At 44.5% G+C, this 144,179-nt stretch overlaps 1 protein-coding gene and 1 long non-coding RNA gene across 3 annotated transcripts; one reads left to right on the top strand and one right to left on the bottom strand.

Annotated features, from left to right (window-relative positions):
* Positions 1-27,710: 27,710 nt before the first annotated feature.
* Positions 27,711-35,974, top strand: LOC115155795 (uncharacterized). Its single transcript, XR_003868134.1, has 5 exons — positions 27,711-27,973; positions 28,350-28,428; positions 28,614-28,752; positions 29,126-29,256; positions 30,485-35,974. It is a non-coding gene; the product is annotated as an uncharacterized LOC115155795 (long non-coding RNA).
* Positions 35,975-39,428: 3,454 nt separating this feature from the next.
* Positions 39,429-136,701, bottom strand: LOC115155794 (immunoglobulin superfamily member 3). Of its 2 annotated transcripts, none has more exons than XM_029702747.1 (9): positions 135,541-136,701; positions 119,229-119,609; positions 84,180-84,599; positions 80,787-81,173; positions 75,317-75,724; positions 65,649-66,089; positions 49,128-49,538; positions 44,181-44,609; positions 39,429-43,774 (listed from the first exon to the last, which is right to left on the bottom strand). In XM_029702747.1, exons 1-9 carry the CDS (start codon positions 135,578-135,580, stop codon positions 43,524-43,526), a joined length of 3,168 nt encoding a protein of 1,055 aa, XP_029558607.1. In that variant the 5' UTR covers positions 135,581-136,701; the 3' UTR covers positions 39,429-43,523. The 2 variants fall into 2 exon arrangements, with proteins under 2 accessions (XP_029558607.1, XP_029558608.1); XM_029702748.1 differs by having other exon boundaries at positions 119,229-119,606.
* Positions 136,702-144,179: the final 7,478 nt, after the last annotated feature.

The raw sequence follows: 144,179 nt of genomic DNA, 5'->3' as shown, positions 1-144,179 counted from the left end.
TGTTATGATTCAATAGGCAAACAAGAACCCCATCATATATTTCACTGCTTTTAATATGGTTTGTGTTGTGGTTAATTTCACCCTGGTATTGTGTAATGTTTTGTTTCTGCTCTTCAGTGGTTGATTTATATGGGCAAATGTAGGCAAAACACTTCTAAATTGTTTCATTGGCTGACATTCGCATCTATACATTCCTTTATTAGAGTATGGGCTGAAAAAATGGTGCCATACAGAACTTGTAATGTCCCACTGGTGGCGCACAGTGGTGTCAGCACACTGGAGGACCAGTGACCAAAGTTCCCTCAACATTTATTCGTCACTGAGCAAATTTCAGGTCTGCTGAGCGCAAACTTGAACATTGTGAGAATTCTGTGCAACTTCTTCCAGTGCTCGTTTACTGTGAACACTGAGGCTGTACCCACTTTAAGTTAGTTTTAACAGTAGTCAAGTAGCCTACTGTGGCTACTTGATCATAATGAAGGCCTACCAGAGTGGTCTACCATAAAAAAAAATGGAGAAAATGCATCCCATAACATTTTAACATGGAAATAGCTGTTCTATCATTCAGCCTACAGTAGCAGCCAATGTGTGGTGTTCAAAGTAGACCTACATTTCATTAAACTTTTGAAAAAAACATGCAGGGCTTGACATGAACCTGTTTATCCAGTTGTCCTTCAGACAAGGAGGTGACTGAAAATTCTGTTGTGTTGTTTGATGCAAGAAAACACTTTATAAAATAAAATGCATAATTATTCACATTCAATTATTACATAGAATCAGACAAATGATGCTACCCTCTGCCTATTGGCTACCTTATTCATCCTGTCTCAAAATATAACACTGCCCCTTTAGACAAAAATACATTGATTTTCAAAGATGTCTAGAAATGCACATGTTTTGTGCTCTTAAAGAAAGCAATCCCTCCCCCATTCCTGACTACAAATGATCTATAACTGGGCAAATAACTCACTAAGTAGCAAAGGATAAGTACATTTAGCTCTCGCGTTGATCTCTAAACAAGCATATCTACTCATGACCACTCATACTGTAAAAACAGTCCAGTGCAAAGTGAGTGGCACAGATCCATATGTGGTAATGGTCTATTTGTATACAGGTCTACTGCAGCTCTAATTGGTTATGGCTCACCGCTCTGTGTAGAGTAGGGGCTGAGTAGTGCCTGTCAATGCAATATAATCCTACTCCAGTTGCATTTTGCCTACAACAAAATCTCTTGCATAGTTTTGTTTCGGGGGGTTGCATTGAAAGTGCTAAATATTGCATTGATTCGATCACAATTCCCACAGTAAAAGGAAACGTTGATAGCGTTAACTAATGGGGAAAATTCTAGAGAAGTTCAATTTCGTTCTTCTCTGTGCTGGATGATATTTATTCTGTGTGGCAGTCCTGGGGAGCTGCTCGCACTGTATAGCACAGTGCCCTATGAACAATCCAAGAGCTAAATATCAAGCCAATTCCTTGGGGTGGAGTTTGGAGTTTGAAATCCAAGAACATCCCAAGTCTTTATGGTTTTCAGAGATGTCTCACTTCCCTGCCTCTGTGAAGCCAAGATGAGTACCTCAATCTACAACGATGTCACGCTCTAACCTAGGAGAGCTGTGTTTTCTCTGTTTAGTTAGGTCAGGGTGTGATAGGTGGGTGGGCATTCTATGTTTTGTTTTTCTATGTTTTGGCCGGGTATGGTTTCCAATCAGAGGCATCTGTCTATCGTTGTCTCTGATTGGAAGCCATACTTAGGCAGCCTGTTTTTCCCTTTGTTTTCGTGGGTAGTTGTTTTCTGTTTCGTTTAAGTACCTGACAGAACTGTCGGCTGTCATTTTGTTTATTTTGTAAAGTGTTGGTTTTTTCATTCAACTTCAAGATGAGCACTCAACACGCTGCGCCTTGGTCCCCTTTATATGATGCCCGTTACAAACGACCTTACATTACATCCTCATTACATCCTCCACAACCTTTAGGGGTGGAGGTGAGGACGATTACAGACTTAACATCCTACATAAATTGCTCAGGGAACATACCTTGGAGGAAAACTCACTCCAGCCCTGAACAGAACTTGGAAATGTATGCCGGCAGAAACAGTTGGGCTTTCCTGAAACTCTGCCAAAGTGATGATGTGCGTCTGTCTGTTTCCCTGACGTATTCTGATGATGTCATCTGATTGTTTCTCTTATCATGATCCTGGGTTGAAACTGATACTCCCTGTGCTCTGAGATGTAATCCTAATCATATCCCAAAAGCCCTAATGTTTATAATGTTAAACATAATGTTTGTACAAATGTACGCACGCATGCACGCACGATACACATACACACCCACACCCACACACACAACCTACACACACACATTCCAGATATGGCACGGGTGAACTTTCCCTCAACTCCAGGGAAATAACAGGCAAAACAGGGAGCTGGCCAAAGGGAAATTCCAGCCAGGGATCGAGGAGTGTCTTTACACGGCAGGAATGTACAGCCCAAATTTATGTAAGTGTCATGACAACCGTGTCCAGGAAGAGGGGCACATCTACTCTGTCTTCTGCTCTGTTGTTGTTCACAGATGAGCAACCACAGGTTTGTTTAGGGATGGATCAAAATGTACAGAATGGGTAATTGGAGGAAAATGGGGAAGAGTCCTGCTTTTTCAATTTCAGTCAAGGGGTGGGTTAAGTATTTTTTTGTCTTGTCCATATAGGGATATCATTGTTTAGTGTCTTTGACATTCAGAGGCTGAGTTACAACCTTCTATTCACACCTGAATATCTGGGATAGGATAAAGTAATCCTTCTAACCCCCCCCCCCTTAAAAGATTTAGATGCACTATTGTAAAGTGGTTGTTCCACTGGATATCATAAGGTGAATGCACCAATTTGTAAGTCGCTCTGGATAAGAGCGTCTGCTAAATGACTTAAATGTAAATGTATAGCCGAAGAGACCAAACATTGAATCTAATTCTGTCACTATCAATTGATTAAGCTATTCACTTTCTGTACAATAGATGTGTGGTATTAAAACAGATTATGTTAATATGTAAAATCACGTAATTGCATGAAGATAGAAGATGTTTAAACCCAGACAGCATTTAGGTAAACACTTGGGACCTTCTCTTGTTGGGTTAAGCCACGGAAGAATAGTAGACAGCAGTTAAAGCTGACATTTTTCCATGTCGGTAGGCCTTCTGTCTGGGATGAAAAGGTTGGCCTAACTTTTGAAAGTACTAAGTTCAAATTCCTAATGAATTATTTACAAACAGGGACAGTTTCATTGCAAATAAAACACATTGATTTAGCATTGAAGAAATATGATCAGATTAACACATAGGCCTATCTCTCTGTCCATTCTTAGCCTGTAGTTTCGGTCATTTGTGTGGTATTAAAAATACATTCTGCTAATATGTAAAATTACGTAGAATTTAGAATTCATTTATAAAAGGCTATTTTTGCTCTGACTTGCAAATACAATGATAGATTCATGCATTGCTTTTACTATAAAGGAGATCTTTCCGCCCCTACACTTGTCTGCATTGGTCTATGAACCCACAACCTACTGGCCCGCAACCTTCTGCGCTATCAACATTTCTGTGTTGCCATGTAACGATTAAAGGAAGAAGAACAGTTTTTAAAACTGTCCAAGAAGTGAGGGTGAGAATGTTCTCTGCTATCCACTTTATGTTTCAGTTGTTATTCTGGGTATAGGGGATGGTCACTTGTTTGTTTTTTCAAGCGTTTATGGAGGGTTTAGGTAAAATATATTTAATGAAGGGAGGGCCAACCATTTTCATTTCAGAGACGTCCGTTAATGTCCATGTAACCCTTATTATACATAACGTTCACTCCCTTGGAGACAAATGTATCTACATTTATCTAACCAGAATCCTACTTGTCACTTGTATGTGCGTTGAAGAAAAACCCATGTTGGTCATCTGGTTCACATAAAGTGCCCCAAAAAAGCCAAGAGAGGATATGCAGTATGTTTATGAAGGGAGCCACTAGTGCAGTATCTCATCAAAAGTGTGTTCTGGCTCCCATTCAAATACAAACAACAAGTCTAAACATGACTTACACAACTGCCACCACAGTGCAGTGAAGGTTATTTGCACACCACTGGGGATAATAGCCCAATGACTTTCACTATTCAATGCAATTAAGTCTGAAAATAACTTGCTTGCTTCCTCTACTATTTATGGTCAAAGTAATTATTTATTAGAGTAGGCTTTGCTATAATATACTTCTAACATGTACTTTTAGACATCCTCTGTAAGTCTTTAACAGAGCCTATAACAGCGGAGAGAGTTGCATCAGATGAGTAATTTCCTTTCTGGAACATAGTTTTCTTCCATTGCGCATGAAGTTCAAGAGGTGTGTGGACGGTTGATATGATGGCATGGGCTATCATTTTACTACAGGGAAACCCCACCCGTATGGGCTGATGAAAATCTTCCTTCTGCAGACCTCTACGTTACATAAGCCAGCAGCACTGGGCGGACACCCACAGAACAGGGAAGGAAAATAAGATATATATTTTTTTATTTCACCTTTATTTAACCAGGTAGGCCAGTTGAGAACAAGTTCTCATTTACAACTGCGACCTGGCCAAGACAGAGCAAAGCAGTGCGACACAAACAACACAGAGTTACACATGGGATTAACAAACGTACAGTCAATAACACAATAGAAAAGTCTATATACAGTGTGTGCACATGTAGTAAGATTAGGGAGGTAAGGCAATAAATAGGCCATAGTAGCGAAATAATTACAATTTAGCAATTTAACACTGGAATGATAGATGTGCAGAAGATGAATATGCAAGTAGAGATACTGGGTTGCAAAGGAGCAAAAAAATGTATAACAATATGGGGATGAGGTAGTTGGGTGGGCTATTTACAGAAGGGCTATGTACAGGTGCAATGGTCGGTAAGCTGCTCTGACAGCTGATGCTTAAAGTTAGTGAGGGAGATATAAGTCTCCAGCTTCAGTAATTTTTGCAATTCGTTCCAGTCATTGGCAGCAGAGAACTGGAAGGAAAGGTGGCCAAAGGGTGAGTTGGCTTTGGGGGTGACCAGTGAAACATACCTGCTGGAGCGCGTGCTATAGGTGGGTGCTGCTATGGTGACCAGTGAGCTGAGATAAGGTGGGGTTTTACCTAGCAAAGACTTATAGATGACCTGGAGCCAGTGGGTTTGGCGATGAATATGAAGCATGGGCCAGCCAGCGAGAGCATACAGGTCGCAGTGGTGGGTAGTATATGGGGCTTTGGTGACAAAACGGATGGTACTGTGATAGACTACATCCAATTTGCTGAGTAGAGTGTTGGAGGTTATTTTGTAAATGACATCGCCGAAGTCAAGTATCGGCAGGATAGTTTTATGAGGGTATGTTTGGCAGCATCAGTGAAGGATGCTTTGTTGCAAAATAGGAAGCCGATTCTAGATTTAATTTTGGATTGGAGATGCTTAATGTGAGTCTGGAGTTTACAGTCTAACCAGACACCTAGGTATTTGTAGTTGTCCACATATTCTAGGTCAGAACCGTCCAGAGTAGTGATGCTAGACAGTCGGGCGGGTGCGGGCAGCGACCGGATGAAGAGCATGCATTTAGTTTAGCTTGCATTTAAGAGCAGTTGGAGGCCACGGAAGGAGTGTTGTATGGCATTGAAGCTTGTCTGGAGGTTAGTTAACACAGTGTCCAAAGAAGAGCCAGAAGTATACAGAATGGTGTCGTCTGCGTAGAGGTGGATCAGAGAATCACCAGCAGCAAGAGTGACACCATTGATGTATACAGAGAAAAGAGTTGGGCCGAGAATTGAACCCTGTCGCACCCCCATAGAGACTGCCAGAGGTCTGGACAACAGGCCCTCCGATTTGACATACTGAACTCTATCTGAGAGGTAGTTGGTGAACCAGGCGAGGCAGTCATTTGAGAAACCAAGGCTGTTGAGTCTGCCGATAAGAATGCGGTGATTGACAGAGTCATAAGCCTTGGCCAGGTCGATGAATACGGCTACACAGTATTGTCTTTGATCAATGGCGGCTATGATATCGTTTAGGACCTTGAGCGTGGCTGAGGTGCACCCATGACCAGCTCGGAAACCAGATTACATAGCGGAGAAGGTACGGTGAGATTCGAAATGGTCGGTGGTCTGTTTGTTAACTTGGCTTTCGAAGACTTTAGAAAGGCAGGTTAGGATAGACATAGGTCTGTAACAGCTTGAGTCAAGAGTGTCTCCCCCTTTGAAGAGGGGGATGACCGCGGCAGCTTTCCAATCTTTAGGGATCTCAGATGATACGAAAGAGAGGTTGAACAAGCTAGTAATAGGGGTTGCAACAATTGCGGCGGACAATTTTAGAGAGGGTCCAGATTGTCTAGCCCAGCTGATTTGCAGGGGTCCAGATTTTGCAGCTCTTTCAGAACATCATCTTTCTGGATTTGGGTGAAGGAGAAATGTGGGGAGGCTTGGGCAAGTTGCTGTGAGGGGTGCAGAGCTGTTGACCGGGGTAAGGGTAGCCAGGTGGAAAGCATGGCCAGCCGTAGAAAAATGTTTATTGAAATTCTCGATTATCGTAGATTTATCGGTGGTGACAGTGTTTCCTAGCCTCAGTTCAGTGGGCAGCTGGGAGGAAGTGCTCTTATTCCCCATGGACTTTACAGTGTCCCAGAACTTTTGGGAGTTTGTGCTACAGGATGCAAATTTCTGTTTGAAAAAGCTAGCCTTTGCTTTCCTAACTGCCTGTGTATATAGGTTCCTAACTTCACTGAAAAGTTGCATATCACGGGGGCTATTCTATGCTAATGCAGAACGCCACAGAATGTTTTTGTGCTGGTCAAGGGCAGTCAGGTCTGGAGTGAACCAAGGGCTGTATCTGTTCTTAGTTCTAAATTCTTTGAATGGTGCATGCTTATTTAAGATGGTGAGGAAAACACTTTTAAAGAATAACCAGGCATCCTCTACTGACGTCATGAGGTCAATATCCTTCCAGGATACCCGGGCCAGGTTGATTAGAAAGGCCTGCTCGCTGAAGGGTTTTAGGGAGCGTTTGACAGTGATGAGGGGTGGACGTTTGACCGCGGACCCATTACGGACGCAGGCAATGAGGTTTTATTGCTTCTTTAAATCAGCACAATAGTTTCAACTGTGCTAACATAATTGAAAAAGGGTTTTCTAATGATCAATAGCCTTTCAAAATGATAAACTTTGATTAGCTAACACAGCGTGCCATTGGAACACAGGAGTGATGGTTGCTGATAATGGGCCTCTGTACGCCTTTGTAGATATTCCATTAAAAATCATCCATTTCCAGTTACATTAATCATTTACAAGATTAACAATATCTACGCTGTATTTCTGATCAATTTGTTGTTATTTTAATGGACAAAAAATGTGCTTTTCTTTCAAAAACAAGGACATTTCTAAGTGACCCCAAACTTTTGAACAGTAGTGTATATATAAAAAGAATGGTTAGGACTGTTGTTGTGTCCTATGTTGTCGGGTTGAGTCAAAGTTCAGTTCCTGCTCATTGATTAGAGTGGAATCTCCTGAGAAGCTTTCTGCCTATTAACCTCTCCCTTTCCTCTTTCATTGATACTGTTTACACCGCTGCCATAAAACACAGCTACACACACACACACACGACACAAGATGGATATGAGAGGACAGAGCCCAGTATCTGTAGTGTCCAATGTACCATGATGACTCCTTCCCTGTTTCAGTGTCCCTCAGTCCAAAGGAACAGGGGAAATAGGTGCTAATGCTACTGTACATATCATATCTGCAGTTCCCCCCACAGACATTACAGAGCACTCTAAGGCTTGATGAGAGGAGCTATATAAATGTAGTCCATTATTAGCCAGTTATAAATGTTGGATCTTGGATCTCTCCCTTTGGCAGCCAGCTCGCCATGATAAGGCTGACCCAAAGCCTTCAGCTTTCCCAAACAAAAATACATCAGCAAAGTCAATATCAGCCTTTATACTGCCAACCAGCAGGAGGAAAATTAGTCTAAAAGCAGAGAAAATACCTTACAGGATATTTAATGGCTGAATTTGTATTTGTATTTATTAAGGATACCCAAGCAGCTACTCTTCCTGGGGTCCAGCAACATTAAAACAGTTATATACAGTTTAATATATTACATGACATAACATTTCATAACACAATACAACATCCGTGTGTGTGTAGAATGCGTGTCTTATCATGTGTGTGTGTGTCTGTGCCTGTGTGTGTGTCTCTTCACAGTCCCCGCTGTTCTATAAGGTGTATTTTTATCTGTTTTTTAAATCTGATTCTACTGCTTGCATCAGTTACCTGATGTGGAATAGAGTTCAATGTAGCCATGGTTCTATGTAGTACATTGAGCCTCCCATATTCCATTCTGGACTTGGAGATTGTGAAGAGACCTTTGGTGGCATGTCTTGTGGGGTATGCATGGGTGTCTGAGCTGTGTGCTAGTAGTTTAAAAAAGATACCTTGGTGAATTCTGCATCTCTCCTCCACTTTGAGCCATGAGAGATTTACATGCATATTATTAATGTTAGCTCTCTGTGTACATTTAAGAGCCAGCCGTGCTGCCCTGTTCTGAGCCAATTGTAATTTTCCGAAGTCCCTCTGTGGCACCTGACCACACAACTGAACAGTAGTCCAGGTGTGACAAAACTAGAGCCTGTATGACCTGCCTTGTTGATAGTGTTGTTAAGGCAGAGCAGCTCTTTATTATGGACAGACTTCTCCCCATCTTAGCTACTGTTGTATCAACATGTTTTGACCATGACAGTTTAAAATCCAGGGTTACCCCAAGCAGTTTAGACACCGCAACTTGGTCAATTTCCACATGATTTATTACAATATTTAGTTGGTTTAGTGAATGATTTTTTGATTTAGTTGGTTTAGTGAATGATTTTTCCCAAATACAATGGTTTTAGTTTTGGAAATATTTAGGACTAACTTATTCCTTACCACCCATTTTGAAACTAACTGCAGCTCTTTGTTAAGTGTTGCAGCGACTTTCTATTGCCGTAGTAGCTGATGTGTATAGTGTTGAGTCATCCGCATACATAGACACACTGGCTTTACTCAAGGCCAGCGGCATGTCATTAGTAAAGATTGAAAAAGGTAAAGGGCCTAGACAGCTGGCCTGGGGAATTCCTGATTCTACCCGGATTATGTTCTCTTTATCCACAATATAGCAGGGGGTGTAAAGCCATAATACATAAGGTTTTCCATCAGCAGACTATCATCGACAATGTCAAAAGCCGTACTGAAGTCTAACAAAACAGCTCCCACAATCTTTTTATCATCAATTTCTCTCAGCCAATCAATAATTTGTGTAAGTGCCGTGCTTGTTGAATGTCCTTCCCTATAAGCGTGCTGAAAGTCTGTTGTCAATTTGTTTACAGTAAAATAGCATTTTATCTGGACAAACACAATTTTTTCCAAAGTTTACTTAGGGTTGGTAACAGGCTGATTGGTCGGCTATTTGAGCCAGTAAACTGGGCTTTACTATTCTTGGGTAGTGGAATTACTTTTGCTTCCCTCCAGGCCTAAGGGCACACACTTTCTAGTAGGCTTAGATTGAATTTATGGCAAATTAAAACACTGGGGCAGAGTCATAATACAAGCATTGTTTGTCGAGCGCTCTCACTGAGCCTCTCCTGAGGTTCATCAGCCATAACACTAATGCTCTTGCTTCCGTCTATTCTCTGGATAATTTGAAAAAGGGAGCCATTGTCAGGAAGTGTGTATGTGTGTGTGTGTGTGTGTGTGTGTGTGTGTGTGTGTGTGTGTGTGTGTGTGTGTGTGTGTGTGTGTGTGTGTGTGTGTGTGTGTGTGTGTGTGTGTGTGTGTGTGTGTGTGTGTGTGTGTGTGTGTTTGGGGGTTGGAATAACTTGCGGAGGACCTCTACTTTAACAGGCAATTTCCTCTGATAACAGCAGTCATGCAGTGGTGTCCATTGGGATGATTCCACCAGAGAGTATAGCAGAGTGAACTGTACAGTACTTCACCTCTACAGGGTGCAGGAAGAGATAAGTGTTTTCCCTCCACACCACACACACACATAGACACACACACACACATACACACACACACACACACACACAGACACTATTCCCTCCCACCCCTTCTCCCTGCAGATGGATATGGTGTGTGTATCATGTGTTAGGGTTGAAGATATGCTTTGGCCTAGCAGATTCATTTTGTGTGTGAACTTTCCCATTACAATATAGGTTCAGAAAATCCCATTCTTTGGGATACTTTTAAATGGACCTTCAGAGGCCATTCAATTCAATATTTCCATCAATTATAAAAAAAGCAGTTTCTGTCTAAAGAGACAAGACTACCAAGGGAAATACATTAGCTAATAGTAAAGGTAGACAGCAATAAAAATATACTACAGAGATACAAAATAATTTAGAGGAAAAACAAAAAGAACTGTAGGAACTTATCCAAGATTGATCTAATGTAATCTATTACAAGAATAAAGCAAACTGGATAGAATATGGAGAAAAATACACCAAATTCTTCCTGAATCCCCAACACTGGAATGCTACCAAAAATAATTTGCAGAAACTCATTACTAAAGACGGATTCTATCTATGATTATCCAAAGGATATTTTAAAAGAGGAAGCTAAATATTTGTAGCAGATGTTTTCTTTTCCATCTCATCCTCACCCTCTGAATGACGACTACTGTAAGGAATTCTTTCCAAATAACAAAAAATGGGAAATTAACAAATGTACAAAAAGATCAGTGCCAAGGCCAAATTACAGAGGAATAACTTTTTGAGGCTATTAAATCCTTTCAGTCTGGAAAAACCCCAGGGCTTGATGGCATAATGGTAGAGGTATTATCACGGCTCAGGAGAAGACCCAGATGCAGACAGTTCGAAGTAACAAAAGTTTATTACAAAAACAGGGGACAGGCAAACAACAGGTCAAGGACAGGCTATAACGACACAGGGTGAGACCCAGATGCAGACACAGGAGGCAGATGGTTTGGGTCTCTGATATTTATTAGAATACAAGCGGCAGGCAATAGGCAGGTTGAGGACAGGCAGAAGTTCATTAACCAGCTCAGAGTCCAAGAAGGTACAGGGGTGCAGGCAGGCTCGAGGTCAGGGCAGGCTGAATGTTCAGGCAGGCAGGCTCATAGGAGACAAAGGGCTGTGAGACAGGTTTAATCCTAGACACATGAAAAGGGGAATGTATATGGAGGGTGCAGGGCAACAGAAGACGAACAGCAGAGGGGCTAAGAATCTTGGAGTTGGGAAAGTGCCCATAAAAAGGGGGGAAAGTTTGCGGGACTCCACCTGGAGGGACATATCTCGAGTGGACAGCTATACCCTCTGTCCGAGTCGATACCGGGGAGCCGGGGTCCGATGGCAGTCCGCTTGTCGTTGATACCTGGAGGTGGTCTTGAGAAGAGCCGACCGGGCTCTTTTCCAGGTACGGCGACAGCAGCGGATGAACATCTGGGCCGAGGGTATGCCGACCTTTTCCTCTTGCTCCAGGGAGAGCGGGGCCTGATAACCCAGGGAACACTTAAAAGGTGAGAGACCATTGGCAGAGCACACACAAGTTGCTGGCTCCAGGTGGTGGGGTTGGCGGAGACAAGGCAGCGAAGAGTCATCTCCAGGTCTTGATTGTCTCGCTCCGACTGGCCGTTAGACTGAGGGTGGAGCCCGGAGGACAGGCTGGCCAACGACCCAATGAGTGTGCAGAACGCCTTCCAGAACTGGGATGAGAAGTGAGGAACCCGGTCGGAGAACATGTCCACCGGGAGTCCATGGATCCGGGAAGATGTGCTGCACCATGAGCTGGGCCGTCTCTTTGGCAGAGGGTAGCTTGTGAAGGGGAATGAAATGGGCGGCTTTGGAAAACCAGTCCACTCACTGATTTTATTTATAATGCCAGGATATTTTCAATTTCTGTGAGTCTTATAAAACGGGTAAAAGTAATGTATATCAACCCAAGGTGTAAAAGAGTAAATAGTTTTGAATTGTCAAGAGGAGTTAAACAAGGGTGTCCACTGACACCATATCTATTCATTATGGCCATCAAAATACTAGCTATTTAAATATCAGATCAAATAACAACATTAGAGGATTAGAAATCCAAGGCTTGAAAACAAAGGGTTCCATGTAAGCTGATGAATAAAAAAGTTTTATATTAAATCCGGAAGCTAGATCCCTGTAATGTCTTGTTGAAGATCGAGATAACTTTTCTGAACTCTCTGGACTAAAAGTGTACAATATTATGTATTGGATCTTTAAAAAATACAACTTTTACGTTACCTGCAGTTTACCTATGAAATGGGCTGACAGTGAAGTAGACATACTTAGTATTCATATCAGAAAATATATAAATGAGCTCTCCAAAATTAATTTCAATATAAAACAAGTAAAAATAGACAACATCCTGCAACCATAGAGAGGAAAATACCTGTCTATTTATGGAAAGATTGCACTGATTAACTCCTTAGTCATATCCCAGTTTACTCACTTACTTATGGTGCTGCCTATTCCTCATGATTAGTTTTCAAATCATATGAGCAATAAATATTTTGCTTTATCTGGGATGCTTAACCAGACAATATAATGAATATGAACTGGGTGGGTTGAGATTATTCACCTTTTCACACGTACCAACAAACGGGTGTGATCATTCTATAGTGGTCTCTGTTGCGTACGATCAAACCGGTGTGATTAGAACACTTAATTAGAACACTTATTTAGAATGTCCATTTTCGATTGACGCAACAATCAGCATTTGAGCTGGCAACACTTTTTTTCACAGAAACATTTTGCACAAACATGGTCCTTACAAAGTTATGTCCAGAATGTGACCAGTTTATTTTTGGATACAATGTTCAGACATTCACAGAAGTAGCTACAGCATAACACAATCATCCAAACTGGAAAATGTAGACTACATTAGTCCTAGCGCTAACTGAGGAAAGATTGATGTAAAACAAGCGGTCATATGTTTATAACTCTCAGCTGACAGAAACTACAATACGAATTAGCTAATAGCAATTACTATTTATAATTAATCACATCATGGGTGAGCTCACCATTGATCAAAATAATTGAGTAAAACACTTTTTTTGAAATCGGAAAGTAATCCGATGATGGGTAGTTTGTGCACGCCAGAATGTTTGTTTTTTCGCATCAACCAAAGATAATAAGTGGAGACAAGATGAGTTTGGTCATTTTATAGTATGCATGTTGAAGGGGGTGTGTCATCTACGATGAAATAATCTGAATACATAATTTGTCACCAGTACTTGTGAATAAACCTGTAAATACATTATGCTACATAAACTACCGTTCAAACGTTTGGGGTCACTTGTTAACGTTGTAAATTACTATTGTAGCTGGAAACTGCAGATTTTTTTATGGAATATCTACATAGGCGTACAGAGGCCCATTATCAGAAACCATCACTCCTGTGCGCCAATGGCACGTTGTGTTAGCTAATCCAAGTTTATAATTTTAAAAGGCTAATTGATCATTAGAAAACCATTTTGCAATTATGTTAGCACAGCTGAAAACTGTTGTTCTGATTAAAGAAGCAATAAAACTGGCCTTCTTTAGACTAGTTGAGTATCTGGAGCATCAGTATTTGTGGATTTGATTACAGGCTAAAAATGGCCAGAGACAAAGTACTTTCTTTTGAAACTTTTGGAACAGTGCAAACTGGCTCTAACCAGAATAGAAAGAGGAGTGGGACAACTGAGCAAGAGGACAAGTCCATTAGAGTGTCTAGTTTGAGAAACAGACACCTCACAAGTCCTCAACTGGCAGCTTCATTAAGTAGTACCCGCAAACACCAGTCTCAATGTCAACAGTAAAGAGGCGACTCCGGGATGCTGGCCTTCTAGGCAAAGTTCCTCTGTCCAGTGTCTGTATTCTTTTGCCAATCTTAATCTTTTCTTTTTATTGGCCAGTCTGAGAGATGGCTTTTTCTTTGCAACTCTGCCTAGAAGGCCAGCCTCCTGGAGTCGCCTCTTGAAATGCAAGAGAAAGGCCATTATATCACTTAGGAGTCTAGGTGCAATTTAGATTTAGGTCACTAGATGGCAGCAGCGTATGTGTAAAGTTTTAGACTGATCCAATGAACCATTGCATTACTGTTCAAAATGTTGTATCACGTCTGCACAAATGTGCCAAATTGGTCAGTTGATACATTTTAAAGTACATAACTATAGAGAACATACAAAAATGATATGGTCAGGGGAGGGGGACGATCCCATAGAGGTTAAACCCTAAATTGCTCTCAAGTAGATTGCTCAGAAAAGCTCATGCCATGTCTTATTTTCGATTAATTGAAAATGAAACCTTTTTCAAAGTATCTCTCTTTTTCAAACAAACATTGCAAAGCTGGTTACAATTTCAATTTCATCCCCCTGAAAAGATAGAACAACTATTACAACAAATATTGTGGCTTAAATCAAATGTGCTGGTTGATAAAAGGCCTGTATTTATGTCTGAAAAGGGTATTTTGTTTTTAAATGATATTGTAAATTGGAATGGTAGAGTTGTCTTTCAAGGAGTAATCAGAATTTTATGGGAAGATCTGCTCAATCCAAGATTACAACCAATTGATTACAGCACTACCCCAAAAATGGAGGAGGCAGGTGGCAGTGGGAGGCGATAGGGAACTGGTCTGTCTGTCCAATATAAAGGATAAAAACTGGTGGAGGAATAAAAATAGCATAAATAGGAAAGCATATCAGTTTCATTTGAGGACCAGGATGTTGACAGCTGTGCCATACAGATTACAAAATAGTTGGGAAGATATTTTTGATGTACCGATTCCATGGTACAGGCTGAATGAGTTAATATATAAAACGACACAAGATTCAAGACTTTGTGCTTTTCAGCTAAAACTCTTCTTGCCACCAACAAAATGTTGAATATTTGGGGCATACAATCATCGCAGCTCTGCAGATTTTGTTGTGAGGATACAGAGTCAATAGACCATTTGTTTTGGTATTGCCCTTAGGTAGCCTGTTTCGGGTCTCAGGTTCAGATATGGCTGAAAAAGCATAACATTCATATAAATGTACCCTAGAAATAGCATTGTTGGGAGATCTGGAGAGACCTGGTCAGTCAATTACTAATATACTAATACTCTTAGTAAAATTATTTATCTTCAACTCGCAATCTGTGGATTCCATTAGATTCGATAGATTCAAATTGTATGTTAAACATCACAGCATAGTTGAAAGATATATGGTGTGTAGAAATCTGAAGAGGGTGGCCAGCAGAGATAAGTGGTATGGGTTGAGGAAAGCTGAGAGTTGGGATGTGGAATTGTAGACAAGTGGGAGTGGAGTTGCTGGGCGGGGGATAGAATGACAGTCAAAGATAAAAAGTAAAAAAAGAAAGTAAAAATGATCTTGGAGGGCTGGTGTCCTGGCGGTTGGGAACTTGGGCCAGTGCCGGATAGGTCGCTGGTTCGGGTTCCCGTAATTGACGTTGAGGGAGATCTGTTGACGTGCCCTTGAGCAGGTCGTTGACCCTGGTTGCTTCTGTGGTTCACTCTGGATGGGAGTCTGTTAGATGACTGAATGTATTGTAAATGTTGAGTGGCATCATTGCAAGTAGAGTTGTATGTTTTAACATTCCCACCCAAAATGAAAAAATATATAAAAAGATAGAAATTAAATAAAAAATCTACAACAACAAAAAATAATATATATATATTTATATATGAGAGAAAGCAGAGGGCAGTACAGATGTGGATACTGTACAACAGTCCTTGGCCCACTGTGTTAGAAGAGCAGGCCCAGGGAGGTCTCATAGCGTGTTTGAGGGGGTTTGGATAGTCAGCTGCAGGAGTTACAACCCTTCTTCCCAAACCATAGACAGCTGCTGTTGCACCCTGGGGTAGAGGGCCACAGATGTGGAGTTCCCTGGGGACAGGAATTACAAACATACTGTTTATAAATGAATATACAGCTCATAAATGCTTGTGTTATAATTACGCTTAACCTAACTGTGTGTGAGAGGGTGGCCCACCATGAAGATCATTGAGACAGACTTGTGTGTATGAGTGGTCAGGATCCATTGAGAGTGAGATGTGTGTATATGATGTGAATGTGTGTGAATGTGTGTGATGAGAGCTGTATGGTGTGATTGTATGGACGTCTTAGTGTGTGTGGTTTGTTGCTGTGTTGACTGCCCTCTGCTTTCTCTCATCCCTAGGGAGTCATAGTGGACAAATCCTGCCTGGAGACTATTACAGTCCATCTCAGGGACAGGAAGACAGACTGTCATGGCAAGTTAAGAGAGAGTGTGTGTGTGTGTGTGTGTGTGTGTGTGTGTGTGTGTGTGTGTTTGTATGAGTGTGTTTGTGTGTGAGTGCGTTCATGCGTGCTTGCGTGCGTACATGCCTGTATGCCTGTGTGCCTGCGTGTGTGCGTGCAGTCACACAAAGGGAGATTTACAAAACGTGATGATTGCATATGCTGTCTATGACAACAGTAAGCTTGATTTGGACATTAATCCATGGTAACAGTTAGTTACCGTACTACACCGGTGGGTGATGCAATAGTTACAGTGACCATTCAGAGTATCCTGTACCATTGAGGCTGTTATGAATTGTCACCTTGTTAAAGCATCTATAGCTCACCACAGTGGGACTACAACAGCTGGTTGAGCCACTTATGGGGGCTGGGAATCCATCCTCCCACTCCATCATGTGATACAAATAATATTTTGGCACTTCAAAATAAAAAGAGACATATTTTCTCAGCAAAGGAGGTTCAATTTGCACCCAGTGGGTATCCTGTATGCTTTTTCCACACAGCTGAGCTATGTTGGTTAATATCATTATTACTCTCAGCATTACCAGCAGTGAAGCCTCTGAGGGGTGCCCTAACAGCAGATCAAACACACATCGTTTTGACTTGAACCTGCAGAAAGAAAGCTAAAGGCCAGGCATGCTTTGAAGAGTTTGGAGTGGAAGACAGTTGAGCAAGCCAGTGCTTCACAGGGCTGTGTGTGTGTGTGTGTGTGTGTGTGTGTGTGTGTGTGTGTGTGTGTGTGTGTGTGTGTGTGTGTGTGTGTGTGTGTGTGTGTGTGTGTGTGTGTGTGTGTGTGTGTGTGTGTGTGTGTGTGTGTGTGTGTGTGTATGCCCACATGAATGAGAAATAGATTAGAGATCAGAGATCAGAGATTGAAAGAGATGGCAAATTGAAAAAGAAACTGAGACATATTCATAAAAGCCTTGGGTGTGAAAGACGGGGAGCCTGTGAGTCTTTCCCCAGTCGGTTGACCTTTAAGAATTTTATCAGACTTGGATTTTCTCTCTTTTCATAACCAACCCTTCAGTACCCAGCGCCCCTGCTGTGAATGTAACATGAAGACTGCCCTGCTGTGCTATTCAGCAGATACTTCTAATTAGTGGGAAAATCCCAAAGGGTAATTCAGTTGGATTAACATTCTACCAAGAAAGGGGGTTATAAAAAAGAATCATAATCCATTAAGGCTTGAAATTTACATTTTTTCATCAATAATTTAACTAATACATTCCCAAATACAAGGTTCAAAAGATCGCTCTAGTAAAGTCTGTATAAATCTTAGCTCACCCTAACTCACCCTTCAATGTAGAATTTTCTGAGCCGGAAAAGTGATGAATTAACTTGACTGATGTAGGCTGAATGAACCAGCTGCTCTTATTCACAGTAAATACAGGCTATATTCAGCAATAATTTGGCAATGTATCATTTGGGATTAGCACTAAAGCCTTTTTCATTCATACCCTCCCCTTCCGCCTGTTTGAATGAAACATTCCAGTGCTTAAAGAGAGTAGATCCATTTCTCCCCGGAGGGGGCTTAAACAGACAATTACATGCTGGGCCACAGCGGCCCTCTGAAGTGGTGGGTTACGGTCAGGACAGTTTAAAATGCTGATGCTCTGGTCAATTTGAAAAAAATGCTCAGACGTACTTTGACATGACCCGGTCATGATTTAGGGTCCTTGCGATGACCGCTAACTAAATAATCCTTCAGAGGCACATTGGGAGATGTATTGGCACAAACACAGACTAAATCTTACATGTAGACTGAAAACTTAGGAGACAATAGCTTATAGGTCAAATGGCTCAAATTCTACTACTAAGTCCAAAGTGAAACTCATATTGACATCCTAAGGAAGAAAAGAGAATTGGAATATAGGCAATTATGTTTTTCCCTCTCTCTGCCTTGATCTCTTATTTTTAGCTGTCTGTCTGTCTCCCTTCCTCTACTCCCAGTAGCCTCTACAGGATGTGGTGACACCCCTCATGGGCACCGCCCTGCGCATACTCCCCATCCTCAAGGATATCTCATCAAGAGCTCCCCTAACAAACTTCTGCCTAACGAGACTTCCCTAACAAGGGTCTCATTAATGAAGGAAAATGCCAGGACTGTCCTCATCAGAACGTGCATGCAGGAAAACAAACATAAGACAATCAGGACAATCAGGCTTGGGACGTGACTTCCCCCATCTCCCCACCAGTCTCTTCCCCCTCCGGACCCCCGACCGGAGTGACACAAAGCGGAGGATGGGAGAGCCCAGGAGGACACATGCTCCTCTCTCCTCCAGACCTTCTGAAGACCTACTGTAGATCCATCTCAGGCTGTTTGCTCAGGAGGCTAGAGCCAACCGCAGCTGGAAACCAGGAGGAACACACCGACCTGATTGTACAGTAAGGAGGAGGAGGATTGTCTACTGTATTATCATTAAAATCAACCACCATCCAGGAAGTACAATAAATTCCTTCCTTTATTGTATATATCCATGTTATATCACATAAACCAAACTCATCTTGAGAAACACTTATTGCAATGTTAGAAGAGCCTGAACACCTTCACTTCACTGGCATTACTTGGAAGACAACACATTGATCAAATACACGTACAATACAATCAAACTACACCCAATCAAATACAAATCTTATTCTTGTTCTCCTCTAATATTTTCAAAATTCTGTCTTCTATCCTGGGAGGTCTGATCAGTCTGTCTTCAGTGTGACTGCCTCTGTTGTTTCAGGCTTCACATTTGGAGAGAGTTTGGCATTTATATGCCAGCTGAGTTGAATTAATAGCCAGTAAACAATGTGCTTTAGACGTGAGTAAAATACGTTCAAACCCGTCTGACACACATGCTGCTGTTTAGCCCTTCATTTGCCACCTGTAGCATGTAAACATTTTAGATTTTAAGTAGCAATTGTGCAACAATATTGCATTTTAAAAGCCTGTTAATTAAATGAAGTGTTCTTTAATATAGACCACACTGATAATTCAATAAAGACTTGCTAAAGAGTCAAAATGTCCCTCTGTCAACCCTGTGTCACTTCTAGGAAGATTTTAACCCACTTAACCCTAAGATTTCTCCAACTTTTCACCATTATTATAAAGCCCTAGTTATTTTGTTGCTTTGACAGTCATTTCTAAAGATTATTATTTATTTCATGTGATTAGTGTTTAATTTTCATCTGTACATCAATTTAAGGTCAACCCTGTTACGTGAACTTAACTCACGTTTGAATATGTTGAAACTATTATTTTTTAAATATTTTTTTGAAAATAAACTATTAACAACTAATAGTAAACTTTAGCGCAGAAGCAGGTGAGTTGGTTTTACTCTTTTTGGCCATTTGCTGGTGTTTTGTGGTAGAAAACTGGGCACGTCAAGCATAACACGTCAAGCCTGTTACCCATAGATAGGCAGGCTAGAAAAGTTTGAACATTTTCACTTTATTTTAAGTTTGCATTCAATTTCCCCTTGTTGCACATAACAAGCTTTCATTCCCGCTGTAACAAGGGGATTTATGGCTGATTTAAGATTAAATCCTCAACCCTGTTATGGTCAACTTTGTTACTTTATTTGGCACATAACAGGGACTTGCTATTATCTTATTATTATTTTTATTTTTTTCTTGAGATGGAAAACTGTGTTTTTTATTAAGTTGAACATATACTCTTATGACAGCTTGTTAAAATTGAAACCAAACATTGATTTTTTTTTGTTGACAAAGTTACACTTTTCAAAAGGCACCAAATTGGTGAAACGACCGTACTACCGCCACCTCAAGGTGGGTCTGAAATAACTACTGAGTCCTCACAGGAGGAACTTCTGAGTTGAAACCATATTACAGTTTTTCTCAATGGCTAAAACACTAAAACCCATTGGCTGAACAAAGTTCTCAGTTCCCTGGACTCATTTAGCTAATTATGCAGTCTGTTATCAATACCTTAAACCATTTCACATGGTAAAACACAATTTGCAGATCTCACTTAGACTTTTCAGCAAAACTCTAAACACATTCTCATTCTCAAAACACATTCTGCACTCTAATGCACATGTCATCCATACTGGTAAACACAAGTGGCAACAATCAAATACAGATAGAGAACACAAGTCATTGATTGAACACAACCACTCAAAATTGATTTAACCTGTTTCAAATGATGCAACACAACCAATATAAGCCAGTTCAGAGAGCAAACAGGTTGTTGAAGGTGGGAAGGAGAAAGTCTGAGAATGGAAAGAAGAAACAATGTGAGAGGACGAGTGCGTATGCGAGGTGGGCGACGAGGAGGAAGAGGAGGAGGAGGGCAAGAAAGAGGAAGAGGAGGACGAAGAGGAAGACAAAGAGTGGAAATATCTGTTGAAATTCGAGCAACAGTTATAGACCATGTTCTTGTCCATGGACTGACAATGAGGGAAGCAGGACTTAGAGTGCAACCCAATTTGAGCCGATTTTCTGTGTCCACCATAGTAAGGACATTCAGAGAAGAGAACAGGTACAGTATGCTACTGTATTTTTGTAATTGCTAATTTACTGTACTACACTATATGCAGCTGTTTCAATAGACATTTGTAAAGTTAATCACTGTATGTATTGTACTGCATGAATATGTTTTGTAACTGCACAACTACTTTTTGTAGAATTGCAAGGCTGCCACATGCAGGTGGAAGGACAGCTATATTCACTCGGGAGCAAGAGGCCGTTATAGTTGGCATGGTCCTTCAAGATAATGCAATACGACTCAGAGAAATCCAGGAACAAGTGATACAAGACAACACACACTTCCAGGGAATCGACAGTGTGAGCATTTCCACAATTGACCGTGTTCTCCATCGTAACAGGATGCGAATGAAACAAGTATACAGAGTACCTTTTGAGCGCAACTCACCAAGGGTGAAAGAACTGCGAGCTCAGTATGTGCAAGTAAGTGTACATTCAGAAACATTTACTGTAATCCAGATTGTCTACAGTACTAACACATACTATGTGAATGACATTACTCTTCAGTACATACAATGTATGTGAATCAGAAGTGCATACAGTAGGCCTAATTGTACTCTACAGTATAGCACTGTCTCTGTACGACTTACAAAATCCTACATACAGTATATTGTATTTCTACACAGACAATATTTGACTTGGAATCCTTGGACAGGCCCCATGAGTTCATCTTTGTCGATGAAGCAGGCTTCAATCTAACAAAGAGGAGAAGGAGAGGCCGAAACATGATTGGACAGTGGGCCATTGTTGAAGTCCCTGGTCAACGAGGTGGCAATGTCACAATCTGTGCTGCTATCAGCAACCATGGTGTTCTACTCGGGCCATATAACACCCAGCACCTTCTAAGATTTATTGCCAATCTAAGAGATATTTTATTTGAGCAGCAGGTTCAAGAGCAGCAGGGTCAAGAGCTAAATGAGAATTCCATTCCCACCGATGTGATAGTATGGGACAATGTCAGTTTCCACCGAGCTGCTCAAGTAAGGGAATGGTTTAAACATCAATGGGCAGTTTATGAATTTGTACCTCCCTCCATACTCGCCTTTCCTGAATCCGATTGAGGAGTTTTTCTCCTCTTGGAGATGGAAAGTGTATGATAGACAACCCTACACCAGAGTAAATCTGCTCCAAGCCATGGATTTAGCCTGTGGTGATATAGGTGAGGAATCATGTCAGGGCTGGATACGGCACACAAGAGGCTTCTTCCCCTGTTGCCTCAGGAGGGACAATATTGCTTGTGATGTTGACGAAGTGCTCTGGCCTGACCCAGCCCAAAGACAAGAAGAAGCACATTGATCACATATTTACTCCTTAGATTTTTGTCCCTTTTAGTATTGTATACTGTAGTACAGTGCATTGTAGGCTGTATAATGGACAAATTGTATGGCCCTGAACATTGTGCTTTCCATTTATTAACAGTACTGACTGCTCAATAGATTTTGACTGGTTGCAGGTTCATATCAACAAAGAACAAGAATTACAGTATCACAGAGACAAAGGACAAGTTTGTGAGATGCAGGGTACAGTACTGTAAAAATAGGGGTACAAGGAGGAGGAAGAACAAAAAACTAAATTGCAAAGAGCAAAGCAGAGTAGTAATTTCTGATCAATTTTGAGCTACTATGATAGAACATGTTTTCGTTCATCAAAAGACAATGACGGAAAAATATGAATATTTTTTTTATGTACTTCTCCCTGAGAAATGTACTTCTCCCTGAGAATTGTATGTTTTGAACAATGTGTTTTCTATTTTTCGGTGTATTGTTTACTGACTGCTTGAGAGTGTATATCATTTTGATCACTTTGCTTTTGATTTGAGAGCAGTGTTTGATTTTGAACACAGGTAAAACTGTTTTGAGGCGAATGTTTCATTTTGAGAGAGGAGTCAGAGGTTATGTAAATAGTGTTTGAAGATGAGGTTTTGTGTTTAATGTTTTCAGGAAATGGAGCAAGGTTTCAGAAATTGTGTTTTAGCAATTGAGAAAAACTGTAATGCATTGGTGAAAAACATCCATCCAGACTCTGATCAGGAAAAATAAGCATCAAGGCATATTGCTTAATATTGTGGACTTAAAGGGGTTGGATTTCTCAATCGTAAAGCTCAATACTTTGAAAGAGCCAGAATAATCAGACTAATTAAAGAATGAGATGGATTAGACTACTACTTCTATTGATGCCAGTGAACCTTTCATTGCCCTATGCATGCAGTCGACAGGGAGTTTCCTCACATTGTGGTTGGATTTGAACCAGCTAGGCCATGCCATGCCATGCCATTCCATGACATCGTTAGTAGAGTGAGATATATCTTGGCAGAGTAACCTAACTTTAACCACTTTGGGGCAGAGAAGGAGAGCATCATGGTTGGATAGAGGGCTGGATAGAAGGCTGGAAACTGAAGTGAAGGAAAACATATCACAGCCCTCTCTCTCGAGAAAAGAAACTAATGAAACAGGGACTTTTATGAGGACAACCAGTGACCAGTACCCCTGATGTTGACTAAGATGGGGCCTCAGTACTGCTTATGAGGTAGTAAAATATGTTTACAGTAAAGGTAAGGAATGTGGAGGCGTATGAGTAACAGTAATATGTTTCACACCCCTGTAAGAATGTGGCTGGGGATCTGAGACTATGACTAGGGCTGTGAGCCTGTTGCTGGGCCTCTGAGCCTGGGACTGGGGCTGTGAGCCTGTTGCTGGGCCTCTGAGCCTGGGACTGGGGCTGTGAGCCTGTTGCTGGGCCTCTGAGCCTGGGACTGGGGCTGTGAGTCTATTGCTGGGCCTCTGAGCCTGGGACTGGGGCTGTGAGCCTGTTGCTGGGCCTCTGAGCCTGGGACTGGGGCTGTGAGCCTGTTGCTGGGCCTCTGAGCCTGGGACTGGGGCTGTGAGTCTGTTGCTGGGCCTCTGAGCCTGGGACTGGGGCTGTGAGCCTGTTGCTGGGCCTCTGAGCCTGGGCCTGGGGCTGTGAGCCTGTTGCTGGGCCTCTGAGCCTGGGACTGGGGCTGTGAGCCTGTTGCTGGGCCTCTGAGCCTGGGACTGGGGCTGTGAGCCTGTTGCTGGGCCTCTGAGCCTGGGACTGGGGCTGTGAGCCTGTTGCTGGGCCTCTGAGCCTGGGACTGGGGCTGTGAGTCTGTTGCTGGGCCTCTGAGCCTGGGACTGGGGCTGTGAGCCTGTTGCTGGGCCTCTGAGCCTGGGACTGGGGCTGTGAGCCTGTTGCTGGGCCTCTGAGCCTGGGACTGGGGCTGTGAGACTGTTGCTGGGCCTCTGAGCCTGGGACTGGGGCTGTGAGCCTGTTGCTGGGCCTCTGAGCCTGGGACTGGGGCTGTGAGCCTGTTGCTGGGCCTCTGAGCCTGGGACTGGGGCTGTGAGCCTGTTGCTGGGCCTCTGAGCCTGGGACTGGGGCTGTGAGTCTGGGGCTGTGAGGGCTGGAGCTGTGAGGCTGTTGCTAGGCTATGGCTGGGGCTGTAAGGCTGGGGCTGGAGCTGTGAGTCTTTGGCTGGGGATGGGAGGCGGTGCGTCTGAGGCTGTGAGGCTGTGGCTGTGGCTAGGGCTGTGGCTGTGAGGATGGGGCTATGAGGCTGTTGCTGGATCTGTGAGGCTGTGGCTGGGGCTGTGAGGCTGGGGTTGGAGCTGTGAGTCTTTGGCTGGGGCTGTGAGGCTGTGTCAGGTGTGTCATCTGTGTTGTGAAATTAAGTCTGATGAAGGCCATCGCTAGAGCTATCTCACGTCTAACACTTCGCTTCTTCTTATTATTCTGAGAGAGAGAGAGAGAGAGAGAGAGAGAGAGAGAGAGAGAGAGAGAGAGAGAGAGAGAGAGAGAGAGAGAGAGAGAGAGAGAGAGAGAGAGAGAGAGAGAGAGAGAGACAGAGAGAGAGACAGAGAGAGAGACAGAGAGAGAGACAGAGAGAGAGAGAGAGAGAGAGAGAGAGAGAGAGAGAGAGAGAGAGAGAGAGAGAGAGAGAGAGAGAGAGAGAGAGAGAGAGAGAGAGAGAGAGAGAGAGAGAGAGAGAGAGAGAGAAGAGAGAGAGACAGAGAGAGAGACGAGAGAGAGAGAGAGAGAGAGAGAGAGAGAGAGAGAGAGAGAGAGAGAGAGAGAGAGAGAGAGAGAGAGAGAGAGAGAGAGAGAGAGAGAGAGAGAGAGAGAGAGAGAGAAAGAGAGAGAGACAGAGAGAGAGACAGAGAGAGAGAGAGAGAGAGAGAGAGAGAGACAGAGAGAGAGAGAGAGAGAGAGAGAGAGAGAGAGGAGAGAGAGAGAGAGAGAGAGAGAGAGAGAGAGAGAGAGAGAGAGAGAGAGAGAGAGAGAGAGAGAGAGAGGAGAGAGAGAGAGAGAGAGAGAGAGAGAGAGAGAGAGAGAGAGAGAGAGAGAGAGAGAGAGAGAGAGAAAGAGAGAGAGACAGAGAGAGAGACAGAGAGAGAGAGAGAGAGAGAGAGAGAGAGACAGAGAGAGAGAGAGAGAGACAGACAGAGAGAGACAGAGAGACAGAGAGACAGAGAGAGAGACAGAGAGAGAGACAGAGACAGAGAGAGGGAACTCTCCAGTGAGTGTTAGCTGACAAAAACATCCCAAGCCTGAAATTACAGAATAATTATTCCTAAAATTGCGTCCCAAATGGCACCCTATTCCCTAGTGCACTACTTTTGACCAGAGCCTTATCAAAAGTAGGTTAGGGACGTAGCCCTAAAGCAGGTGGACAGATGTGTATTAAAGAAAATCAACAGAACTACCAGCAAGTGTTTCACAGTTTTCAACAGAAAGGGAGGGGGAGAGAAAAGCATAATTTCTCTAAATACAAAATTGTTCCTAAGGTTCAGAGATAATGATGTGCTTAGCCCTGCCCTCTGTCTTATTTAAACTGCAGATAATCAGTTAGGACTTCTAAACAAAATAAATGAGTTATTGTAACTTTTGCAATTCTTCATATGACATCGCAGTAAACACACACTTACTCATGTAGCCCTTTACTCATGTAGCCATTTCCTGCAGTCAAATTATTTAGTGGCCTCATGGGTGGAACATTATTCATATTTTTCATAATTTCATAATTAATAAACATGATTCTTTTTTAAACGTAAAAAATCTGGTGTTTCTATGTCAAAAAGTTTTGTTATATTTCAGTCTTCTGTGATGTAAATAAATGTAATATTGGGATGCAAACTCAAAATGTAATACCTTTCAACTCTATATCTGACATGGTACAGGTGTCTTCTTTTCTTTAAGCCCATAACCATGTGTGTGAGGTGTATACTTTTGTTTCAAAGTAGATTTGTTTAAGACTACCATAAAACACTCTGTGTGATCCTGATTTAGCCCACTGCAGTAAAAGGTTAAACCCTTTTGCTCTTTGGGGAGCATAGGTCATTCACATAATTCCTAAACACAACCACTACACAATGGTATCTCAATTTTGACTCCAAGTTGTGACCATATGTCGCCCTGTTACACTACAAGTTATGTTACTTTCTCGATTCGTCGTCCTGATGCTTTTGTTGTAAATACATGTAAATACGGCGCCTTAAAAAAAGCCTTTAACCTTGGCATTTCACTGTGAATGTTCTCTGCCTTCTCACTAAAAAAACACCACCGCCGAGAGCACCATTTCATAATGTCACCTCATGGAAAGTCAAGAATATTAACCCTCTTAACCTCAGAGAAACAACCTGTATTATATAGAGCAGACAGGTAGATTTGTATCCATACAACCCACCCTGGACTCTTTACAAATAGTCTTTACTGTACCCCTGTAGTAGGAGACTACTTCACCACCTCTAAAGCTCTTAAGAGGGCGTCTGAGAGAATGATGTTTAGATGGAGTCATGAGGAAAGACAGACATGTAAAACAAACACAGTGTAAATGTTTATTGGCCCCAACCTTGCTCAGGGCCTGTGTGTGTGTGTGTGTGCGTGCGTGCGTGAGTGTGTGTGTGTATGTGTGTGTGTGTGTGTCAATGGAGAGGCTGTCATATCCTTAAGCTTTACAGCTCTCTTAGAGGCTCTTACTCAAGGCTCCCATTCATCATGACAACCACTTACTCTAACTCAAGTCAATGTGAGAATAACATATTACCTTTCTTGTCCCCCGGTGCATACCTTGCTACTACAGCCCACCATCAACTCTACAGCGGTAACGCAACCCGCAGCCCAAACCCATAAATGTCGGATTGGTGTTTACTCTCATCGGCATGTGTCCCACTGGACACATACTGGTTGAAACGTTATTTCCACTTAATTGAAGTAAGTTACTTTGAACCATTGTGGAATAGACTTTGAATAGACTCTGTGCCCAGTGAGATGTGACTTAGCCTGAAGTGGGTCAGAGCCACAGAAAACACTGCTGGAACTTCTAAGGATACATTTTTCACATTCTTATAAATCATAATAACTCGGAGATTGGACTACGGATGAACTCTCTTCAAATCTTTTAAACCTTTGACCACAGCAGGACACAGAGTCAAAATGCTTTAGACAAGAGTGTGTGTGCGCGCATATGCATGTGTGTGTGTGAGAGTGAAAGAGAGAGAGAGAGAGGCAGTAGCCTATAGATGTGGTATTGGTCTCTCCCACAGTCCTTTATGTGACCATTGACCTTGATCGTGTCTGGCTCTGTCTCCTGTTCTCAGGGGACAGCTCTCTCACACACTGCTGAGATGGTCCCCCACAACCTCGGGAATGAGGCCAACCAACACAGCTCATCTCTACCTTTCAACTTCAGTCAAATCTACTAAGTCTTACAGCCAACTAGGGAATGATATGAGCTGTGTGGGCAATATGAATTAATCTTTCACCATAGAAAAATATGGGAACAATTATTTGATAGGTAACTTCAGTATGAGTTGTCCGCCATCCAGTGGCAACCTTTGGAAAAGCGACGTTCGATGCTTTTGTACTTTTATTTTGAAAACAGCTTTAAACGCGGAAGTAGTAAACTAACACGTTCGAGTACTTCATGAACTGCTTACTTGCATAGCCAGGTGACAGCAGGGCAGATAGCACCCACATGTCTTACAGCGCAAAGATGCTGGAACTAGTTAATTTGCCTAGTTAAATAAAAAATAAATATATGTTTTTAATACAGCGCAAAAACAATAGGCCCGTCCATCCTCAGCAGTGAGGCACTGAATGTTTACAATGACGGAGTCGGGGCTGACTTCCTGCACCTCGACGTTATGGACGGGTGAGCAAAGCCACATCAGATGATTCATAGGCTACAACGCTAGCTAGGGAGTGCATTGATTTCCGCTAGTCCTAGCTAGCTAGCATAGCCTCAGTTTCTTTAGCAATCATGTCAAGCAGTTTAGCTAGCTGTAACACTGAATGCATGTATATTTGAGCAAAGCCAGTCCAGGTTGCATAACATTATGCAACTCTGTTTACAACATCCTCAATTTTTCTTTAGCTACTTATATTTTGTCAGCTTAAGTTTTATTCAGCACTAATATTGCACTGATTTGCATTTCAATTTATCTTATTGCCTGCCTTGCATCACCACCAAAGTGACTGGATTAAAATAAATCACATGAGGCTAATGATTGTATGTTGTTTCCCTGAAGTCGTTTTGTACCCAACATCATGTTCGGTCATCCCATGGTGGAGTGCCCGAGGAAGTGTGTGGGGCCAGACCCTTTTTTGGTGAGTAACACAACCGCGCACTCTATGGTTGTGCTATATCGCCTTGTAATAGGACAACAAAACATTGAGGAGTCCATATTATCACAGACACTGGTGCCCCCATGCTATTTCGGTCTACATAGTATCATAGATTGTTCAACTTAACATAGCAGCCATCTCAAAAGTGTGTGTGTGTTTTCTTCCAGACATGCACGTGATGGTATCAGGCCAGAGCAGTGGGTGAAACCCATGGCAGCAGCAGGAGCCAATCAGTACACGTTCCACCAGGAGGCCACCACCAATGCTGGAAACCTCATCAAGGAGATCAGAGAGAGAGGCATGAAGGTGAAGCAGTGTTGACTATAGAGGGAGACGAGAGGTCCAGATATGGGAGAGACATTAATGGTCAGAGAGAATGGACGTAAAGCGTAATTCACACACAAGTCAGAGAAAGTTCACAACTATGTGTCTTCAACCAGTTTTACTATGTGTCTTCTTCACCCATGTGTGTGTGTGTTTGGCTTTACTATCATAGTGGGGACCAAAATTCCTCACAAGGAAAAGTGGAGACATTTGCCATTCCCTACAAGGAAAAATGCTTTTTTAGTCTTAGGTTTAGGGTTCTGTTAAGGGTTAGGTTAGAGAAAATAGGATTTTGGATGGGAATCAGTTGTTTGATGCACACAAGGATTGTAAAACAAACGTGTGTGTCTTATAGGTGGGCCATAAAGCCTGGGACTACAGTAGAGGAGTTGGCACCGTGGGCTGGACAGATCAACATGGCTCTGGTCATGACTGTGGAGCCTGGCTTTGGAACCGTAGAAGTTCATGGAGGACATGATCCCCAAGGTAGTATGTTTTTGTGTGTCTATAAGTGTTAACTTGCTTAACTTTGTGTGTCTCCAGAGAAAGCACATCCCTGATAAGCAGCATGAAAAAGCTTATTTGTCCTCATCTGTAATCTGACTTATACACAAGGTCTCTTGAATGCAGAGGTTTGTTACAATGTCATGAGTGGACATTGTGTCATCTGAGTTTGAATGAGACATTTCAGAATGATATCTGCTTGTGGTGACTTGTAAGTCTGTAGTTTAACAAGGAAGTAATGTACGGTTGAAGTTTGCAAGGGGGCTTTCTAAACAGAAATAGAGCAGTGTATTGATCTACGAGACTTATAGGATGCAATGATATGTACTGAACCTGCCTCCCGTAATAAAGCGAAGTGCGCCGTTGTAAACTGCATCTAATGGTTTCAGTGTAGCGGCAGCTGCTTTCATATAAATGGTGTCACTGTAGTCTAGCACTGGCAGGAAAGTTGACTGAAGGATCTGCTTTCTGCTGTTTAGGGAGAGGCATGATCTATTTATTCTCAACTTCCTAACTAACTCATCCATATACTTTTTAAAATAACTTTTTGTCAATCCAGATGCCAAAGATATTTATACACAGGGACACGGTTAATGTGGGCATCATCCAATATGCATAAATCATCAGATACAGTTTCAAGTGAATTGGAAAATTATGTACTTGGTTTTACCTGCATTAAGTACTAATTTTCAGTTCAACAAAGGCTTTCTGCAAAGCGACAAAGGCAGATTGCAGCTCCGAAAAAGCCTAGTCAAGTAAAAAGTACAGAACCTAAAATCAACCAATTACATGATGCTTGATCCAGGCCAATTTCAGACAACCATAGAATTAGTAAAGAGGAGTTGAGTGTCAATGAATAGAGCATCACAGTGTTTCTTCCTATCCAAACTATTTCCCACATTTAATACCAGTGATGCTGCCGAGATGGTGCTATGGCCTGGTCTGAAGCCCTACTGATGCACATTTAAAATAGATTTAGAAGTTAAGAAAGATCTTAACTTAGCAGACCTTCCAGAACTTGGGGATAGCCCCAATCGTCAAGTTAAAAATATGTCAATGATTCCGCAATAAGGGAAGCAGAAAGCTGCAGCAAGAGGAGGTGAATGATACCAGCCCCAGTGGATTTATTTTCATCAGTCTTGAGCATGTACGTCGGTGTGTGGCATATTTGGGACATGTCATTAACACGTCTGTTTCTGCTTGTGGCCAGGTGAGCTGGCTGAGGAGTCAGTTTCCCTCTCTGGACATTATGGATGGAGGAGTGGGTCCTTCTGCCATCCATAAGTGTGCTGAGGTGAGTACATGCCTCTTTGAGCCCAAGTGTTTACCTGTGTTGTCTCTGCCTGTGTGTCTCTGGTAGGCGGGTGCTAACATGATCGTGTCGGGCTGTGGTAAGCAGTGACGACCCTTGCTCTGTCATCGCACCGCCGTCTCGGAAGCCATCCAGAAACGCTCGCTGGACCGCTGACACGAGAGAGAGAGCGGTACAGGACGACTGAACAAGATGTCATATTTTGAATATTTTTTTTGGGGGGGACAGGCTAGTATTTTGTCACTGCCCTGTTTTAAAATGCCTGTTACTATCTCTCTTGTCACATGATACAGAGGATTCCTCGCCTCTTCTTGCTCTGCTCGGTTTGTTTGAAAAGTAGTTCACTAGCCAGACACTAGAGGGCAAGCTTACTCAAACGATTCATCCCTATAGGTTTGTATACCCAGGACTGTCATTCTTCTTTTTTATATCCCCGTTTCCTGTACTGTCTTGTTTAGACTCATGACTAATTACTTATTGATAATAAGTCATGAATATGATTGATAATATTGAATTATATATGACTGACTACCATATGTGGCATAGGAGATTATTAGTGATCTAGCAGTTATATCTGAATTTAATATGGGATATAAAGTTAGTACCTGTAGAGGGATTTATTTAATCAAAACTAATAGTAACAGTAAAAAAACAACAGCAACCTCTCTTTGCACTAATAGGAACCATGTTTCTATTTAACACCATTTAGCTACCTGTGTTTATTGAATAGTGTTCAAAGCCCTTCTAGCTCAGGCGGCCATTTTGTCTGAGATAGGGGACATCTCTACATTTCATATCTCGACGCCTGCCAGAACAAACCTCTTGTCAATGAGAATCACACACAACAAACTTTTAGCTACAAGCAGCTCATTCTCAGTAATGCAACAAATGTCTGGAAGATAATTCGCATTCTCCTGCAATATTAACGTCAGAAATCTGTATTTCCGTTTATCACATATCGCACAAGACAGAGGTTCATAGGAGACGGACTCCAGATCTGTTGGAAAAGCTGTTTATGGAAACGCTAATACCCTGGTCGCTATTGAGATGTGTGCGTATTTGGGATGTAGGGACATGTAAGAGGGTCTCCTGCTCTGTCTATTGACAAGGTTTTCCTACAGCTGGATCTGTGCCATGTCTCAGACTGCACCATCGTTCCAAGACATGATATAGTATCTGTGGGGAATGCTGTGAGTCATACTTGTTCACTCTCTACATGCATGTATAAGACACACTGCACATTTCTGTTAGATATGAAGCGTATCATCTTTAAGAGATGAAAACAGGGAAGTTCGTCGACGCACTATAACTTCCCCATTCTATAAATTCCTCATTCTTCAATGGAATCATAGATTCAAGGAGGAAACTCTTGACAGAAGCAGACATTTTTAACCAGACACACTAACAAATAGGCCCACTTACAACAGCACATGCTTCCACATAGGCCATCTGTACTGTACACATATCCAATGCTACTCAAGGGAATGGAAAAGTTGTTCCAGCGGTGCCAGAGCGACCGTATCCAGATGCTGAGAAAGGGCAAGATTATGTAGCGTTGGTTGGAACTCCCTTTTCATGTCCTCTCCTCCACACTGTATCACGTGTGTGAGGTTGAGATGCCTAGTGTACATATGTCACTATGTCTGCAGGCACTTACAGGAGATAACTTTGATTGCCGTGTACACACACACTCAGGGGGTAATTATAACCCCAGTAACACACACACACACACACCAAACATGAGTCATGCTGGCAGCCATCATGTGGCGTTTTTGAGCCGGTCTTCAGAGATCTGCTGACTGAGTGTGGCTGGATTGCTGTCTCTGGTGAGAAGGCTGGCACAGAGCAGTACAAAGAGGACACAACCCCAGGGGCCTGCAGAGGGCCCCTACTGAGCAGGGTTTAGTAGTCAGAGCCTACATCAGTAATTGGAACACACTACCACTGGAAGATAAACCAGAACCCAGCTCTTCTCAGAAACACCATCTACTGGGCTTTGATTGGGAAGAAATGTGACATCCAAGGCTTTGAATTCCAATGTGAATAAGATGTATTCATCTTCATGATCATGTAAATCAAAACGTATTGATATGTAGACTTGAGATGTAACATTTCTCATTCATCATGCAGTCACATTGAATGGATTATTCAAATCCATCCGTCCAAAGCTAGGCTACTGTATAATGAATCTTTCTGTAAGAGAACATGCTGTGTGGCGTGAACTCCTTTATTATGTCCCCCTTTCATCTTCCCTTTTTATTCTCCCTCTCGCTTTCTTCTTTCCTACTACTATTTCTCTCTGGTGGCAAGCAGCGATGTCTTTGCTCTCCCAGTCCTCCTCTCCCCGTCGTCCTCGGCACTAAAAGCACATTACCTCACTCGTCACATTGCATGTTCCAGCTCATTCATAATTACCCACGATCCCACAGGAGACAGGAAGCGTGGGGCTGATTAGCTCACTGTTGTCACAGCCATTACATAATGCATAAAGTCCTTCTCTGAGTGTGCTAGCTGTCTAATTCAGGGTTTCCCAAACTCGGGTCCCCAAGGGGTGCGTTTTGATATTTGCTGTAGCACTACACTACAGATTCAAATAATCAACTAGTCATCAAGCTTTGATCATTTGAATCAGCTGTGTAGTGTTAGGGCAAAAACCAAAACGTGCACCCCTTGGTGTCCAGAGGACCAAGTTTGGGAAACACTGGTCCAATTAATGATTTAAAAAAAAAACTTGAATCGCTTAGAATAACATTACAAACGATCTCTTTCCTTTGCCCCGGGCAGAGTGTGCAGGGATTCATGGAAGGCCGTGGCGGTGATTGTGATTCACAGAGGACGGGAGGCGCAGTGACACGGGGTGCCCGTTTGTCATGGTTGCTCCATAGTTCCCCTCTGTTTTCAGTTGTTTTAGGAGAGGGCCTACAGGGTAGGCACACTGTAGCAGTGATATGATGAGCCCACAATTTGTGTGAGGGACCATATTCCATAGTTCCAGGACAGTGCTGGAATAGAGGTAGTGCTGAAGTAGCTGCTTTGGCAATGGCCTTGACTTGGTGAGACGTTAATCAGAGCTATTCAAGGCATACATGTGGAGTAATATTATGTTCTCCCTAGGCACTGATCGGTCCGTTTCACCCCCACCCTCCTCAACAGGTAAGGATAGGATTCATAGGAGGGTAAGCTTATCCTAGATCTGTGCGTGTCAAAGGGTAACTTCCACCCGGAGCCATTGAGGTTCTCATAGACAATAAAAGGGACTGCGGTGTTGAATGAGTGCACTGTGTTGTCCCAGGGGAGCTGCCTTAGTAACGACCCCATCACAGGCAGAGACCCAACAGAAGCACATTTTAGTTTTGATCTATTATATATGGGCCAAGACTTACTATCTTTGCGAGTGTGTGTGTGTGTGTGTTCATGTTTTCTAATTCATAATGGATGAGATCGCAGCATTGCTGTTTTTGCCACGCGCAGAGCTGTGAGAAGAGCTCACATCAGGAAGTGTGTGGGTGTTTAGTTTGTTCGCCCTGACGCCGGCCACGTCACTCGCTGCTCTTCACAGGAAATAGTCTTTGTTCAATGGACTTTATTTGTATACAGCTATTGATCCCCAGCCTCCTGGCAGAGAGAGTTTACACAGAGCTACACTCAGGAGACCAGCTGATACAGCGGATAAATCAATAGATTTACCTCCGTCTCCAAGCCTCAGCCCACACAACCTGAACAGTGTATTAGGACATGGGTCAGAGCACTTACTGTGGGAACTCTCACACGCACAAGCAGAACAGAATCAGAACAGTGCATTAGAAAAGTAGACATGTAACAGAACGCTGTGCAATACAATCTGACAAAGGAGTAGAATATCTCACCACGTCTTATGTAAAGGCAATACAACCTCAGGCACTGTGGCTGTTAAACACAAAAGCTCCAGGCATGATCATCGGTCACATTATGACTCCACTAATACCTGATGTCGCCTATGGGACATTCATTTCTGTAGATTCCTGTTAACGTTCTTGTACATATTTGATCATATTTATGAGCGCTTCAGGGCCTGTTCTGAATGCTGCCCCCTACCTATCTGAAGTGTAACCTAGGGAGATGTCCTGTCTCTCCTTCTGTATTCTCTCCTCTCTCTCACTGGTCATAAATCATCATCTACTAGCCTGCCTGCTGCTTCTCTGCTCTGGATCGTTAAGTGCTGTCTGCCCATGATTGCCCTATGGTGTCTATGTCCTCTGTGAGAATGTATTTGCCTATTTGATTATTTACTCTTATCGAAAAACGCACTTGCCATGTCGTGTGTGTGTTTGGGAGGAAGAGAGAGAATGTGTTTGAGGGAATGAGTGAGAGTCAGAATAGAGGGAGAGCGAGAAATACAGAGAAATGTCCTCTAATGAGCATTATTTATTTGTCCTCCAGAGTTGTGACAGAGCACATTTGACAACAGCATCAACAATGTCATCAGTGATGCCGCTATCAATGGCACACCATCAGTGTTGTGCTGTGTCGTGTGACAGATAGGAGAGAGAGTTTCCCATAGAGCCAGCCCTACAGGAGGACCCGGGTACCACTGAGCCAACGTTTTGATCCACTAATAGTGCATGCATCACGTTGACACACAGGAATATCATTTCTGCTGCACCAAATGCCATTTTTCCTCTGTCACTGTGAGTTATGGTTAAGTTGATTTGGATTTGGTCTGACCCCCACTGGTCATGGTGTGTGTGGGGAAATGGGAAACTTTTTCAGTGTGTGTGTGTTTGGAATGTTAAGGATTTGTTAATGGCGTAGTCTGAGCAACAGTCGGCATACTGTGTGTGTGTCAGGATGAGTTATGAATGGTGTGATGTTATTTGCTGAGGCTGTCAGAAAGAGGCTGGTTAGCCAAAGGGAGACCTGTGAGCACCATTTATCCCTGTGACAGGCTGACACACACGATGCCCCTGGCAATATGGGTGGAAAGGCAGAAACGGACTCTCACATTTTGTCACAAGGGCAACATCCTACAATCACTCAGTGCCCCTGCATCATGGCTATTAACCTTCACTACAGAGCTGAAGAAACTAACAGTGCAATGGAAGGAACATAGGAACTTGAAGAGAATAATTCCTTTGTACTAAAGAAATAGTCTGTCTGGTGGCATGGTTGACTGACTGTCTGAAAGTGGGGGTGTAAAAGCTTGGCTGTTTTTTAACGGGGAATCCATATTTATGAACAGGACACCTTTTTTTCTTAGGTATCGATTGACAGGTCTGAAACCCTACCAAATCTGTGATTCTCACAAATATCCTGGGCTAAATTGTTGGCTTTTTTTCTTACTGAAGTAATATGGAAAGCATATGCATCACAATGGTAGCAAAAGGGACCAGTTTGGAGATTATGAGAAAATTATTAGACTAAAGGTGAGGACAACACCTGATACAAGACGGAATCCAAATATTACACTGGTGGTTTTATGTACATTTACTGTACTTTTCGCCACTTAACAAAATCTGAAAATACTCGACACATTTTTACATAAGAACATTCTTGTAACAATTAGGGATAGGTGCAACATAAGACAAAATGACGGGTTTGAGTGAGAGGTCATACTGGTATCTCCAAAGCCTTGTTCACACTGCAGACCTTAATGTTAAATTAGTTTTGTTTTTCCAAGTCTTTTTTTGTACTACTGACCGGCCAAACAGCAAGTTACAAATGACCAAATCGGATGTGTGTGTTTTCAGACAGCAGTCATTTGCTGACAAGGCTATGCTAGTTGTCATAGTAACGATGGATGTGTTTGCAGGGGTGTAGGCTGATTGGTGATGCTCGTGCTTCCTATCACTCAGAAGTTATGTAGCAAGCTAAGGTGACAATGTCTGCCATGGATGTTTCCCAGTTGCTTTGAATGTTCAAAATCATAGGGTAAGAACACTTTTTTAAATCCTCTAAAGGATAAGATGATCCAACTTTCAAAACATGTCATTTTTGGCCACAGCACTCAACTAGCTAGCTAGGTAGCTGTTTTATCTTTCTAGCATTCACAAATGCACATGTTCTTGTCAAACTGTAAACAGAGTAGCAAGCAACAAGATTTGCCAAATAAGTCTAAAAAACACTTTTGGGCAAATGAAGCTGATTTGACCGTGGCCAAGAATCAGATTTGTATTGGACTTCAAACCACCTACAAAGGGGATTTGAAATGTGGCTTGAATTCCATGTGCTTTTTAGATGTTCAGACTGCAGGAAAAATAACAGATTCAAATCGGATATGCAAATAAATAGGGTGAGTCACTTCAAAACGGCCAATGTCAACACGGTTCAAGTGGCCACACCTCAAGTGTGCACAGTCCCTAAATATTTTCAATGCACTTTTGAGCTGCTTTTTTGAGCTCTCCTAGCTGTGTCGTGGAGGAACTAGAGCAAGCGCATTTGTTGTTTTGAACACAGCCTTGCATAACCGCCATCACACAATTACTGTTGTTTACTCAATCAAAAAACGGTCCATTATAAATCGCAACCTGGGTCAGGTGATCATCATTTGAAAGCTTGTTCTATTGCCAACATGACCAGCTAAATTATAAAATATGATCTTAGTGGTGTTAGGCTTTCACAAGGCAATTCAGAGAAGCAGATCGTAATTTGTGCACATGGAGTCATGAGTAGGGCTGTTGACCATATTACTGCCACACCTGCGGTCACGAGTCATGAAGGCAGTCAAATTCCACTTGACCGTTTAGTCACGGTAATTAGACTTCTCCAAACTCTGATGCTGCTGATGGTCATTAGTAGCCTACCAAACTTGCTAACTGCCTGGTACTCTAATCAAACATTTAATGAGAGCTCATGTTGCTCAACATTTGTATAGGTTATGTAGTTGCGTGAGAAAAGAGTGATGGCCTATTAAGAACATCCCATCAGCTTTCTATAGGCTAGGCCTACTATATATATCTCAACTTTCCTAATATTAAGCACAATGTTTATCTTTATAACAGGAGTATAACCTACCTGGCTGGCATGAAAATGAACCAATGGAAAACCTTCCATTTGCTATTTAAGTGTATAGATGACATGTCTTTTTTTTCCCGTTTCAAGACAGGTGCATGATAATGGTCCATTTTAAATCAAAACAAATTACACATTATTTTGTATATGTAACGACAAGATTAAATCAAGAATAGTCTGATGGCTGATAATATTAGCCTTTCACTTGTGAATTATATATTAGAACTTGTGAATAATGCCCAGCGTAAGGCAAGAAACAATACATATCTTTTGCGACTTTTTCAAATCATAGTCCTATATGTTTTGATAGGGTTTGTATCACAACTAAAGTGGCCAAATAACTTCTTAAAATTAAGCACATTAATCCACCTTACAAGGGGTGTAGAGCCTAACTGGCATACATACGCAGCGTGCGAGTTTTACGTTAAGGGAAGATCATTTATCATAAAACTGCATCTTTATAATAAAAACATTACATGCATAATTGCATTTGCGTTCACTTTTTATAATGGTGTTTTCCCACTAATGGAACATTCGAGCATATAGCCTACTGCTATGTGTGTATTGCTGCGCTTATAATGTGAAGAAATAAACCATTAGGCTATCAACATTTTTAAGCTAAACGTTCTGATCTGTTGCGTCAGTCACATTGTTAGTGGTTGTCCCAGACTATGTTTGTAATATTTATTTCTCGCACAGAGTAGAATATCAACTTTTGTACTATGGGTGATAGTAGATTGACATAGGCTAGTGCTTTTGCTGTTCGTTAGGTCTACTCATCTGGTAGGCTGGCAAAGTAAATGTGGACAGTTCTTCCAATATCTTCAATATGCACCTCGGAATTGGATAAGGACGCACACAGTTGCATCCCCGATGACTCAAATGATGTCAATTAGCCTATCAGAAGCTTCTAAAGCCATGACATCATTTTCTGGAATGTTCCAAGCTGTTTAAAGGCACAGTCAACTTAGCCTATTAACTTCTGACCTGCTGGAATTGTGATAGTGAAATAATCTGTAAACAATTGTTGGAAAAATGACTTGTGTCATGCACAAAGTAATGTCCTAACCGACTTGCCAAAACTATAGTTTGTTAACAAGAAATTTGTGGAGTGGTTGAAAAACGAGTTTTAATGACTTCAACCTAAGTGTATGTAAACTTCTGACTTCAACTGTAGATGTTCCAAAGGTTTGCATCAAGTGGCTTGTAGGCCGTGTGGAAGCCAGGAGATGCTAAATGTGTTTGTTAATTAACGGTCAGCCCTGTAGCTCAGTTGGTAGAGCATGGTGTTTGCAACACCAGGGTTGTGGGTTCGATTCCCACGGGGGGCCAGCACAGGAAAAAAATGTATGAAATTGTATGAAATGTATGCATTCACTACTGTAAGTCGCTCTGGATAAGAGCGTCTGCTAAATGACTAAAATGTAAATGTAAAATGGTCAATTACTGTGAGACCGACAGTTATTTGCTTGACAGTCACCTGCTGAATTAATTGTGTGACTGCCACAGCCATGAGTGCATTCAGATGCGTGTTCCATGGCAAATTTCCTTTACAATACAACAAACACAGGCTCATTCTGTTCAGGATATCCCTGGGTATAATGCCATGTCATCTTGTAACTGTACATCAAACAGTGATTATAAACGTTGACGCCGTATATTACAAGGTTTATGATATGGAAATGTGAAGTGGTGCGCATTGCACTGAACACCAGAAGAATTAACACAATTATCCCTGTGAATCATTGTAATGTTTGTGTCAATTAGTCCCGTACGGGATGGGTTGCCAACTGGCGATTTGACACGAAAATAATTAATTTAATCATTCATTCATGTACATTTGGACTCACTGGTGTTTGGTTTGCTTTAATGCCATTAAAGTGGTATTTTATTATAATCCTCAATGTCTCATCTTTCAAAATACATTGAGTCCTCTTAATTTACAGCATTTCCTTCACTCAGACAACAAAACATTTGCAAAAGTTGCCCAATTAATGGGGGCAACTTGTCGTGGGCGGGGCTCAAGTTCAGAACAGCTATCAGTCAAAACCCATACAGAGCTGTGAAGCGGCGACCTTGAACTCTGACGTCATGTATAGCATGTTACTGTATAGCCACTGCATTACAATTTAGCCACTTGTCCAAATGTGACATTTTCAAGCAGTATATGAGCACGTGTGTAAAGGGTTAATTTGTCGTTATCATAAATTTCGATGTGCTGGTCCCATGTTTCATGAGATGAAAAAAGTTCCCAGAAATGTTCCATACGCTCAAAAATCTTATTTCTGTAAAATTTAGTGCACAAATTTGTTTACACCCCTGTTAGTGAGCATTTGATCTTTTTGTCAAGATAATTCATCTACCGGACAGGTGTGGCATATCACGAAGCGGTTCAAACAGCATGATCATTGCACCGGAGACAAAAGGCCACTAAAATGTGCAGTTTTGTCACAACACAATGCCACAGATGTCTCAAGTGTTGAGGGAGCGTGTAATTGGCATGCTCACCGGAGCAAAGCAAAACTTTAGTGGTCAAAACCATTCATCTTGAGGCGAGGGGGGAGGTGGTGAAAAATGCCATCTGTTCATTAAAATCTAAAATGGATTGGTTTTAATACAGACTAGCTTAAAATGTTGAAAAGGACAAATTAAACAATGATTCATGGTCATTTTCTGGTTTACAAAAAGTGGGGGTGCAAAACAAGTTTGTACCCCTATTTTGAAAGTGTCAGCTGTTCCGTTTGCTCCATTGCTCAGGCGCCTATGTCTGGAGGTTTATAGAAGGAAATATGTAGAAGGGTCAGGAGGAATGTCAACACCTAAGGTTGCACTGAACATGTTTTTATTGCAATAAACTGACAGAATAGCAAAGTGCCTTTTGAATGATAGCAGTGGTTACTATTCAATAGAATATATATCGGAATAAAAATCAACAAAAACATGTCATATACACGAAAAACACAAGCGTTTAAAAAAAGCTATGGCCTTCCTTTTCATTTCAGTGCACTATCATTTATCATAGATAAAAAAAATAACAAAAATACATCACTGGAAAAAAGCAGCACTGGCTGAACTGAACACATCACTACAGTTATTTTACAGCTAAATCTGGAGCCAGCACACAGTCACTGCATGCAGCCCTCGTAACGCAGCTACAACACTGTCGGAACGTCTGGAGAGCATTTAGGATTTCGTCTAGGGATGTTGATTACTACAAAAACACCGTTCAGAGTACAACACAGCTCCAATTACGCACTGTGGCACTGTGACATCACACACCAAAGCCGCACCCTCCACTTCCTGGTTTAGATTTAGAGATCCTGCCCGCTGCTCCGGGATTGGCTGATTTCCTTATGACTGAATTGTGGCAAAACCAATGAAAAACTGTTGAAGTTTAAAAATGAGGGTCAACCTCTGGTCAGATGTTGGACCAGATCTTATCTTAGCGTCTTGGGTTCGTGACAGGGTTGAGCACAGTTGGCTTGAACCGCTCTTTCAACTGGCTAAAAACAACATTAACCCAATGATGGATAGATCTAGCCTAGAGCGAATAAGTAAATATCGCGCTGCTGACCTAACTAGCTAACAGCCTGGTGCTACAGCTAAACACCTACACATACACACATGAAAGCATTGTTCTATAGCAGTCAACCAATGCAGGTGATGAGGCCTTCTGCTCTCTCAGGATTTGAATGGCAGATGGAAAAGAATAGAAACATCCAAGAAGTTGTTCTCCCTCCCCCATAAATCTGCTGTTCAAAGTGACTTCCTATTCTTTAGATCCCTCTGACACTTGGCACAGGAAGTGAAGGGCTTGGCATCGCTCGGTCACACAAACACGACGCTAAAAAGTTTGAAGGTTACAAAACATCAAAACGCTTCCTGCAATATTGTCATGCAATATACATTTCGACACGATTGAGAAGAGAATGACAAGAGCTTTCAGCAGTCTGTCTGGCAGTGAAAGGGTTATTTTACGGAACAGGAATGTCACACTTCCTCTCCCGGCCGTTCCATACTATGGGAATGGGACTGATTCCCAACCCTTCTGCCATGTGTACTGTAGGTCATGGGGGAAACATCCACAGTCCACGAGAGGCCGGCTTCGGTCCAGTCATCTATGGCAGTCTAATGCATTTCTATGGAGCTCACACATCCTAACTAGGTGCCACGGTACATTTCAATAAATAAACAAGACGAGCAAAAGCTTAAAGTGGATCATTTTGTGACTCTCGCTGTTAATCTACTGTACATCCTATAGTGAAGCTGCTAGGTTTCCAATACAGGTATAGAGCATTTAGTTAGTGTTTCCACACTGGCCAAAACATAAATCTTCAATGTGATGCCACTGACTGCGCAGAACAAATTAATCTAGCATTTCTATATCTACGACATTTCAGTGCCTGTGACTATGGACACACAGCACAGTGTTCTCATGACGTTGTATCTGTGTGGTGTGGTTGCCTGGCAACACAAGTAGAAGAGCAGTACTTGGAGAATTTTAAAAAGACATGTACATGAACTATGCAAAACAGTATAAAATAACACAAATATATAAATGAAGGTACAAAAAATCCAAATAAAATCAGACTTGATATTAATTCCCATGGTGTGTTGGTATTGGTAATCTGTTTTTGGGGATGCTTTTCTCTACACGTCCAAAGAGCAGGTTGTGTGTATGTGTGTGTGTTTTAATATGCATGTACTTAACCTCTACACACATCTCTAGCGATGATATGTCTTGTGGCTCAGCTCCCCTCTACAGGAATTTCTAAGAGCTGCACAGCTTGTACCCATTAATTCATGTCTATTAAAGACAGCATGTGGTAGTAATAGCAGACAGCGTATGAAATGGCAGAGAATTTCATTTCAGTCAATAAATTCCACTGTGTCAATACATTTATGCAGAAACTACTCAACGGGTTTAACATAAGCGTAAAAATCACCCTTTCTGCCTACAAGGCCTATAATCCCCCAGCATGGGGTCGGCAGCCATATTTACAGAGTGCCTCGGAGCCAATCGGCTTTGCTCGCCCCTTTAAACTTCAAACATTTGTTGCAGAGGACAGCCTGGAATAAGTTCTTGGCACTGAAATATCCCTCATGTCAAAAATATGTTCATTTATCCTCCTTCCTTCTCTCTTTCCCTCGTTCTCACTCTGTTTGGAGAGGAGGAGAAGAGGTGTGCATTCACACTGATGCCTAGTGTCTGGCAATGTTCAATGGGCTCGCCAGGTCTGTCTCTGTCTGCCAAGGCAAACACACTGAGGAGACAGGTGGGTGAACACACACACTTTCACATTGTCACGCACACATCTCTTCTAATTGTCTGTGTGTTTCTGTGGCAGTCTAGTCCACAGCTCTGGAGTCAGTCTGAAAAGGGCCCTCGCTATGGTAACCAAGGTATAAGGCCAGGCAGGGACTGATCTGAGTTCAGTGCTAAGTCAAACGAGCACAGAGAGAGAGATTCCTTATCATCCTCACTACGTCCTCAGTTCAGTACAGAACAGTATGCCCATATAGGGTCCTTGACTAGTCATTTTCTTGTTCCCAGATTGTATCATTCTAGCAGACATCTTTTGAATAACAGAATAAAAAAAAGAAAAAGAACTATAGCTATGTTTTTCACTGGACGAAGAGAAGATGAGAGCGAGAGATACATACACTCACAGTTCCAAACACACACACGGCTGCACATTTGGCGCAAACACACACTTCCACACACACAGACACACACGACAGGGCCGCTGCAGAGTATCTCACAGACAGGCAGCCAGCACAGCCGGGGCAACCACGGGGGGGGCGGGGTTATACATGGACGAACAGATTGACTGACAGCTTGGGCACAGCAGTGATTGGTCAGGTGGAGGTCCGAAGTAGACCCTCCCTGGCGTGGTATTGGTTGGATCCTCGATGAGTACGGGGTGGTGGAGGGTTATGGGTTGCTTCCTTACTCCACTGAGCCAGGGTGCAGGCTGAGGGCGGGTGGGTCCAGGCAGGTGGGCGAGTAGCTGAGGTGGGGTTCTTTGATCCACAGTAAGGGGGCGCCGTTCTTGCCCTCCTGGGACTTGCTGTGGCTACGGCTCTTATAGCGCACCAGGAGCACGGCGATGAGGAGGATGCCGAAGATGGGGAACGGGTAGAAGAAGATAAAGTAGAAGAGAGAGTCATTGGAGCACACCACCGACTGCAGTGTGGAGACTGTGGGGAGGGAGACAGAAAGATGGAGATAAGATAGAGAGAAGGGAAAGAAGAGAATTGGATGAGTGCGATATGGATGAAAAAATGACATCAATGGAAAGCATTCCATTATTGTGTAGTTTGATGTTTCTTTGGCATGCTACTAATAGCAGTCTATAGTCATAGTGACTGTGTCAGTACTAACTCAGACCAGAATCACCAGTAAGATCAGCACGAGCCAATGATCTCATATGCCATCTGTAGAATGATACAAATGAGAGGAGTTGGTTGGCCAGGGTTGGAAAAAAACGCAGTGCATCCGAAATGTTGTTTTTGTAGCCCCAGGCCATTGTTATTCACCATGTGGTACCATCTGTTTTATTTCAAAAAGCACTATTAAAAATAAACATTAGATTGATTGATTTACCCTGCTGGATCACGGTGACGATGGTGACACCAGAGTTGTTGGTCGCCAGGCGATACCAGGCGTTGCGGGGGTTGAGCAGCCACTCCTCCACGTGACAGTAGTAGCGCCCTGTGTCAGCAGGCCGTGCTCCCTGGATGGTCAGGCTGTAGAGGTCAGAGGTTGTCCTCTCAAACTGCAGACGTGAGTTAGGCCCCGCCTCCTCGGTGGGGCTACAGTTCCCGTTCCCGAACACGGCATCGTGTCCAATGGAGAACACACACAACTGGTCTTCCTCTTCCTCATCTTCCTCCTCGGGGCGCTCCACGTACCAGGACACGGAGAAGCGGGAGTCTCGGGAGGACTGGGAAGGGATGCTGCAGCCCAACCGGATGGAACCAGACTGGGACACAGTGATGTTAGACTCCGACTCCTCCACCTGCAACCGCACCTCTGCAGAGAGAGTGAGGAAGAGAGGGGGGGTGGGGAGTGAGGGAGGGAGGAAAGAAAGGGTGGAGGAAGGGAGTGAGGGAGGAAATATAGGGTGGAGGGAGGGAGGAAAGAAAGGGTGGAGGAAGGGAGTGAGGAAAGGGTGGAGGAAGAGAGAGGGGGGAATAGAAGAAAATTCCAATTGAAGCTCATTTCTTGGGCAGAATAATTGTCATGCCTTGAAACAGAAACCTGTGCTTCAAATCCTTATATACTTCAAAAGTTCAACACACAATCAAAAACACAATCATAAACTCAAGTCGATAGCAAAATATCTCTCATTGTCAGTTTTACGTGCCCAACTACCCTTAAATGCCAAAACCCCAAATCCTAAAAAAATGGTCTAATAGGGTAACTAGCCCCACCAGCTGTCCATGGCCTTTCCAGTCTGCCGTTCTGCTCCAGGCCCAGGCCTCCCTCCCTCTTCGAGGCTACTAGCCCAGGGGGAGAGTGTCTGTGTGGGATGGCTACACTCCTACAGGGCCTGTACACTGACCCAGTTAGAACAAGTAAAAAGAACTGAACTTAAAAAGACTGCTAGATCAGGCTGTCTGTAATGTTTCTTCTTGTTAAAAAGGAGAGAGCAGAGGGAAAGAAGACAGACAAGGGGAGAACTGGCATTTCATTTTTCTTCTGAACCATTTCTGTTTGACTTCCTGGGTGACTGCATTCTTTAGCACCTTAATGAGACCCTCCCAACAGCCACCTGGGAAATCAGGCCTGTAAATTTGCAGCCCATCATTATATATTTATATAGCTGTACGTGTATAACTATATGGAATGAGCACTCCCTGATATGGTGTTTGATAATAACCCAATCCCCTGGTGAGCCTTGGGATCCTGAAGGAAACAGAGGTGAGACACAAACAAAGTGAGCCCCTGATATGCATGCACACACAATCATGAATACACACATGCACAAGGGCGTGCATTTGAAGGAAACTGATATGTTTCTGCAATGTGTTTTTCAGCATTCTTGTATGTGGGGAAGAAGTGTCCACTTTCCTGCTAAAATAACATATGAGTGCTGTTGCTCCCTGACCAGCTCCAGGCCTTCTGTCTGATGTTGCAGTTGGGCAGATGCCACGGACACCCGCACATTTCACCCTGCATTTACAATGCCCTACTCATAGGACCCCTGGCACAACAGATTGCTTTCAGAGATGTTAGGGGAGGGTGTAGCCATGTTTGTCTATAAACAGTCACCTTCCTTTGGGGGTCAGAGAGAGGAGGGTAATAGCGGGGTAGCTGGGTGGAGGGGAGGTGATTGGGCAGGCGATATGGCCTAAAAATCATATCTCGATTTTTCTAACTTATGGGCGAATCACGATATACATATCAATCTTTTTCTTCTCTAAATCAGCTTAGTTGTACAATTAAAGGTCAAATACACTGCATTTCAAACAGTCAGCAATAATGTCATGAATTTAGGGCTTGTGAAATAAATAGAATCCTTCCACAACCATAAGACCCACTAATAATGTACTTAATTTGATCAAAATATACTGAACAAAAATATAAAAAGCAACATTCAACAATTTAAAAGATTTTACTTCGTTACAGTTCATATAAGGAAATCAGTCAATTGAAATAAATTCATTAGGCCCTAATCTATGGATTTCACATGACTAGGAATACAGATATAGATCTGTTGGTCACAGATACCTTACCAACAAAACAAAAAGGTAGGGACGTGGATCAGACAACCAGTCAGTATCTGGTGTGACCACCATTTACCTCATGCAGCACGACATCTCCTTCTCATAGAGTTGATCAGGCTGATGATTGGCCTGTGGAATGTTGTCCTACTCCTCTTCAATGGCTGTGTGAAGTTGCTGGATATTGGTGGGAACTGGAACACGCTGTAGTACACGTCAATCCAGAGCATCTCAAATATGCTCAATGGGTGACATGTCTGAGTATGCAGGCCACGAAGAACTGGGACATATTTTTATTTTATTTAACCTTTATTTAACTAGGCATATCAGTTAAAGAACAAATTCTTATTTTACAATGACGGCCTAACCCGGCCAAACCCTCCCCGAACCTGGACGACGCTGGGCCAGTTGTGCGGCGCCCTATGGGACTCCCGATCACGTCCGGTTGTGATACAGCCCGGGATCGAACCAGGGTCTGTAGCGACGCCTCTAGCACTGAGATGCAGTGCCTTAGACCCTGAAACATGAGTTGAATAGCACGACTATGGGCCTCAGGATCTCGTCACGGTATCTCTGTGTATTCAAACTGACATCAATAAAATGCAATTGTGTTTGTTGTCAGTAGCTTATACCTTCCCATACCATTACCTCACTGCCACCATGGGGCACTCTGTTCACAACATTGACCTCAGCAAACCGCTCGCCCACACGGCGCCATACATGTGGTCTGCGATTGTGAGGCCGGTTGAACGTACTGCCAAATTCTCTAAAATGACATTGGAGGTGGCTTATGGTAGAGAAATGCACATTCAATTCTCTGACAACAGCTTTGGTGGACATTCCTGCAGTCAGCATGCCAATTGCATGCTCCCTCAACTTGAGTCATCTGTGGACATCAGTGACAAAACTGCATTTTAGAGTGGCCTTTTATTGTCCCCAGCACACGGTGCACCTGTGTAACAATCATGCTGTTTAATCAGCTTCTTGATATGCCACACTGGTCAGGTGGATGGATTATCTTGGCACGGAGAAATGCTCACTAACAGGGGTGTAAACAAATCTGTGCACAAAACCTTTGAGAAATAAGCTTTTTGTGCGCATGGAACATTTCTGGGATATTTTATTTCAGCTCGTGAAACATGGGACCAACACCTTGTTACGTTTATTTTTGTTCCGTGTAGTTTAACCTGCTTTTTGCAATCACTGATCTGGCTTTTAAATATGTCAATACAAATGGCTTTAACATAAAATTATAACCAGAAACATGCATAATGCACATTCACTAATAATGACCATCTTCTTGTTGCAGGCATTAGAAAAATTAACACAGGTCTCATAAACAATCTCTCAAGCACAAGCCCACATGCTAGTGAGTAGCCAGCTAATCTTTATATTTCAAGTTAAGCCAACAAGGCAGAACAGTTGAATTGTTATGAACATACCCTTCTGTCCATCTCCGATTGCCAGCCTGTCCACTTTGTTCAGGTGTTGAAATCAAGTGCCCTACCTTATTTTTCAGAATGAGAACAAATTGCCAATTCATTGTCTAATTGTGTTTTATGCTTATTGCGCATTTATAAAACACAGACTGGACAGCTAGTATAACAGTCTTTGGATAAATGCTGCTAGCGGTATGTGGTACCGCCAATGCGGGTGCACGACAAACTGAGCATTCATTCTCCAGAATCAATGTCCATTGATACTTCTGTTTTAGTAACATCTGCTCTGTGAGCAATTTCAGGAGTTGAGACATAAAAAGGGTATCATTAGAAAGGTTAACTTCTCTATTACAGTAAAATAATGTCTCTGTTGCAGTGTCCATATGACTGTTTCTGTTGGACCAAACCGCTTGTCAGAAAGGAAGAAGTGATCTTGGGGGGGTGTGTGTGTAAACGGAGAGGAAGAGGCGAAGCGAGAGGTTTCACTTTCACCAAAATCGGTCCAAATTAAGGCCAATACGTTTCTGCCTTCACGCATTTCGGACACCTCCCATTGTTAGAGTGGAGATATGAGCATCTCGTCATTATATGCCGAGATGGTGTAAATGGGAAGGTGCACACAGCACAGAAGGAGCGAAGGAGACGAGACCAAAAAGACAACAAGCAGACATAAACGCTCATAAAAACGGAAAACAACTTGACTCTTGCAGTACAGACATTTGGAATATCATGCAAAAACATACATTGAAATGAATCAGATCTATCTCCCAGCCCCAGGAGGGGGGCTTGGAAGTCTGTATAGTACATGGTAGGGTTGGGGCCATTGGGTTTGAGGGGATTAAGGTAGCAGTTCGGTGGGTAGGGTGGCATGGGGCTGAGGTGAGGTTGTGTGTAGTTGGTGTCGGTGGGGGCACAGCATTGACTTATTATGGGCAGGTGGGTTATGCCCCTCAGCTCTGCCAGGCTCTGCCCATTTGGCACCAGGGCAACACCCACCACATCCACCTGAGCTCTGCCTGGGGCAGGTGGATGGTGATGAGGTCATCAGAGCGAGACGACCTTGAGGGCAGGGGGAGAGGGCACAACTGGTCACTGCCAGAAGATAAATGAACCACATGGGTTGAGAACAGCAGCTGCTAACCACTACAGAGAGAGACACTGGGCTCTTGCTGTTTCTCTTAGGAAGATTTCTGTGTGTAAAGGCTGAGTTTGGAGTCCTGTGCCAGTTTGTACCAGTATCCCTCCTCTCTGTTTTCACTTGGTTGTCGTACCAGGACCTGTGTGAAGCTCGAGGAGTCATGTGCCAGTCTGTACCAGGCTTCATCCCATTCATCTCTATATCCCTCCCATCATCCCTCCCCTTGTTCCCTCCTCTCCGTCCTCACCTGGTTGTCTGACTAGGACCTGTGTGAATCCTGAGGAGTCCCGTGCCAGTCTGTACCAGGCTCCGTCTGGGTCTGTGAGCCACTCCTCCACCAGGCAGTAGTACGTCCCAGAGTCGCTGCTCTCCGCCCTGTTCAATGTCAGCGCGTAGAGCCGTGGCGACAGCCTCTCAGCCTGCACTCGTCGCCTCAACCTCTCCTCGTCCGCATACGCGCCATATTCAAACGCACCCGAGCGCTCGATCCTCAGCAGTAGTTCATCGGCCTCGGCACCCTCCGCACGGCGCACATACCAGAGCACGGCATGCTGGGAGTCTTGGCTGGTCTGGGACGCCACGGAGCAGTTGACGCGCACACGACTGTCCTCCAGGTAGACCAGGGATTGGTTGGTCTTCTGCACCCGCAGCTTACTCACTGTGGAGGAGAGGGAGAGGAGGGAGAGAGACAGGGGGGAGAGGAATGGAGGGGGGAAGAGAGGGAGGGGAAGAGAGGGAGGGTAGGAAGGTAGTGGGGGAGGAAGAGGAGAGAGAGGGGGGAAGAGAGGGAGGGTAGGAAGGTAGTGGGGGGAGGAAGAGGAGAGAGAGGAAACAGTTATTTCAGTGTTTATAGAAACAAGTGAATGGTGGTGACAGGTACACAATGTCATTTCTGTTTGTGACAGACTTGTTGAGGCGGTCTTCATTTCCTGCCGAAAAAGAGAGGATATTAGTGTGTGGGTGGAGGACAGGCAGGGAGAGATGGAAGGGAAGGCTGTCAGTGTACGACAGAGAGGGATGAAAAGAGAGGCCTCGGGGCCTCCCGAGTGGCGCCGTGGTCTAAGGCACTGCATTGCAAAGCTTGAGGCGTCACTACAGACCTGGGTTCGATCCCAGGCTGTGTCACAACCAGCCGTGACCGGAAGTCCCATAGGGCTGCGCACAATTGGCCCAGTGTTGTCTGGGTTAGCGGACGGTTTGGCCCGGGGGGGGGGCTTAACTTGGCTCATCCTACTCTAGCGACTCCTTGTAGCAGGCCGGGCGCCTGCAGGCTGACTTCGGTCATCAGTTGAACGGTGTTTCCTCCGAGACATTGGTGCGGCTGGCTTCCGGGTTAAGCGGGCGGGTGTTAAGAAGCGTGGCTTGGTGAGTCATGTTTCAGAGGGCTCATGACTCAACCTTCACCTCCCGAGCCCGTTGGAGAGTTGCAGCGATGAGACAAGAACGCAATTGAATATCACAAAATTGTGGAGAAAAAGGGTGTAAATTACAAAAATAAATAAAAAAAGATAGGCCTTTAATAAGTTGGGTGGGTGAGAGGAAAATATTTAGGAGGGAAAGATGAAGGGAATAGGGGTATGCAAGACTCAGTTTAAAAGCGAGAGAGGCAAAGAAAGAGAGGGAGAGATTAAGGATTCTGAGCTGTGGGAGAGAAAAAGAGAAAAAGATGGAGAAATGAGGAGGAGGAGGCGTAAGAGGCCTGTGGGAGTTAGAGGGAGGAAGAGAGGGAGATATGGAGGGAGGCACTGCTAGAATATGATGTCAGGGAGGTAGTGTTAGGATGGGGCTCAGGGCGCTGTGACTGAATTGGTTAAAGCGACATCAAGTGTGAGATTGGATTAGCTACAGGTACATCAAGTGTGACCGACCGGCGCCTCAGTTGGAGGCTTAAAGGAGAGAAAACACAGCGTGTGTACACACAAACACACACACACCCCTTAACTGATCAACTAAAACATTAACTAGGTCACACATGAAAAGGTACATTATAATCAATGTAAAAGAGAACAGATTTAATTCACCATTCTCATTTGAACACTAGGGCATGAAATAGGACAAATACACACACACACACACACACACACACACCCTCCCATTTGCCTGTGCTGAGCTTTGATAGGAATGACTGCCTGGAGTCACAACCATCTGCCTAGAGAATTTCACCCTTACTCACAGATTGGTGAATGTGCATGGCTGGTCAGAGCGTGTGTGTGTGTGTGTGTGAGAGAGAGCTAGCATTTGGCCGTGCTCTAAGATGCATTTTCATAGCCCTCTTTCCTCTCCACAATGGCCTCTTGAGTGAGTTCCGAAATGAGTCATCTTCGGCTGGCTACACACTGGAGAGAGACCCGCTCTGAACGCTCCCAACCCCAACAACCACTCCAGCCGGAATTACCGACCAACCCTCCAGAATCCAGGAGAGAATTACCTCGGAATCACCTGGAGCGGAACCGTGCTGGATTGGATTGGCACAGGACAAAGCACCTCGCTGTTTTTCCCCATTTGAAGTTTGAATCCATTTGGAAAACACAGGAGAGTGGGTGGGATATAAGCCTGTTGCCTTGGACCAGTGTTGGACCAGTGTTTACAAAAAGGCCTGTTCAACTTCAAAGCCTGACCAATTACCAGCCATTCAAGGCCATTATGGTGCATTATAATCCATTAGAAAAGGCATTAAGTCATTATGAGTGCTGAAACAGGTCCCGTGGCTTCAGCTTCATAGGAAGAAGTACACAGTGGTGCTCAATACAAGACCAGTGAAAACCTTTTCACACTGCAGAGAGAGTGGGGGAGAGACTTCGCACCAGGACCACAAACACAAACTTGCGCACGTTCCAACCACATTTAAAATGCGTTTGTCTTCAACAGGAACTGAGGCAAAAAACAGGGCTGTGGGGATGAGGATGTAGAGTACATGGACTGGGAATAGGACGTGCATGCTGTACACTGAGAGTACAAAACATTAGGAATACCTTCCTAATATTGAGTTGCACCCCTCCCCTTTGCCCTCAGAACAGCCTCAATTTGTCGGGGCATGGGCTCTACAATGTGACGAAAGCGTTCCACAGGGAAGCTGGCCCATGTTGACTCTAATGCTTCCCATAGTTGTGTCAAGTTGGCTGGATGTCCTTTGGTTAGTGGACCATTCTTGAAACACATGGGAAACTGTTGAGCAAACCCAGCAGCGTTGTAGTTCTTGACACACTCAAACAGGTGCGCCTGGCACCTACCACCATACCCCTTTCAAAGGCACTGAACACGCGTCTTCCCCATTCACCCTCTGAATGGCACACATACACAATCCATGTCTCAAGGCTTAAAAATCCTTCTTTAACCTGTCTCCTCCCCTTCATCTACACTGGTTGAAGTGGATTTAACAAGTGACATCAATAAAGAATTATAGATTTTACCTGGTCAGTCTATGTCAAGGAGCCGGTGTTCCTAATGTTTTGTACACTCAGTGTATGTGCAGGGATCGACCGGGTTTTGTGTGTGTGTGTGTGTGTGTGTGTGTGTGTGTTGATGCTTTGGGAAAAGAGCATATATATGTAGAGATTTGTTCAATTACACATCTGTTACAAGGCCATACATCATGCATAGGTATTGCCAGTTCCGTTTACTGCTGGATTCTGTGTGTGTTTGTGTGTGTTTTAGCGAGTCTGTCAATGTCTATGTTAATTGTGTTTGCATGTTCTGCGCGAGTGTGTTTCTTTAATGAGTCTCGTAGGTGCCAACCCAAAGTAAGACAAATCCATAATTGGAAACACTTGTCATCTATGTTCTGCATTAGCTGGTGTGTCACTCAAACCCAGGCCCTATGCCTGTGTGTGTGTGTGTGTGTGTGTGTGTGTGTGTGTGTGTGTGTGTGTGTGTGTGTGTGATGCAATGTGGATTCAAATAAAGTATTTAAAGTGTGTGTGCATGATGTAATATGTTGATTCAAATAAAGTATTTAAAGTGTGTGTGTGTGTGTGTGTGCAACAGGCTCAGATTTGTTCTACTCTCCCTCTCAGCTCTGTGTAATCTCTCACCAGTACAAGAGATAGTGAGTACTGCTGAGATCCTTTGTATGATTCTTATCTCTCCATACTCTGGTCAGTGAAAGGGGCCTATTCTGGGAATTGGGAGCTAATCAGATACCAGATGATAGATGAGAAAATGCTCATTTTATAAGTTAACTTTGAAGTAAACGCTACTGAGAGTGTGGCTAGAATACCTTAGACAGTCCCGCTGGGTCTCCCAGTGAGGGAACAGACCAAATTAAACACTGCCAAAGAGCCCTGCACTGCCATAGCCAGGCATGATTAAATGACCAGTTTATTAACATTCAACCTCACTCACTTAAAACAGAGTGAGTGTTTTCTCTTTGTTGGAAAATGAAACAAGATTCTGTGTGTGTGTGTGTGTGTGGCGGTTGGAGTTTGTTAGCAGTGTGCAGAGCACGTGGCATCGTTAGGAGCACACACTTTTACGCTCTCTAAGAAGCTAATCGAAACCACCCCCTTTCTCTTCCTTCCCTGAGTGTGTCCAATTTATCGTCAGAAGGTGTTAATGGCAGAGTGTGCTGCCGAGCCCAGATAAAGCCCCTTATTTATCAGTGGCGTAAAGCACACAATGGCCACAAACACAGCCCCATTCACATCCAGAACGCAGGCCGGAATACAAAACTTTATGCCCAACACATGCACACGTTCCGTCTTCACTCTCCTCATAGCTATATGCCACAACTCTACATGCCACAACTCTGTGAAGCGGTTCTTTATTTGCCGAACCAAGTGCGGGAACAGATTAAAACATATTTTGGGAAGTATTTTACGGTCCAGGAGGTAGGAAAGAAAAGTGCACTGTTAAGGCTGTGCTCTGTAGTATCTTTCCAACCTCTAACCATCACTCTCTACCCGTCTAATCAGAACACCGCCCGCCTGAGCTCAATGAAACGCTATCAACTACAGTCCACAGCCCGACCATAGGGATGTACAGTATTCAATAGTATGTAGAACAAAGAAACCTTCTAAAAATAATCCAGACAGCCAGTCTCATCACCTGCCAGGACATGAATATTCAGCAGGCTCACCTACAGGCTCATGTATATTCATGAGGCTCCAATGAAGAACTCCGACAGGAAGGTGTTGTGGTTCTCTGGTTCATATTTTGGTGCTTTATGATCATTCATCTGAAAGGCTTGACACCAGGGACATTGGATGCATCACAAATGGCACCAAATGACCTACATGGTGCACTACTTTTCACCAGAACCCTATGTGCCCTGGTCAAAATACTGGACTATTATATAGGGAATTGGGTGCAATTTGGGCCAGAGAAAATGTGATTAGACCCCACTCAGCCTAATGGCCCGCTATTGTCTCTCCACCTACACAGGCCTTTTGGTGAAATATGTTTCAGTATTTCAGGCATAAAAGTCCTCAAAGGTGTCACTGAGGCAGTGGGCAAGAAATAAGTCAGAGAGAAAGAGAGAGAGGACATGGGGGATTAGAGGATGAATGGAAAAGGTAGATGAATTAAATAAAGAGAGCAGATCAGGAGGAGCAGCAAAGAGATGAGGCAAGAGGGATCATGGGAGATGTGGGGAAGCTAAAAGAAAAGAGGGAGAGTTCTCCTGGGAGGATTTGAGACCAGAGGGGGGTCTCTTGGGTTTCAACTCAGGGAGGCTTAACGTCTTAAACCCGGCCTGCTCCGCCGTTAGCATTAGCCTAGCCACAGGCTGAGCCCAGAATGGATGTACAACACCAAGGGCGTAGACACACTCTCATCCCCGAGGACGGCTCAGTCCAGCTGGGTCACTCCTCCCTGCTGCTCCCCCAGCCCGGAGCCCTGCCTCTGGGGAGAGGTCGGAGCGGGTTCCCTTTGGGGAGGGATGAGGGATGGGCCTCTACTCTGGCTGAGGAGCCGCTGTTCCTCTCTTCTTCTGCTATAATGGGGAGCCTAATTTCTATGCTAATGATGCCGATGCATCTCTGATCCTTTTGTGTCAAAAGGAGATTACCCCCCCAATCTCACACTCCCGCCGCAATGTCATTAAGATTGAGGTAATTATGGGGATCTGCACACGCCCAGCTGCCATTCTCCTCTGTCTCCTGCTCGCTGTCTCAGAGACTGATCACTGGACTCTGCCTGGCCTAACTGGAAAGGGGGAGGCGAGGGAGGAAGAGAGGGAAGGAGAGGGAGAGAGGGAGGGAAAGGGAAGGCGAGCAGAGAGGGAGAGAGGCTAGGGGGGGTCAGGGCAGGGGAACTCTAGGTACTGATTAATGACCCCCCCCAGAAGCAGCCGTGCGTGTGTGGGTGGGTCCGTGCGTGTGTGGGTCTGTGCGTGTGGGTGGGTCCGTGTGTGGGTGGGTCCGTGCGTCTGTGGGTCTGTGCGTGTGTGGGTGGGTCCGTGTGTGGGTGGGTCCGTGCGTCTGTGGGTCTGTGCGTGGGTCCGTGCGTGTGTGGGTCAATGTGTAGGTCCATGTGTGTGTGTGTGAGGGGAAAGTGGGTCTCTGCCAGTAAACATAAAACGCTTTATGTCCATGTGACGACCCTCCCACTCTGTCTGCTGTATTTCTCTCTTTGCTCTTGTTCCTTATTAGGATGCTGGTGGGCGGAGTTGGAAGGGTCGTCAGCTAGATGGGAAACACCTGGGCTCGGGTGTGTCCCAGGATAAAGACACCTCTTCCACAGTCATTGGGGAGACTCTCCATGCAGACACCTTGTTTTTGGTTGTGCTAGTTATGGTATCGAATAAATATATATTTTTGATACTCCTTGTCTCCACGTTGTCTCCCTTTTGTTGCGAACTCTGAGCCGGTTCGTAACAAGTGGGGGCTCATCCGGAATCTTGAACTTGTGTTTGGGAGAAAACGTGGAGGTATGTTAAATTGAGGTGCTTTGTTTGTTAGTTTGAGTTTGGTGCTCAGTACTGGTTGCCTTTGGTTGGTTTGTTTGTGTGCTGCGTTGGAGAGTACATTGGTTAGTTTCCAGGTCCTGCCTAGCCTGAAAACGCTTGTTCTACTCGCTGTGGTAACATTGGTCTGAGGTGAGTACAATCAGCTGTGTACCTCGGTGGGAGATTTGGATAGGGTAGTGAAACTTACTACCCGGAGCTATAGCCTTTTTCCCCTGATAGGCTTAGCGACGTGTTTCATTTTGGAATATGTTGGGCATTCTTAATGTTTGTTATTTTTGTGTGGTGTCTGTGGACTGAGCAGTTGTCTCGGGGGCACATCCGTGGCTTGGTGGAATCTACCAGCGTGCTGGGGGGTTACTTCCTTGCCAGCGGGCTACAGTGCATAATTACCCACCGCAAATCTGCATGAAGACTAGGGTTGAGTTATTGTAGGTTTTGGGGAAGCTCCATATCTCATCTCTTTTCTGTGGTGCCCGGTGTGATTGTATTTTCTCTTGTTGTGGTCTGGTGTGCTCAGCATGAATCGTTGGAGTGACTATGAACCGTTGGAGTGACTATGAACCGTTGGAGTGACTATGAACCGTTGGAGTGACTATGAACCGTTGGAGTGACTATGAACCGTTGGAGTGACTATGAACCGTTGGAGTGACTATGAATCGTTGGGAAATGACTGAACCGTTGAGAAGTGACTATGAACCGTTGGGAGATGTTTGCTTTGTGGTCTCTTGTGTGCCCTGTTCCTGAGTGTTATGTGACTGACCATTGTTTGGTTTTGTCATGTTCTAACTTTCCTGTCTGTTCCCTCCTGGTGTTGTGTTCTCCTTTCCTCTTAAACGTTGCTTCCTGGGCACAAAGGTTGCTGAGGTCTTGGGAGAAGGAGGTTGGCCGGGGCAACTGGAAGGTGAACATGTAACCTCTCGTAAATTTGGGACGCAGAGGCCTGTGTCAATTTGGGACGCAGAGGCCTGTGTCAATTTGGGACGCAGAGGCCTGTGTCAATTTGGGACGCAGAGGCTGGTACGTTGTTCCGGGGCCCTTGTTGGTCCCCGGTTTTATGGGGGGGTGTGTGACGACCCTCCCACTCTGTCTGCTGTATTTCTCTCTTTGCTCTTGTTCCTTATTAGGATGCCAGTGGGCGGAGTTGGAAGGGTCGTCAGCTAGATGGGAAACACCTGGGCTCGGGTGTGTCCCAGGATAAAGACACCTCTTCCACAGTCATTGGGGAGACTCTCCATGCAGACACCTTGTTTTTGGTTGTGCTAGTTATGGTATCGAATAAATATATATTTTTGATACTCCTTGTCTCCACGTTGTCTCCCTTTTGTTGCGAACTCTGAGCCGGTTCGTAACAGTCCATTAAACCAGTGCTGGAATGTGGTCATAGATATTGTTGAGGGAAGCCAGTGCTGACTGCTGGCTGCAGAACAGTCTCTGGCCTGGAGATGAATGAGACAGAGAGCGAGAGGACACAATAGACTGTGTGGACTGTAGTGTATTAGGGGGGGGGAGTATGTGTGTCCGTCCCGAGCAGCAGGTGTGTGCAGTGGGCTGGCTGTGCAGTCTGCGAGGAAGACGGAGAGATGAGCTGACCTTGAGCGTCTGAATCTGACATGATTCATCAAAAGCCTTTTGTGAAATTATTTTCTCACACAATGGCTCTTAATTTCATTACCTACTGTGTGTGTGAATGTGTGTGTGTGTGTGGGGGGGGGGGGGGAATAGGAAGGGGGGCTTGGAGTGCAGATATCCAATCCGACAGTAGAAGACACACCAGTGCCTGGGGGGTTAGATCAAAACTGTACTGTACACAGCACAGCTCAAACATGATAAGACGTCATATCCCAGTCATAACAATAACAACCCTTCAGCCATGTCACACCACCGCTGTAAAAACACCACAGCAACATCTGGAGAGACATGAGAGGAGGGGGAGAGAAAATGAACAGAGGACGAATAGGAAGACAAGATGGGTGCAGGAGAGCGAGAGACAGAGAGCGAGACAGACAGAAAGCAAGAGAGAGAATGTCACTGTGGGCAGTAGAAGAAGAGGAAAGAATAAAGAGAAGGAAAGGGAGAGAAAGACGGAGGTAGAGAAGATAAAAAGGAGGAAGGCTATGATCAGGGTGGTTGTGAAACTCTGAGCCCCGTGGCGTGTGACTGGAGAGTTGGGTGGATGACTCCTCCCTAATGAAGACGGACAGCTGCAATCCATCCACAGATAAGCGGGAACCTCCCGTCACCACGGTGATGGTAACGCTATCAATAACAAGGTTGGGGGAGGAGGAGAAGGGCTGTGCTGGGTGGCATGAAGAGAGCGTGGGCACAGAGAGAGCTGTTACTGCCATTAACACTGAAGACACTTCACTAGCACTCGGCACCAAGACACCATCAGGAGGGGCGGGCGAATAGTAAAGGGGTGGGGAAAGGAGGGGAGAGAGAGAGACAGAAAGAGGGGGAGAGAGAGAGAGACAGAAAGAGGGGAGAGAGAGGGGGAGAGAGAGAGACAGAAAGAGGGGAGAGAGAGACAGCGAAAGAGGGGGAGAGAGAGAAAGACAGAAAGAGGGCAAAGAAAGGAGAGAGAGACAGAAAGGAGAGAGAGAGAAAGAGGGGGGAAGAGAAGAGACAGAAAGAGGGGAGAGAGAGAGAGAGAGACAGAAAGAGGGGAGAGAGAGAGAGACAGAAAGAGGGGGAGAGAGAGAGAGACAGAAAGAGGGGAGAGAGAGAGAAAGAGGGGAGAGAGAGAGAGACAGAAAGAGGGGAGAGAGAGAGAGACAGAAAGAGGGGGGAAGAGAAGAGACAGAAAGAGGGGAGAGAGAGAGAGACAGAAAGAGGGGGGAAGAGAAGAGACAGAAAGAGGGGAGAGAGAGAGAGAGAGACAGAAAGAGGGGAGAGAGAGAGACAGAAAGAGGGGGAGAGAGAGAAAGACAGAAAGAGGGGGGAGAGAGAGAGAGACAGAAGAGAGAGAGAGGAGAGAGAGAGAGACAGAAAGAGGGGGAGAGAGAGAGAGACAGAAAGAGGGGAGAGAGAGAGAGAGACAGAAAGAGGGGAGAGAGAGAGAGAGACAGAAAGAGGGGAGAGAGAGAGAGAGAGACAGAAAGAGGGGAGGAGAGAGAGAGAGACAGAAAGAGGGGAGAGAGAGAGAGAGACAGAAAGAGGGGAGAGAGAGAGAGACAGAAAGAGGGGGAGAGAGAGAGAGAGACAGAAAGAGGGGAGAGAGAGAGAGAGAGACAGAAAGAGGGAGAGAGAGAGAGAGAGACAGAAAGAGGGGAGAGAGAGAGAGACAGAAGAGGGGAGAGACAGAAGAGGGGAGAGAGAGAGAGAGACAGAAAGAGGGGAGAGAGAGAGAGACAGAAAGAGGGGAGAGAGAGAGAGACAGAAAGAGGGGAGAGAGACAGAAAGAGGGGAGAGAGAGAGAGACAGAAAGAGGGGAGAGAGGGAGACAGAGGGGAGAGAGACAGAAAGAGGGGAGAGAGAGAGAAAGAGGGGAGAGAGAGAGAGACAGAAAGAGGGGAGAGAGGGAGACAGAGGGGAGAGAGACAGAAAGAGGGGAGAGAGAGAAAGAGGGGGGAGAGTAGAAGATAGAAATAGCAGGGGACACCCTTTACTGACACAGGTATGATGGACATGTCATCATATGTATACTGTATCAGCTACAAAGACCAGCTCTTCAACCCATACTGTATGTCTGCTTCCCTATAGAGAGCCCTACTTTTGACTATAGTTTGAGCAGGGCTCTGGTCAAAAGCAGTGCACTATATAGGGAATAGGGTGCCATTTTCGACTCAGCCTATGTGGGCTAGTACCAGTAATAATCAGCATACTGTTCTTGTAGTCTAGCGGTTAAGAGCGGTGGGCCAGTAACCGGTCGCTGGTTCGAATCCCAGAGCCGAGTAGGTGAAACATTTGTCGAAGTGTCCTTGAGCAAGGCACTTAACCCTAATTGCTCCTGTAAATTGCTCTGGATAAGTGTCTGCTAAATGACGAAAATGTACAGCATGTAGGCTAGAGTGTAGGTGTGGACCCCCCAGATCTCTCTCTCTACAGGAAGTAGGACACCATCATCTCCCTTTTTATTCCAGCACAGCCTACAACCAGGGAACGTTAATATCACATTCCTCAAACTATGTGGGCGCACACACACACACACGAGAAAATGTATTAAATTCCCCAAACCATCATTAATCTGAGCTCCGGCTTCATTACGGAGAATCAGCATAATGGTTTGTGTGTGTGTGTGGTGCGGGAGAGTTATGAGGAGCTGGTATTAGATTGTGTAGAGATGAGACTGAAGCTTCCCTGGTGATGTGCAGGACTGAACATGTGTCTGCTCTTATTATGTTTTACAGAGAGACAAAGAGAAAACGCAAATCATGAGGAGTATAGTATTCCTCCTTCCATTTGTGCGCTGTGAGCCGTGTGTCAGACTATATAGAAGCATGTTCCAATAGAAAATAATTACACTCATGCACAGGGACAGAATCCAGGAGTGTGTGTGTGTGTGTGTGTGTGTGTCTGGTAGCCTCTAATCTAGGGGTTAATTTCAGTCAATGTGTTCAAGGCATCAGAGTTCCCATAGAGAGGACATAGGAGAACAGACGCTCTGCCTCCTTCTGCAGCAGAAAAGATCTTTATGTTCCTGGAGAAGAAGACCAGAACCCACCTACCAGAGGGGCCGAGGTTGGGGCTCTGTAGGACTGTAGGGAGCTGGGGCTCTGTGGGGCTGTAGGGAGCTGGGGCTCTGTAGGGAGCTGGGGCTGGGGCTCTGTAGGGAGCTGGGACTCTGTAGGGAGCTGGGACTCTGTAGGGAGCTGGGACTCTGTAGGGAGCTGGGACTCTGTAGGGAGCTGGGACTCTGTAGGGAGCTGGGACTCTGTAGGGAGCTGGGACTCTGTAGGGAGCTGGGACTCTGTAGGGCTGTAGGGAGCTGGGGCTATCCTGAGGCTGGTGCAGGGGTTATGCTGAGTCTGGTGCTGGGGCTATGCTGGTGCTGGGTCTGATGCTGGGGCTATGCTGGGTCTGGGGCTATGCTGGGATAAGGCTAGCGCCGAGGCCTCACACGTTCCATCTCTCTAGTCCTTTCAGACACTTCACACATCATCCTCAGCCCAGCAGAGGCCCAGTGCAGTCAGAGGCACTGTCCCATCATGCAGAGTATGCATATGAGTAGCATTATGCAGTCACTAGGCTTGGGCGATATACCGTTTCTACCGGGGTATTTCCAAACACCAACGGTATGATTTTCAACGGTATGATTTTTACTGTTAAAAAAAAGCTATAAGTCTAACTATAAGAAATCTAATATGTGTCAAATAAATTATCTCCAGCTATGCATTTGGTTTACTAACTGGCTAGTTGTCAAGCGTCTTGGTTACAGCAGAGATATTCAATCCCCTCCTGGATCAAGACCCCTGTTGCCTAAAATGTTTTGTGCGTCCGTCCAATAGCGCCCCTTCTGTGCACATTCGGTAATACCGCATAACCCCCTATGGCACAGAAACGGTATGAAATCTGGATACCGCCCAACCATAGCAGTTAGTCTCACACACACACACACACACACACACGGTGGTGAGGAAGCTCATACATATTGAGCAGGCTGGTGGGTCAGTGTACAGGTACCTCTGGAAGCATGATTTAAAGTCTCTCAATAATGTATTTGGTCAGATGCTGTGTGATGCTCCAGCTTTGCGCACACCTCATTACCCCCACTCTCCTGTTCCGCTCGTTTCTGCTTCTTTGAGAGAGAAAGTGGAAACGGCAAATGTCAGCCTCTCATTTAGCGAAGAGTGGTTAACATTTAAGAAAACAGCTAGGAGAAAACAGAAGAGACGGCCTACATTCTGACAGATGAATCACGGCTCTAAATGGAGCCATGTGACGCGTGTGTGTGTGTGTGTGTGTGTGTGTGTGTGTGTGTCAGGCCTAGTTGAGGAGGAAAACAGGATTTGACTAAAACAATAGAAAAAAAGTATGGAGGAGCCAATGGGGGAGCTGGATTAGTCCACCTCACAGCCAATCAAATACTCCTGTGAGCCCAAGCCTATACATGGACTTATCATATAGCCACCATAACTGATCACTTCGTCATGGTAACCGATAGCTTTTCCAAGGTAACTGATCACGTCGTCATGGAGATAGTGCGGAGCCAGAAGAGAGTGAAAGAGAGCTCCATTGATTTTCTAAATGTGTGTGCGCGTGTCATCGGTCCTCTTCACTATGGGTAAAGACAGTAAAGTGCACATCAGGGAAACTAAACAAGCGTGCAGGATGATAAATCGATTGCCAAATGGTTCCTGAAGGGTCTTGTGAGACTGTGTTCAGCTTGAGTGGCTAAGGTCAGAACACTGTCTGTCCCTGTACTGCTTCAGAGCACAGACCTGTGTGTGTGTGTGTGTGTGTGTGTGTGTGTGTGTGTGTGTGTGTGTGTGTGTGTGTGTGTGTGAGATAGTTTGAGGTTGCTGTGTGTGTGAGAGAGGGAGTGGGACAGAGAGAGAAACCCTGTATAGTTGACTATATTCTACTGGCTGGCTGTCTTATTGATCAGCAGAGTCACTGAGCTCATCTCCCTGCTGAGTTGTAATCAGCCTCACCTTGACACATCAGTAGTACATCAGTCACACACACACAGCCAGTCTCAGTGATAGTAAAGTGGTATAACCCCACAGCCAGTCTCAGTGACAGTAAAGTGGTATAACCCCACAGCCAGTCTCAGTGATAGTAAAGTGGTATAACCCCACAGCCAGTCTCAGTGACAGTAAAGTGGTATAACCCCACACAGCCAGTCTCAGTGACAGTAAAGTGGTATAACCCCACAGCCAGTCTCAGTGACAGTAAAGTGGTATAACCCCACACAGCCAGTCTCAGTGACAGTAAAGTGGTATAACCCCACACAGCCAGTCTCAGTGACAGTAAAGTGGTATAACCCCACACAGCCAGTCTCAGTGATAGTAAAGTGGTATAACCCCACACAGCCAGTCTCAGTGACAGTAAAGTGGTATAACCCCACAGCCAGTCTCAGTGATAGTAAAGTGGTATAACCCCACACAGCCAGTCTCAGTGACAGTAAAGTGGTATAACCCCAGACAGCCAGTCTCAGTGACAGTAAAGTGGTATAACCCCACACAGCCAGTCTCAGTGACAGTAAAGTGGTATAACCCCACACAGCCAGTCTCAGTGACAGTAAAGTGGTATAACCCCACACAGCCAGTCTCAGTGACAGTAAAGTGGTATAACCCCACAGCCAGTCTCAGTGATAGTAAAGTGGTATAACCCCACACAGCCAGTCTCAGTGACAGTAAAGTGGTATAACCCCACACAGCCAGTCTCAGTGACAGTAAAGTGGTATAACCCCACACAGCCAGTCTCAGTGACAGTAAAGTGGTATAACCCCACACAGCCAGTCTCAGTGATAGTAAAGTGGTATAACCCCACACAGCCTGTCTCAGTGACAGTAAAGTGGTATAACCCCACACAGCCAGTCTCAGTGATAGTAAAGTGGTCTAACCCCACACAGCCAGTCTCAGTGATAGTAAAGTGATATAACCACACAGCCAGTCTCAGTGATAGTAAAGTGATATAACCACACAGCCAGTCTCAGTGACAGTAAAGTGGTATAACCCCACACAGCCAGTCTCAGTGATAGTAAAGTGGTATAACCCCACACAGCCAGTCTCAGTGATAGTAAAGTGGTATAACCCCACACAGCCAGTCTCAGTGACAGTAAAGTGGTATAACCCCACACAGCCAGTCTCAGTGATAGTAAAGTGGTATAACCCCACACAGCCAGTCTCAGTGATAGTAAAGTGGTATAACCCCACACAGCCAGTCTCAGTGATAGTAAAGTGGTATAACCCCACACAGCCAGTCTCAGTGACAGTAAAGTGGTATAACCACACAGCCAGTCTCAGTGACAGTAAAGTGGTATAACCCCACACAGCCAGTCTCAGTGATAGTAAAGTGGTATAACCCCACACAGCCAGTCTCAGTGACAGTAAAGTGGTATAACCCCACACAGCCAGTCTCAGTGATAGTAAAGTGATATAACCACACAGCCAGTCTCAGTGACAGTAAAGTGGTATAACCCCACACAGCCAGTCTCAGTGATAGTAAAGTGGTATAACCCCACACAGCCAGTCTCAGTGATAGTAAAGTGGTATAACCCCACACAGCCAGTCTCAGTGACAGTAAAGTGGTATAACCACACAGCCAGTCTCAGTGACAGTAAAGTGGTATAACCCCACACAGCCAGTCTCAGTGATAGTAAAGTGGTATAACCCCAGGCTGATCCTCCCACTAACAGCCTCACAGGCAGGATAAAAGGAAAACCACACCAACTGGGGACATTTTGTTGAACCCCACAAGGTCAAATGCTATTTCTAGGGGGTTTAGGGTTAAGGTTAGAATTAGTGTTAGAATTAGGTTTAGGAGCTAGGGTTAGTTTTAGGGTTAGGGTTCGGTTTTTGGGTTAAGGTTAGGGTAAGAGTATGTGTTAGGGTAAATAGGAGTTTGAATGGGACTGAATTGTGTGTGCCCACACTCTGGCCTTCAGCTGAGCTGAGGAGTGTTTCTGTTTGTGCAATGTGCACTACCTCATTAAAGTGTGTGTGTGTGTGTGTGTGTGTGTGTGTGTGTGTGTGTGTGTGTGTGTGCGTGTGTGTGTGTGTGTGCGTGTGTGTGTGTAGATGGTGAAGGAAAACAGGGAGCAACACAAGGCACACCCACACACACTTTAATGAGGTAGTGCACATTGCACAAACAGAAACACTCCTCTGCTCAGCTGAAGGCCAGAGTGTCAGAAATGTAATTCAGTCTCCTCACAGAGAGACTACATAAACAACCTGGGAACCCAGGAACACAAGCACTGACATTAACCTCCACTACACACAAACTCTGCCTCAACATCATCAGTGGGTTGTTCAGTGTGTGTGTGTGTGTAACAGCCACCCCTATCCCCCACCTCTGCCCCCACTCCGACAAGATCACCAGGTCATGGATTGGCCTATCCAGCCATCTCCAAACCAACGGCCAGCCAGACCCACACCACAACCCTGACTCCTGGAGGGAAATCGTAGTCGACAATGAGGGATCCCAAAGGAAAGGTATACAGTGTGTGTGGGTGTGAGCGAATAAAAGCCTATTATTGCAGCAGTGCGTGATGCCATGGGGTGTAGTTAGTGAATTGTTGATGAGGGAAAGAGTTCAAGGACCTCTCTTTCTATTCCCCCCCCCCCCCCCCCTCTTTCTCAGTCCCTCTCTTTTTTCCACCCATTATTTTCCTCTCTGATCACTACCTCTAGTGGGGACATTACACTGCTCCATTAGGAGGTTCTGCCCTGCCCAGTGCTACACACGCACAGAAACACGCACGCAAGCACTCTCTCTCACACACAATTAGTCCGTAAACAAGAGAGCGAGAGCAATTACAGCAGAGAGCGAGCGCAATTAGAGCAGAGAGAGAGAGAGCGAGCGCAATTAGAGCAGAGAGAGAGAGAGTGAGAGCAATTAGAGCAGAGAGAGTGAGAGCAATTAGAGCAGAGAGAGAGAGCGAGAGCAATTAGAGCAGAGAGAGACTAATACCTATAGGTCCATGGCACCACAGACCTAATGGGCAGAACACACAATGCTAATACAGGACTCACTCCTCAGACTGTACAGGACTCTCACAGAACAAAGGAGGACAGGGAGGAGAAAACCTGTGCAGCATATGTTCACCTCTAAACATTCCCCGACCTCAGGCCTACCGCAGTCATTCTGTGTGCTTCTCTTTTCTGTGTGTTAATTCATGTCCAGAAGTGTGGTTGGTTGGCCACATGGCTCAAGGCGCGTGTGTGTGTGTGTGTGTGTGTGTGTGTGTGTGTGTCCCACCTGGCTGTAACACGCTGATCCCCAGCAGGTTAGATGTCCTGCTGGCCACTTTGCTCCAGGTGTTGTCGTAGTTCCTCCTCCACAGGAGGGCAGAGCACTGATATGTCCCCGCCTCCCTACGCCCAGCACGTGTCACAGACAACCTGAAGTTGGTGTTGGCATGGGAACGGTCAACGGTGGTGCGGGTGCCCTGGCCAAGCAGCTGCTCGCCCCACTGCAGCGTGCCCTCACGGGTAAACGTCACCAGGTCTCGGAACTCGCCCACTGTGCCACCCTCACCACCCTCCCCGGCAGAACCCGAGCTGGTGGGCATGAAGCGCCAGGTGACGGAGGCGGGCACACGAGGGTTATGGCGGGGCTTGACCAGGCACTGGAGATCAAACGAGTCGCCAAAGATCACGCTAGGCGTCCGCGACGACGCCGACACCACGAAGGAGGATTCTGGGGAAACAGGAAGAGAAGAAATTATGTGTTAATGTTGGATAGTAAGGATAAATACCAAACCGACCCCTTGCTCCTTTTCCCTAAATTGGATTACTAGTTCCTATTCCCTAATTCCTATTCCCTATTCCCTAGTTCCTATTCCATAACTCCTATTTCCTAGCTGCTATTTCCTAGCTGCTATTCCTTAGGCACTTGATGAAGTATGTGAAAGGATTGGAGAGGTAAGCAGTGTGGCAGGCCAGGCAGCATGACAGAGGCCATGGTGGTGACAGCCTGAAGGGAGCAACCCTCTGCTTCAATACACAGACAAAGGGGAAGGGAAGGAGTAGGGATTGCAAGACCAAGTGGCATTCAGTGAGAGTTGAATAACTTGCCTTCCATCAACAAGTTAGCCGTTACAATCCATTCACTGTCCTCTGAAACACAACCGTATAGAGAGGTTGTAAACTGTGTCTATAGATCATATAACGTATAAGGCTTAGTGTCACGATACCAGAATATTGACTTCGATACTGATACCAGGTTTAGTATCATGATACTCAATACCACGGCAAAAAAAGAAGGCGTATTAGCCAAAGTCCCAGAATGGCACTTGATCCAGACAGAACTTTTGAACTCAATATCATTACATTGGACTTTGTTGTTTGTATTTATTATGGATTCCCATTAGCTGCTGCCAAAGCAGCAGCTACTATTCCTGGGGTCCAGCAAAATTAAGGCAGTTTATACAATTTTAAAACATTACAAAACATTCACAGATTTCACAACAGACTTTGTGCCCTCAGGCCCCTACTCCACCACTACCACATATACACAGTACTAAATCCATGTATAAACTCAGTTTTTGACAATTCCTGACATTTAATCCTAGTAAAAATTCCCTGTCTTAGGTCAGTTACGATCACCACTTTATTTTAAGAATGTGAAATGTCAGAATAATAGTAGAGAGTGATTTATTTCAGCTTTTCTTTCTTTCATCACAATCCCAGTGGGCCAGAAGTTTACATTCACTCAATTAGTATTTGGTAGCATTGCCTTTAAATTGTTTAACTTGGGTCAAACATTTCAGGTAGCCTTCCACAATCTTCCCACAATAAGTTGGGAGAATTTTGGCCCATTCCTCCTGACAGAGCTGGTGTAACGAAGTCAGGTTTGTTTGGGATCATTGTCCATTTGGAAGACCCATTTACAACCAAGCTATAACTTCCTGACTGATGTCTTGAGATGTTGCTTCAATATATCCACGTAATTTTCTATCGTCGTGATGACATTTTGTGAAGTGCACCAGACCCTCCTGCAGAAATGCACCCCCACAACATGATGCTGCCACCCCCGTGCTTCACGGTTGGGATGGTGTTCTTCATTTTACATTTACATTTTAGTCATTTAGCAGACGCTCTTATCCAGAGCGACTTACAGTAGTGAATGCATACATTTCATTAAAAAAAAAATTCTCCGTACTGGTCCCCCGTGGGAATCGAACCCACAACCCTGGCGTTGCAAACACCATGCTCTACCAACTGAGCCACAAGCTGGTCCCGTCTTCAGCTTGCAAGCCTCCGCCTTTTTCCTCCAAACGTAAAGACGGTCATTATGGCCAAATAGTTATATTTTTGTTTCATCAGACCAGAGGACATTTTTCCAAAAAGTATGATCTTTGTTCCTGTGTGCAGTTGCAAATCGTAGTCTGGCTTTTTTATGGCGGTTTTGGAGCAGTGGTGTTTATACTTGCGTACTATTGTTTGTACAGATGAACGTGGTACCTTCAGGTGTTTGGAAATTGCTCCCAAGGGTGAACCAGACTTGTGGAGGTCTGCAATTTTTTTTCTGAGGTCTTGGCTGATTTATTTTGATTTTCCCATGATGTCAAGTAAAGAGGCACTGAGTTTGAAGGTCGGCCTTGAAATACATCCACAGGTACACCTCCAATTTACTCAAATGATGTCAATTAGCCTATCAGAAGCTTCTAAAGCCATGACATTTTCTGGAATTTTCCAAGCTGTTTAACGGCACAGTCAACTTAGTGCATATAAACTTCTGACCCACTGGAATTGATACAGTGAATTATAAGTGAAATAATCTGTCTGTAAACAATTGTTGGAAAAATGACTTGTGTCATGCACAAAGTAGATGTCCAAACCGTCTTACCAAAACTGTAGTTGTTAACAAGAAATTTGTGGAGTAGTTGAAAAACGAGTTTTAATGACTCCAACCTAAGTGTATGTAAACGTCTGACTTCAACTGTATAGTGCGTATGTTATTGTATGTGTGTGTGTGTATGCATGCGTCTGTGCAAATGTTTGTGTTGCTTCACAGTCCCCGCTATTCCATAAGGTGTTTTTTTTAATCTGTTTTTAAATGTACATTTTACCGCTTGCATCAGTTACTTGATGTGGAATAGAGTTCCATGTAGTCATGGCTCTATGTAGTACTGTGTGCCTCCCATAGTCTGTTCTGGACTTGGGGACTGTGAAGAGACCTCTGGTGGCATGTCTTGTGGGGTATGCATGGGTGCCTGAGCTGTGTGCCAGTAGTTTAGACAGACAGCTCGGTGCATTCAACATGTCAATACCTCTCATAAATAAAAGTAGTGATGAAGTCAATCTCTCCTCCACTTTCAGCCAGGAGAGATAAACATGCATATTATTAATATTAGCTCTCTGTGTACATCCAAGGGCCAGCCGTGCTGCCCTGTTCTGAGCCAATTGCAATTTTCGTAAGTCCTTTTTTGTGGCACCTGACCATACAACTGAACAATAGTCAAGGTGCGACAAAACTAGGGCCTGTAGGACCTGCCTTGTTGATAGTGTTGTTAAGAAGGCAGAGCATCGCTTTATTATAGACAGACATCTCCCCATCTTAGCTACTACTGCATCAATATGTTTTGACCATGACAGTTTACAATCTAGTTACTCCAAGCTGTTTAGTCATCTCAACTTGCTCAATTTCCACAAGATTTCGTTGAGGTTTAAGGTTTAGTGTTTAGTGAGTGTTTTGCTCCAAATACAATGCTTTTAGTTTTAGAAATATTTAGGGCTAACTTATTCCTTGCTACCCACTCTGAAACTAACTGCAGCTCTTGAGTGTTGCCGTCATTTCAGTCGCTGTAGTAGCTGACGTTTATAGTGTTGAGTCATCCGCATACATAGAAACTCTGGCTTTACTCAAAGTCAGTGGCATGTTGTTAGTAAAAATTGAAAAAAGCAAGGGGCCTAAACAGCTACCCTGGGGAATTCCTGATTTAAACGGGATTATATTTGATAGGCTTCCATTAAAGAACACCCTCCGTGTTCTGTTAGACAAGTAACTCTTTATCCACAATATAGCAGGTGGTGTAAAGCCATAACACATTTTTACAGCAGCAGACTATGATCGATAATGTCAAAAGTTGCACTGAAGTCTAACAAGACAGCCCCCACACTCATGTTATCATCAATTTCTCTCAGCCAATCATCAGTCATTTGTGTAAGTGCTTTGCTTGTTGAGTGTCCTTCCCTATAAGCATGCTGCAATTCTGTTGTCAATTTGTTTACTGTAAAATAGCATTGTATCTCATCACACATTTTTTCCCAGAAGTTTTCTAAGGGGTTGGTAACAGGCTGATTGGTTGGCTATTTGAGCCAGTAAAGGGGGCTTTAATATTCTTGGGTAGCAGAATGACTTTGCTTCCTTCCAGGCCTGAGGGCACACGCTCTCTAGTAGGCTTAAATTGAAGATGTGGCAAATAGGAGTGGCAATATCGTCTGCTATTATCGTCAGTAATTTTCCATCTAGATTGTCAGACCCTGGTGGCTTGTCATTGTTGAGACTATATACAGCCTTCCCTGTAGCTCAGTTGGTAGAGCATGGTGTTTGCAACACATGGTGTTTGCAACGCCAGGGTTGTGGGTTCGATTTCCACGGGGGGCCAGCACAGGAAAAAATAAAAAATAAAAAATAAGAAATGTATGCATTCACTACTGTAAGTCGCTCTGGATAAGAGTGTCTGCTAAATGACTAAAATGTAAAATGTAAAATGTATTTTTTTCACCTCTTCCACATTGACTTTACGGAATTCAAAAGTACAATTCTTGTCTTTCATAATTTGCTCCGATATACTTGGATGTGTAGTGACAGCGTTTGTTGCTGGCATGTCATCTCTAAGTTTGCTTATCGTGCCAATAAAAAAGTAATTAAAAGTAGTTTGCAATATCAGTGGGCTTTGTGATGAATGAGCATCTGATTCAATGAATGAAGGAGCCAAGTTGACTTTTTTTCCCAAACTTTCATTTAAGGTGCCCCAAAGCTTTTTACTATCATTCTTTATGTAATTTATCTTTGTTCCATAGTGTAGTTTATTTTTATTTAGTTTAGTCACATGATTTCTTAATTTGCAGTACGCTTACCTATCAGTTGGGCTGCCAGACTTAATTGCCATGCCTTTTGCCTCATCCCTCTCAATCATACAATTTTCAATTCCTCATCAATCCAAGGGGATTTAACAGTTTTTACAGTCATTTTCTTAATGGGTACGTACTTGTTAGTAAAACAGTGTCTGGTTGCTCCTCATTACACACCACAGACCAGCAAATATTATTTACATCATCAACATATGAATCACTACAAAACTTATTGTATGACCTCTGATACACTATATTAGGCCCAGCCTTTGGAACTTTGGTTTTCCTAGATATGGCTATTATATTGTGATCACTACATCATATGGATTTGGATACTGCTTTAAAGCAAATATCTGCAGCGTTATAGTATAAATGTGATCAATACATGTTGATGATTTAATTCCTGTGCTGTTTGTAACTACCCTGGTAGGTTGACTGACAACCTGATCCAGGTTGCAGGCACTGGTTACAGTTTGAAGTATTTTCCTGAGTGGGCAGAATGATAGCCAGTCAATATTTAAAATCACCCAGAAAATATACTTCTGTTAGTATCACATACATTATCAAGCATTTCACACACATTATCCAGATACTGACTGTTAGCACTTGGTCTATAGCAGCGTCCCACAATAATGGGCTTTAGGTGAGGCAGTTGTTGAATGTATGCTTTAATTAATCAATTATACAATCAATTTGACTTAGTTTACCCATCTTACCACATAACATAATAGTAATCATTAATTTGAATGGTAAATCAAGATGTAGCCTAGGTCTATTCACAATACAGGTGAATGCATTTTCAACAGGACACACTGCATGCATTGAGTTATTGACCTGGTTTTAGCTGATTTCAGTGGGCTACAGATGAAAAACAATCCATTTCCCTTCCATTTGGGACTTATTTTATTGTTGGGACTTATTTTATTGATCAACAACATTTGTATAGAAGAAAGCAATCTCTTATTTTATAAAAGAGTCTCTTTAAGCCCCATGATGTCATTCACACACACGGTCAGTTCGAGACTCGAGCAAAGATCATCTTGCTAACTGCTTGTGCAGCAGAAGTGGTGATACAGCCCAGACTCCCAGGGAGTGTAGTGGTTCCTCAGGACAGGCTAGAGCTGGCCACCAGTAAGTGGATCCGGAGCAGGAAATGGTGCTCTCACACTATAAGGAGACATGGGCTGCGCTAATAGACAGACTTGATCCTCTCTCAGTAGATGACGTGAGACGCATTTCATGTTCTAGTATCAAAAAAGTAGTGAAGAGTCTGTATACCATGCAACACTAATAGGGTTAATAGTCACCGGTGGTTGAACGGGGGAGGACTCTCCTGCTGAGATTAGCACCCATTTACCCAGGGTGCACCGGGGCTTAGTTCTAGAGCACAGATCAATTTATCATGACTGCCCGGGCGGCAGTGAATGTATGCGTGTCTCATCGAAGTGTGTGTGTGTGTGTGTGCATGCTGTGTGTTTGTAACGGTGTGTGATAGCAGAGTTCAAAACTAATGGTGATGCAACACCAAAGAAGGCTCCAGGGAGAGATTTGCTCCAAGAGCTGATACTCGACCCGCTTCTTTCTCTAGCCAATCCAAACCTTCCTCATTAAGATAAGTCACCCTGGTCCAGATAATAGGGCCAACATAGACCTACACTACACCACTTAGAGAGTTGAGAAAGAGGAGGGGAGATTCCCTGGTACAGTACACTTCACTCCACAGTTCACGCAGATATCCCTCCGTAACATCTTCCATTCTAGTCTGCGATTCTTACTGATATCAACCCATTTCAGTATCTTCTACCCTCATATACATCTATTTCAGAGAGAGAGAGAAGCGGTGAGGGAGTGAGACCTCTTTCTGATTTTTACAAGATCCGATAATTCATGTCTATGAGACTGTGTAGATTTCTCCAATATTCACTTGTCATCTCTCCTTCCTCCCTTGCTCCCTCCCTCCCTCCTCATCTCTCTCTCCTGGCAGTGAGTTGTCCATAGTGTCCTTCAGAGTGTGTAATCAATGGTTTAATGTCCAGACAGCAGCCACAGTCCATAATTCTACATTAGACAATAACTCTCCTTCCATCTCTCGTTCAGCCCTTCCCTCCCTCCCTCTCTCGCTCTCCTTCCATCTCTCGTTCAGCCCTTCCCTCCCTCCCTCCCTCTCTCGCTCTCCTTCCATCTCTCGTTCAGCCCTTCCCTCACTCCCTCTCTCGCTCTCCTTCCATCTCTCGTTCAGCCCTTCCCTCCCTCCCTCTCTCGCTCTCCTTCCATCTCTCGTTCAGCCCTTCCCTCCCTCCCTCCCTCCCTCCGTCTTCTTCCATCTCTCGTTCAGCCCTTCCCTCCCTCCCTCCCTCCCTCGGTCTTCTTCCATCCATCTCCATCACTGTCGGCCTCTGTGATGGGAGAGGCAAGTTCATACTGATAATTCCTTTCCTATTATATTACCTTAATATTCCCTTTCCTATGTATACGTCGTTGTGAGTCGATTGTAAGTGTATGCCTATCATGTGTGTGTGTGTGTGTGTGTGTGTGTGTGTGTGTGTGTGTTTGTTAGGTCTAAGAACCTGGGCTTGTCATCATCACAGACCTGCCAACCCAATCACTCCTGGGCGCTCTTCAGCCAATCAGCTACCAGGATCCCCTAATGAACACTGTCACCATGGCAACGCATCACCTCTCTGTCAAAGCCCAGAGGACACTATCACTAATCCCCAAGGGCCAGACAGCCAACTTGGAAAAAGACGCATTGTGAAAAAGGGGAATGGAAGAATAGAAGGAGAAACTGATTAAAGGAGAAGAGAGAGAATAGAGGAGAGGATGAACAGAGGAAAAGAGTGCAGGCCTATTTATACCTTGGCTGACTGTCACTGCTCTTCAGAGGAGACTTCAGTAGAGACTGAGGCAAGCAGATGCTACACATCTTGAAGACACAAGGATGCGCGCAGAGGCACAAACACGTGATACAGACACACACCGGGAAACTGACACACATACTGTATACACAGAGACAGGCATACTGTACACACAAATAAAATAAAAACGTGTAGGAACAACAACAAAATAAACATCTACATACAGGTAACTGCCAAAATAATGGAAACACTTGAGTAAATGAGAGATGCAAAGTATATTGAAAGCTGGTGCGTCCACACAGGTGTGGTTCCTGGGTTAATTAAGTCATTAACATCACATCATGCTTAGGGTCATGCATAAAAATGCCCAGTTGCCCATTATTTTGGCTACCATGGCTAGAAGAAGAGATCTGTGACTTTGAAATAGGGGTCTAACAGGAGCTTAGAGTGTGTGTCTCAGTCACCAGATCTCAACCCAGTTGAACACTTATGGGAGATTCTGGAGCGGTGGCCATCAACAAAACACCAAATGATGGAATATCTCATGGAAAAACCGTGTCACATCCCTCTAATAGAGTTCCAGATGCTTGTAGAATCTATGCCAAGGTGCATTGAAGCTGTTCTGGCTTGTGGTGGACCAATGCCTTGTTAAGACACTTTATGTTGGTGTTTCCTTTATTATGTCAGTTACCTGTAATTCATCAGTTTTTGCTAAAACACAACAAATGGCCAATTAAAAAACGGACATATTTTCTCTCCCTCCACAGCACCACAATACTCTGCTGCAGGGGCTAATCCCTTCTGTGTCTATGTGTGTGTGTATGTGTGTGTGTGTGTGCGCGCGAGACTGTGCACTGAGCCCTTGGTTCCCCCAGTGCCTCAGTCAGTGCACCGCTCCACTGCTTCTCTCAGTCAGTCTGTACCAGTGATGTTCAGCTTAACTCACTGACAGAGGAAAGCCTGCCCACTGCTAAACACATTTCCATTTTAATAATTCTAGATAATCTGCGTGTACGCAAGTAGTGCGAGTGTGTCTCAAGTCAAGATCGTGTGTGTTGTGTCCATAATATCATGAAAAAGAAAAACTATATCTGAAGTCAGAATGGTGTGTGTGTGTGTGTGTGTGTTGTAGTGACACACACCCCTTGGCTCAGCATGAATAAAGCATGCTTTATTTTCAAGCCTCTCAGTGAGCTATTCATCACAATCTCTTACAACAGGTAGGAAAATGACTGCCCTCTTTGTGCTCCTGACATCCCCCTGCACACGCTTACCAACTGTCTAGGTCTGGAAGGACTGGACGTGTGTGTGTATTTCGGTGCTCACTCTAGACAAAAGCTAAAGAAATGCCAGCGATGACCTTAATGTGTGTGTATGTGTGTGTTCGCCTGTTGCTTAAGCTAACAACTTGTCTAGACAGAGATGACCTTGATGTGTGTGTATATGTGTGTGTTCGCCTGTTGCTTAAGCTAACAACTTGTCTAGACAGAGATAACCTTGATGTGTGTGTATGTGTGTGTTCGCCTGTTACTTAAGCTTACAACTTGTCGTGACAGAGATGACCTTGATGTGTGTGTATATGTGTGTTCGCCTGTTGCTTAAGCTTACAACTTGTCGTGACAGAGATGACCTTGATGTGTATACTGTATGTGTGTGCAAGCTGACAAGGTAAAAATCTGTCGTTCTGCCCCTGAGCAAGGCATTTAACCCACTATTCCCCGGGCGCCGATGACGTGGATGTGGATTAAGGCAGCTCCCCACACCTCTCTGATTCAGAGGGGTTGGGTTAAATGCAGAAGACACAGTTGTACAACTGACTAGGTATCCCCTTTCCCTTTATATATGTGTGTGTGTGTGTGTGTGTGTGTGTGTGTGTGTGTGTGTGTGTGTCAGGGTTCCGTGTGTGTGTGTGTGTGATAGATAGATAGATATATCTCTATGTCTTCCTATCTATCTATCTGAGTCATGAGTCCCTGCTACACACACTCACCCACGGTCTTAACAGTGATGGTCTTGGTGGCTGATTTCTCTCCTATTATCTCCCAGCTCTGCTCTGGCTCAGTCCCGGCTTCCACCCATTCTGTGGCCGTGCACCGGTACAGCCCCCCATCTCCAGGCAGGGCGTTGTATAGGGACAGGGTATAAATGTCCTCCCGTACCCTCTCTACTCGGATCTCCCCGTAGCTGGATCGCTCACGGTACCCAGGGCCTGGTCGGACGGTCCCGTCGCGGTCTACAGAGACCAGGTCCTGGGGAGAGGTGGAGCCCTGCTTCTCACTCCACTGCCAGGCCACAGACAGAGGACCCGAGGTGGAGTGGATGGAACATGTCAGCTGGACCACGTCCCCCTCCTGGACCTCTGACGAGTTACTGGACAAAGACACTGTGACGTTACTTTCTGGTGGAGGGAGAGAAGAGTGGGGAGGGAGAGAGAGAATTCAGAGAGGGAGGGTTGAGGTAGAAGGAGTGACAGAACATATACAAAGTAAGTCAAAATGGACCAACACCTCTCCAATGACATTTTGACAGGGTTTTACATTTAAATAATGAAACACTAGAACCAGGCTTCACATGTAAAACAATTCAGAGGACAAAAAGAACCACGGGCAGTATCGTGTCTACCAGTGACTGGAGTATACTACTGACTAGCCTATGCATGTACTGTATTTATGTCACAGCAGCCTGTATCTGTGGAGATGATCACTCGACTCTGAACTTGGGGCAGCTGAGAAAGAGAGAGAGAGGGGAACTGTCAGAGAGACACACAGACCCCAGTGGACTGATGCATTGTGGTTTGCAGATCCCACTTCTGACACCTAATGCAATGCAGCTGATACCCCGGTCCACCCAGGGCTTAGGGGCCGGGCCTGAGATCACACGGCCCAGCGTCTGATGGATTCCTCCTCAGAAGAAAGTGCAGAAGGATAAAAGTCTTTAGCTGCCTGTCCCCTGTGCTTTAAAACAGACCCTCTCTCTCCTTCTCACATCACTTCAGTGCCTTTCACACACTGCAGAGCGCTGCCCGGCCCCAACACCCCCTTTAACCCTCGGGTGATCTGAGTCTACAGGGAGGGCTTCTTTCCTGCTCTCTTTCTCTCCTTCTCATTCCCTCCATGTCGTTCTCTCTGCCGTCAGAGGATGAGGGGGTGACTGGGTGCTAACCACCCCTCCTACCAAGCCACAGCCCTGGGAGAATACAGAATGAAGCAGCCTTTCCACACTTACATGAACAAATGGAAGGCCTCCATCCCTTTCTCTTCTCTATCTTTTCATTTCACCCCAGCTTTTCCCCATGTTAAATACATTATACATTGTCTCTGTCTCTCGGCTCTTAGTGTCAATGTGGATTTGTATGAACATCACAGATGGTTAGGCAGGCAGAGGGCAGCTTCTCTCCTCTTCAAACCCGCCTGTTTTTGTCTTGCTCCTCTTTCAATTCTCTCCCTGTCTCCCACTTGTTCCTTCTCTCCCACCATCTCCCTTTCTGTTCATGGGTCTCTCTCTCCTCTGTGTGTTTCTATCCCTCTTTCTCTTTACTCCACTCTCTCAGTCCCTTCCTTTTCTGTGTCTCTCTCTCTCTCTTTACTGCCCGTCTCTCACTCCCTCTTTCCATTTTCTCTGTGTTTGTAATTCATAGCAGCGCGTTTACCCCTCTCCCCTGCCCAAGGTAAAGTCATTCATCAGGACTGATTTGTCAGAACTGTTTATACCTCTGTCTTCCCGTCCTCCTGCTCTCAACCCTCTCTAACCCATACTACCCCATCACCGCTGTTAATGGGTCCAGATACAAGGGATGGTAACTAGAGGCGGGTGAGTTGGGGGAGTCAACCTGACCCCATACCCTTCTACCCACTCTCCATTAAGACCTCCCCCTCCCTGCTGTAACCATGGTTATTAAACATACAATGCTTTTATAGAACATTAAATCTATTTGTTAGGGAAACAAAAGGTCCCATTAGGGAGAATCCCTGGGGATTACTGGGGCCATGTGGGGGCCAGGGGGGCTTTGTTTTGGGACAGTTTGGGTGGGAGTGGAGTGAAGTGGGGGGTGCTTGGGTAAGGTCAGGATGGTTGGGTGCAGGTGCAGGTGGTGGATGATGGCATATTTAGGGTGAGTTGGGGTGGGTTGTTATTGTGTTTTTATGCTGGTAACAGCAGGCTTTAGCATTCAACACCAGCCCTTAGAAAGAGAGAGTGAGGGATAGAGAGGCTATAGAGCTGCAGACTTGGGGGGGGGGGGGGGGGGGCACTGAACTACTAGACAGAGGATTCATCAGGATAGAAAGAGAGAGGATGAGAACATTGGGCACTGGAGGTTTTGGGAGGGTTGTATTAGCTAGATTAGGCTTCATATCGCCTCCCAGTGTTCCAGCACGCCCCTAGCGGCCAACACTCTGAAAGCTCAGCTGAGTCACACATTCATTTAGCCCAGGGATCCCTTAGTGGGCCCTGGAGAGCTAGGCCCCATTCCTTCCTCTCTCCTTCTTCACACTCTCATTTCACGGCTGTTAGCTCAGCCTCCTGCATCCTCCTCTGAAACTCTCTCCATTATCCAACCTAGCAGCTCACTCGCAGCTCTGAGCTGAGGAAATGAGAAGGACCATAATACTGCATTACCAATATTTAGCGATCCACTCAGACAGAAAATTAGTGATGGGGGAAAAGTCGATAAAGTTACATATCACAATATTATTATGGACAATATTATATTGACACTTTGACTCCAAGCACGAATAATATTTGAATTGCTAGGTAGTGTTAGCTACCGCTAGTCATCTGTACCTGCACCCAAACTCCAGTATTTGTCCTTCCATAGCTTGTTCTATAGCCTTGAAACAATTGAGACATGGATTGTGTATGTATGCCATTCAGAGGGCAAATGGGCAAGACAAAATGTAAGTGCCTTTGAACGGGGTATGGTAGTACAGTTGAAGTCAGAAGTTTACATATACTTAGGTTGGAGTTATTAAAACATTTTTCAACCACTCCACAAATTTCTTGTTAAGAAACGTTTTGGCAAGTCGGTTAGGACATCTACTTTGTGCATGACACAAGTAATTTTTCAAACAATTGTTTACAGACAGATTATTTCACTTATAATTCACTGTATCACAATTCCAGTGGGTCAGAAGTTTGCATACACTAAGCTGACTGTGCCTTTAAACAGCTTGGAAAATTCCAGAAAATGATGTCATGGCTTTAGAAGCTTCTGATAGGCTAATTGACCTCGTTTGAATCAATTGGATGTGTACCTGTGGATGTATTTCAGGGCCTACCTTCAAACTCAGTGCGTCTTTGCTTGACATCATGGGAAAAATCTAAAGAAATCAGCCAAAAACCGCAGAAAAAAAATGTAGACCTCCACAAGTCTGGTTCATCCTTGGGAGCAATTTCCAAATGCCTGAAGGTACCACGTTCATCTGTACAAACAATAGTACGCAAGTATAAACACCATGGGACCACGCAGCTGTCATACCGCTCAGGAAGGAGACTCGTTCTGTTTCCTAGAGATTAACGTACTTTGGTGCGAAAAGTGCAAATCAATCCCAGAACAACAGCAAAGAACCTTGTGAAGATGCTGGAGGAAACAGGTACAAAATGATCTATATCCACAGTAAAACGACTCCTATATCGACATAACCTGAAAGGCCGCTCAGCAAGGAAGAAGACACCATCCCAACTGTGAAGCACGGGGGTGGCACATCATGTTGTGGGGATGCATTTCTGCAGGAGGGACTGGTGCACTTCACAAAATAGATGGCATCATGAGGACGGAAAATTATGTGGATATATTGAAACAACATCTCAAGACATCAGTCAGGAAGTTAAAGCTTGGTTTCAAATGGGTCTTCCAAATGGACAATGACACCAAGCGTACTTCCAAAGTTGTGGCAAAATGGCTTAAGGACAACAAAGTCAAGATATTAGGGTGGCCATCACAAAGCCCTGACCTCAATCCTACAGAAACTTTGTGGGCGGAACTGAAAAAGCATGTGTGAGCAAGGAGGCCTACAAACCTGACTCAGTTACACCAGCTCAGTCAGGAGGAATGGGCCAAAATTCACCCAACTTATTGTGGGAAGCTTGTGGAAGGCTTTCCTGAAACATTTGACCCAAGTTAAACCATTTAAAAGACAATGCTACCAAATACTATTTGAGTGTATAAACTTCTGACCCACTGGGAATGTGATGAAAGAAATAAAAGCTGAAATAAATCATTCTCTCTATTATTATTCTGACATTTCACATTCTTAAAATAAAGTGGTGATCCTAACTGACCAAAGACAGGGACTTTTTACTAGGATTAAATGTCAGGAATAATGAACAACTGAGTTTTGTATTTGTATTTGGCTAAGTTGTATGTAAACTTCCGACTTCAACTGTAGGTGCCAGGCGCACCAGTTTGTGCCAAGAACTGCAACGCTGCTGGGTTTTTCACACTCAACCAGTTTCCCATGCGTTTCAAGAATGGCCCACCACCCAAAGGACATCCAGCCAACTTGACACAACTGTTGGAAGCATTGGGGTCAACATGGGCCAGCATCCCTGTGGAACGCTTTCGACACCTTGTAGAGTCCATGCCCCGACGAATTGAGTCAGTTCTGAGTGCAAGGGGGGGGCACTCAATATTAGGAAGGTGTTCCTAATGTTTGGTATACTCAGTGTATAGTGAGCAATATCTTTCGAACAGAAAATCGTAATAAAATCCCAGTATCGAATCGCAAGAATCACAATACATATCGGCATCCAAGTTTCATGATAATATCATATTGTGAGGTCCCAGGCAATTCTCAGCCCTATAGAAAATAATGGTGGAACAAAGAGCGGCTTTATTCTCAGTGAGACTCACGGTCCACAATAGAGGCTCTATTGTTCTCTGGAATAGAGGTATCTGACCTCCGCTCTGGGAGAATACATAATGTATATCATTAGAAAAGCATACTACTATCAAAGTGCCAATCAGATGTCGTTTAGCTCAATGGTTCCCAAACTGAGGGACGCGCCTCCCGTGGAGGACGCGAGGGGTCGGCAGTGGGGTGAAGAGGCGGGGCCCCCAATTCTTTAAACTTACTCTTGAAAGTTGTAATAGCATAATGCAAGGTGCAATTTATAAATTGGGTAGTGCATCATCAGTTCCTCTTGTCATGTTAGTCATTACATACATGTTAGTCATACATACATCTATAACTTGTCAGAAAGGTCCAGATCAACTAGCCCATGTTTGCTAAATAAAAATTGCCCATAGATAGTCATTTTTTTGTTAATCAAATATCGCATGAATACTCATTAGACATGGCAAAATTTATAGAATTTCAAGGAAATTTGCTTTAAAACTGCTAAATGTTCTTTGCACCCTATGACAAACTGTGTAGAATTGCAGGAAATAATCTTTAAACCTGCTAAATGTTCTCTCCACTAACTAGAGGGGTGTGAACAGTTTGTGCCGTGTTGATACTCACTGATAGGCTGCACAGTGATCTGGACGTTGCGTGACCTCTTGCTCCGGTCTATAAAGTCCCCAGTGGGTGTCTTCTCCCTCTCCGTGACCCTACAGATGTATTTCCCAGCATCCTCTGGTCGGAGGCGCTGCAACTTTAGCAGGTGCACGGCGGGGCTCTCCTTACGCACGGTCATGTGACCGGCGGCCTCACGCGCCACATAGTCGGGTCCCAGGACGGGCACAGCGCTGGGCCCTATCACGGCAACCGACGAGCTGCTGAACACCCACGACACCGAGAAGAAGCGCTCGGGCACGCTCTGGGCATCGATGGTGCAGCGCAGCTCCAGCGGCTCGCCCGCCGTGAAGGACCGCCGCTCCGTGCTCACCTGGATAGAGAAGTCCCGATCTGGGGGAGAAAGAGATCAAATGAGTTAAAAAGCAGAGTTGAACTCCTGTCTCCAGAGAGCACATGTCAACACATCTTCACACTCCAGTCCTTAATCAAAAGAGATGGATGTTAAATTCCACCAGGATGCTGAAGTCCCGATCTGGGAGGATGGAAGGAGAGGGGGAAGGAAAGGGGAGAGGGATAAGAGAAAATTGTCATCCCCGATTTTAACATTTAGCATCAGTATGGTTTCAGCTGCCAGTTTCTCCCAAAGACGGAGAGAGGGAGGGAGTCATCAACTCTGATTTAGCTGTTGCATATCACATGTTCCCTTATCCTCATATAACGCATGAGAGTATGACTAGCTGCTCGGGATATAGACCTTCTTTAAATACCAGCATATGAAATGAAAATGCATCACACTAACACATCCTATTCTTTAATGTCTGCTGCCTGTCACATTGGGGGCAGAGAGAGCGAGAGAAAGAGTCGTCGAAAGAAAGGGAGGAAGAGACCGAGGGGGGGGGGGTCACACAAGGGGTCAGCTATGCCCACAGTGAAGCACAGCTCCTTCAGCCTCCTCCTTTCCTCTCTCATCCTCCTCTCCCCTTGGTTTCACCTCCAACACACAAACACAGCGAATTAAGATTCTCTACAGCAGATGAAAAAAGCCTCGCCACTCCGCTCGTCTCCTTCGCTCTTCCTGACAGAAGAGAGAGGAGAGGAGGCCGAGCAAACATTATCAGTGTAGCCGTCTCTGCATACACCTCTGACTGGGCTCCCAATTATAGATGGACTCCGCACACGGTGGCCCCAGCGTTTTATTTACAGTATTCATTTCAACATGAGGAGCGGCGGTATGCTCTCTGCATCTCATTCCCTCTCTGCTCTCAGAGAGGTGCTAGCCCCTAGCTGGAATTAGAAAGACTTTAAACACACTTCCTGAGAAAACACAGTTGTGGAAAAGTTCAAAGCCTGCCATTTGAAGAGGGGAGGGGGGCGACTGTTTACACGTACACACACACAGTGAACTTTCATGCTGAGCGCTTGTCTCTAAAATAACAATGAGCCTAATAGCTAACAGTCTGGCACTGGCTGGACAGATACAAGCAGACTCACACACAAACACACACAGGTCATCAGTAACAGAGTGGAAAGCAGATGCCAAAACAAAGGCCAGTGACGATCATTGACCAATGAAGCGGCAGGATATTGCATTGTGACATCAGATCTGTATTCCTGGCTGGATCTAAACTCATGGAGCTGTGACCTGCTTTACAAGGACAACTTAGAGTTCAGCAACAAACATGGCCATGGGAAACTGGGTCGTATTCACTAGGCCCCAAACTGAAGCAAACAGATGAAAATGGGGAGGTACCATCTCAACTTGTCCAATAAGAAATGCTTTTTTACGTTTTCCATTGCACAACGTTTTGAAACTTTTTGCTATGATGCGTCTTCATGAATACTACCATGGACTGTGCCTGGGCAATACTGAGAGATGAGAGACGCGGAGGAAGGGAGGAGCTAAAAGTGGAGACATGCCCCTGTCAACGGTTTGTAATAAATTAAACGTGAAAAGAAACAGGCCAATCAGATGCAGCGAGAGAGTAGGAAGTTAGAAAACAAGAGAGTTGGGAAAAGATAAAAGGGGGCAAGGGAGAGATGGGATTAAGCGTTAAAGGGAGAAACAGAGGGTCGGAAAACAGAAAGACAAGGAGAGCAGAGAACAAGAAAGATGAAGTGAAAAAACATCAAAAAGAGAGAGGTTTAAAGAGACGTGTAGAGGGAGAGGAAGAGATGTGACGAGAAAGGGAGAGAACGATAAAGTGAGGGAGAGAGAGAGATGGAAAGAGAAGAGGTCCATTAGGATTCTGTCCTTGTCTAGCCTCTCTCCTCTCTGTCTGTGGGTGATTAGCCAGTGATGGGGCTGTCTCAGGGTCCTCTCGCTCTCCCTCCCTTCAATACACACAGCCTAATGAAAGAGCCTCCAACACACACACACACACACACACACACACAATCAGTACGCATACACGCCCTGCTCTACTCCCTTTGTCACACTACAACACTCCCATCCATTTTAGATTATAAAAGAGAGAGAAGAGATGCAGAGCTCTATGTGCCTCTCTTGGCTAACTTATTGCTCTTCTGAGAGACAGAGTCTTCCTATCGAACATCCTCTGATCACGATCTGAGGCGCCATTAACAATCAATGAATAATTCCACTGTCATACTACAAAAAAATGTATACAAATGTTTTGCACCATATATCTACTGGAATAGTTTTCCTGGATCTGGAGAAAGACAGTACTGTACTGTACAGTGGCCCTGTATGTAATGTGTGTGTTTTGGGGGATTTTACTATCCTGAACGACTGACTAGAAGTCCTTACAAGGATAGTACAGTGTGTGTGTAGCTCAGACTCTGTTCTTGTGCCCTGTCTGCTGGGTTAGAGGTCGACAGCTAATTATAAGATCATTATCATAAGAAGCATACCATCTCCTCTGTCTCGCTCGCTCGCCTGTTCCGCTCCACCCTCCTCCTAACTCTGGGGGAATTTCCCCAGTATAACTGTGGATGGCTGAGAGATTTATCTCTCGTCACAAACAGAGCAGTATGTCTCATATACAGTAGACTAGCCCAGACACAAAGGGAGTTTCACTGTAGGATACACAGAGGGAACACTGAGGAATAGAAATTACATTTCGTCTCTGACTTCAAGGTCACAGGAAGCCCAATGAGATGACGTACTACTATCACATCAGCATGAAACACTCCATTATCGTCAGGGTGTATGTACTTCCTGCTTCCTGACCCTGTGTGATCTCTGACCCTTGTAACAGTCCAGCTTTGTTTTTCCTGTATGCCAGTCAACACATGCAGTCCATAGGGGTTTGGTAAGCCCTCCTTAGTGCTCTAATGAGCTTAGTGAGAGATACTGATCAGCCCTCGGAGAGTGTGTATGACGAGTCACAACCTTACACACACACAAACTGGCCACTCCCATCGCCCCCTACTCACCAGTGGGCTGTATACGTAGCTGGGTCTTGTCGGCCTGCTTGCGGGTCATAGCAAACCAGCTGCGATCGGGGTCCTGGATCCACTCTGCAGCCTGGCAGTAGAGCAGGCCCTGGTCAGCAGGCTGCAGCCGGTGGATGGTCAGCCTGTAGGACGTAGCGCTGGTCTTATCCAGTCTCAGGTCTCCTGAGGTCATCCTCTGTTTGTACGGCCCGCCGGCGCGGAGGACAAAGTCCCGGGACAGGGTGAGGATCTCCAGGGGTGGGGCGACAGCGTCTTCCGGGGAGCGCAGGTACCAACCCACAGACAGGTGTGTGTGCTGCTCCGTCGTCCGGGAAACCTCACAGCTGAGCTGGAGCGTGTCTCCCTCCACCTGGGAGAGGGTCTGTGGCGGCGCGGTGACGGTGAGGGAGTCAGGGATGACTGCAGGAGGAGAGGAGAGAAAGAAGAAGAGAGTAAATAGGAGTGTCACATCATTGGTCCAGTGTCTGCTTAGCACATGGATCAAAGTTGTGGCTTTCATTCCCACATATACTATATTTACACATGTAAACTTTAAGTGGCTTTAGATGAAAGCATTTGCTATAGGACATTGTTGTTGTTATATTTCTGTTACATCAGTCCTATGCGTTGACACCTTCTCCTGCGTATGACATAACCCTCTCAGACATACAGTACCTCTCCCCCCCTCACCCCCATAGACCTCACACACAAGCTGTTCACTCCCTTACCATCGGGCAGACGGTATCGGCACATGAGGTCTGATAGAAACGGTCTCTGAGCCTGTTGGTATCTACAAGCTATCAGACTGCTGAACACTTGAACTGGACTGACCACCTGCTCGGACTCTTCACACTTTAGCTCACACACACACACTTATTATTATTGCTAAATATTGCACAATTTAAAAAAAAACCTTCCCCCCCCGATTCCCCCTTCACCAAAACACGTGTAAATATTTACATTTACATTTTTACATTTTAAATATTGCACTATAAATTGTGCCGTTCTGTATTATAATTATGCTATAAATGTCAAAGACTCCAGTCATCCTAGTCATGGACTGTTCTCTCTGCTACCGCACGGCAAGCGGTACCGGAGCGGCAAGGTCCAAGAGGCTTCTAATCAGCTTTTAACCCCAAGCCATAAGACTCCTGAACAGCTAATCAAAGGGCTACCCAGACTCCTCTTTTACGCTGCTGCTACTCTGTTTGTCTATGCATAGTCACTTTAACTCTACCCACATGTACATATTACCTCAGTTACATCAACTAACCGGTGCCCCCGCACATTAACAATGTACTGGTACCCCCTGTAAATAGCCTCGCTATTGTTATTTTACTGCTGCTGTTTAATTATTTGTTACTTTTATTTTAAATGTTTAACTTATCAATTTTTTACTTAACACATTTTTTTTAAACTGCATTGTTGGTTAAGGGCTTGTAAGTAAGCATTTCACTGTAAGGTCTACATCTGTTGTATTCGGCGCATGTGACATAAAATATTTGATTTATTCTATCCTACTGGGCTATTTCCTTTATGTTCATATTCTTATCTTTTATATTTCTTATTGTTGTTGCATTGTTGGATGGTGTATAAAATGTGTATCCTGTACATACAACTAATAAAACTTGAAACTTGTAACTCCACACACACACACACACACACACACACACACACACACACACACACACACACACACACAGTGTTCAACAAACCAGGGCAGGTTCTCCTGACTGACAGCTCTAACCCTGTGAAGCCTCAGACGGAGGTCTACCAGATCACACACTCTAAATATACAGACAATGTATTTGGAATGAGAACACATTTCAGCATTAGCTAGCATCTATAACTGACAACAGAGAGAGTCAAACTCGGCCGGTTAAGAACAGAGAGAAAGAGAGGGAAAGAAGAAGAGAGCGACATGACAGGTTTGAGAGGGAGGAGCAGATAAAACACTATACAACTCCAGAAATAAACCCTGGTTACTCTGTCTGGAAACAGGGATCGGCAGGCGGCAGGAGTATTATGGGATGGAAGACTAAATGTCCCAGCAGCAGTCGGAGGGTGTGTGAGTGAAGATGCATCCTGTCTAAATGGACTCATATCCTGTTTGGGTCCTATTATCTCAGTAGGAAATGGCTCATCTAACCGGTCAGGGGCTTGATGTGATTAACATCTAATGATTGACACACACACTCTGCCCTAGTATGTATAAAGACAGTGTGTAGCACACCATGTGCAGCAGCAGTCATCCTTTTAGCTGACCTGGACAAATGAATGGGAAATGGAAAAATGCAGGGACTGAGAGTAGACTTTCCAGTAATACAGTGCGGTATTGTCAAGCCCTGGTTAAGATGCTTGGCTCTTCAAGGGCTTTGTCAAGATATATGATATTGGAGTGCACTGTGCAGCAGGCACATGGTATTGCAAAGCAATTGAAACACATAAGCATTGTTATTGTGGAGATGGGCATGGGCTGGTTTCAAGCCTGGTGGTATCCATCTATCCTGAAGCTTTCCTGCTATGAATGAGCACATATGCTAACAGCTTGTCTGTCTTGTTGTCTGTGTCTGGAGCTGGGATGATGAACCTAAAAGTATTAACACCAACCATACCAATCACTTATCACAGGCATTTTGCTTACAGTGCATTCAGAAAGAATTCAGACCCCTTGACTTTTTCCACATTTTGTTACATTACAACCTTATTCTAAAATTGATTAAATCGTTTTTTCCCCTTATCAATTTACAAACTATACCGCATAATGACAAAGAAAAAACAGTTTAGAAATGTTTGATAATGTAAAAAAGGACCATAAGTATTCAGAACATTTACTCAGTACTTTGTTGAAGCCCATTTGGTAGTGATTACAACCTCAAGTATTTTGGCGTATGACGCTACATGCTTGGCACACCTGAAATTGGGGTGTTTCTTCTCTGCAGATTTTCTCAAGCTCTGTCAGGTTGGATGGGGAGAGTCGCTGTACAGCTATTTTAAGATGTTCGAAAGGGTTCAAGTCCGGGCTCTGGCTGGGCCACTCCAGAACATTCAGAGACTTGTCCAGTAGCCACTCCTGCGTTGTCTTTGCTGTTTGAACCATTGCCCCAGTCTGAGGTCCTGAGCATTCTCGAGCAGGTTTTCATCAAGGATCTCTCTCTACTTTGCTCCATTCATCTTTCCCTCAGTCTTGACTAGACTCCCCGTCCAGGCTGCTGAAAAACATCCCCACAGCATGATGCTGCTACCACCATGCTTCACCGTAGGGATGGTGCCAGGTTTCCTCCAGCCGTGACGCTTGGCATTCAGCCAAAATAGTTCAATTTGGTTTCATCAGAACAGAGAATCTTGTTTCTCATGGTCTCAGAGTCCTTTAGGTGCCCTTTGGCAAACTCCAAGCGTGTTGTTACAGTTGAAGTCGGAAGTTTACATACACTTAAGTTGGAGTCATTAAAACTCTTTTTTCAAACCACTCCACAAATTTCTTGTTAACAAACTATAGTTTTGGCAAGTTGTTAAGGACATCTACTTTGTACATGACACAAGTAATTTTTCCAACAATTGTTCACAGACAGATTATTTCACTTATAATTCACTCTATCACAATTCTAGTGGGTCAGAAGTTTACATACACTAAGTCGACTGTGCTTTAAAAAGCTTGGAAAATTCTAGAAAATGATGTCATGGCTTTAGAAGCTTCTGTTAGGCTTATTGACATCATCTGAGTCAATTGGAGCTGTACCTGTGGATGTATTTCAAGACCTACCTTCAAACTCAGTGCCTCTTTGCTTGACATCATGGGAAAATCAAAAGAAAACAGCCAAGACCTCTGAAAAAAATTTGCAGACCTCCACAAGTCTGGTTCATCCGTGGGAGCAATTTCCAAACACCTGAAGGTACCACGTTCATCTGTACAAACAATAGTACGCAAGTATAAACACCATGGGACCACGCAGCCATCATACCGCTCAGGAAGGAGACACGTTCTGTCTCCTAGAGATGAACGTACTTTTGTGCGAAAAGTGCAAATCAATCTCAGAACAACAGTAAAGGACCTTGTGAAGATGCTGGAAGAAACAGGTACAAAAGTATCTGTATCCACAGTAAAACAAGTCCTATATCGACATAACCTGAAAGGCTGTTCAACATGGAAGAAGACACCACTCCAAAGCCACCATAAAAAAGCCAGACTTCGGTTTGTAACTGCACATGGGGACAAATATCGTACTTTTTGAGGAAATGTCCTCTGGTCTGATGAAACAAAAATAGAACTGTTTGGCCATAATGACCATCGTTATGTTTGGAGGAGAAAGGGGGAGGCTTGCAAGCCGAAGAACACCATCCCAACCGTGAAGCACGGGGGTGGCAGCATCATGTTGTGGGGGTGCTTTGCTGTAGGAGGGACTGGTGCACTTCACAAAATAGATGGCATCATGAGGACGGAAAATTATGTGGATATATTGAAGCAATATCTCAAGACAGGATGTTAAAGCTTGGTCACAAATGGGTCTTCCAAATGGACAATGACCCCAAGCATACTCCCAAAGTTGTGGCAAAATGGCTTAAGGACAACAAAGTCAAGGTATTGGAATGGCCATCACAAAGCTCTGACCTCAATCCTATAGAAAATTTGTGGGATCTGAAAAAGCATGTGCGAGCAAGGAGGTCTACAAACCTGACTCAGTTACACCAGCTCTGTCAGGAGGAATGGGCCAAAATTCACCCAACTTATTGTGGGAAGCTTGTGGAAGGCTACCCGAAACGTTTGACCTAAGTTAATCAATTTAAAGGCAATGCTACCAAACACTAATTGAGTGTATGTAAACTTCTGACCCACTGGGAATGGGATGAAAGAAATAAAAGCTGAAATAAATTCTCTCTACTATTATTCTGACATTTCACATTCTTAAAATAAAGTGGTGATCCTAACTGACCTAAGCCCTTCTCCCTCGATTGCTCAGTTTGGCTGGGCGGACAGCTCTAGGAAGAGTCTTGGTGGTTCCAAACGTCTTCCATTTAAGAATGATGGAGGCCACTGTTCTTGGGTACCCTCAATGCTGCACACATTTTTTGGTACCCCAGATCTGTACCTCGACACAATCCTGTCTGAGTTATACAGACAATTCCTTCGACATCATGGCTTGTTTTTCCTCTGACATGCACTGTCAACTGAGGGACCTTATATAGACAGAGGTATGCGCCTTTCCAAATCATGTCCAATCAATTGAATTTACCACAGGTGGACTCCAAGTTATATAAACATCTCAAGGATGATCAATGGAAACAGGATGCACCAGAGCTCAATTTCCAGTATCATAGCAAAGGGTCTGAATACTTTTGTAAATAAGGTATTTTTTATAAAACGTGCAAAAATGTCCAAAAACCTGTTTTCCCTTTGTCATTATGGGATATTGTGTGTAGATGGGTTAAATATATATCGATCTTAGAATAAAGCTGTAAATGTGTAAAAAGTCAAGGCGTCTGAATACTTTACGAATGCTCTGTATATCGTTCATTACAATATGTAGCCTACACTACAGAAATGCGAGTGATTGTTAATGGGACAATTGATGGTCATCAAAACAGTAGTTTAAAGGATAATACAATTGTAAAAACTGTGGTGCACATTAATGTTATAAACTTATCATTCCATTTTTCATTATTCATTTTTCATTACACACACACAGAGCTGGACGATATGGACAAAAATCCATATTGTGATAAATCGCCAGTCCAGCTCTGTGTGTGTGTGTGTGTGTGTGTGTGTGTGTGTGTGTGTGTGTGTGTGTGTGTCCGCACACTTGAACAGGGAACAGATTGAGAGATGGAGCAGGAATGAGAGAGGCACCACGACAGAGCGATCAGAGAGATAGAATAAGAGGGGAGGATCTGGTTACTGCAGTTTATCACCGGGGAGAATAACATGAAAGGAGAGGGATGAAAACGACAGGGAATAATTACGTTTGTCCTTCATTCCCATTGAAATAGTGCTCATGTACGCTCCGGAAATGGAACATTTAGCATGTCAGTATACAGATTTGGGTTGTATTGAGCTGAAATGACTTTGAATTCACTTTAATAGGTTGGAGTTGATCTGAGTTGACGAGGGTTGAATGACTTACAGGCAATCCCTGTCACTAAGGGTAAAGTCGCTCTCCGTGTCAACACCAAATATCTGTTACTTAGCGACGAGTACAACTGTACTATCAATCGATTGCCTACAAGTAGCAGGTTAACCATGGTAGCACTCCTAGCCAATGTGTTCTGCCTTGGATCCATATGGATGGAGAATAAATGTGTTTGTGTCTTATAAAATTCTCTGTTGGCACTGGAGTAAGCCAACGGGCACATGGTGCTGTTCCTTGATAGGGTAGCTTGAATGTTCCATGAGAGGGCTGAAGGAGAGAGGCTCTGTATGGAAGTCTCCTGATGCTGCCTGTGATACATAGGGCATTTCAGATGTCTGAAAGCTACTTAGGGAGAGAATGTTCGGAGGCGTGACAGAGGCCTTATTTGGTGTGTGAAAAGCAGAGAGCAGCTCTCACACAGAGACCACACTATACCACCCGGATCAACAGGAGAGAGATTTACAACATGATAGAGAGGGAGAAAGAAAGAGAAAGAAGGAGAGGGAGAGCCTACTCATTCCACAACAACCCTCCTACGCTACAGCCTCCTGTTGCCATAACAACCCACCTACTTTACACTACTAAGGTTCCCCCTAAAACAGCCCGGAGTTGCCATAACAACATCTCCACTTCCATACATCTTTCCACTGGTCCCCCACCCCCGCCTGGTGCCCCTCCCCCCAAAGACTCTGGATAACTGCAAAATGAAAACATGCTGCTCTTCTCTACATCCCTGGGTAGACAGGTCCACAAAACAGCTGGGTTGGCCTGACACCAACAAAAACAACACATACGCCACTTACTGTACTGTCCCCCAAGGCCAATCAAATCCTGTCTAGATTGCATTCAACCAATCAGACATGACCCATTGGGGTCGTGGGTTCAGAGCCCAGTTGATAAACACACTGATGTGATCTACTTGATATTCTCCCAATCGCCCCTTGACCTCAATCTGAGCAGGATTAAGGATGAGACGAAGCAAACATGCAAGCCCGCGCACACTGCAGGAGTATGGACTTGGCCTAAATCTGGGAGAGACTTCCAGGGCAGGCACCTGGCCAGCCCATACTGCTGCTGCTGCTACTTGGACTTGTTTTCTCTTAAGTAAGAGATAGTACTATGAAAACAGGCTACAAACATCTACAATCACAACTTGGTCACATCCTGTGGTTGGCATGATTGCTGCCATAACAGTACGTTTGTTGCCACCTAGCTAGCTACTTCCAGACATAAATGAGAGAACACCTCCCTCTGACCATTTTACTCACCCTAGCAGAGCTGGTTAGGCTGTTTACACGTTATCTAGAGTGTTGGTGACTAACTGTGCTGATGGCAACAATTTAATTACATTTTACTGACATATACATATACTGACACCGGTCATATTCAACGGGTGTTACGCGTTCGTAAATGCATCTTTATTCTGCGCTGTCGCACACTCAGACAAAAGTGTTCTGAAATCAGGAGTATTTACGAACGCACCCTTAAAAAAAAAGAACACTACCAAAATCTGTCTGTTTTTTGCATGGGATCAATCCACCGCATTCACCAATGTCGGCCTTCTGCATCTGCGGTAGAAGGTGGCAGAGCTACAGCGGTGTTTGTCAGACTAGGAGACATCCAGAAAATCGATCTTCTCACAAAAACTTCTGTAGCGTACAAACGGTACCGAAAGATGAGACTCTCATGAACACAAATGGTGTTCTTTATTTTGCTCTCCACCCACAAGACAAAAAAACTATTAATGGAATTTACAGTGCATTCGGAAAAGTATTCAGACCCCTTCGCCTTTTTCCACATTTTGTTACATTACTGCCTTATTCTAAAATGGATTAAATAAATAAAAAAATCCTCAATCTACACACAATATCCCATAATGACAAAGGGAAAACAGGTTTTTAGAATTTTTTGCAAATGTATTAAAAATAAAAACACAAATAGTTTATTTACATAAGTATTCAGACCCTTTGCTATGAGACTTGAAATTGAGCTCAGGCGCATCCTGTTTCCATTGATCATCCTTGAGATTTTTCTACAACTTGATTGGAGTCCATCTGGTAAATTCAATTGTTTGGACATGATTTGGAAATGCACACCTATCTATATAAGGTCCCACAGTTGATAGTACATGTCAGCGCAAAAACCAAGCCATGAGGTCGAAGGAATTGTCCGTTGAGCTCCGAGACAAGGATTGTGTCCAGGCACAGATCTGGAAAAGGGTACCAAAAAATGTCTGCAGCATTAAAGGTGCCCAAGAACACAGAGGCCAACACCATTCTTTCATCGAACAAGTTTGGAACCACAAAGTCTCTTCCTAGAGCTGGCCGCCCAGCCAAACTCAGCAATCAGGGGAGAAGGGCCTTGGTCAGGGAGGTGACCAAGAACCTGATGGTCACTCTGACAGAGCTCCAGAGTTCCTCTGTGGAGATGGGAGAACCTTCCAGAAGGATAACCATCTCTGCAGCACTCCACCAATCAGGCCTTTATGATAGAGTGGCCAGACGGAAGCCACTTCTCAGTAAAAGGCCCATAACAGCCCGCCTGCAGTTTGCCAAAAGGCACCTAAAGGACTCTCAGACCATGACAAAACCAGATTCTGAGGTCTGATGAAACCAAGATTGAACTCTTTGGCCTGAATGCCAAGCGTCACATCTGGAGGAAACCTGGCACTATCCCTATTGTGAAGCATGGTGGTGGCAGAATCATGCTGTGGGGATTTTTTTTCAGCAGCAGGGACTGGGATACTAGTCAGGATCGAGGTAAAGATGAATGGAGGAAAGTAGAGAGAGATCCTTGATGAAAACCTGCTCGAGAATGCTCAGGACCTCAGACTGGGGCAAAGGTTCACATTCCTACAGAACAACGACCCTACGCACACAGCCAAAACACAGGAGTGGCTTCGGGACAAGTCTCTGAATGTCATTGAGTGGCCCAGCCAGAGCCCGGACTTGAACCCGATCAAACATCTCTGGAGAGACCTGAAAATAGCTGTGCAGCAACGCTCCCCATCCAACTTGAGAGGATCTGCAGAGAAGAACGGGAGAAACATCCCAAATACAGATGTGCCAAGGTTGTAGCTTCATACCCAAGAAGACTCGAGGCTCTAATCTCTACCAAAGCTGCCTCAACAAAGTATTAAGTAAATGGTCTGAATACTTATGTAATTTCATATTTATTTTTTTATACATTTGCAAACATTTCTAAAAACTTGTCTTTGCTTTGTCACTATGGGGTATTGTGTGTAGATTGATGAAGAAAAAAACGATTTATTACATTTTAGAATAAGTTTAACGTAACAAAACGTCGAAAAAGTCATGGGGTCTGACTACTTTCCGAATGCACTGTATATATACGGTATGGAAATACTTCAGTGCCCCCCCAAAAGGGGCTAAATATAGGTCAATTAAAAATAAAATCCTGAGCTTTCTTAGATATAGATATAAGATATAGGACAGAAACTTCAAAACTTCCTTTGATGTTATTCAGTGCGTTTCTATTGGCTCATAACAGTAAGGCCAAATTCAATGTTCCATTATTAATCTTTTTTTTATTAAAATTGTTATATACTTACAGGCGTCATAAAATTCCAAATCAAATAGCTAAAATGATTCTTGGTATGACCATTTTAAAACAATTCAAAATGTTAGCTTAGTAGAAACCCAGCACTGGGCCCTTATACCAGGGCTAATCAAGTATATTCTTACCGGGGCCAGATTTGAAAAAAGTTATTTACAGGGGGGCCCAATATTTTCTACATGGGACTACTCTTCCTAAGACCAATATAAAAAAAAAAACTATGCACAAACACAATAATAATCTTATAAAGCACTTTAACAAATTAAATGTTGCTAAAAGTTCATTAAGTGCTTTAAGATTAACCTAATTCAGTGCATCAAATTGTTGAAATAATTGAACACATTTGTACTTATAACATAGTTGACCTGCATCACATGAATTACTTTCTACTTTCCTGTCCGTTATAGCGTCATCTTTTGTTTTTATTTACACACAGAAAACCTTTTATGCATGGCATATTGCAGTTGACCAGCATCACATTCTGTTCTATTTTATATTTATTTTTCTATTTCTTCATCATTATCCATTTTTCGGTCTTTTTTTTTTTTACACAGTAACCTTTCATGCACGGCATATCTCAGTTGACTAGCGTATGCAGAGAAATCTCTGTTCCCTGCATCAGTAGAGACCGGGTCCCTATAACAAACTGCAGCACCTCTGTAGGGACTTAAATTGAAAGCTAACTTTGCAATGAGATTTGATGAGTTTATCTAAAAACTCCGACATCACGGGAGAAAAAAAGAAAGAAACGTCCCTTTTTCAGGACCCTGTCTTTCAAAGATAATTCGTAAAAATCCAAATAACAACACAGGTCTTAATTGTAAAGGGTTTAAACACAGTTTCCCATGCTTGTTCAATGAACCATAAACAATTAATGAACATGTACCTGTGGAATGGTTGTTAAGACACTAACAGCTTACAGACGGTAGGCAATTAAGGTCACAGTTATGAAAACTTAGGACACTAAAGAGGCCTTTCTACTGACTCTGAAAAACACCAAAAGAAAGATGCTCAGGGTCCCTGCTCATCTGTGTGAACGTGCCTTAGGCATGCTGTAAGGAGGCATGAGGACTGCAGATGTGGCCAGGGCAATAAATTGCAATGTCCGTACTGTGAGACACCTAAGACAGAGCTACAGGGAGACAGGACGGACAGCTGATCGTCCTCACAGTGGCAGACCACAGGTAACAACACCTTCACAGGATCGGTACATCTGAACTTCACACCTGCGGGACAGGTACAGGATGGCAACAACTTCCCAAGTTACACCAGGAACGCACAATCCCTCCATCAGTGCTCAAACTGTCCGCAATAGGCTGAGAGAGGCTGGACTGAGGGCTTGTAGGCCTGTTGTAAGGCAGGTCCTCACCACCTCACCAGACATCACCGGCACAAACCCTATGGGCACAAACCCACCGACGCTGGACCAGACAGGACTGGCAAAAAGTGCTCTTCATTGCCGAGCCGTGGTTTTGTCTCACCAGGGGTGATGGTCGGATTCGCGTTTATCGTCGAAGGAATGAGTGTTACACCGAGGCCTCTGGAGCGAGATTGATTTGGAGGTGGAGGGTCCATCATGGTCTGGGGCGGTGTGTCACAGCATCATCGGACTGAGCTTGTCGTCATTGCAGGCAATCTCAACGCTGTGCGTTACAGGGAAGACATCCTCCTTCCTCATGTGGTACCCTTCCTGCAGGTTCATCCTGACATGACCCTCCAGCATGACAATGCCACCAGCCATACTGCTCGTTCTGTGCGTGATTTCCTGCAAGACAGGAATGTCAGTGTTCTGCCATGGCCAGCGAAGAGCCCGGATCTCAATCCCATTGAGCACGTCTGGGACCCGTTGGATCGGCGGGTGAGGGCTAGGGCCATTCCCCCCAGAAATGTCCGGGAACTTGCAGGTGCCTCGGTGGAAGAGTCGGGTAACATCTCACAGCAAGAACTGGCAAATATGGTGCAGTCCATGAGGAGAAGATGCACTGCAGTACTTAATGCAGCTGGTGGCCAAACCAGATACTGACTGTTACTTTTGATTTTGACCCCCCCCCCCTTGTTCAGGGACAAATTATTACATTTCTGTTAGTCACATGTCTGTGGAACTTGTTCAGTTTCTGTCTCAATTGTTGAATCTTGCAATGTTCATACAAATATTTACACATGTTAAGTTTGCTGAAAATAAACACAGTTGACAGTGAGAGGAAGTTTCATTTTTTTGCTGAGTTTAGTTGCGCAGCGTAGGGAAATTGAGTGTTTTGTTGGGCTAAAATTAGTCATGTCAATAACTATTTTAATCCCTCCTCTTAGTCCTAAATGAAGTCCATTCAATTGATTGAAGATGTCACTAAAAAACAAACATCTGATATGAAGTCCTCATCAAGCATTGTCGCTAGATAGTTGCTTTTCTTCGCCACAAGAAAGCCAACACCCATCTCCTCCCTAAACTCACGAAATGCAGTATTTTTTGCAGATTTTTTTTGTCAATGATGTTCAGAATTGATCAAAGGGCTATTCTAAAGTTTACAAACGGGCCAGATCTGACCGCTGGCTGCCAGTTGAATAGCCCTGCCTTAGACCTTAGTTACTATATAACAGAGGAGGGGTCTCTCCCTCTCATTGTCGCTAGTCCCTCTGGCCGGCATTTCATGTAGAGTCCCAAAACATCAGAAGGATGGCATGGCCAGATGAACGAGGGAGGAAAAGAGACAGAGAAAGAGCGGTAAAGACGATAACTTGAGCAGTTTGATCTGCAATGTTAACTTCAAAACCCTATCCTGACTGACATCTAACCTTTATGTAACCATTAATAAATTACACTGAACAAATTCTCCTCTTTGAACAAGGCCATCAGAGTAGATTAAAATAATGTGTGTGTGTACTTTTGTGTGTTCCTGTGGACTGTGACGGGTCAATCCTCGTTATCAGATTTCTCTGCAGCGCTGAGTCACTTGGAACTTGTGCCCACTGACACACAACTACTAGTAATAATCCAAGCATTGAGTTACCCTCAATAGAAATAAAAGTGTGGAGCGGCAAACAGTATGGCTGACACGACCCATGTGACTCAGCACAGGGAGAGCTGTGACGGTGACCACACTGATCTGAAAAGGAGGCCATTTGTTAATGCAATATTCGCTCAGAAATTGTGTGACGGGTTTGATTGGTTGAGACCTCTCGTTGTTTGGATTTGAAAATCCAACTGGGGCGGCGCTCGGAGGGCTGTGTGGCTCGGAGGGCTGTGTGGCTCGGAGGGCTGTGTGGCTCGGAGGGCTGTGTGGCTCGGAGGGCTGTGTGGCTCGGAGGGCTGTGTGGCTCGGAGGGCTGTGTGGCTCGGAGGGTTGTGTGGCTCGGAGGGTTGTGTGGCTGTGTGGCTCGGAGGGCTGTGTGGCTCGGAGGGTTGTGTGGCTGTGTGGCTCGGAGGGCTGTGTGGCTCGGAGGGCTGTGTGGCTGTGTGGCTCAGAGGGCTGTGTGGCTGTGTGGCTCGGAGGGCTGTGTGGCTGTGTGGCTCGGAGGGCTGTGTGGCTGTGCATGTTTGAGTGAGAAAGAAACCGAGGAGTGCCAACCAGTAAAAGCACAGCCCCCTTCATCATCAACAGAGGACTTTGAGAGTTAAAGTGTTAGTCAGACTAGTGAAAACAGACATTGTAGAACATAATAACTCTATAAGAGAAGAGAAAGCAGAGAATGGTGAGGACGAGGTAGGATAATTAGCAGTAATTGCTCTGTGAGAAACAGAGATTGCTGCTCAGAGGAAAATGGAGAAGGTGGGCGTGTGTGTGTGTGTGTGTGTACAGGAGATGCATACGAATCCAGTGATGACTAGAGGAATGGGCATATGTGTACTATTTATTTCCCTCCGTCTTCCTCTCTAAGGCTTAGAGCTAGTAGTGAGTCAGAGAGGGATGAATACATTCTCAGGATTAGCAAGAGGGAGGAGTAGGATGAGGATGATGATGATGATCAGAGAGAGGATGAAGAGGATGATTGAGGAAGAGGATCATGAGTGTTCTGCTAGGCCCGATGCTCTGACATACCCATTTTGAGCCTCACTTTAGATGTTGAGTGAACATATTCTGAGTGGGGAGGAGAGCAGAGGAGAGGAGAGGAGGGGAGGGGAGGGGAGAGGAGAGGAGAGAGAAGAACAGAGAAAGAAGGCAGCCAGTGTTGGATCTAGGGCCACAGCAGGGGGCACATTCATAATACAACACATACAGACAATGAGCCATACTGCCTATTAAACATTGTCTGTGTGTGTATACACTCTCACGAACATATCCCAAGCCATCTCTCAGTCTCCCACACAGCGCTATAAAAACCACACCGTGTCCAATCACCTAAAATGAACAGAGGAGACAGATGAAGGGAGGGAGGGCGGTAAAGAGGTAGTGGGAGAAGGGATGACAAGACACTCAAGTGTGTCTGCAGAAATAGTTCTGAGCTGTTCAACATCAGACATCTGGCGGCCAGCTAATGGAGTAACCACATACAGGTGGTGTGTCACTGTGACCGCAGCCCACATGAAGGCTCTACTGTTAAACAAGGGCCGCTGAATCATCCTCTCCTCTCGCTGTCCTTTTTCACACTCCTACTCTTCCATTCTTTGCCTTTTTTACTCCGAATTCTTCACGCTCTCCACACTCTTTCATTCACCCTTTCTCTCACAGTCTCATGGTTCTCTTTCTTTAGCTGTTTGTCAGCACCCAATTATCACATTCTGCTTCTCTCACTCTCCTTCTCTCTATCCTCTTGTCAAGCACACAACACACATACTGGCTGATACTGATAGTGAGCTTTTCTCTCACACTACCTTGCTGACTGGGCTGTACATGCAAGCTGCTCTGTCTCTCCCCTCACACTCGTTGAACATAGATGATTTCATATGGAAGTTATACAATCACAACTAGACCAGATGTACGGGTGAGAGCAGACCCCCTGTGAATATTACTGCTCACTATACCAAGATGAAAATCTGTGTGCCACACACACACACCCACCTCTGGCACACCTAACACACACTCACAAAAAGAACCACGGAACCACACATACAGAGCGAAACAAGAACACACACAAACGTCAGTATGGGAGCCCTGAGGGGACAGCTGCTCTCTCTCAACACACACACATCAGTATGGGAGCCCTGAGGGGACAGCTGCTCTCTCTCAACACACACACGTCAGTATGGGAGCCCTGAGGGGACAGCTGCTCTCTCTCAACATGGAGTCACAGACAGAGGGGGGATCACTGCACCACGTAGTCACAGACAGGCGGGGGATCACTGCAACACGGAGTCACAGACAGGCGGGGGGATCACTGCAACACGGAGTCACAGACAGGCGGGGGATCACTGCAACACGGAGTCACAGACAGGGGGGGGATCACTGCAACACGGAGTCACAGACAGAGGGGGGGATCACTGCAACACGGAGTCACAGACAGAGGGGGGGATCACTGCAACACGGAGTCACAGACAGAGGGGGATCACTGCAACACGGAGTCACAGACAGAGGAGATCACTGCAACACGGAGTCACAGACAGAGGGGGGGATCAATGCAACACGGAGTCACAGACAGAGGGGGGGATCACTGCAACACGGAGTCACAGACAGAGGGGGGGATCACTGCAACACGGAGTCACAGACAGAGGGGGGGATCACTGCAACACGGAGTCACAGACAGAGGGGGGATCACTGCAACACGGAGTCACAGACAGAGGGGGGGATCACTGCAACACGGAGTCACAGACATAGGGGGGACACTGCAACACGGAGTCACAGACAGAGGGGGACCACTGCATTCAAAAGGGACACATGGCGATCTGCAAGAATCGGTGGATTTTGTTATTGTAGCAGCTGAATGGTGAGGTGGAGTTAGTAGGCTGATTCATGGAGAAGATTTAGCATGAGAAGCTGTTTACACAAAAGACAGGAAGACAGGTTTAACACACACACACACACACACACGCGAGAGAGCATGGAGGCAGGTTGAACATTTGAAAACACACACACACACACTCACTTTCTCTCTGACACGATTCCTATCCTCCTATAGGCCCAGCAAGGGAAGGAGCTTGAGAAAGAGAGAGATTTAGGGAAGAAAGAGAAAAGCAAGAGATTAAAAAGAGAGAGGTGTGAGAGGAGGGGTAGTTTGGAAAGAGAGGTGGGTGTATGAAAGACATATTTTCCTAAGATGAGCGTTTGAGAAGTGTTCAGGCAATGCTGTCGCTGAATAAAATCCTTGGGAGCATCAAATACATACACACGATGCTTTTAAAACACAAGAAAACAAATCCTTTTCCTGCCATCACTCGCTTTCTATCTCATTCCCCTGTTCTATACCTCGGTTTCTCGTTCTATGACTCGCTCTCAACCTAAGTATTTCCCTCCTGTCCATCTCCCTTGGCCCCCGTTTCTCCACCTCTCCCTCCATTTCTCCCCTCGTCTCTCACTCCGATAACCGTACTGACTTGTGTACTGTAACAGTAAACATTCTACGGTACTCAACCATACTGTATATTGTCTAAGAAGGGATGAATTCCCAAACAGTGCAAACACAATGTTACCAGAATAAAAGTAGTCATCTACTGTATGTAACCTAGTTACTCTTTTTGTTACAGGGCTTCACCTCCCTCTCTCTGCCTCTTACACCTAGAGAAGCACCCCACCCTCTCTTTTCATCCCTCCCTCTCTTCCATCCCCCACTCTCTCCAGCCCCAGATGGTCAAGTACTGTGACCAATTGAAGACAACCCCAGGAACAGAGCCAGTTACAGCCTCAGCCATCTGACCACCACTACTGTGTGTGGTGTGTGTGTGTTTAGATCACTGCAGGCTTTGTCTCGTTGCCACTTCCAGGTGGTGCTGCTTGCTTTGAGGATTGTGTATGTATGTATGTATGTTGTGTGAATAACTGGAAAATAAGCCAATCTCCAGAAGCACGTGCAGATTATAGCAGGAGCACAGGGTAGAGGTCTGGTCTGTAAGACAGGGCTAGTCTTTTCCTTCATCAGATCAACCCCCATGCATCAACTATATGGAGGCCAAGAGAGAGACAGGGGTGTCTGGCCGGTGACCAGTGAGTGTGTGTGTGTGTGTGTGGTGCTGATGGGGGAGGGGAGTGTGGGGAGTCTGAGGGGTGTGTGTGAAAGGGTTCAGGGTGGGGAGGGGCTGGAATATGCTAAACCTGGTGTGTGTCTGTGTGGGACAGGAATGTGCAGTCTGGAGCTTCCCAGGAGGGTGGTGTGGGGTGGGGAAATACCGTCTGGTGTGTGTGTGTGTGTGTGTGTGTGTGTGTGTGTGTGTGTGTGTGTGTGTGTGTGTGTGTGTGTGTGAGGGGCGGGGACATGCATGTGAAGTCTGGGGTGAGAGTGGGTAGAGTAGAACCACTAGGGAACCAGTCCAGCAGGGTAGCAGATGAGAGGAGCAACTGTCTGAGCTAGAGCCAGCACACACACACACACACACACACCCTCTCTCTGGCAGAGCTCAACCCTGGCACAGGGGCACAGGTGGCAGCATATGTCTGCACCCGCCAGTTCGGAGGGAAAGACGGAGGAAGAGAGTGTGTGTGTGGTAGGTACACACTAACTCAGGCTATGGAGATTGAGGACATAGTTATCGTCAGAGTGAAAGTCTTTTAACCTTTATTTCACCTTTATTTCACCTTTATTTAACTAGGCAAGTCAGTTAAGAACAAATTCTTATTTACAATGGCAGACTACAACAGCCAAACCCGGACAACGCTGGGCCAATTGTGCGCCGCCCTATGGGGCTCCCAATCACGGCCGGTTGTGAAACAGCCTAGATCCGAACCAGGGTGTCTGTAGTGACACCTCTAGCACTGAGATGCAGTGCCTTAGACCGCTGAACCAGGGTGTCTGTAGTGACACCTCTAGCACTGAGATGCAGTGTCTTAGACCGCTGAACCAGGGTGTCTGTAGTGACACCTCTAGCACTGAGATGCAGTGCCTTAGACCGCTGAACCAGGGTGTCTGTAGTGACACCTCTAGCACTGAGATGCAGTGCCTTAGACCGCTGAACCAGGGTGTCTGTAGTGACACCTCTAGCACTGAGATGCAGTGCCTTAGACCGCTGCGCCACTCGGGAGCCGTGTTACTGTGTAGTGTGTTCAGACTGCAGACTGAGTTAGTTTTCCTCATAGAGGCTCAGACAGACAGCCTGGGGCTGTAGAGCCCATACTGAAACCTTTTACAGTAGACATTTTAACTAAACCACTATTTTTCATTCCAAATAATGAGAGGCTGATTAGCATGCCAACGAGGCGGTCACGATGTTAATCTCTAAACTGATACCAGCACTACCTCCACACACAGAGAGACAGGCAGAGAGAGAGAGACAGAACGAGCAGGCAGATTGACTGGTTTAATAATGCTTTCTCTCACTTACACCACTGTATTAGCCAAGTGCATGTTATGCATGCAGTAATCTTTAACCTCTGAAATTCTAAGCCTTGAGGGGGGGGGGGTTCTACTAAGCAAACATATAATTGTTTTAAGATGGTCATACCATGCATCATTTAGCTATTATATACAGGTATATATTTTTACTTTATTTGATCAAATATAGAATTTGGCCTTTACTACTATAGCCCATAGAAACGCATTGAATAACACATTCATAAATGGCAAAACAGGCCGCATCTTTTCTTATATATCGAGGAGATCTAAGAAAGCTAAGGAAATGCTAACATTTTTTATTTATTTTTTAAATACATATTTATAGGCCAAACCGTTCGGATGCCACAGACGTTTTCGTGAGAAGACCGATTTTCTCGTTGTCTGACAAACGGCGCTGTAGCTCGGCCACCTTCCACCGCAGATGCGGAAAGCCGACGCAGACCATGCAAAAAAACTGATAATGTATCTCTAGCTTTAACTGACGGATTTTGATGGGGATTTTTTTATTATGTTACTTAGATTGACACACGTATACGCATCTGCTTGTGTGCATGTGTGTGGTAGACAGAGCAGGGTTATCAGCAGTTCCTGTGAAAAAGTAGACCTACAAGCACCTCGAGTTTTCTTTTCTGTTGAGATAAGACTTCAAACCAACACAAACATCCCGGGCTCCAATACCAGCTTCATCCTCACATTTGTCTCCTGCCTGTTTTATGAAAACCAGCTTACTAACATGAATACATATGTAGCATTAGCAATCTCCTATTAATATACATATTCTTGTAGCATTCATATTCATGTAGCCTAGCCACTGCATTGCATTAATTTCACACAGAGAAGAGGCAGAGCACCCCTGAGGGTTAGCGCTTAGCTAAGCTAATCAAATCAAAACAGAGGAGCAGTGGCGCTTTTGGCCCATTTCCCATTTACACACACACACACACACGCACGTTCCCTGTTAACACCCTCATAACGCTAACACGTTAAACCCTCTCTCATTAGCCTAGCTCGTTAGCGTGGGCGCTAAGCTAAAGACAGCACTTGCTCGCGTGCTGACATACAGTACAAGTCAAAAGTTTGGACACACCTACATATTCAAGGTTTTTCTTTTCTTTTTTACTATTATCTACATTGTAGAATAATAGTGAAGACATCAAAACTATGAAATAACACATATGGAAACATGTAGTAACCAAAGAAGTGTTAAACAAATCTAAATCTATTTTATATTTGGGATTCTTCAAAGTAGCCACCCTTTGCCTTCATGACAGCTTTGCACACTATAGGCATTCTCTCAACTAGCTTCACTTGGAATGCTTTTCCAACAGTCTTGAAGGAGTTCCCACATATGCTGAGCACTTGTTGGCTGCTTTTCCTTCACTCTGCGGACCAACTAACCTCAATTGGGTTGAGGTCGGGTGATTGTGGAGGCCAGGTCATCTGATGCAGCACTCCATCACTCTCCTTCTTGGTCAAATAGCCCTTACACAGCCTGAAGATGTGCTAGGTCATTATCCTGTTAAAAACAAATTATAGTCCCCCTCAGCACAACAATTCTAGGTCACCTGTACTCCACACACAGAAACACGTACAAAGCTCTCCCTCGCCCTCCATTTGGTAAATCCGACCACAACTCTATCCTCCTGATTCCCGCTTACAAGCAAAAATTAAAGCAGGAAGCACCAGTGACTCGGTCTATAAAAAAATGGTCAGATGAAGCAGATGCTAAACTACAGGACTGTTTTGCTATCACAGACTGGAACATGTTACGGGATTCTTCCGATGACATTGAGGAATACACCACATCAGTCACTGGCTGTATCAATAAGTGCATTGAGGACGTCGTCCCCACAGTGACTGTACGTACATACCCCAACCAGAAGCCATGGATTACAGGCAACATTCGCACTGAGTTAAAGGGTAGAGCTGCTGCTTTCAAGGTGCAGGACTCTAACCCAGAAGCTTACAAGAAATCCCGCTATGCCCTGCGACGAACCATCAAACAGGCAATGCGTCAATACAGGGCTAAGACTGAATCATACTACACCGGCTCCTACGCTCGTCGGATGTGGCAGGGCTTGCAAACTATTACAGACTACAAAGGGAAGCACAGCCGCGAGCTGCCCAGTGACACGAGCCTACCAGACGAGCTAAATCACTTCTATGCTCGCTTCGAGGCAAGCAACACCGAGGCATGCATGAGAGCGTCAGCTGTTCCGGACGACTGTGATCACGCTCTCCGTAGCCGACGTGAGTAAGACCTTTAAACAGGTCAACATTCACAAGGCTGCGGGGCCAGATGGATTACCAGGACGTGTGCTCCGGGCATGTGCTGACCAACTGGCAGGTGTCTTCACTGACATTTTCAACATGTCCATGATTGAGTCTGTAATACCAACATGCTTCAAGCAGACTACCATAGTCCCTGTGCCCAAGAACACAAAGGCAACCTGCCTAAATGACTACAGACCCGTAGCACTCACGTCCGTAACCATGAAGTGCTTTGAAAGGCTGGTAATTGCTCACATCAACACCATTATCCCAGAAACCCTAGACCCACTCCAATTTGCATACTGCCCAAACAGATCCACAGATGATGCAATCTCTATTGCACTCCACACTGCCCTTTCCCACCTGGACAAAAGGAACACCTATGTGAGAATGCTATTCATTGACTGCAGCTCAGCGTTCAACACCATAGTACGCTCAAAGCTCATCACTAAGCTAAGGAACCTGGGACTAAACACCTCCCTCTGCAACTGGATCCTGGACTTCCTGACGGGCCGCCCCTAGGTGGTGGGGGTAGGTAGCAACACATCTGCCATGCTGATCCTCAACACTGGAGCTCCCCAGGGGTGCGTGCGTGCTCAGTCCCCTCCTGTACTCCCTGTTCACCCACAACTGCATGGCCAGGCACGACTCCAACACCATCATTAAGTTTGCTGACGACACAACAGTGGTAGGCCTGATCACCGACAACGACGAGACAGCCTGTAGGGAGAAGGTCAGAGTCATGGCCGGGTGGTGCCAGAATAACAACCTATCCCTCAAGTAACCAAGACTAAGGAGATGATTGTGGACTACAGGAAAAGGAGCACCGAGCACGTCCCCATTCTCATCGACGGGGCTGTAGTGGAGCAGGTTGAGAGCTTCAATTTCCTTGGTGTCCACATCAACAACAAATTAGAATGCTCCAAACACACCAAGACAGTTGTGAAGAGGGCACAACAAAGCCTATTCCCCTCAGGAAACAAAAAAGATTTGGCATGGGTCCTGAGATCCTCAAAAGGTTCTTCAGCTGCAACATTGAGAGCATCCTGACCGGTTGCATCACTGCCTGGTACGGCAATTTCTCGGCCTCCGACCCCAAGGCACTTCAGAGGGTAGTGCGTACAGCCCAGTACATCACTGGGGCAAAGCTGCCTGCCATCCAGGACCTCTACACCAGGCGGTGTCAGAGGAAGGCCCTGAAAATTGTCAAAGACCCCAGCCACCCCAGTCATAGACTGTTCTCTCTACTACCGCATGGCAAGCGGAACCGGAGTGCCAAGTCTAGGACAAAAAGGCTTCTCAACAGTTTTTACCCCCAAGCCATAAGACTCCTGAACAGGTAACCAAATGGTTACCCGGACTATTTGCATTGTGTGACCCCCCCCCCCAACCCCTCTTTTACGCTGCTGCTACTCTCAGTTTATCTTATATGCATAGTCACTTTAACTATACATTAATGTACATACTACCTCAATTGGCCCGACCAACCAGTGCTCCCGCACATTGGCTAACCGGGCTATCTGCATTGTGTCCCACCACCAGCCAACCCCTCTTTTTACGGTACTGCTACTCTCTGTTCATCATATATGCATAGTCACTTTAACCATACCTACATACTACCTCAATAAGCCTGACTAACCGGTGTCTGTATATAGCCTTGCTACTCTTATTTTTCAAATGCCTTTTTATTACATTTTAGTCATTTAGCAGACACTCTTATCCAGAGCAACTTACAGTAGTGAATGCATACATTTCATGCATTTTTTTTATTTTTTTATTTTTTTTGTACTGGCCCCCCGTGGGAATCGAACCCACAACCCTGGCGTTGCACACACCATGCTGGCGTTGCAAACACCATGCTCTACCAACTGAGCCACAGGGAAGACTGTTGTTTTATTTCTTTACTTACCTACACACACACTCACTTTTTTTTTCTTCTTCGCACTGTTGGTTAGAGCCTGTAAGTAAGCATTTCACTGTAAGGTCTACACCTGTTGTATTCGGCGCACGTGACAAATAAACTTTGACTTGATGGCATATCACTGCAGAATGCTGTGTTAGCCATGCTGGTTAAGTGTGCCTTGAATTCTAAATACATCACTGACAGTGTCACCAGCAAAGCACCCCCACACCATCACACCACCTCCTCCATGCTTCACAGTGAGAACTACACATGCGGAGATCATCCGTTCACCTTCTCTGCATCTCAGAAAGACACCGCGGTTGGAACAAAAAAAAAATAAAATAAAATAAAATACAAAAATCGCATATTTGGGCACATCAGACCAAAGGACAGATTTCCACCAGTCTAATTTCCATTGCGCGTGTTTCTTGGCCCAAGCAAGTCTCTTCTTATTATTGATGTCCTTTAGTAGTGCTTATTTGCAGCAATTCAACCATGAAGGCCTGATTCACGCAGTCTCCTCCAAAACAGTTGATGTTGAGATGTCTGTTACTTGAACTCTGTGAAGCATTTATTTGGGTTGCAATTTGAGGCTGGTAACTCCAATGAACTTATCCTCTGCAGCAGAGGTAAATCTGGGTCTTCCTTTCCTGTGGTGGTCCTCATGAGAGCCAGTTTCATCATAGCGCTTGATGGTTTTTGCGACTGCACTTGAAGAAACTTTCAAAGTTCTTGAAATGTTCCATATTGACTGTCCTTCATGTCTTAAAGTAATGATGGACTGTCGTTTCTCTTTGCTTATTTGAGCTCTTCTTGCCATAATATGGACTTGGTCTTTTACCAAATAGGGCTATCTTCTGTATACCACCCTTACCTTGTCACAACACAACTGATTGGCTCAAACGCATTGAGGACAGAAATTCCACAAATTAACTTTTAAGAAATGCATTCCAGGTGACTTCCTCCTGAAGCTGGTTGAGAGAATGCCAAGAGTTTGCAAAGCTGTCATCAAGGCAAAAGGGTGGCTACTTTGAAGAATCTCAAAAATAAAATATATTTTGATTTGTTTAACACTGTTTTGGTTACTACATGATTCCATGTGTGTTATTTCATAGTTTTGATGTCTGACTGGTACTGTATATTCAATTATTGTATTGATAATAGCCAAGACTGCCAGCGTGTGTAGATGCTTTTGTGTGTGTGTGTGTGTGTGTGTGTGTGTGTGTGTGTGTGTGTGTGTGTTGAATGACAAAGAGCTTCAGCCTTGAGCTAGTGACTCCAACATCACTTCATGCCATAGCATAAGTGCAAATGAGGGAGGAGAGACAGAAGATGAGGGCAGGTAGCCACTTGGCCTCTATGCCCTCCCTATCACACTGTGTCTTGAGTATTAAGATGGCCTCTATGCCCTCCCTATCACACTGTGTCTTGAGTATTAAGAGTATTAAGATGGCCCCTCTGATCTCCCTATCACACTGTGTCTTGAGTATTAAGATGGCCCCTATGATCTCCCTATCACACTGTGTCTTGAGTATTAAGAGTATTAAGATGGCCCCTCTGATCTCCCTGTCACGTTGAGTACGTTTACATGCACAGTAGTAAATCGATAATAAACGGATTATTAGTCATGTAAACACCTCATCTTAAATCAGAGTAAGATCAAAATCGACGTAAGACTACACCGATTAAAACACTTGGTTTTCTGAGCAATCTTTCAAATGATTAGGACACGTAAACTTCAGCGGTGTATTTGATCTGCGCATGTGCTAACACTAGCCTCCCTCTTTAGCGTGAGTGAAGTGAATTAGGAACAACTGAGAAGTAGTTTTTACATACAAACTTTATACGTCCAAACTCAGAATCAAATATGCTTCCCAAAAGTAACATGGTCACTGTGGTGGAATGTTTATTTTGATTGGCGATGTTCTGCCATCAGGTAGCAGGATTTCAGATGTGTCCAAGTAAACAGGATTATTAGGAAATCATTTCTTGCAAAGCATGTAAACTTTTTAAAATCAAACTATAATATTAATCTGACTCTACACAAAAAAAATGAAATATTGTGTGCATGTAACTGTACTCACTGTGTCCTGTTCAGAGTATTGAGACAGACCCTATGCCCTCCCTGTCATACTGTGTCCTGTTTACTTCCTCTCCTCTCTTCCTTTTCCATCTACCATCTTGTTCCACCCTGCTTTGCAGTGTTATATTCTTGGTGCTCTATGTTCTATTCCGTGGTTCCAATGTGCCTCTGTGTGTACTGTGGGGTTGTGTTCCGTAAGAGACGTTCTGTATTGTTTTGCGGTGCTGTTCCCATTTCCACTGGGGGCTCTTCAGACGCGCCTCTCACAGAGTCAATTACCACCAGAACATTTGTTCTGACTGACAGGACAGCGCCCGGGCGGTGTGTGTGTGTGTGTGTGTGTGTGTGTGTGTGTGTGTGTGTGTGTGTGTGTGTGTGTGTGTGTGTGTGTGTGTGCGCGCAGTCAGAGTGACAGTAATGTCATTGAGCAGGAACCCCTGTCATTGGAGGAGATGAGATTGGCAGGGAAATGGCAGAGTAGACGGAGTGATAAAATCTCTCATTCCGTTTGGACCCGTGCCCATTCACCAGCTCAGAGAGCACACACACTCATTCACTCAGAGCCAAGAGGAAGAGAGAAGAGTGATTGTAAATTAAATAGAGAAAAGGAGATGGTGAGGTCAGAGAGAGTGAGAGAGAGGAGACAGGGAAAGAGAGCCAATGTCACTGTGAGGAGGAAGTCTGTGAGATAAAGTGTTCCAGACACACAGCCTAGCACTCCCAATCAATACCAACAGACAGCAGACTGATACAGCAGACTGATACAGCAGACTGATACAGCCTTCCTCTCCCATCCTCTCACCTCCAGTAACTCTCCCTCTACATCTCTCCTTATCCCACTCTCTCCATCAGCCCAAGACGTTATCCCGATCGGCATCTTTCCATCACGCTATCCCTCGGTAAATCTACCTTGTTCCTTCATTTCTCTCCATTCTTCCATCTAGTGCTCTCAATCCCTCCTTTTCCTCCCTCTTTATAGCTATGTTCATTCCTCAATCCCTCCCCCCTCTTCCTTCTCCTCCTTTAATCTGACAGGGCTGGAGAGGCAAGACATCTATTGACAAAACCATAGACCTGCTTCTTAGACAGCTAAAGACAGAGGGGAGAAAGAGAGATCGGGAAAGAGAGCGGATGGGGATAGATGAGTGCCACTATCAGTGCAGCATATACCATAGACTTACAGGGTGAATCCATCCTTGGTGGAATGACAGAAAAATGGTCTACCTACCTCAGTGTGGCAGGTAGCCTAGTGGTTAAGAGTGTTGGGCTAATAGCTGAAATGGTCGCTGGTTCGAATCCCGGAGCAGACTAGGTGAAAAATCACTTAACCCTAATTTCTCCTGTAAGTCGCTCTAAATAAGAGTGTCTGGTAAATTCTGATTCTCTTCTAAAAAGAGGGAGAGGAATAGAGAGAAAAGGAGAAACATTCTAAAAATGTGCTTTAAAGAAAACTCGCCCTTCCACAGGAGTCAACACAGCTATACATCGACACACAACCATGCCAACACACATCTCTCTCCTAGCTAACTAGTTGCTTTGAGAATGATCATAGGTGGTAGGCAAGACAGTAACCCTAATAGTCATATCAGACACAGAGACTATGTAAAACATGCCCCTATAGCACCAGCTGCATTGTGGGTAGCGCCCGAGGAGACGTAACCAATCAGACTGGAGTCAGGAGAAACGGCTCATCATTTCTCCGTCACACACACTCTGTTTCTCTCCATCAGTCACACTCTGTACTATAAACTAGCCCCTTAAGCCAATAGACTGAGAAGATAAAACAGAGTGTGAGGATATGTCACACGTGTCCAGCAGTATGGAAGCTGTGATGGAGCTAAGTAGCACCGTCATACTGTGATAGTGACTAACAACTGAAGGACCTACTTTAAAGAGCACTTGATGTACTGTATTTTTGCCACAGAGTTAATAATTGGTCTTGGACATGACTGTGTTTTGAGCCTCATGGCTGAGTAAGAGAAGAGAAGTCTGCTGTTGGTCCCTGTTCTCATACAAGCTGGTGCCTTGGACACACTCAAACACAGGCTGGTGCGTAGGACATGCATGGGAACACACACACACACACACACACACACACACACGGTAGGACCATTTCATGTTGTAATTTTATCTCATGAGTTAGTGTTTAGGAGACACAGGCTGGTGGGTAGGATGCTAAGGCTATCTCCTGGGACCCCCCCCCCCTGTCTTGGAACCATGGCTCCTGAATGAGTGGTCCACCATGTGGGTGAAAACAGACTGTGGTTGACCCCTGACCTGGAGCTACTTCTGTACAAATGGTTACACATGGTGATGTTAGCCTTTCACCTTTAACCTGGCAGGACATCCGCATTACAACACTGATCAGTCAGAAAACATCCCTTCTCCAGGCCTTGTGACTGGGAAATCTTTAGTCGCTTTGTACAACCAAAAAGGACATACTGTAGATATCACATAATATATTGTACAGTCCACACTAAAACATTGTCTGAAAAGTTACTATTATTTTTAAGATTTATCTTCAATAGCTTGTTAGTGCTTTTATGAGTTGTTTTGTAATACATTTAACATTTACATTTAAGTCATTTAGCAGACGCTCTTATCCAGAGCGACTTACAAATTGGTGCATTCACCTTATGATATCCAGTGGAACAACCACTTTACAATAGTGCATCTAAATCTTTTAAGGGGGGGGGGTTAGAAGGATTACTTTATCCTATCCCAGGTATTCCTTAATAAAGAGGTGGGGTTTCAGGTGTCTCCGGAAGGTGGTGATTGACTCCGCATAGGAGATAATAGGGGGGCAGTTTTTCCAGTTGGCCCACATCAGCCACTTGTAGACTGTTGTCGCATTATAAAAGGTGTGTCAGACACACAGTTTGGTGGTATCATCTTTCTGAACAATCAGCCATACACACGGCCCAGGAGTCGTATTCTACTGCCACACACAATAGACACACCTCACTCTCACAAACAATGATACAGTATCGGGCAGGCAGGAACAAAGCCAGGTGTGCTGCTGAAAACATTCCCCTGGGGACAGAGAGTGTATAATGTTCCACATCTATAAAAATCACTCTCACAGAACCCATTGTGACAGAGGGGACATTGATCACTGTGTGTCACCATCTGTAACTCAGCACACTGATTACACCCAGTTTCTCCTCCTATCCATTTCCACCCCCCACTAATTCACTCTCACACTACTTCCTCCTCTACTCTGATTAGATAGCCAGCTTCCCTCCTGTCCTGTGACACACACTTCCTGCTTCGAGATGAGAACATCTTCAATCCCAAATAGAGAGCTGATACAGAGAGAGACAGAGGAGACAGAAACAGAGAGGAGACAGAGAGAGAGGAGACAAAGAGCTGATACACAGAGAGAGAGAGAGCGAGAGAGAGCTGATACACAGAGACAGAGGAGGCAGAGGAGACAAAGCGCTGATACACACACACACACAGAGAGAGAGAGAGAGAGAGCGAACTGACACACACACGAGAGAGGAGACAGAGAGCTGATACACACACACACAAACACACAGAGAGAGAGAGAGAGCTGATACACACACACACAAACACACACAGAGAGAGAGAGAGCTGATACACACACACACACACAAACACACACAGAGAGAGAGAGAGCTGATACACACACACACACACAAACACACACAGAGAGAGAGAGAGCTGATACACACAAACACACACAGAGAGAGAGAGAGCTGATACACACACACACACAAACACACACAGAGAGAGAGAGAGCTGATACACACACACAAACACACACAGAGAGAGAGAGAGCTGATACACACACACAAACACACACAGAGAGAGAGAGAGCTGATACACACACACACACACACACAGAGAGAGAGAGAGAGCTGATACACACACACACAAACACACACAGAGAGAGAGAGAGAGCTGATACACACACAGAGAGAGAGAGAGAGAGAGAGCTGATACACACACAGAGAGAGAGAGAGAGAGAGAGAGAGCTGATACACACAGAGAGAGAGAAAGTGCTGACACACACACACACAAAGAGAGCTGATACACAGAGAAAGAGAAAGCGCTGAAACACAAAGAGAGAGAGATAGTTAAGGAGTGTGATGAATTGAAGGAGGGAGAGAGAGTGGGGAAAGGACAGGCTATTGAGTGTCCGGATGCGTGCAGCTGCTGAGAGAGGTGGATGAGGGTATGGAGGGAAGTGGAGAAGACCCCTGAAACATGCCCCTGACTGTGGGGAACTGGGTTAAGAGGTTAGACACAGAGAGGGGCTCATAACGCAGTCCCTCAACACGCATAAATACACACACAGTCTATAAATACAGTATGCCACCAGCAACAATATTTTGCAGTGCTTTACGCCTGAGCCTTGCCCCACATTCAAAACAGAGTGCATACTGTTGTAATGCCACCAATATACTACATTTACTACAGGGGCCTTTGTGCCCCGGCCCCACCAAATATCTCTTTCCATCACGCTTTCCCTCAGAAATGAATGAAATCCTGAGTAACTACAGGTGTGTGTCTACTACACGAGGCTAACAGAGTGCTAAACTAAAAACTAGAATGGCACACTGACAACACTTCACTGGTCAATTTATCAACTCTCACACTGCCATACTGTACGACTATTAACTAGGGCTGTCAAACCATTCAAATCATTTAAAGACTTAATGGCATTAGTTAAATAGCTATTAAATCGCCATTTTTGAATTTGCTCAAATTTGGCCCTAAAGAAAGATTTTTCCATTTAAAAAGCAGTGCATTGAGTTTCAGGCATACTTTAATTGGAAGGGAGAGAAACACAAAATGACCTACAGCAGAATGTTTTAATAGTATTTTCACCATAAACAACAAACGTCACTGTAACATTAATACTCCCAATGTTTCAGTAGGCCGTTCCCTCTTATCAATGTTCTTGAATAGTAAATAGTACCCGCAAAACACCAGTCTCAATGTCAACAGTGAGGAGGCGACTCCGGGATGCTGGCCTTCTAGGCAGAGTTGAAAAGAAAAAGCCACATCTCAGACTGGCCAATACAAAGAAAAGATTAGATGGGCAAAAGAACACAGACACCGGACAGACGAACTCTGCCTAGAAGGCCAGCATCCCGGAGTCACCTCTTCACTGTTGACATTGAGACTGGTGTTTTGCGGGTACTATTTAATGAAGCTGCCAGTTGAGGACTTGTGAGGCGTCTGTTTCTCAAACTAGACACTCTAATGGACTTGTCCTCTTGCTCAGTTGTGCACTGGGGCCTCCCACTCCTCTTTCTATTCTGGTTAGAGCCAGTTTGCGCTGTTCTGTGAAGGGAGTAGTACACAGCGTTGTACGAGATCTTCAGTTTCTTGACAATTTCTCACATGGAATAGCCATCATTTCTCATAACAAGAATAGACTGATGAGTTTCAGAAGTTCTTTGTTTCTGGCCCTTTAAGCCTGTAATTTAACCCACAAATGCTGGTGCTCCAGAAACTCAACTAGTCTAAAGGACAGTTTTATTGCTTCTTTAAATCAGCACAAAAGTTTTCAGCTGTGCTAAAATAATTGCAAAATGGTTTTCTAATTAATTATCTATATACACACACACACACACACACACACACACACCGAGTTGAAGCCGGATGTTTACATACACTTAGGTTGGAGTCATTAAAACAGGTTTTTCAACCACTCCACAAATTTCTTGTAAACAAACTATAGTTTAGGCAAGTGGATTAGGACATCTACTTTTCCAACAATTGTTTACAGACAGATTATTTCACTTATAGTTCACTGTATCACAATTCCTGTGGGTCAGAAGTTTACATACACTAAGTTGACTGTGCCTTTAAACAGCTTGGAAAATTCCAGAAAATGATGTCATGGCTTTACAAGCTTCTGATTGGCTAATTGACATCATCTGAGTCAATTGGAGGTGCACCTGTGGATGTATTTCAAGGCCTACCTCCAAACTCAGTGCCTCTTTGCTTGACATCATGGGAAAATCAAAAATAAAATCAGCCAAGACATCAGAAAAAAAATTGTAGACCTCCACAAGTCTGGTTCATCATTGGGAGCAATTTCCAAATGCCTGAAGGTACCACGTTCATCTGTACAAACAATAGTACGCAAGTATAAACACCATGGGACCACGCAGCCGTCATACCGCTCAGGAAGGAGATGCGTTCTGTCTCCTAGAGATGAACGTACTTTAGGGCAAAAAGTGCAAATCAATCCCAAAACAACAGCAAAGGACCTTGTGAAGATGCCGGAGGAAACAGGTACAAAAGTATCTATATCCACAGTAAAACAAGTCCTATATCGATATAACCTGAAAGGCCGCTCAGCAAGGAAGAAGCCTCTGCTCCAAAACCGCCATAAAAAAGCCAGACTACGGTTTGCAACTGCACATGGGGACAAAGATCGTACTTTTTGGAGAAATGTCCACTGGTTTGATGAAACAAAAATATAACTCTTTGGCCATAATGACCATCGTTATGTTTGGAGGTAAAAGGTGGAGGCTTGCAAGCAGAAGAACACCATCCCAACTGTGAAGAACGGGGGGTGACAGCATCATGTTGTGGGGGCACTTTGCTGCAGGAGGGACTGGTGCACTTCACAAAATAGATGGCATCATGAGGACGGAAAATTATGTGGATATATTGAAGTAACATCTCAAGACATCAGCCAGGAAGTTGAAGCTTGGTCACACATGGGTCTTCCAAAGTCTTCCAAATTTGATGGTCTTCTTCTGTTGGCACTCCAAAAGGTCCCAGATACATCACAAATCCTTTTGTTCGATAATGTCCTTCATATGCATAAAAACTCAGTTTAGCTGGCGCACTTCAGTCAATAATCCACCCAGTATCCCTCCATCAAAATGCATACAAAATGAATCCCAAACATTGCTAATAAACTTTTCCAAACAAGTCAAACGACGTTTATAATCAAACCTTAGGTACCCTAATACATCAATAAACGATCAAATTTAAGATGGAGAATCGTTATTGTCTTTACCGGAGAAAAATACCAAAGAACGTGCTCTCTTCCACGCGCTTGGAAACACTACAGCCAAAATGGGAGCCACCTAGAAAAACTACAATTCCTTGCTAATTTTTCCAAAAACCAGCATGCAACTCTTTCTAAAGACTGTTGACATCTAGTGGAAGCCCTAGGAACTGCAATCTGGGAAGATTTCACCTTAAAAGTGACAGCCATTGAAAACAGTGCTAGGCTGAATTTTTTGGGGGGGAATGGTTTGTCCTTGGTTTCGCCTGCCATATCAGTTCTGTTATACTCAGACATCATTTTAACAGTTTTAGAAACTTTAGAGTGCTTTCTATCCCAATCTACCAATTAAATGCATATCCTATCTTCTAGGCCTGAGTAACAGGCAGTTTACTTTGGGCACACTTTTCATCCGGACGTGACAATACTGCCCCCTACCCAAGAGAGGTTAACTGCCCTGAGCAATGTACGTATCTACCCTCTATCTACCCTGTACGTACGCACACACGCACGCACGCCTCTACCCTGTACGTACGCATGCCTCTACCCTGTACGTACGCACGCACGCACGCCTCTACCCTGTACGTACGTACGCACGCACGCCTCTACCCTGTACGTACGTACGCACGCACGCCTCTACCCTGTACGTACGTACGCACGCACGCACGCCTCTACCCTGTACGTACGTACGCACGCACGCACGCCTCTACCCTGTACGTACGTACGCACGCCTCTACCCTGTACGTACGTACGCACGTACGCACGCACGCCTCTACCCTGTACGTACGTACGCACGCACGCACGCCTCTACCCTGTACGTACGTACGCACGTACGCCTCTACCCTGTACGTACGTACGCACGCACGCACGCCTCTACCCTGTACGTACGTACGCACGCACGCACGCACGCCTCTACCCTGTACGTACGTACGCACGCACGCACGCCTCTACCCTGTACGTACGTACGTACGCACGCACGCACGCACGCACGACTCTACCCTGTACGCACGCACGCACGCACGCACGCCTCTACCCTGTACGTACGTACGCACGCCTCTACCCTGTACGTACGTACGCACGCCTCTACCCTGTACGTACGCACGCACGCACGCCTCTACCCTGTACGTACGCACGCACGCACGCCTCTACCCTGTACGTACGCACGCACGCACGCACGCACGCACGCACGCATCTACCCTCATCTACCCTGTATGTACGGATCTACCCTCAACTACCCTGTATATACACACGCACGCACGTATCTACCCTGTATGTACGGACCTACCCTGGTCCTGGGAGAGCCACAGGATGTGCAGGCTTCTGTTCAACAATACAGTCTTTCTAATCAAGACATTGATTAGTTGAATAAGATGCGTTGGTGCTTGGATAAAACAAAAACATCCACACCATGTAGCTTCAAACACCAGGGTTGGAGACCACTGTATCATATGTAGACAGAGGTCGACCGATTTACGATTTTTCAACGCCGATACCGATTATTGGAGGACCAAACAAAGCCGATACCGATTATTGGAGGACCAAACAAAGCCGATACCGATTAAATCGGCCAATTTTTTCGAATGTATTTGTAATAATGACAATTACAACAATACTCAATGAACACTTATTTTAACTTAATATAACACATCAATAAAATCAATTTAGCCTCAAATAAATAATGAAACATGTTCAATTTGGTTTAAATAAAATACAAAAACAAAGTGTTGGAGAAGAAAGTAAAAGTGCCATGTAAGAAAGCTACTGTTTAAGTTCCTTGCTCAGAACATGAGAACATATGAAAGCTGGTGGTTCCTTTTAACACGAGTCTTCAATATTCCCAGGTAAGAAGTTTGAGGTCGTAGTTATTATAGGAATTATAGGACTATTTCTCTCTATACAATTTGCATTTCATATACCTTTGACTATTGGATGTTCTTATAGGCACTTTAGTATTGCCAGTGTAACAGTATAGCTTCCGTCCCTCTCCCCGCGCCGACCTGGGCTCGAACTAGGAACACATCGACAACAGCCCCCCCCCCCCCCTCGAAGCAGCGCTACCCATGCAGAGCAAGGGGAACAACTACTCCAAGTCTCAGAGCGAGTGACGTTTGAAACGCTATTAGCGCGCACCCCGCTAACTAGCTAGCCATTTCACATCGGTTCCACCAGCCTAATCTCGGGAGTTGATAGGTTTGAAGTCATAAACAGCGCAATGCTTGAAGCTGCTGACAAAACGCACGAAAGTGCTGTTTGAATGAATGCTTACGAGCCTGCTGGTGCCTACCATCGCTCAGTCAGACTGCTCTATCAAATCATAGACTTAATTAAAACATAATAACACACAGAAATACGAGCCTTAGGTCATTAATATGGTCGAATCCGGAAACTATCATCTCGAAAACAAAACGTTTATTCTTTCAGTGAAATACGGAACCATTCCGTATTTTATCTAACGGGTGGCATCCATAAGTCTAAATATTCCTGTTACATTGCACAACCTTCAATGTTATGTCATAATTACGTAAAATTCTGGCAAATTAGTTCGCAACGAGCCAGGCGGCCCAAACTGTTGCATATACCCTGACTCTGCATGCAATGAACGCAAGAGAAGTGACACAATTTCACCTGGTTAATATTGCCTGCTAATCTGGATTTCCTTTAGCCAAATATGCAGGTTAAAAAAATATATACTTCTGTGTATTGATTTTAAGAAAGGCATTGATGTTTATGGTTAGGTACAGTCGTGCAACGATTGGGCTTTTTTCGCAAATGCGCTTTTGTTAAATCATCCCCCGTTTGGCAAAGTTGGCTGTCTTTGTTAGGAAGAAATAGTCTTCACACAGTTCGCAACGAACCAGGCAGCCCAAACTGCTGCATATACCCTGACTCTGTTGCAAGAGAAGTGACACAATTTCCCTAGTTAAAAGAAATGAATGTTAGCAGGCAATATTAACTAAATATGCAGGTTTAAAAATATATACTTGTGTATTGATTTTAAGAAAGGCATTGATGTTTATGGTTAGGTACACGTTGGATCAACAACAGTCCTTTTTCGCGAATGCGCATCGATTATATGCAACGCAGGACATGCTAGATAAACTATTACTATCATCAACCATGTGTAGTTAACTAGTGATTATGATTGATGGATTGTTTTTTATAAGATAAGTTTAATGCTGGCTAGCAACTTACCTTGGCTTCTTACTGCAGTCGCATAACAGGCAGGCTCCTCGTGGATTGCAATGTAAGGCAGGTGGTTAGAGCGTTGGACTAGTTAACCGTAAGGTTGCAAGATTGAATCCCTGAGCTGACAAGGTAAAAATCTGTCATTCTGTCCCTGAACAAGGCAGTTAACCCACCGTTCCTAGGCCGTCATTGAAAATAAGAATGTGTTCTTAACTGACTTGCCTAGTTAAATAAAAGGTGTAAAAAAATAAAAATAAATGATAAATACATTTTAAAAACTTTTTATTTATTTATTTTTATTTTTAAATCGGCCAAATCGGTATCCAAAAATACCCTAATTAATCGGCCATTCCGATTAATCGGTCGACCTCTAGTAGACATCCTAGTGTTTATGCATCCATGTAGGCCCAGGTTAAAAGTGGTAGACTATACAGAGGAAAGGGTGCCATTTGGGACATCCTTGTTGTATTGTGTTGTAACATGGACTCACCGGTGAGGTTGGTGCGGGCACTGTAGGAGCCGAGGTACTGTCCGTCTGTGTTGGGGGTGTAACACTCAAACAGCCCCTGGTCTCTGGCCTGGACCTTGGTGATGTGGAGCAGGGCTGAGTCCCTGGTCAGCCTCTCTACCCAGATCTCCTTACTGTTGACCCTCTGGGCGTACACCGCGTACGCATAGTTGGACTGGGCCGTGCTCACGATGCGGATCTCGCGGTCGGGCACCGAGGTCAGGTACATGGACCACTCAAAGTCCTGCTCCACACCCTCCTTGTAGCCGGTCACGTTGCACCAGATGGTCACGTGACTGCCCTCCGTCCGTACCAGCGGTCCACTCTGAACGGTCACTACCCTCTGGGCCACGCTCACGCCTGCTGAGGGAGAGAGGTGGGGGGGGGGGGAAGAGGGAGAGACGCAAAGAACATTGGTTACAAAACTGCTGTTAAAACATTTAGCATCCTGGGAGCTTTAGCTCCAGCACTCTCCCAAGAGGAACAGAGTCAACATGACATGTCCACTCAGTGTCCTGAAGAAACAGCCGTGTAGTGTCTCTCACACTCACACACACACACACACACACACACAGAGAGAGAGACAGTGGGGATTTATGAAATATGAGGTCAGTGTCAGGCTGTTAAAATACTGTGACCAGGAGCCATGAAACTGGCTCATGCTCACCACACACACACACACGGGACTGGCTCATGCTCACCACACACACACACACACACACACACACACACACACACACACGGGACAGGGGTCATGCAAGGTTGTTATTTTAGTTCTTGGTGGAGGAAATCTATGTCAGTTGAAACACCTGTGGTCAGTTTCAGCTGAGGGAGATCACAGTACACACAGACTCCATTAAAAAGAACATACATTTGAAAAAAGAGCAGACAATACACCGCAGCACAGGCAAAAGCATGCAGGCACACACCAATCCCAAACAGAAGAGGACTAGACACTGCTTCCTGTCTACATGACGAACTGCAGAACACAGCTGTGTGTGTGCGCGTCTTTCACAGAGACCTCACAGAGGCACAATAAAGTACGTTCATTTTTCTGATTTAAACTTCCAACATCCTCTATTCCTTGTTGATCACTCTCTCGCAGTAACTTTCTCTCCCATTCCCCATTTTTCATTCACTGTTATGACTGACTGTGTGTGTGTGTGTGTGTGTGTGTGTGTAAAATAAAATTGTATTTGTACCCCTGTATATAGCCTCGTTATTGTTATTTTATTGTGTTACTTTTTATTATTTGTCACATGTGCTGAATACAACAGGTGTAGACCTTTCAGGAAAATGCTTACTTACAATCCCTTAACCAACAATGCAGTTGAAGAAATAGAGTTAAGAAAATCTTTATTAAATAAAACACAAAAATAACAATTACAAGGCTATATACAGGGGGTACAGGTTAGTCGAGGTAATTTGTACATGTAGGTAGGGCTAAAGTGACTATGTATAGATAATAAACCGCGAGAAGCAGCAGTGTAAAAACAATGGGTTGGGGGGGGGGCATTTGATTAATTGTTCAGCAGTCTTATGGCTTGGGGGTAGAAGCTGTTATGAAGCCTTTTGGCGCTCTGGTACCGCTTGCCGTGCGGTAGCAGAGAGAACAGTCTATGACTAGGATGGCTGGAGTCTTTGACCATTTTTTAGGTCTTCCTCAGACATCACCTAGTATAGAGGTCCTGGATGGCTGGAAGCTTGGCCCCAGTGATGTACTGGGCCGTACACACTACCCTCTGTAGTGCCTTACGGTCGGATGGCGAGCAGTTGCCATACCAGGCGGTGATGCTCTCAATGGTGGAGCTGTAGAACTTAGAGGATCTGGGGACCCATGCCAAGTCTTTTCAGTCTCCTGAGGGGCAAAAGGTGTTGTCGTGCCCTCTTCACAAATTTGTTGGTGTGTTTGAACCATGATAGTTTGTTGGTGATGTGGACAAGAAGGAACTTGAAACTCTCTACCCACTCCACTACAGCCCCGTCGATGTTAATTGGGGCCTGTTCGGCCCACCTTTTCCTGTAGTCCACGATCAGCTCCTTTGTCTTACTCACATTGAGGGAGAGGTTGTTGTCCTGGAACCACACTGCCAGGTCTCTGACGTCCTCCCTATAAGCTGTCTCATAGTTGTTGGTGATCAGGTGTGTGTGTCTGCGCATGCGTGCGTAAAATATGATCTAGTTGAAAGATTAACATGCATGCACACTGTGCTCAGCGAGTCGACAAAACGAGAGAAAACGTTGTGTGTGTGCGCTATAGTGTGAGAGTAAGATTGTCTTTTTCCTCATATTATTTAGATCCTTCTTGGTTTTGTTTTGTGGTCCTTCGTCTTTTTCCCATTTTGAGGCACATTTTGCTCATGAGCTCATAAAAGCGTTACAAATCTCTGATTTGTTTTTGGCTGCCTTAGTTGAAAGGGATTTCAATTCAATAAGAACAGCGTTTCAGAACAAAAAAATTATACAAATGAATCACTCCGAGGCTTCACTTCTCCAATGGACCACAATAAGATAGAACTGGCCATGAACTCACAGGCAGGACAGTTAAACACACTAAAACGTCTCAGGGGGATAAAGAGAAGAGAAGAGAGAGGCCTCCAGGAAAATAGCAATCTTGCCAAAATACTGATGTTTTTATCTGCACTAAATGTGTGATATTTAATGTGTGGAATACCTCACTGGTTTGATATTGGGAGGTTGTTGTTGTCATCGTCCTACATTTATCAGTTCCCTTCCACTCGCTTTCGTCCCCTCGCTCGTCCACTCGCTTTCGTCCACTCGCTTTCGGTCCTCGCTTTCGTCCACTCGCTTTCGGTCCTCGCTCGTCCACTCGCTCTCGGTCCTCGCTCTCGTCCACTCGCTCTCGTCCACTCGCTCTCGTCCACTCGCTCTCGGTCCTCGCTCTCGTCCACTCGCTCTCGTCCACTCGCTCTCGTCCACTCGCTCTCGGTCCTCGCTCTCGGTCCTCGCTCTCGTCCACTCGCTCTCGGTCCTCGCTCTCGTCCACTCGCTCTCGGTCCTCGCTCTCGTCCACTCGCTCTCGGTCCTCGCTCTCGTCCACCTCGCTCTCGGTACATCCGCTCCTGGTCCACTCGCTCTCGGTCCTCGCTACTCGTCCACTCGCTCTCGGTCACTCGCTCTGTCCACTCGCTTCTCAGGTCCTCGCCTCTCGGTCCACTCGCTTTCTGTCACTCGCTATCTCGGTCACTCGCTTTCGGTCCCTCGCTCTCGGTCCTCGCTCTGTCCACCTCGCTCTCGGGTCCTTCGCTCTCTGTCCACTCTCGCTCTGCGGTCCTCGCTCCTCTTCCACTCGCTCTCGTCTCGCTTCGTCCACTCGCTCTCGGTCCACTCGCTCTCGTCCACTTCGCTCTCGGTCCATCCGCTCTCGTTCCACTCGCTCTCGGTCCTCGCTCTCGTCCACTCGCTCTCGGTCGTCCCGCTCTCGTTGCCACTCGGCTCTCGGTCATCGCTCTCGGTTCCCTACCGCTCTCGGCTCCACTCGCTTCTCGGTCCACTCGCTCTCGTCCATCTCGCTCTCGGTCACTCGCTCCTCGTTCCACTCGCTCTCGGTCCACTCGCTCTCGTTCCACTCGCTCTCGTCCACTCGCTCTCGGTCCTCGCTCTCGTCCACTCGCTCTCGTCCACTCGCTCTCGTCCACTCGCTCTCGGTCCTCGCTCTCGTCCACTCGCTCTCGGTCCTCGCTCTCGTCCACTCGCTCTCGGTCCTCGCTCTCGTCCACTCGCTCTCGTCCACTCGCTCTCGGTCCTCGCTCTCGTCCACTCGCTCTCGGTCCTCGCTCTCGTCCACTCGCTCTCGGTCCTCGCTCTCGTCCACTCGCTCTCGGTCCTCGCTCTCGTCCACTCGCTCTCGGTCCTCGCTCTCGTCCACTCGCTCTCGGTCCTCGCTCTCGTCCACTCGCTTTCGGTCCTCGCTCTCGTCCACTCGCTTTCGGTCCTCGCTCTCGTCCACTCGCTTTCGGTCCTCGCTCTCGTCCACTCGCTTTCGGTCCTCGCTCGTCCACTCGCTTTCGGTCCTCGCTCGTCCACTCGCTTTCTGTCCTCGCTCGTCCACTCTCTGTGGTTTTGTTGTCTTGTCAGTAAGAGAAGATATTAACATAATACCAGACCATTAGTAACCAGGGCGCCATTCAGTCTGACCACATAGAGCTCAGAGTCACGGCGCTGTATTCCCTGATGCTCATGTTACTGCTGCCCTGGTCCAGTATTACTGCCAACAATACATTACTCACCACATGATTAGGCTGCTACTGCTCATATTGTATGAGCACTGAAACTATTATTCCCCTCCCCCACCTCTCACTCTCCGTTTCTTTCTGTCAGGCTCTCTCTCCTTCTCCCGTCTCTCATCACCCTCTCCTCATACACCCAGCCTCTCCCCCTCTACACTTTCTCGCTCCCTCCATTCTCCCGTCTCCCTTCCTCTCTCTGAGTAAATTCCTGTCTCTCCTCGGTGCCTCGCGGTTCTCTGCATCTTTTCAGGCAGGATTTAAGAGGCTCTGTGAGACTTCAAAGCAACACAGCACTCTGCAGGCTGTTTTGAGAGGCTGACAACTACATACCAAACCCTCCAGACCTCTAACTGATCACTCTATCCCTACAAACTAATCCCTCTATACCCTCCATCTGGCTACCTCTTCACCTCTGGCTGCACTGTCTTTATCACTCGCTGCCCCGGGACTGGTAGCGTTCACTTACAAGCCTTTTATAGCTCTTTCTCTACCACCAACAGCCCACTGTTGGTCTCTCACTGTAACGTCGTCGCCACCTCAGCCCCTCGGGTCAGGCAAAGGCAGGCAGGCAGTCAATGTCACTAAAAACATTCAATCTGACCTCAGAGCCGTTTTAAACTGCTGTTCAGCGCGGGTCATAGAGGAATGGACTTGGAAGCATTTGGCATGAACAACAACTTATGCACACACACACACACACACACACACACAAAAGAGAAAGCTGTAAAGAGGATTATGCTAAGTGGAAGGGGGGGGTAAACACTAATCCAATCATTTGTGGCTGGAAAACAGCATCATCTCACAGCACTGTACTGTTAGCACTCACACCACCAGCTTACTCCAACCCTCACAGGATAATTACACACACCTGCTAAGGTGGGAGTTACACACAAACACACGGTACAGCTTATCATATTTGAAGCCATCCATCTTTTGTCATCCTGCTGGCATCAGTGGAGGCATAAGACAGTCCTGTTACCTCTCCCTCCCCCTTCATTCCTCATTATACCCAGGATGCTAAGGGCTGAGCGCTGCACATGCCAACGCTGCCTGGCTGGTCCAATGCCCAGGTGGATCTATTTCTGTCACACACACAGCTGGCTCCTCCATATGGGCCATACTACAGAGTAGAGGAGAACACAGTCCCAGTCCTGTCTCAACTCCTCCACCAAACACACTACTTTGAGGGGTAAGAAGAAGTGTGGCGGTAAGGCAACTGGAGGCACTGAAAACTGGATAGATTATGAATATAGATTCAATGAATAAATGGGCTCAGCCTTACGGATGGGAATATAATATCTTTATTAGTATTCCATTACTTGAGTGAGTGTTCATTTTTTTGAGAAAGACAATTGTAGATGTACACTGAGTATTCAAAACATTTGGAACAGCCTGAATTCGTCTTGGTATGGACTCTACAAGGTGTCGATAGCATGTTGATTCCAATACTTCCCACAGTTGTGACAAGTCATCCGGATGTCCTTTTGATTGGTGGACCATTCTTGATACACATGGGAAACTGTTGAGTGTGAAAAACCCAGCAACGTTGCAGTTCTTGACACAAACCGGTGCTACATGATGGAGGCACACTGACACACAATGAGTATGCTTCACTGCGTGTGTGTTTTCCCGCTCTACTCGGGTTAAATCTCTCCCTATGGAATCCCTTAACATCATGACCCTTTATTAACACCCATTACGACCGACCGACCGACAGACCGACAGACAGACCGACAGACAGACAGACCTCTCTCAGAGCCATTATAACAGACATACTGGCTCTGAGAGAGAGGTCTAACAGACAGACCTCTCTCTGAGCCATTATAACAGACAGACAGACAGACCTCTCTCTCAGAGCCAGTATAACAGACAGACCTCTCTCTCTCAGAGCCAGTATAACAGACAGACCTCTCTCTCAGAGCCAGTATAACAGACAGACCTCTCTCTCAGAGCCAGTATAACAGACAGACCTCTCTCTCAGAGCCAGTATAACAGACAGACCTCCCTCTCAGAGCCAGTATAACAGACAGACCTCCCTCTCAGAGCCAGTATAACAGACAGACCTCTCTCTGAGCCAGTATAACAGACAGACCGCTCTCTCAGAGCCAGTATAACAAACAGACCTCTCAGAGCCAGTATAACAAACAGACCTCCCTCTCTCAGAGCCATTATAACAGACCTCTCTCTCAGAGCCAGTATAACAGACATACAGACCTCCCTCTCTCTCTCAGAGCCATTATAACAGACAGACAGACCTCTCTCTCAGAGCCATTATAACAGACAGACCTCTCTCTCAGAGCCAGTATAACAGACAGACAGACCTCTCTCTCAGAGCCATTATAACAGACAGACAGACCTCTCTCTCAGAGCCATTATAACAGACAGACAGACAGACCTCTCTCAGAGCCAGTATAAGACAGACCTCTCTCTCAGAGCCAATATAAGAGACAGACAGACCTCTCTCTCAGAGCCAGTATACCAGACAGACAGACCTCTCTCTCAGAGCCAGTATAACAGACAGACCTCTCTCTCAGAGCCATTATAACAGACAGACAGACCTCTCTCTCTCAGAGCCATTATGACAGACAGGCCTCTCTCTCAGAGCCATTATAACAGACAGACCTCTCTCTCAGAGCCATTATAACAGACAGACAGACCACTCTCTCAGAGCCATTATAACAGACACAGACCTCTCTCAGAGCCATTATGACAGACAGACAGACCTCTCTCTGAGCCATTATAACAGACAGACCTCTCTCTCAGAGCCATTATAACAGACACAGACCTCTCTCAGAGCCATTATGACAGACAGACAGACAGACCTCTCTCTCAGAGCCAGTATAAGACAGACAGACAGACAGACCTCCCTCTCTCAGAGCCAGTATAACAGACAGACAGACAGACCTCCCTCTCTCAGAGCCAGTATAACAGACAGACCTCTCTCTCTGAGCCAGTATAACAGACAGACCTCTCTCTCTGAGCCAGTATAACAGACAGACCTCTCTCTCTCAGAGCCAGTATAACAGACAGACACACACTACATACAGTATGAGTCAGAGTAAGGGAGAGGTCACATCTTTAGCCTTTATAGGACTCTGAATTGAACTGGTCCTGTGTGGCTCAGTTGGCAGAGCATGGCGCTTGCTATACCAGGGTTGTGGGTTGGATTCCCACAGGGGACCAATATGAAACTGTATGCGCTCACTACTGTAAGTCACTCTAGATAAGAGCGCCTGCTAAATGACTCAAATGTAAAATAATTGATCATCCATCAGAGTGGTAATAATAATAATGTCTATCAGGGTCTGGCACTAATTTCCGCCTGCCAGGGAACATTCCCTACTTGCCAAAGAAACTCTCCCAAGTGTGTCAGACAGCTAATAGCTTTGGGTAAAATGTATATACTTTAGCCTCTCTTGGGTAGGGGGCAGTATTTTCACGTCTGGATGAAAAGCGTGCCCAAAGTAAACTGCCTGTTACTCAGGCCCAGAAGCTAGGATATGCATATAATTGGTAGATTTGGACAGAAAACTCAAAAGTTTCTAAAACTGTTAAAATTATGTCTGTGAGTATAACAGAACTGATATGGCAGGCGAAACCCCGAGGACAAACCATCCCCCCCCAAAAAAATAATTCAGTCTACCACTGTTTTCAATGGCTGTCACTTTTATTATAAGGCGAAATCCTCCCAGATTGCAGTTCCTAGGGCTTCCACTAGATGTCAACAGTCTTTAGAAAGAGTTGCATGCTGGTTTTTGGAAAAATTAGCCAGAAATTGTAGTTTTTCTAGGTGGCTCCCATTTTGGCTGTGATGTTTCCAAGCGCGTGGAAGAGAGTGCGTTCTTTGGTATTTTTCTCCAGTAAAGACAATACAATTTAAGACGGAGAATTGTTATCATTTATTGACGTATTAGGGTACCTAAGGTTTGATTATAAATGTTGTTTGACTTGTTTGGAAAAGTTTATTAGTAACGTTTGGGATTCATTTTGTATGCATTTTGATGGAGGGAAACTGGGTGGATTATTGACTGAAGCGCGCCAGCTAAACTGAGTTTTTATGGATATAAAGAAGGACATTATCGAACAAAAGGACCATTTGTGATGTATCTGGGACCTTTTGGAGTGCCAACAGAAGAAGATTATCAAAGGTAAGGCATTTATTATATCTCTATTTCTGACTTTCGTGTCGCACCTGCCTGGTTTAAATATGTTTTTCATGCTTTTGTATGCGGGGCGCTGTCCTCAGATAATCGCATGTTGTGCTTTCGCCGTAAAGCCTTTTTGAAATCTGACACAGCGGCTGGATTAACAAGAAGTTACGCTTTATTTTGATGTATTACTCTTGTGATTTTATGAAAGTTAAATATTTATAATTCTGTAGTTTGAATTTCGCGCTCTGCAATTTCACCGGATGTTGGCCAGGTGGGACGCTACCGTCCCACCTGCCCATAAGTTGAATGCATCCATATGAAAAAAATAAAAATGTTCTTTTTTTTCCCTACCACTTTACCCCTCAAAATCCTATCCTAATTGACATCTCTTTTCAAACATTTGGAAGATGTCAGTCGACAGTCGGTCGACCGACAGTCAGTCAGTCGACAGTCGGTCGACCGACAGTCAGTCAGTCGACAGTCGGTCGACCGACAGTCAGTCAGTCGACAGTCGGTCGACCGACAGTCAGTCAGTCGACAGTCGGTCGACCGACAGTCAGTCAGTCGACAGTCGGTCGACCGACAGTCAGTCAGTCGACAGTCGGTCGACCGACCGACAGTCAGTCGACCGACCGTCAGTCGACCGACAGTCAGTCAGTCGTCAGTCAGTCGACAGTCAGTCAGTAGACAGTCAGTCAGTAGACAGTCAGTCAGACAGACAGTCAGTCAGTCAGACAGTCAGTCAGTAGACAGTGTGGGGCTGAGAGGGTGTTTTTATAGGCAGCTTCAAAGCACTCAAGGCACACAGCAGAGTAGTCCAGCAGCACAGCCTCTGTGTAATTTACCTACCATCACACACCAGTTGAAAGACAGGCCAGCAGAGCACTGTGATGACTGACCACCAGCCCTTACCACTGACTAATGGAGAGGGAGGAGGGGAAAGAGGGAACAGACAGGAGATGACGTGAGAGGAGGAGAGAGAGGGAAAATGAGAAAGAAACAGAGCGAAGGCAGAAAGAGAAATGGCTGGAAAGAGACTGAGGGGAAAAAGGCATTTGTGTTTCAACTCAGTAATTTCCGTCCCTTAAGCAATCCTCAGTCCTTCCCTCCCCCTGCTTCTCTCAGGTCAAAATTAGCCCTGCAGCCACCAACAAGGCCAGGCTGAGAGAGAGATAGACCAGACCATCATGTCTGCTATTACCTCATCTCAATATGGGGGCGCAGAGAGGGAAAGGGGGGGGACAGACGGATATAGAGAGAGGGAGAGAAAGGCTCAGAAGGTGAGTTTTGATAAGCAGTTGTGTCGTGGCTAAGGTCCAACCTCTGAGCAAGAACAGAGACCGCAGCCTGAGTACAAACAACATCAAGCACTGATCAGTCAGTCAGTCACACACATGCAGAGGCAGAGCTGGCTCATTCTTACACTTTGGGTTGTCTCCTCTCATGTTAGTACAGTGTCATGTAAGGTCCTGGTCTCTTCATGTCAACTAGCTCTAATTCATGGCCCTCCTGGGCCACCATACGCATGACCCCATCTGTGTGCCTGCCCATCACAGCTGCTGAGACCAGGCCGAGAACACCAGGGGGTAACTACCTCTCTGAGTGTGTCTCTACCCATCCCGACCCATAATTCATTCATAATTGAGGTTGATGGTGGGGAAGGCTAAAGTTGCCCAGCTCCTCTCTCGCCTCTGTCCATAATGGACATGGTTAAAAATTTAGTGTTTGTGACCAACTCACTCATCCATATAATAAACCTACTGTAGCACACAGACAGTGTCTCACTCCCTCACACACAGACCGTACTCTGCCCCCTGTCCTGTCCCATCTGAAGTGCCCCCCTCCCCACAGTCCATTAACTCCATATAGCCACCTGCTTCCCTGTGCAAAAGCCCTCCCTCCCCCTCTTTGCCCCCCAGGGCCCTAAACCCTATCAGACCAGCCAACAACACAACAGCATGACAAAGAGATGGACATAGAACTATCCCCATACATTCACAAACACAGATCACCATCAACAAAAACAGTTTAAGGTTTTACAAACACCTTTCCTTTAAATGAGACACACACATCTGCAATCCAGTAACACACACACACACATCTGCAATCCAGTAACACACACTCATCACACGTGTACGTACAAACTCCAGACAGCTGCTGAAGTTAATGTAACACTAGAAATCCAACTTTCGGTCTTCTATAATTATCCAAACCCACATGTTAATAGCTCTGTATGACAGCTTGCTCTCCATCTCTCCCTGTTTGTGTATTAAGCCACAGATTGGAAAGGAAACTAATTAACTAATAATTAGACTCTTCAAACAGACTTCTCTACCATTGTCAGTGAATTTGGCATTCAGGATGCGAGTGAAGCAAAGCCACACACACATACAAGCTCGTAAACAAAGACAGTCTCTCGCACACAGTTTCTCTTGGTCTCTCTCACGAACACACACACAGTGTTTTCCTCTTGAGTTACAGGGATTAGATTTGAGAATCAGATCAGATGCCTCCAATGTCCCTGTGGGTTATCTTAGCTCAGACCCATGCTGAATGTATCCTATTCACCTTTTGTTTTCAATCTAAAAAACAGCCATGGGGGTGTGTGTGTAAGACGGGGGGGCGCGGGGTGACACTATAGGGAGGTGTGTGGGGTGGTGTGCATTGTTATGTAAGTGTGTGTGTGTGTGTGTGTGTGTGTGTGTGTGTGTGTGTGTGTGTCACAGAGTCTGTGGATGTGCTGTGCAGCAGGGGAGCCGTCTCCATAGTAACCCTGCGTCTCATGCACATCCCACTAAGGCTGTGTTTGGGCGGAGAATCCAGCGAGGATTCTGGGTATGTAAACCCAAGTATTGTGGGTGGATCTGGAGGAGTGGAATCTGGGCTACCCTATTATCTAACAGAGCTCTGAGTAGAAGTTGCACCTAAGCACATATCTAATATCAGCTTACCCCCTATAAATCCTAACCATTAGGCAAAACTGATTTTGGACCAGTGTCTAGAGGACAACCTCATCCAACTCACCCTTCTAAACCAGGGAGGGGAGAAGGGGCGGCAGGTAGCCTAGTGGTTAGAGCGTTGGACTTGTAACCGCAAGATCGAATCCCTGAGCTGACAAGGTAAAAGTCTGTCGTTCTGACCCTGAACAAGGCAGTTAACCCACTGTTCCAAGGCTGTCATTGAAAATAATAATTTGTTCTTAACTGACTTGCCTAGTTAAAAAAAATTTAAAAGGGAGGTATTCAAAGTGGATGGTAGTTAATGGTGGTATTTCAAGTGAAGAGGGGGGTGGGATGTCAAGGAAATAACCACCCAAACCCAACAGACCAGTTAAACTGCCTTTTATCTTATCTGAGAGAAGGTACCTCAGACATAAAGACATAAAGAAAAAAAAAATGTGCACTGTAAATGATTTAGGCGTGCAATCACAACTGTAAAATCATCAACAGCTGTCAGAACTCTGGTGATCAGCTCTGAGGTCAAAGAGATCATGATCTCCAACAGGATGTTGTACAGAGTTCACCACTACAGAAAGAAACACAGCAGACACTACAGTTACTCCATCCAGACACAAACCAGATGCTGCAGACAGGCACCAAATTCATTTAAGCAGGAAGGAGATTAAAAATAAGCAGGCCATTTTCCTATTTATCTTTAATGTCCAGAGAATGTATCCTAAACTATGTGGAGAGAGCAGCACCAGATTTTTACTGAGTGTAACAGTAGGTCGCAGTGCTTTACTCCAATTTGTAAGTCGCTCTGGATAAGAGCGTCTGCTAAATGACTTAAATGTAAATGTAGTAAAACTGACTTAAAACTCTCCAGTGTGATTGGAGTGTGTGTTGGGGGCGGTACTTAGCAGCGGTGACAGTTAGGTGTGAATGTCTCTACCTTTGTGTTAACTCAGCATTACAGGGTCCACTCTAGCCCTGAGGGCAACTGTAAAATTGACTCCTGCTCTGGCTGCGTGCGCACACACTGTTCTCTAAAGACTTACCATCAAAGGAAACAAACTACCCAAGTACTTACTGAGGCAGGTCTGGGTCTGATGTTCAGACTCATTTTATCTTTCTGGTCTACTGATCCTTGACCAATCAAAAAGTTGTGCTCTCTCAGCCCGAAGTGGACAACAACCTATCAATGACTTGTATCTGAATATTCATGCTGAGTTGAAATAGAAGCAGGTGGAGTACAGTAAGTGAATGAAGTTTGTAGTGGTCTTGCTGGTGTCAGGTAAACAAGCCAGATAGAGGGAAACAATGTGATGAAGTATCATGATGTTATGGGTACACTACACACAAACACCGAAATGCCTCCAGATTTACATTGGATAAAAGTAGAGACTACAAAATGGTATATATCATACAATGCAGTTGAGGAACAATGGGAAAGTAATTCTGCTTTGAAAGTTGATAAACTTGTAACCCCACTTTTGAGAAAATGGCCCTTGAATATTTTGGTACACCTACTGGAGAGCTGTTCTTATCTACACCTATTCAGCATTGTTAACACCCTCAAAGGCCTTAGCCCCACCCACACGTTAAGGATTCACATGTGAGGCCATGTGCTAAACTGAGTGAGTAAGTTAGTGTAGTAAACAACCTAAGATTTCTAAACTAAAAGTGGTTTAAGTAGTAGCCTTCAATAAGGAAAAACTCCAGATAAAAAAACAACACTTTATCGAGTCCTATATCCTAATCAAAGTTTGTCACATGCACAGGATACAGAAGATGTAAATAGTACAGTGAAATGGTTACTTGCATATTTGCACAGTAGCAATATCAAAAATAGAATGTTTCCAGATTAATATTTTATAATTATTAGATGATTCTTACCCACACCTAGCTAACATTAGGCTATAACTAGCAATGCAAATGGATTTCTGAGATATGAATAATATTACTACATAGATCATACACATAACGTTAGCTAGCGAGCCAGCCAACTAACATTAGTTAGCAAACAGTACACTTTAACTGTCAATGAAAATGACTGACAAAATTACAAACATATAATATCTGAAAATGCTAGCTAGACTATCTTACCCAACACATTTCCCTCTCTGTCACGGTTGCCTTCTCCTTGGCTATCATCCACCGGGCTTCAACTGATTTCTAAACTCAGTCCACTTCTTCTGTGACAACAACACTGTTGGCTTCCCCATCACTGTCATCAGAAGACTCTACAATGTCTGGTTCAATTAATATGTTTTTACCTAAAATCAGGGATTTCCTCATTGTCGGATTCATTTTCAGAGTCAGAGAGAGTCAGCATGGCAGGATTGTCTTCCAGAAAGTGTAGAGGAGGAGCAACCCTTGTGTCTAGTTGTTCATTACACTTTTAAAAAAAAGCCTACATACTAAGGAGCTCATGTTATAGACAGAAGCATGCTACATGGCAGACCAATCTGAACTCATGTCTCGGCATGTCCAGCCCATCCATTATGTCAGCCAATCCTGACTAGTGGGAAGGTTCCTGTCTCTTTCTGTGGCTAAACCAACTAGGTTTGTAATTTAATGATTTTACTCATATTTACAGATGGCATACACATTTGTTAATAAGGCACATGAAAGTTCACATGTTCCAGATGGCATTTCTACCCCAAAAAAATGCATTTTGACAAAAATAATAATCATGTTTACATTCAAATGCCTCTCCTGTGAAGTAGAGACGTGTGACATACGTCTATTTTCCTAAAACGAGTCCCATATTAGCAAAATAAAACATAAAAGCAAAGTCAAAGACCTTTACAAATAGAAATAACCTAAAAACATGCACACACAGGAGAAACACGCATCCCAGCCAAGCCTCTGTAGAATGCACACAGATGTACAGTCAGGGACAGGGTGAGCGATTGCATTATGAACACCGTCTAGACATGCTTGCTCTGTATGTATACATAGGCACTCGCACATAGATACACAAACCCAGGTCATCTGCTGGCCAAACAGCTGGAAGATATGTTAGGAGCCTGAAGCATGTCATATACCACCAATAATTTAGTTTTAGCATCAAAGTAACATCCACAAAGACACGACAGATCCACTCAAACTCACAGCAATGTTTAAACAACGCTGACTCTTCCTTGACCAAGAGGTGAAATTCCTTTAATTCTAAAAGTGTGTGTGGGTGTCTGTTTGTGACACACAGCTGTCATTCTGTGGGGAGCATTGGATAGTCAGAAGGAAGGAATGAATCACCATTTAGACTGGCCTTCCATTAACAATATTGACAAAGTTGAGTGAATTCAATGCCAGTAAAATTAATAACTGACAGCAATTAGGATAATCCACTAGCAGGGACGAGTCAGCTAGACTAACATTTGCATGTTAGACTGCCTCATAACTATTGGTTTCCATGAGACTTAACTGGTGGATTGAAACTACACAGTGAAACTGGCCTGAGATCAGTGCATACAGAGGCTTTGGCAGCAGACATGCATCGAGAGCCTATACTAACTATTCTGCAGTCAGTTGAGCCAGTATAGCCAACTGATGCATCTCTCCATTACTGTTTAACCAGCCAGCCTCCTGCTGAACAACACATTAGACTTTCTATTAGTTATATAAAGCAGAACGGTTCAGGGATTCAGAGTTCTCTCTCTCTGCCACGACTACAGGGTAATACACACATCATTTATACAGTACCCTACGTCACCATGTGTAAGAGCTTTCTGTAAAGTAGAAAATTAGACAGTCAACATATTGTACTCTTTTTCTGCTGTCCATCTCTATAGGAAAACCATAGCATTTCTATGACGTATTGTATTTCATTCTACACCTTCATTTCACCTTGGGAAATGTAAAATTATTCCAATTTATCAATCAATCAATATCTCCTACATGAAGTTGACCAGCTGAAAGGGTAAGTGAACTAACAAGAAGACTTAATTTAACCCAATGTGAGGGATCCACCCCCCTCCCCCAGCATGCATCCCATCCAGGAACAGAGCAGCCATCTGGTGTGTGTACTGTGTAGACTATGCTAGATGTGTCAGTGAAAGTGTATGTCCCGTGTTGCTCAGTTGGTAGAGCATGGTGTTTGCAATGCCAGGGTTGTGGGTTCGATTCCCACGTGGGACCAGTACGGGAAGAAGAAGAAAAAATGTATGAAATGTATGCATTCATTACTGTAAGTCACTCTGGATAAGAGCGTCTGCTAAATGACTAAAATGTAAATGTATGTAATGTGCATGACAGAGAGAGAATAGCTGAGTGTCCCAAGGTGCTATATAAAGTGAAAAATGTAAGGTGTCTGTGTGTATTGACTACAGGCACTAATAAGGGGATGTGGTCACTGTTATCCAACTCATCCAGAGAAAGAGGAGCTTGAGTCTGCGGGGGTTAATCTGAGACTTACATCCAAATATCACATTAACCTAGTTCTCCCCCCTCCACACACACAATGATAGAAAAACAATAACTTGTTCACAGCTATAATAGAGCTGTGAAACACAAACCGATAAACATGCAGACACAGCTGTCCAAAGGCATCTGTAAGTGAGTAGTGAGCAATGATGGATTTATATACATCATTGGTAGTGACTAAGACAATGCCCCCTCCCTAGACCAGTGACTCCTACTGAGGTGGCATTGGCAAACACACACTCTCACACCTACATACATTCAGAGTTTGGATTTGTCATTCAGGTGTGTCGTCATGCAGATGTCTTGGCATGCAGGTGTGCTATGACTCAGGTGTCGGAGTCTGGGGACGAACTGTTCTAATTAAATAGACAGAATTCTAAAAAGGCACAATCTTTTTTTGAAAGTGCATAGTAACAATTGAATAGCATTCGGGGTTCTTATTTGTTCTCTCATGTAATTAAATAGACAAGAAAGAGAAAGATGACTATGTTTCCAATCTAAGCAATAGGGTACAGGCGTGACTTACCAAGCAGCGCACACGCAGTAAGGAGCGTGCGGATGCCCATTGTCTTCCGTCTTTCTCTCCCCTCAGACACCGTTCCTATAATCCGTTTGGCGAGGCAAAACTTCAGTCTGTTTTGAGGCGACGGACGGGTAGGTCTGGTGCCCCCCGGGGATCGAACCTGCTGGGTTGACTTGAGACTGAGATCCCCTCCGCTATAGCGAAGTCGCCTACCGCCTGTGGGATACCCTCACCTATCTCCCGTATCCTGCTCTGAGATGCGGGGCTTGGTAGACTCGGGTGTCGTTTCTCTGTATCACCTTCAACTATCTATCCTATTGTCAATGATATGCACCCATAAAAGACGTCTACCCTGACCCTTCTTCCTTTCTTACGCATCGGACAGAGAGACTACGGAGGCCCTTCGCTGTAGAACGACAAACCACCTCACCAGGGAAAGTCCAGCGTGTGTGGATGTCTTGCTTTGTTAGTGCGCTATTTAGAATTTTGCCAACACCCCCAAAAAATCGGATCAATATGTAAAATAAATACGTAAAGTCCTTCTACTGAGAATGTACATAAAATACTTAATTTCCGTGGGCGTCCTCTTCCTCCGGGGAGATAGCGCTATCCAAATGCGCCCTGGTTCGGTAAAATCAATCTCCTTTCACTGCTTCGCTACAACAACAAAAAACACTCGGAGTCGATGGGCGGGCGCTCTAGCGGCAGAACATAATACAAAATGAACGTGCCATAGGATGGACTTTCGAGCGAATTCGTCAATGGACCGAACCCACCGCAAATTAACCAAAGTAGCCTACCTTTTATTTTAATTGTTTATAAAAGTATCCGAAACGTTTATTATCGTTGATCAGAGAATTGAGTGTTGTTCATAGCCTACACAAAGCGTTGTTCGGGCACAAATATATTGATAAACCCACACCGCGAGAATAACCTCACATTTCAGATGTGTTTCTGATCAATAATTTAGTCAAAAGGATCAGTTGCTGTTCTTCAACGGCTTCGAGTCAAGTCCTTCTTCTGCAAATTCAGTTTAAAATCAATCTTTTTTGAATATTCCCCAGGTGTATTCCTTGTATGTCATTTCCTGGTTGGAAGAAATTCCCTCTGAGCGCTGTAATTTCGTATTCCCTGCCATTTGAAAGACTAACTAGCATGCCACACAATCCCACCCCCAAGCAGAAACCACGCCCCATGGGCAACTTCCCACAATTCACTCAGTAAGGACTGACACCGACCAACTCCAATTGGCCAAAAGGTGTGACTAAATCGATAATTTTTACAATTTCCAAATGTATTCATATGCAGTAAATCGGATAGAGCATACACTTGGTATGGGCATGGGATATTACATGCCCCTTTTTATTGAATGAAATATTAGTTATTGAATTTTATGATACCAATAATAATAGTCTTGAGATTTATTAAACAGCATGTGTTTTTGCTTTTCAATTTCTCTCTCCAAAATATACAGGGCCATAGATTCATCCTATGAGCTGAGAATAAACACAAAGCCTTATGATTCCTATAAGCAGTTTACAACATATATGGGATTCAGCACTTCAGCTAGAGCTAACTTGAAATCAAGAGGGCTGACCAAATATTTTGGTTTGGCATGGTATACCTGAGCACTGTTTGGCAGTGTTTACACTATAAATAAACCATGATGAAAATACAGCTGAATATCCCTATTGAAAACACTCCAATATATCTGCCTAACCCTAGGATTTCTCTTAAAAATAAGTTGTGGTGTAAATGTAAACGATAGACAGCTTTGAGTAGTAATCTCTCTGTTTTTAAAGGAAAAAAAACAAAGGATTTAGTGGATGGCTGTCGACCCATAGCATTCAGTCACAGATTAGATAGTGATGTGATGGAATGTAGGCTACTCCTGCCATAGGACCAAGTCCTTATAATGTCTTCCACCCAATATTTCCAAAACAAGCACTCACACACTGTGGGGTGAAACAATTACACAATTTCACTCTACAGTGGAGTGAAATATAATGAAATGCTGTGTGGTGTAAACATAATTGCAATATTTCCTGGGGTGCCTTTTCTTTTTGAGTGAATTGTAGAGTTACCACCCATGAGAGTATTTGTTAGTGACACAGACATGGTTGTTGAATTATTCCCTTTAAAAAAGATGTGGCGTTCACCAATTGAGTTGCTAGGTAAATGTTATCATTCAAATAAAAAACTATGACAATATACATTGTGATGCCTTCAGAAAGTATTCACACCCCTTGATATTTTCCACATTTTGTTGTGTTACAGCCTGAATTTAAAATTGATTAAATTGACATTTTTGGACGCTAGCATACACGGGATACCCCATAACGTCAAAGTTGAATTATGATTTTAGAAATGTTTACAAATGAAGCACAATTGAAAAGTTGAAACGTCTTGAGTCAATAAGTATTCAACCCCTTTAATATATCAAGCCTACAGTGCATTTGGAAAGTATTCAGACCCCTTCCCTTTTACCACATTTTGTTATGTTACAGAAATACCTTGTTTACATAAGTATTCAAACCCTTTGCTATGAGACTCGAAATTGAGCTCAGGTGCATCCTGTTTCCATTGATCATCCTTGAGATGTTTCTACCTGCATTAAAGGTCCCCACAAACACAGTGGCCTCCTGTTTTTGCTTTATCATTATGGGGTATTGTGTGTAGATTGATGAAGGGAAAAAACAATTTACTCAATTTAAGAATAAGGCTGTAATGTAACAAAATGTGGAAAAAGTCAAGGGGTCTGAATACTTTCCGAATGCACTGTAAAAAAGTTAAGCAGTAAAAATGTGCTTAACAAGCCACATAATAAGTTGCATGGACTCTGTGTGCAATAATTGTGTTTAACATGATTTTGGAATGACTACCTCATCTCTGTACCTCACACATATAATTATCTGTAAGGTCCCTCAGTCGAGCAGTGAATTCCAAACAAAGACTCAACCACAAAGACCCAGGAGGTTTTCCAATGCCTCGCAAAGAAGAGCACCTATTGGTAGATGCGTAAAAAAAAAAGCAGACATTGAATAACCGTTTGAGCATGGTGAAGTTATTAATTACACTTTGGATGGTGTACTAATACACCCAGTAACTACAAATATACAGGCATCTAGGAAGGAAACTGCTCAGGCATTTCACCATGAGGCCAATGGTAGCTTTAAAACCGTTACAGAGTTTAATGGCTGTGATAGGAGAAAACTGAGGATGGATCAACAACATTGTAGTTACTCCACGATACTAACCTAATTGGCAGAGTGAAAGGAAGGAAGCCTGTACAGAATACAAATATTGCAAAACATGCATCCAGTTTGCAACAAGGCACTAAAGTAATACTTAATATTGCAAAGAAATGTACTTTTTGTTCTGAATACAAAGTGGACAAGTCCAATACAACACGATACTGAGTACCACTCTCCATATTTTCAAGCATAGGGGTGGATGCATCATGTTATGGGTATGCTTTTAATAGTTAAGGACTGGGGAGTTTTTCCAGGATAAAAATAAACAGAATGGAGCTAACACAGGCAAAATCATAGAGGAAAACCTGGTTTATTCTGCTTTCCACCAGACATTGGGAGATTAATTCACTTTTCAGCAGGACAATAACCTAAAAAACAAGGCCAAATCTACACTGGAGTTGCTTACCAAGAAGACAGTGAATGTTCCTGAGTGGCTGAGTTACAGTTTTAACTTAAATCGACTTGAAAATCTATGGCAAGACCTGAAAATGGTTGTCAACAACCAATTTGAAAGAGCTTGTAGAATTTTGTAAAGAATAATGGGCAAATGTTGCACAATCCTGGTGTGGAACACTTTTAAAGACTTACCCAGAAAAACTTACAACTGTAATCACTACCAAAGGTGCTTCTACAAAATATTGACTTAAGGATGTTAACGCTTAAGTAAATTAGATATTTCTGTATTTCATTTGCAATACATTTGCAAACATTTCTAAAATCATGTTTTCACTTTGTCATTATGGGGTATTGTTTGTAGATCGGTGAGAAAAAAAATCCAGGCTGTAACACAACAAAATGTGGAAGAATTCAAGGGACATGAATACTTTCTGAAGGCACTGTATATCATAAGGCCTTACTTTGATGGCCTAGTTTTATCTTAATTCAGTAGTGTTAGGAAACTCCTGGTTTACAGGCCACATCAGGGCTACAAGTCACATTATGCTGGCTTGCAAAGTGATGTGTAATTCTTATTGGAATCAAGACAGAGTTAGGACATCCAACAATTGGAATTCTTATTCACCCACAACATTCAGAATGACATTCAGGATAATGGAAATTGATAAAGGAGACTACCTAAACCATTTAAACTGGAACAACCATTTCAGTAATGGGCTCAATAAATCTAACTAACTGATTGGATTAGTTTAGAGAAATGTGTTATTTATCTTTGTGTAGGATAAGATTAATCAATGTACATGCAAAACACAGATATTAAAAACAATTGTAAAAAATCAACACGCAGTAGAGCATGCTGGGAAATATGATAATGATGACTGTGGTTTTGATGGGACTGTTTTCACACTCCAAAGTGTAAAACAATAACTCTGGTTATTAATACCAACACTGGGAGTTATTTTACACCACTGAGTGTTAATTTCACTCTTACAGAGGGAATTTAACTCCTCAATCAACACTAGAAATGTAACACTGGCCAATTTTCTGTGTTCATGTAGGCCTAGGTGCATACAAAGAACCTATGATCCAAGAATTACACATCCTACCTCATAAATAAGGGTCTCTGTTGTAATCATTTGTCTGTTTGTTATCCACTGTGTCCTGTATGTGCATCTATCTAGCATCAAAACTACACAGACTTGCAATTTAGAGACAGAGTATGTCTTTGACGTGTCATCAGAGTTTGTGCCCTGTGTCGTTAAAGGTGAGACCAGCGTTGACAGGTATAGGTGTCCTGATATGAGGTACTCTGATCAGAGAAATAGCAGTCTCCATGGAAACAGGGGAAGTGCTAGATTCCCTACTGGTCTCATCCCATAATTTGCCATCCAGCTCTTGTATGACTGATGATGAGTATTCAGAACAGACTGTATTCCTTTAGATTAGTTCAATAGCAATCATTACAGTAATAGCATGAGTCCAGTCATTAGTAATTCCAATTTAGACTACATTGTTTTGATGTTTTGATCTTTTAATGAACTTGAATTGAATCCTCATGGCGAGCATGAACAAGGTTAGTTAGGGAGAAACCCTGTGCTGGTTTCGCATTAGGGAGAGAAATTTGTTCACATATTTCTTCTGACGTTCACATATTTTCACAGTGCATCCAGAAAGTAAATAAATTATTCATTTGTTTTCTTTTGGTGCATCTCTCTCGGGCTTCACATGAGTTTGCCAGTGTTACAGAGCAGGATGTGTGAGAGTAGTGTGTCTTCACACACAAACTAAGGCGCACATGCACACCACAGGGGGCTGCTGAGGGGAGGACGGCTCATGATAATAGCTGGAATCAAGTGAAGGGAGTGGTATAAAACACATGTAAACCATGTGTTTGATGCATTTGATGTCATTCCATTTATTCCATTGCAGCCATTACAATGAGCCCATCTTCCCAAATGAAGGTGCCACCAGCCACCTGTGACACACACACACACATTATGTCCCTCTCCAACCTCACACACAAAGACAGGAACTCATTTTCCCCCTTACAAGTCTTTAACACCACTGGAACATTCACACACCCCCCATACCTGAACATAGGTCTGTTATCTCACCATGAATACTGTCATCCGATTGTCAGAGCCTCAGAGGCGTTGTAACTACTTCTGCATTGTCAGTGGTCTGACTGGACATGGGCTGCTCAGAGAGCCAGATCACTAGTATGTCCACTCACCATACACATGGTTAAAGAAAAACCCATTACTCACAGCCCTCACAGCCCTGACCACTCTGTCCTCTGTGGCATCACCGTACCCTAGTCCCACACAAACATACAAAACAACACAAGCACAGTAAGATACTTCATTCCGACAAAGAGAGTGAATTCAATAAATGTCACAGTGATAGAGAGAAAGGGGAAGAAGGGAAGAGAGAGAAAAATAGATGAAGACAGAATAGAAAAAGAGCTTAATATTTCATTGTTGAACTAAAGTTATGTTGTAGCTGGGAGTTAAGCTGAATTAAGCATGAGCTCCAGCGAGGCTTCGAGGGGAGGGGCTGTAATATACATCAGGCCTTCCCATTGACTGTACATGTAAAATGATTGTCTACTATGATTTGATGATATGATCTAATCTACACATATCTACGTATAATTACATGAACTACAGTACATTACAAACAGTACCAGTCAAAAGTTTGGACACACCTACTCATTCCAGGGTTATTCTTTACTTTTACTATTTTCTACATTGTAGAATAATAGTGAAGACATCAAAACTATGAAATAGCACATATGGAATCATTTAGTAACCAAAAAGTGTTAAACAAATCTAAATATATTTTATATTTGAGATTCTTCAAATAGCCACCCTTTGCCTTGATGACAGCTTTGCACACTCTTGGCATTCTCTCAAACATCTTCATGAGGTAGTCACCTGAACGCATTTCAATTAACAGGTGTGCCTTGTTAAAAGTGAATTGGTGGAATTTATTTCCTTCTGAATGTGTTTGAGCCAATCACTCCATATTCTGGCAAGAACAGCTCAAATAAGCAAAGAGAAACGACAGTCCATCATTACTTTAAGACATGAAGGTCAGTAAATCCTGAACATTTTTAGAACTTTGAAAGTTTCTTCAAGTGCAGTCGCAAAACCCATCAAGCGCTATGATGAAACTGGCTCTCATGAGGTCCGCCACAGGAAAGGAAGACCCAGAGTTACCTCTGTTGCAGAGGATAATTCATTGGAGTTACCAGCCTCAGAAATTGCAGCCCAAATAAATGCTTCACAGAGTTCAAGTAACAGACATCTCAACATCAACTGTTCAAAAGAGACTACGTGAATCAGGCCTTCATGGTCGAATTGCTGCAAAGAAACCACTACTAAAGGACACCAATAAGAAGAAGAGACTTGCTAGGGACAAGAAACACGAGCAATGGACATTAAAACGGTGGAAATCTGTCCTTCGGTCTGATGATTCCAAATATGCGATTTTTGGTTCCAACCGCATTGTCTTTGTGCGATGCAGAGTAGGTGAATGGATGATCTCCGCATGTGTGGTTCCCACGTGAAGCATGGAGGAGGAGGTGTGATGCTGTGGGGGTGCTTTGCTGGTGACACTGTCAGTGCTGATTTTTTTTTTAAATTCAAGGCACACTTAACCAGCATGGCTACCACAGCATTCTGCAGCGATACGCCATCCCATCTGGTTTGTGCTTAGTGGGACTATAATTGTTTTTCAACAGGAAAATGACCCAACACACACCTCCAGGCTGTGTTAGGGCTATTTGACCAAGAAGGAGAGTGATGGAGTGCTGCATCAGATGACCTGGTCTCGGCAATCCCCCGACCTCAACCCAATTGAGGTGGTTTGGGATTAGTTGGACCGCAGAGTGAAGGAAAAGCAGCCAACAACTGCTGAGCATATTTGAGAATTCCTTCAAGACTGTTGGAAAAGCATTCCAGGTGAAGCTGGTTGAGAGAATGCCAAGAGTGTGCAAAGCTGTCATGAAGGCAAAGGGTGGCTACTTTGAAGAATCTCAAATATATTTTGATTTGTTTAACACTTTTTTCATTACCACATGATTCCATATGTGTTATTGATGTTTTGATGTCTTCACTATTATTCTACAATGCAGAAAATATTAAAAATAAAGAATAACCCTTGAATGAGTACGTGTGTCCAAACTTTTGACTAGTGCTGTAGATTTCACTATATATTCCCCATTCCATCATGGCTAATCTGCCATAGACAAATATACAAAAGGCATGACAGTTATATGATCTACTCTGTGCATATCTACAATGACATTTACATGAACTACATCATTTACACCATCTATTCCCATATCCTTACTGCTAATTCAGCCCTAGATATAGAGATAGGCATGGCACTCAGATGGGAAAAGTAACGAGGCCTGGTTTTCTAATGAGCTCGGTGTGGGAGTGAGTGAACATCTATGACAATTCATGTAGCCTCAGATACTGTACCAGAAGGAGAGTGATCTCTCCTGCCGACCGACATCGAGCGTCACCAACAGCCAAGCTGCCATCTTCATTTGGACAACGAAATAACAGAACATTACGTTTCCCATGCCACCCTGCTCTACACAGGGCCTGGTGATTATATGCTGCTTCAGATGATAGCCTGTGATTAAACGCAGCTAAAGCTGGTCAAGTCAAGGATGTAATTTTCCTATTCTGTCAGATAGAGCCTGTTATAGTCAAGATGTTCTCACAGTATAGGTAAGAGGCAGAATGTTCTGTTGCCTTCTGTTGCATGGACGCTCGCAGGTACACACACACACACACACACACACACACACAAACACACACACAACACAGACACACAAACACACACAACGTGTGCAGGCTAGCAACTTGATTTAACATTGAATTACCCTACAAGCACATACAGCCGTACACTTACACACACACCCTACACTGACACCCACACAGCTTGATTTAACATTGCGTTAGCCCGCCAGGAGCT

This window comes from Salmo trutta, chromosome 20 (assembly GCF_901001165.1).
Source record: "Salmo trutta chromosome 20, fSalTru1.1, whole genome shotgun sequence".
In the NCBI taxonomy this organism is placed as follows: domain Eukaryota; kingdom Metazoa; phylum Chordata; class Actinopteri; order Salmoniformes; family Salmonidae; genus Salmo; species Salmo trutta.
Note: the sequence above shows the minus strand (reverse complement) of the source record. Positions and strands in the feature narration are given on the sequence as shown.

What these genes read in the sequence shown, in the direction of transcription:
- LOC115155794 (XM_029702747.1), bottom strand. Translation starts at nt 135,580, where the DNA reads ATGGGCATCCGCACGCTCCTTACTGCGTGTGCGCTGCTTG. An exon ending in GCTACGTATACAGCCCACTG is followed by an intron (nt 81,174 to 84,179) that starts GTGAGTAGGGGG and finishes TTTCTCCCCCAG; the next exon opens with ATCGGGACTTCTCTATCCAG. An exon ending in GATCAGCGTGTTACAGCCAG is followed by an intron (nt 49,539 to 65,648) that starts GTGGGACACACA and finishes TCTCCTCCACAG; the next exon opens with TGAGTAAGCTGCGGGTGCAG.